The sequence below is a fragment of the Micromys minutus genome, assembly GCF_963924665.1.
Source record: "Micromys minutus genome assembly, chromosome: 29".
Classification (NCBI taxonomy): Eukaryota; Metazoa; Chordata; class Mammalia; order Rodentia; family Muridae; genus Micromys; species Micromys minutus.
Genome location: NC_137964.1, coordinates 4,884,492 through 5,028,670, shown reverse-complemented (window position 1 = coordinate 5,028,670; position 144,179 = coordinate 4,884,492). Strand labels below are relative to the sequence as shown.

The following is a 144,179-nucleotide window of genomic DNA, read 5'->3' as shown; positions in this document are numbered from 1 at the left end:
TTGTGTCTTTTCCACACCTGGGAGGGACCGTCAACACCTACCTTCATGATTTGTTCCTGTCGTGTAGTCTCCGAGAAACACCAGGTAAGTTCAAAGCTGTGCCTCTCGTCTATAATAAGAAGTACATACATTCATCCGTGCATTGACTCAAGGCCAAGGAAGCAAAGGTCTTCTCTGTGGCTCTATCAGGAGCTCTTCTTCTTGCATATACTTCCCTTTCCCAAGAGTTGACTTGGGTCACATTCGAAATACAGAACTGGGCTCAGAGTGAGGTCTACCTGTGGCATACCTGTGGGATCTCAGGAACAGTGGAACACTGTTGAGATTTAACTTAGGCACCAATGATAGATGATATTGCCAACAAAGAAAAAAAATAAAACAAACCCACAGGAATCTTAGGAGCCTAAGAAATGTAGGATTGGAAACCCAGGGAATTTTTAACAAATTTCTCACCCCGCTACCTGACATTATAGCTTAAGAGGTCAATGATAGTGTCCTTATAGGGAAACATGACTTGTGACAGCAATGAACTCCCCCGAACCACTGTCTCACAACACAATATGGTGTGCTGACCCCTTTAGCTTCAACTATCAACCCCTCACAGCTACAGTCATCTGATGGGGTAGCCTGGACTAAAGAATTGGCCTAGATCAGACTGGCCTGTGGGCATGTCTCTGGGGGACTCTCAGTTATTAACAGGTGTAGGAAGGCTCAGCCCACTGTGTGAGGTCCCATCCCTAAGTAGGTGGTCCTGAACTGTATAAAAAAAACTAATTTGGTATGAGCCAGCCTGCAAGCCAGCTGGCAAGCAGCATCCTCTACGACCCCTACTGTAATGCTTTGACTGTGATTTTAGTTCTTTTGATGGAAGTGATGTTGGGTTGAAGAGGCCAGAGGCACCTTCAGACTCCTGCCTTAACTTCCCTCAGTGATGGACTGTGAACTCTAATCCTAAAATGAACAAGCCTTTGCCCCCCTTAGGATCATTTGGTTGGAAGTTTTGCTTTTTCTTTTTAATCACAGCAATAGAAGTACAGAATATGTGTGAAGCTGATTAAAAGCAGATGAAATCTGTCCGGTGCCCCAGTGCACCAGGATTCGGCATCTGCCACTCAAAAGCAAGCATCACAAAGAGGAACGTTCAGATTTAAAGCAGCTGTGGTTGAGACTCTGGCTATCACCACAGTTACTTTCTCAGCAGACATCTAACAGGACTCACAGAACCAAGTACCCATGAATCTCAGGAGAGAGATAAACAGATTCAAGCCATAAGGATGTAAGGTATAAGTGAGTGTTCCCAACCAGAGCCACACACAGCATGTACTCAAACAGAAAAACAGGAGAGGAAGCTCCTCTTCTGACTTTGTTTTTTAATCTGAAACTTACAATTACCACCACCACCATCAGACCCTAGGACTGTATCTATGGATAGTCGTGAGACACCATGTTAATGCTGGCAATGAACCCAAGTCCTCTATTAGAGCAGTCAGTGCCCTTGACTGCTGAGCCATCTCTCCATCCTCTCCCTTAACATTTTGCTTGTTTAGCAGTTTGGTTGGGTTTGTTTTTTCAGAGACAAGATTTCTCTGCAGATCAGGCTGGCCTCAAGCTCAGTGATTTGCCTGTCTCTGTATCCGGGATGCTGGGATTAAAGTTGTGTGCCACCACACCCAGCTTCCTCTCCACTGTTTTCCTTCCTTCCTTCCTCCCGTCCTCCCTCCCTCCCTCCCTTCCTTCCTTCCTTCCTTCCTTCCTTCCTTTCTTTCTTCCTTCCTTCCTTCCTTTTCTTTTCTTTTTAACTGCTTTACAAATATCCTTTATTGGATATTCTCTGTATTTAGATTTCAAATGTTAACCCTTTTCCCAAAGCCCATCCTCCCTCCCCCTTCCATTGTCTCCATGAAGGTGCTACCTCTCCCAACCAACCTCTCCCACCTCAGCACCTTGGCCTTCCTGTGCACTGGGAAAGTGTGCCTTCACTGGACCAAAGGCCTCTCCTCCCATTGATGTCAGGCAACGCTATCCTCTGCTGCATATGCACCTGGGGCCATGGGTCTTTCCATGCAAACTCATTGGTTGGTGTTTTAGTCCCTGGGAGCTGTGGCGGGTTTGGTTAGTTGATCATTTTGTTCTTCTCATGAGGTTGCAGACCCTTTCAGCTCCTTCAGTCCTTTCTTTAGCTTCTTCATTAGGGTCCTCCGGTTCTATCTGATGTTTAGCTGCAAGCATCCTCATCTGTATCCGTCTGGCTCTGGCAGAGCCTCTGAGCAGGCATTCATATCAGGTTCTTGTCAGTAAGCAGTACTCACTACTTTGCAACCGACTCAAGCTTTTTTGAGTGGAGAAGATGGTCTGTTATAGAGAATGGAATTGTTTTGAAAGATGACAGAAGACAGCAGAATTAAATGCTGGAGCTAACAATCCTGTTGCTTATGAGATGTTAGCAGGTCAATATCAGGATATCCAGAGTCAGTTACAATTTAATCTCGACACGTACACTCACATTGGCGCTGATGCTCACCAAGCTTAAAATGCCTTGCCTACTAAAGGGGATTTATCTCAACGTGTCTCAAAAATAAGGCAGGAAGCTGATGAGTCCTCTCAGGAGTTTGTTGACAGGCTGATGTAAGCGGTAGGGAGTGTTGGGAGATGCTGATGCTGGATTGATTTTAGTAAAACAATTGGCTTATGAGAATGCACACAGGGCCTGTCAGGCCACCATGGACCTTATAGAAAGACTGGAACTATTGCAGACTATAGTAGATTATGCTACTATAGTCTGCAATACCACATTGATTGCTCTTAGATACAGGGTTTGGCAGTGGCTGCAGCAATGCAAGGGTCAACCATTCAACAAGTTTCGTTTCAGCAGACAGAAAAGGGAAAAAGGAGAGTTAAATGGGCCTTCTAGGAGTTGTTTCGGGTGTGGGCACATCAAGTCAGAAATTGTCCAAAAGGAGGCGAATAATGAGAGAAACCCAGGATTTTGTCTTAGATGCAAAAGAGGGACACTTTGGGTTAATGAATACATGTCTAAGAGAGATAATTTAGGGAATCCTTTCCCTCAGGGAAAGAGGGGGAAGGACCAGCCCCAAGACCCAAGACAATATTATGGGGCAATGTGGTTTATTCCTCTGCAAAAACTATCCTTTTAGGATCTCTTCTGAGCTACCCCAGGCAGTGCAGGATTGGACCTTGGTCCCTTCACCTACACAGTATTACCAGTATTAAATGGGGATGCAAGCTCTTTCCACTGGGATGTATGGTCAATTACCATCAGGAGCTATTGGACTCTTACTGGGCAGAAACAGGGCCACTATGGTGGGATTAATGATTGGTCCAGGAGCTGTAGATACAGGTTATACTGGGGAAATTTAAATTATGACTTTTTCACCTACCTGTATTTATGTCATTCAGCAATGACAGAGAATTGCTCAGTTACTTCTTATACCAATAGTTATAACAAAAAAATAAGGTTAACTAATGTTTGAGGAAAGAAAGGATTTGGTTCTTCAGATGCTTATTGGGGTCCAGGTAATAAAAACTGAAAGACTTGAACTAGTTTTAAGAATAAATGGTTAAAAAACATTTACAGAGGTGCTGGATACAGGAGCAGATGTATCTGTAATACCTTCTATCCATTGGTCTGAATCTTGGCCCCAAACAGCATTACTTAATTACAGGGGATAGGGCAAACCCAGACTCCTAAGCAAAGCAGTGATCTCCTACTTTGGGAAGATGAATAAGGCCGCCAAGGATGTTTTCAACCTTACATTGTTTTCAATTTGCCTGTTAATTTGTGGAGAAGTGTCATGTAAAATAAAAAATAACGCACCATCCCACGCTAGTGCCAGCCTGACCCCGTTGGTCTTCCTGCTTCCATGGTTATTCCCATGAAGTGACCGCCCACCTCATGGTTCTCTTGTGGTGGATCTTGCTCACATTTCTAGCCATCCACCCACTGTGATTAGCTACCACAAGTCCCCATAACCCAACTCAGTAAAATTAAAAATCTAGAGGTGTGTAATTTATCAAACAGATTTATATCAGTAAATTCTCACTCCACAAAAGTCCATACGATAAACTCAGAGCAAATTGATTTTGATATAAACTGCCCACCTAGATAAGACAAATCGTCCTATAAGCTATCCATGCCTTATAAGATATTCATAGCTACCTGTGGCTATTTAAAGCCATGCAGAATCTGGATCGTCTTTCTCTTTCTCCACCTTCCTTCCTCCTTTGTCTCTCCATCTCTCTGTCCTGTCTCTAAAATTCTCAGCCCACCTTCCTTTTCCACTGCCCAATCACAGGCTCTTGCCTTATTTTTTGCCTTCTCTCACCTGCATATTGACATCAACCCACAGAGAAGAGATATAATGAAGGACAGAGGGGTCTTTTTATTCAGTCCAAACAACAAAGTTATACAATAAATGTTTGATTGCGGTTATTTACCTAACCAAGGATTAGAAAAGAAAAATCAGGGAAGATTAGAGTCTATGATAACTAGTACAAGAAAAGGAAAGAACAGGTTTAGGGTATTTTTAAAGGAGGCCACTTACAAGTCTGCCTTCCATGCAGATAAGATTACTTGGAAAAGTGGTGTTCCTGTATGGGTGAATCAGGAGACTTTTACCTCAGAAAAGGTTTTAGCCACTCAACAGCTAGTGCAGGAGAAACTGAAAGCTGGCCAAATTAAATTGTCTAATTCTCCCTGGAACACACTTATATTTGTTATTAAGAAAAAAATAAGAAAATTGAGACCATTACAGGATTTACAAAGTGTTAATGAAATCATAGACTTTATTGGGTTATTACAACCTGTCTTACCTACTCCAGCTACCATCCCAAAATACATATAAAATTACTATAGATTTAAAAGATTGTTTTATACTATTCCTTTGCATCCTGATGATTGTAAAAGGTTTGATTTTAGTGTGCCTGCTTGTAATTTTAAAGAACTCATGAAGTGATACTATTGGAAAGTTTTACCTCAGAGAATGACTAATAGCCCTAAGTCATGTCTAAAAATTATTGCTGCTTCAATACAAGAAGTTGAAACTTTGAATCCTTCTGTGTATATTATTCATTATATGGATGATATTTTATTAGATGACCCCCCCAGAAGGAGTTTCACTACATGCCTTTGTTCATATACAACAAGCTTTAAAATACTGGGGACTAGTTATTGCTCCTAAAAAGATTCAAAGGCAATATCCTTTTTGATTTTTATGATGTCTATTAAACAAATTGTGGCAGAGAAAATTCAAATCAGAAAAGATGATTTACTTACTTTAAATGATTTTCAAAAAACTTTTAGGAGATGTCAGTTGGCTAAGACTTCATTTAAAGCTTACTACAGGAGAACTGAAACCTTTCTTTGACATTCTTAAGGGGAATGTGAATCCTAATTCCTCTTGGTGATTAAGTGATGAGAGACAAACAGCTTTGCAGAAGGTAGCAGAACCTATTAGTCAACAACAAATACGTTATAATCAATATCTGGCTGCTCGTATTCCTGCCACTTCCCATGCACCAGCAGCAATTCTCTGGCAGAGAGGACCATTAATGTGACTCATCTTTCCTCCTCTCCAAGTAAGTTTTAACAGCCTATTATGAAGTTGTTGTGATTATTATGAAGAATCACAAAAATATTTTTGGGAAAGAACCCGATGAACTATTTGTCACATATTCTAAGCAGCAGCTTATTTGGTTATTGTTGATTATGCTGATATTTGACCCATTGTATGTGCAAATTTTTCAGGCAAAATGGACACTCAGTATCCAAAGACAAGTTATTACAATTTGACTTTATACATGCTTTTGTATTCCTGTAAATCTGTACAAGCAGTCTATAGAGAATGTGCTCACGATATTTACAGACAGCTCATCTAACAGGAAAATGGCAGATGAATTGGACCACATGTTTATTCTCTTGAGTTCCCCCTTGCACTTCAGCACAAATAATTAAATTATGTGCTGTAGCAGCTGTTTTTTAAATGTTGAAAAATCAAGCTTTTAATTTGTATACTGATAGTCAATATATAGCTTATGGTTGAAATTGTTTCTTTTTAGATACTACCACTTCTCAAATTTTGCAATTATTTTTGCAAAAACAACTTAATTTAAGAAACTGTCTTGTTCCTTATTTTATAGGACATTTAAGAGCTCATATAGGATTACCTGGACCTCTTAGTGAGGTCAACACCATAGCAGATTTATATACTCAGCAGATTACAGGCCTTACACAGAAACAATTAGCCAAACAATCTCATTCTTTACATCATCAAAATAGCAATAGCTTGTGACAACAATTTGATATTTCTAGAGAATAGGCACATCAAATTTTAAAGACTTGCCCCCAGTGTCCTCAATTTCTTCCTGTACCACACAATGGTGATAATCCTTGAGGACTCGTACCTATTCAGTTATGGAAAATGGGCATTACTCATATTTCTGATTTTGGGAAATTAAAATATGTACATGAAACTATTGACACCTTTTCAGGTTTTCTTGTTGCAACTGTATTAACAGAAGAAACAACTAATAATGCAGTTACTTCTTGCCACATTGTTTTTCTGTGCTGGGTGTCCCAAATCAGATTAAAATAGGTAATGGAACTGGCTATTGCAGTCATTCATTTGAGATATTTTGTTGGCAATTTAATATTACCCATAATACTGGGATTTCTTATAATGTCCAAGGACAAGGTATTGTGGAATGAGCTTGTAGTACTTCAAAACAATATTTTCATAAAACCAAAAGGGGGAATTGTATCCCTGTACTCCATAAAAATATTGAAATCATGCCATTTTTACATTAAACGTTTGACATTTGGATGTTCAGCTGCTGAGCATCGGCATTCTCACACTTTCACTATGTATGCTTTAGTGAAATGGAAGGTTCCCATGGCAGGCCAATGGCATGGACCTGACCCTGTACTCACATGGGGACAAGGTAATGTATGTGTTTTTTCAGAGGTTGGGAATGGACCATGGTGGCTGCCAGAAAGGCTGGTGCAACAAATGGAACAATCTCACATTCCTGCTCATTTCCTTACTGATGTTGATGATAGTTTCTGTAGGCAGTGAAGTCTACTGGGCCGATGTTTCTGATCCACCAGTGTGGTCCAGACCAGAGAATCTTCTGGCTAGCAACAATATTCAATTTCTGGAATTCTGTTGGACTAGGGAGCCAACATAAATTAAGACAATGACTTCTACTGCATTTAATGATGGTATTCATGTTTGTTTTGTGAAGAATTACACAAATAATGGGTGTATTTCTGTGCTCACTCAGATTTGGAAGACAGATATTTCAAAGACTAAACTCAAACACAGAGGTGGGAATGACTAAATATTATGAGAGATTTGCCTGTGATCCCCATGAATACAACCTTGTGGATCAGAACTTACAGAAAAGGTGGACTGGTATTTAATAAAACTGTTAGATGAAAGGAATATTATAATCAACCCCTATGTGGTTTAATGATTCTAATTATATGTAAATTATTAATTGGTCTGGGAATCAACTGAATAGTGGATAAAAAGAAAGGTCTTTGGCAATCAGATTCAGGTCATGTCCAATGTCATATTTAGAAGTTGGCTGAGGCTCTTTATGAAGTTATGTTTTCAGTAGACAAAGTTGAGACAGGATCTGTTAGTGCTGTGTTAAGGCTGCTAATCTTTATTAATTGTTTATGTTGAGATTATTTTTGTCTCTTCTATAGAGATCAATGTAAGTTGTATTGATTATATACCTTCTAATTGTGTCAGTGTATTGAGATCTGGCATGTTTGTTATGGCAATCTATCAGTCAGCTTTTGTTTTAGTGCCTCGTAATATGAAAGGACCTTGGTATTCTGAAAAAGGATTACAAATTTTGGAAGAAATGCGTCAAGCTTTAAATAGAAGTAAAAGAGTAGTTGAGCTGATTATTGCTGGTGTAGTAGCTTTAATTACATTGCTAGTTAGTGCCAAATGTTTCTTCAATTGCTTTAGTTCAGGAAGGTAAAACAAGTACATTTGTTAATCATTTATTAGAAAAAGCTACTAACGTTCTTAGTGTTCAAGAAGATTTAGATAAGTGCTTGGAACAGCAAATTGATGTTCTTTATAACACTATTCAACTCCCTGGAAAAGAAGTTCAGAGTTTAAGGGTAAGAAATCATTTTGAATGTCATGCTTAAGATCAATGGATTGTGTCAACTCAAAAATTCATGATAGCCATTACAATTGGGAAAAAAAATCAAAGATACCTATTAGGTATAATATATATATATATATATATATATATATATATATATATATATATATAAATTTTTTTTTAGAGATATTAACTCTACATACAGAAATTACGAATTTGAAGAATACTGCTCCAATCATTTATGGTCTTAAGACATTATTTGTGTCATGGTCAGACATCAAGAATGGGTTAGATAGTTTAATTATTTTAGTCCTTCTTGTCCTAGAAATACTTTTATTCCTGCCATTCTGTCAAAACTTGTCTTTAACAAAATCATTATGTTGGTAGCCCAGATAAATAGCTTAAAGCTTTAAAAAGACCCACCAGAAGTAACAACTGGTACAACAGGCTAGAAGTCAATGACAGGTAAGATTCTGGCCAAGACTTCTCCAGCGGAGACAGAGGTTCATTGGCATGGATAATGCATTCTCAATGATGTGTAAGGAGAGCATTCTTGACAGAACAACAGATGCAGTTTTGTCTAAAAAATAAAGGGGAGATGTAAAGAACTCTTGCTGCTGCCCCAAGGAAGTTGGCAAGGATATTTACACGGGTTATGTCAGGACAAAAAAGTTAGCCTAAGAAATATACAACTGAAGATGTGTTTCTTGAGTTTTGACCATTATGGTAAGTTCCTAGAAACAGTGACCATGGCATTTGTTTAAGTATAACCTTGACTATGAGTGGATTCTGTTCTTTGCATGCAGTTAGTATAATATAAAAGCAGCTTGGAAAAAATAAACTTGCTGGAGTCATGACAGTGTTGTTTAATTGTCCCCCTTTCTTTCATCCTCACTCCCTTCCTGGAGACCCTGTTGAATGAGTGGGCTTGGTCACATCTGCTGTTGTATCCAGTAGGACTTCAACCTCATCCATCTAATTGTAGTTCCAATCTTGCTCTCTTATTATTTATTATTATTATTATTATTATTATTATTATTATTATTATTATTATTATTATTTAGGTGGTTCTCAGCTATTTGGTATTCCTCAGTTGAGAATTCTTTGTTTATCTCTATACCCCATTTTAAAATAGGATTATCTGATTCTCTGGAGTCTAACTTCTTGAGTTCTTTGTATATATTGGATATTAGACCTCTATCAGATGTGAGATTGGTAAAGATCCTTTCTGAATCTGTTGAGTGCCATTTTGTTTTCTTGACAGTGTCCTTAGCCTTACAGAAACTTTCTAATTTCATGAGGTCTCTTTTGTCGGTTCTTGATTTTAGAGCACAGGCTGCTGGTGTTCTGTTCAGGACAATTTCCACTGTGCCTATGTGTTCGAGGCTTTTCTTTACTTTCTCTTCTAATAGTTTCAGTGTACCTGGTTTTATGTGGAGATCTTTGATCCACTTGCACTTGTGCTTTGTACTAGGAGATAAGAAAGGATCAATTTGCATCCTTCTGCATGTTGACTGTCAGTTGAACAAACACCATTTGTTGAAGAGGCTATCCTTTTTCCATTGAATGTTTTTAGCTTCTTTGTCAAAGATCAAGTGACCATAGGTGTGTGGGTTCATTTCTGGGTCTTCAATTCTGTTCCATTGATCTACCTGCCTGTCTCTATACAAATACCATTCAGTTTTTTATCAAGATTAATCTGTAATACAGCTTGAGGTCAGAGATGGTGATTTCCCTGGAAGTTCTTTTTAAAAAAATATTTATTTATTTATTTATTTATTTATTTATTTATTTATTTATTTAATGTATACGCATACACTGTCATTGTCTTCAGACAGACCAGAAGAGGGCATCAGAATTTATTACAGATGGTTGTGAACCACCATGTGGCTGCTGGGAATTGAACTTAGGACCTCTGGAAGAAAAGTTGGTGCTGTGAACCACTGAGTCATCTCTCCAGCCCCCTGGAAGTTCTTTTATTGTTAAGAATAGTTTTTGCTATCCTGGTTTTTTTTTTGTTATTTCAAATAAGTTTGCAAATTGCTCTTTCTAATTCTATGAAGAATTAAATTGAATTTTTGATGGGGATTATACTGAATCTATAGATTGCTTTTGGCAAGATGGCCATTTTTACTCTGTTTATCCTTTCAATCCATGAGCAAGGGAGATCTTTCCATCTTCTGAGATCTCCAATTTCCTTCTTCAGAAACTTGAAGTTCTTGTCATACAGATGTTTTACTTGGTTGGTTAGGGTCATACCAAGGTATTTCATGTTGTTTGTGGCTATTGTGAAGGGTGTCATTTCACTAAATTCTTTTTCAGCCTGTTTATCCTTTGAGTAGAGGAAGGCTACTGATGTTTTTTAGTTATTTTTATATCCAGTCACTTTACTGAAGTTGCTTATCAGGTTTAGGAGTTCTCTGGTATAATTTTTGGGGTCACTTAAGTATACTATCATATCATCTGCAAATAGTGATATTTAGACTTCTTCTTTTTAGATTTGTATCCCTTTGAATTCCTTTTGCCTTGTAATTGTTTTGGCTAGGACTTCCAATACAATATTGAATAGGCAGGGGAAGAGTGGGCAGCTTTGTCCTGTCCCTGATTTTAGTGGGATTGCTTCGAGTTTATCTCCATTTAGTTGGATGTTGGCTACTAGTTTGCTGTATATTGCTTTTACTGTGTTTAGGTATGGACCTTGAATTCCTGCCCTTTCCAAGTCTTTTAACATGAAGCTGTGCTAAATTTTGTCAAATGCTTTCTCAGCATCTAATGAGATGATCATGTGTTTTTTTCATTGAATTTGTTTATATAGTAATTTATGTTGATGGATTTCTACATATTGAACCATCCCTGCATACCTGGGAGGAAGCCTACTTGATCATGGCAAGTGATCATTTTGTTGTGTTCTTGCATTAACTTTGCAAGAATTTTATTGATTATTTTTGCATTGATGTTCATGAGAGAAATTGGTCTGAAGTTCTCTTTCTTTTTAGGGTCTTTGTGTGGTTTATGTATGAGCATTATGGTGCCTTTGAAGAATGAGTTGGGTAGTGTTCCCTCTGTTTTTATTTTGTGGAATAGTTTAGAGAGTATTGGGATTAGGTCTTCCATGAAAGTCTGATAGAATTCTGCACTGAACCCATCTAGTTCTGGGCTTTTATTGGTTGGTAGGCTTTTGATGGCTGCTTCTATTTCTTTAGGGGTTATGGGACTGATTAGGTGGTTTATGTGATCTTGATTTAACTTTGGTACCTGCTATCTGTCTAGAAAATTGTCCATTTTCTCCAGATTTTCCAGTTTTGTTGAGTATAGGCTTTAGTAGTAGGATCTGATGATTTTTTGAATTTTCTGTTTCTGTTGTTATATCTCCTTTTTAATTTCTGATTTTATTAATTTGAACATTTTCTCTGTGCCCTCTAGTTAGTCTGGCTAAGAGTTTATCAATCTTGTTGATTTTCTCAATGAACCAGCTGCTGGTTTTATTGATTCTTTATTAGTGCTTTTATTTGTTTTTCCTTAGTTAATTTGAGCTCCGAGTTTGATTATTTTCTGCCATCTACTCCTCTTTGGTGTATCTGCTTTTTTTTTTTTTTTGTTCTAGAGCTTTCAGGTGTGCTGTCAAGCTGTTAGTGTATGTGCTCTCCAGTTTCTTTTTGAAGGAACTCAGAACTATGGGTTCTCCTCACTACTGCTTTCATTGTGTTGTGTAAGTTTTGGTATGTTGCACCTTCATGTTCATTAAATTAAAAAAAACATATAATTTCTTTCTTGATCAAGTTATCATTGAGTAAAACATTGTTCAGCTTCCATGTGTATGTGGGCTTTTTGTTGTTGTTGTTGTTGTTTTTTTTGAAGATTAGCCTTAATTTATGGTGATCTGATAGAATGCAAGGGAGTATTTCAATCTTCCTGTATTTGTTGAGGTCTGTTTTGTGACCGACTACATTGTCAATTTTGGAGAAGGTACTGCGAGGTGCTGAGAAGAAGGTGTATTCTTTTGTTTTGGATGAAATGTTTTATTCATTTCTTTTAAATGCATTTGAGTCATAACTTCTGTTAGTTTCACTGTGTCTCTGTTCAGTTTCTGTTTCCATGATCTGTCCACTGATGAGAGTGGGGTGTTGAAGTCTCCCACTATTAATGTATGTGGTGCAATATATGCTTTTGAGCTTTAATAGGGTTTCTTTTATGAATGTGGGTGCATTTGTATTTGGAGCAAGAATGTTCAGGATTGAAAGTTTGTCTTGATATTTTTCCTCTGATGAGTAAAAAGTGTCCTTCCTTATCTTTTAAAATAACTTTTGGTTAAAAATCTATTTTATTTGATATTGAAATTTTCTCCTAGCCTTTTACTCCGAGGTAGTGTCTGCCTTTGTCACATCATTCAAAAATCAGCAATAGCAGTTCAATCCAGAAGAAACCACAACACTCTTCCAATTGGCCTGAATTGGTGGAAGTGACAAGAAGGTGCCAAAACACTACCAGAAGGTCTTCAGTACATTTATCTCTAATGACGATCATCAGCAAAGAGTGGAAAGGCATACTAATGCCACATGGTATTGTCTACTGTTGGGTTATATTTATTCCTTTCCAAACGTCACATATTTTGTCAAGCACCCACTATAGCAAAGCCCTTTCCCAGACAGCTTCCAGAAAAACACCACGTGTCTGTTCTCAGCAAAACATCCTCCCATATGACTGCCTCAGCAAAACATTCTTTCAAAAGACAGTTTCCAGAAAAATCTCACGTGACATAACTGAGTCTCCAAAGAAACCAGAAATTTCCACTTCACATTGCCATTTTGGCTTATATATAGGCATGTCCTGCTCAGACTCATACATAGGATATTGCCTTTGAAGGAAATGAAATGGCTTCAGGTGTGGCTCAGTGGTGGAGCACTTGCCTAGCATTTGTGAGGATCTAGGATTCATTCCCAGCACCATGAAAAGTGAACAATTAAATACAGAAATAAAAGGGAACATTGACCAAGACCTTGTAGATCAAAGTTATAAGACAGAATTTTTTTGTTCTTGATCCTAAGATTTCTAAAGCATCACACAGTGGAGATGGAGTCATGAAACCAACCACAATAGCTTACATAGTTATAGAGAGAATTCAAGTAGACAAAAGTTCTCCAATGGTAAAATTATGAACTCATGATTCAGAGCTAACTATTCAATAGAATTGCAGAAGCTCATTATGAGCTCTCTCGAAAACAGGAATGCTTGGATCTGGTGCACACAGGTTGGTGATCTAGAACTGGTGAACCCCTTCCTACTTTTTTACAAATACAAAATTCAACTGTGGCTTACTGGACTCTGTACCTGACAATGAAAAAGCTCATTTCTGATGCTCACAGACTGAGCTTCATGTTTTGAATGTCAAGTGTGTCAGGGATCTGAGACTTCTATCTGAAGCAAACATGAGCTTCAGTAATGGTGACAACGAAGACTTATGTCAACATGGTCATGCTGGGTGTGGGCATATATTTTACTTCTGAATATTGAGGACTATTTTTGAAAGTTGAGAACCAAGACTTGGGGCATGACTCAGTGAATAAAAACACTTAGTACATATGAAGAACCTGAGTTCAAATATCCAGAAACCATGAAAGAAAAATTTCATGAATACCATGAACATTCATCATCCCAGCACTCCTACAAGGGAATGAGAGGTGAATACAAGAGAATTTCTAGGACTTCATAAAGCCAGCTAGCCTGGTGTAAGTAGTGGAAAAACAGCATAGAGACTCTGCCTCAAGCAGAGTGGAAGGCAAATCTAACACCTAAGGTTGCCCTCTTACCTCTAGGAATGTACCTTGGTATACTGGATGGTTTTATGTCAACATGACATAAGGTGAAGAAAAATGTACTAAAAATCTCTGCATGGGGTTTGTACCCACCTTAGACCCTTTATGTTTCTGGATGAAAGGCACACACACAGCTTTTATATTTTAATATGCCTTAGGCAACACAATGGCTGGGCAGCTGCCTACCATCCATGCTGTTAGAATCCACCTTCCCATCAATAATCCCGAGTCATTACTTACTATTTACTATGTTACATCTGTTCAACTCAACTAGGCAGTCCTCTGGTTCCTGTTCTTTTGGCTCCTAGCCCATGGCAGCTCTTCTTTCTTCTCTCTTGCACACTCTTCTCTATCCCAAAGTGGCTTTCTTCTTCTCTTCCCCATGGATCTTGAGCTCAGAAATCTAAACCCAGCCTATCACTCTTTTGCCCAGCTATTGGCTGCCAGCATTTTAGTCACAAATCAGAATTAATTCGGGGCAGAGTACCAGAGGCTATGTGTACACTCTAGATCTTGGAGGTCAGCACTTAGCATTAAAATAAACAGTAAAAGACAAAATGTCAACAAAAGGTAAAATCATCAGAAATAAAGGAGCCTTAATTAAGAAAATGTCTCCATAAGGTTGAGCTTGGGAAAAGGGCCCAGCCCATTGTGGGTGGTACCATCTCTAGGCTCATGGTTCTGGGCTCTATCAGAAAGCAGGCTGAGAAAGCCACATGAAGCAAACCACTCCTCCACTACCTCTGCATCAGCTCCCACCCTCAGGTTCCTACCATGTTTGAATTCCTGCCCCGACTTCCTTCAGAGTTGGATAGCTATGTGGAAAAGTAAGGAAAATGAACCCTTTTCCCCAAACTTGCTTATTGGTCATGATGCTTTACTGCAGCAATAATAACCCTAATTAATATACATGGCATATGCATACCTACACTTACATACACAACAAAATACACACATCTGGATACACACATGAACATGAAGATATAAACACACAAGTGTGTATGTATATATATATATATATACATATAAATAAAATGTGTGTGTGTGTGTGTGTGTGTGTGTGTGTGTGTGTGTATGTATGTATGTATATATCAGGTCTAGGAATATTTCTTAGTAGAGTAAGCAGTGCCTCACTCTGGTGCAAATATGTTATTGGACTGAAGCCCTATCCTAAGCTAAGGACTTAGGAAGATATCTCAGTGGGTAAGAGTATTCACATTCCAGTTGCCCACATACAAACCAGGGATGGCTATGTACACTTGTAGCCCCAATATTGATAGCTAGAAATGATCAGAATCCTGGATCTCTCTGGCTATTAAGCCTAGTCAAATCAACAAGCTGCAAGTTTAGTGAGAGACATTGTCTTGAGGAAATAAAGCAAAGAACAATAAAAACGACACACAAAGTCCTCTTATGTGCTCCACATGTGTACATACGGGTACCTTTACCTGCATACTCATTAAGGTTGTAACACACACACACACACACACACACACACACACACACACAGAGAGAGAGAGAGATAGATAGATAGATAGATAGATAGATAGATAGAGAGAGAGAGAGAGAGAGAGAGAGAGAGAGAGAGAGAGAGAGAGAGAGAGGCAGGCACTGACCACAAGTGTGCCAGAAGTCTGGTCTTTAGGAATACTCACTTTTAGCAGAGAAGACAATAAATACAAAAGCACACAATAACTGTTGAATGACAGACTGGAACACATGCTATGGAGGAAATGAGCCTGTTCCTAGAAGTCCCAGCATTGCTGCTTGGCACACCTGTCTCCTTTTTTTTCCAAACTCACCTCCTTTGAAAAACATGAAGGTAACAATCATTTGGAAAGAGGCAAATGTGAAGCCCTGAGCAATGTGCATCTATTTTTGACCTGTTTATAAATGAAATATATCAGAACTGAATTAAGAAGCCCAAACAATCTCCTTGCATCACCAGACCACTCTGGAGGCTGTTACTCTTCTCAGCTTCAAAAACCTTCACACCCTCCTCATAATTTTCTCTTATAGTTCACATGGAGGCTTCCACACCTTCTACTTCATCCCCAAATCAATCCAGAGGTGGGATGGGCTATCCACTTAGCTTAGATGTTGAGAGCATTTGCTGCTCTTTCAGAGGATCCTGGTTTGATTCCAAGGATCCACACAGCCAATCACAACTGTCTGCAACTCCAGTTCCAGGGGATCTGATGTCTTCTTCTGGTCTCTGTGGGCACTGCATGAATATGATGCACATACATACAATGCAGGCAAACACTCGTACACACAAGAATATGAAAAATAAGATTGTAGAGTACAGGATGGATAGAGGGTAGGAAAAATTGAATGGACTTGGAAAAGGGCATTTAGCTTGAACTCTAAATGTTAAAGATTTTTTCAGCCAGCACTATACGGAAATGTAAACCATATAAATATACGTACATGGCACAGGCACACAGATAAACACAAATGTTATTTCAAGAAACGTTTGCTAATATTTGTTGGTCTGTGCTCTCTGCCCACATTACTAATATTACCCATCCAGCATCTGTTTGTAGTGATGCTACAAACACTATTTTACATAGGATGCTACTCAGCCCCAGAAATGTTATCTCACCGATTGTGGTGGTTTGAATGTGCATGTCCCATGGCCAAGGGAGTGGCACTCTTAGTAGGTGTGGCCTTGTTGAAGGAAGTGTGCCATGTGACAGTGGGCAACAAGACCCTCCCCGTAAACATGTGGGAGTCATGGCCTTCAAATGAAGATGTCGAACCCTCAGATTCTCCAGCCCCATGCCTGCCTAGATGCTGCCATGCTCCCACCCCTATGATAATGGACTGAACCTTTGAACCTAAAAGCCAGCCCCAATAAAATGCTGTCCTTATAAGAATTGTCTTGGTCATGGTGCCTGTTCACGGCAATGAAAACCCTAATAAAGACACTGATCCAAGGTTACATATAGGAGACTTACCATTTGGGTAGACACTGGAGTCCCAGGCCTTAATACATGACACAGGCTCAGCTACACAGGGTATAGGAGGGAATGGCTTTCTGAGTGAGTGCTCCCCAGAGCTATGTTCCCTACAGAAAGGTACAAGGTAGGTCAACTAGCAAAACTTTCAGTGAGGATGAGGTGAGTACAGGAAGAGTCCATTCTTCTTCCTAGTCCTGAGGAAAAGGCTCTTCTGTCTATTTTGTTACAGAGGGAATTAGGGAAGTACTTTGGTTTTAAAAGAAAGCCAATGGGAAAGCACAGAACTCTCCCTTAATCTTTGTCCAGTCTGTGAAATGTGTAGCACTTGGAATGTTTTTATTCTCACTTTACAAATACAGAAAAAAGGGAATCTGGAGGAGGATTTCCAAATTAAACCATGATGCCTACATGTGAAGAGAAGTATGAACTCCCATGGGGCGCACACTCGATTGCACATCAAAAGGCTCTCAATTAACCTGATGCTTGGCTCAGTCTCATATTGCAGTAGTTAAATAACTCTTGGGACCACAAGACACAACAACAACATGTGCATCCCCACAGCCACTGCTGAGGCACAAGTCTATCAAATGTATTTCCTCAGAGAAAGGCAGGTGCTCTGAATACTCCTGACACGTTACAGCTACAGACGCTAGCATTGTCAGGAAAGCAGTGAGCCAAAGATGATGGAACCAAAGAGTAGAAGACAAACCAGAGAATGTTGGGAAATGTCAAAGGACAGAGACTACACTGGTCCAGCCTGGATGCTGTTGCTATCTTAGTCCATTTTGTACTGTTGTCACTGAATACTTGAGACTGATAACATCTCAAGAATAGATACCTGACAGTTCTGAAGCCTGGGAAGTCCGAGGTCAAGGAGTTGTCATTCCACCATGGTCCCCATGTGGTAGATGATGAAAGGATGAGAGAGGATGCAAAGAGAAGGGGGAGGGGTCGAGCAGCCTTTCATGAGGAACTGGATTCTTTAGTGATATCTTTAATTCCTTCCTGAGAAAGAGCCCTCGGATCTCACCCTCTCTGAAAGTTATGTCTTCTAACCATGTTACACTGGGATTAGGGTTTTCAAAGAAGCTTTGGGGCACACATTCTAATTATAGCAAGTTTAATTGCTGAGTAGGTATGCTGTTGTTGGTTATAAGGTATTGTGTTTGAATTTCCTTTTGTTGTTGTTGTTGTGGTGGTGGTGATGGTAATGGTGGTGGTGATGGTAATTGTGGTGGTGGTGATGGTGTTGGTGATGATGGTGGTAATGGTGGCATTCTTCAAGACAGGGTTTCTTTGTGTAGCCCTGTCTGTTGTAAAAATCACTCTGTACACCAGGCTGGCCTCAGACTTACAGAGATCCACCTGGCTCTGCCTCCCATGTGCTGGGTTTAAAAGAGTATGCCACCACTACCCAGCACTGGATTCATGTTTTATATACTGTTAATGAGAAAATAAACATACTTCAGATTAAGCTTTACCCTTGAGCTCTTGTGATTAAGGATTTTTTTCAGACTAGTGAAAAAGAGGTACAATACATCATGGGCCTTCATGATGCTTGCACGTATTTCTGAGACCTTCATATCACACACACATCAACTTTGCTTGACTTGACATTAGTGAAACAATTTTAAAGTGAAAAAAAAATCAGTGGGGTTTTGTACACTTATGCATCATGATTACATAATGTTTCCAAGTGGTTTCTCCAGACTCACACTACACACACAGACACACACAGACACACACAGACACACACAGACAGACAGACAGACAGACACACACACACACACACACACACACACACATCTTTCTGGGACAGGGTGTTTATGTGCCACAGTGCCGGTGTGAAGGACAGAGGAAAACACTTTGAGGCCCATGAGATAGTCGATTCTCCTGTCATATCCCAGTAGGTGGACAATGTGATGACCAATGCCTAGGCCACCATGTCTGACTTATGTGGCTTCTAAGGATCTTACTCAGGCCATCAGTCTTGCCTGGAAAGCAGTTTTACTCTCTGAGCTCATCTTCTCAGTCTGAGTTTTAAAAGCATTTTACCATGAATTATAAATTGTCCTTGATCTCTAGGTTACCTATCCCTAGCACCTCAGCTTCCTGAGTGCTGGGATTATGGACATGCAGGTCCAGAACCAGTCTTATTTTTGAGTTTCCATCCCTGTGGGTGTGAAGTGACTTTATTTGTAAGATTTGTATTTTGTGTGGCTGCAAGTGCTCAAGGATGTGTACAAACTCACCAGTGCAGAGAGGACGAAAATAGAATGTGGCTGGGAACCTCCCTGAAATGGACTCTGGACCCTCTGAAAGGGGCTCCAGAGACATGGTACCCATTCTATTTGTTATGCAGACACATGACACACTGCCATTCTTAGAATGTGGCTGATGGGCAAGCCATGGATGCCTTAAGCATCCTTTGCCTATACTGTCTAATATAAAATGTATGTTGGTAATTTTGTTTTTCTCCACATGAACCCCAAACATACCAGAGCTGTCAGTCACAGGTAGTGTGAGCCTGTGGATCTGGCTCAAGCTATTACTGAAGAGAACAGGGGACTGGGACAGTACCTGACCCTTTCTAGTCTATAGAACCATGGAAAGAGTTAAGAGTGTCACAGAGTGACATCTTGTCACACAGAGCACTTTCACGTGTCAACGAGAGAAGAAATGAGCCTATGCCACAGTTGAAAACATAATTAGGAGGTCATGAGTTTCCTGAGGGTGGACTATTGACCTTTGTCACCCACACGTAATTACCTCTTCTTACCACATGCTGCTGAGGAGTCATGGGTGTAATACCTAAGTATTGATTAAAGTTTCTGGACATTAATTATAACTGTCATTAAATATAATAGCATCATCTGTCTGGCTTTGTGGATCTAGGTTCCCAGTAAGAACATTAAGCACTGTTCCAAGTCCTTTTGGAGTCATGAATCCCTAATAGTTAAGACATCTCTCATTCTTTCTCTCTTTTTATCATTTGGAGTTAAAAAACTAAGCATTTCTCAAAGTTGAGTTTTCCATAGGTGGTTGAGGTAAAGTTGAGGTGTCAAATCCCTAAGAGGCTCAAGAAGGGATCGTCTTCCTAGTGTAGCTAATGAAGGGTTTATGAGCATAGAAAGATCAGCCACTTTCTGTTGGCCATTGAGCTTCAAACCCCTCCCCTAGGCTCATCTTCTTTCTCAGCCTTACCTTGATCTCCAATCAAATGGGTCTTCAAACAGAGACAAACCCTCCCCTGTCTCAGGATCTTTGCATTGCATATCTGAAATGTTCCCCTGGCTGTTCATGGGACATGTGTCCAACTCTTAATAACTTACTTTAAAATACCAAATTCTGGGCAGGCAAGATGGATATTGGTGGATAAAGGCATTTGCTGCCAAGCCTTACAACCTGAGTTGGAATCCTAGGTCTCACGTGGTAAAAGGAGCGAACTGACTCCCATGATTTCCACACATGTTCCACAGCACACACATGCTCTACACACTACATACAGACATACAGACACACCCATTAAATAATCCATTTACACACACACACACACACACACACACACACACACATACACTACCACCACCACCACCACCACCACCAACACCACCATCACCACCACCACCACCAAATAATTTCTCAGGAAAGCCTTCACTGACATGCTTGACTACTAGACTCTATTCTTTTTAAAATTCATTTATTCTTTAGGTTTATGTGTTTATGTGTATAAATGATTCACCTGCATGCATATATGCATTCTAGGTACATGCCTGGTGATTACAGAAGTCAAAAAGGGAATGAGATCTCCTGGAGTTAAGAATGACCATCAGTTGCCACGTGGGTGCTGGGAACGGAACACAGACCAAGAGAACTGAACTCAGATAAGAGCAACAAGAGCTCTAAACTGCTAAGCCATGCCTCCAGCATTTTAATTTTTCCACTGACTTATATTTGTTATACATGACACTGGGTCACATAAACACATTTTCACACAAGTGAAAAATACAACATGCTTTGGGTGTGTTTCCCTGTCTCCTCTCCCTTCCTCTCTCATCTCCTTTCTTCTCTTCATCCCTCTTCTCCCTTGTCCCTAGACAGTTCCTATTCAACTTTCATGTTATGTATACATGAGGTATTTTATGTATCTGAATAAATCTTGGAATTTCAAATGAGTGTAAACATGATGTTTGTCCTAGCACCTTGGTCAGATATATTTTAGTGGTGAAGTGATTTGTGATGACTAAATTTTGTCTGCCCTCCTATTGATTGTCTTTTTCCACACTAGAGTGTGACTCCTTAAGTACTGAGTAGGGAGGTGGCACCCTTTGCTTACCTCCATGTTGTTCATGATGAATCATTTCTGTATCACAATAGGTGTTACAGAGGTCTGTGATAAATGAATCAAAGTCTGAGATGAGACAGAACACCTGCACGATGCTGCTGATAGCTCCTAAGGCTTTTTTGGAGAATTTGTTGTTTTTGAGGACTAACCCCCCAGCTCAGCCATTCTTCTATGGGGAATTTTCTCCCTTCACCCCAAATGTGGTAGTTTGAATATCCTTTACCCAGGAAGTGGCATTATTAGGAGGCATGGCCTTGTTGGAGAAAGTGTGTCATTGTGGGGTGGGCTTTGAGATCCTCCTCCTAGCTGCCTAGAAGACAGTCTTCTCCTATCTGCCTTTGCAACTAGATGGAGAGCTCTTAACTTCTTCTCCAGTACCATGCCTGCCTGGATGCTGCCATGCTTCCTGTTATGATAATGGACTGAACCTCTGAACCTGCAAGTCAGCCCAAATTAAATGTTGTCCCTTATGTTGCCTTGGTCATGGTGTCTCTTCACAGCAATAGAAACCTAAGTAAAACACCAAGTGGGTGGCCTAGTGGCTGATTAATGCACTTTATAGAAAGGGAACCATTCTCTGCTGATTTCACTAAAATCCCTCTTGTAGTAGAGTACCATGTGGTTGCTGGGAATTGAACTCAGGACCTCTAGAAGAGCAGTCAGTGCTCTTAACTACTGAGCCATCTCTCCAGCCTGGCAACTCTTATAAAAGATAAGTATTTACTTTGGGCTGGCTTATAGTTTTAGAAGTTTTGTTTACTACTGTCAAGGCAGGAAACATGGCAGCATGCAGGCAGACTGTGCTGGAGAAGATGCTGAGAGTTCTACACCTTGATCTGAAGGCAATCAGAAGAGGACTGACTCACACTGAGCAGAGCTTGAGCACTAGGAGCCCTCAAAGCCTGCCTACACACTTCCTCCAACAAGACCACCCCTCATAATAGTAGTAATTCCCATGGGCCAAACATATTCAAACCAGCACAACCATCATGGACTCTAATTCTTTGAAACTGCAAATTCAATTTAACACTTTCTTTAATAAGTTGCATTGGTCATGGTTTTTTTTTTTTTTTTCACAGCAATAAAAAATGTAACTAAGATATCTCATATCCCACTACCTCCCACTTCTTTTCCCCATTTCCATGAACTCACTGCAGCTGTGATTGCCTACACAAGGTCCTCAAAACACTGTGCCAATTGTCTTTCATCATCCATGGTGAAGGGTTTGTGGGCCCCACAATTCACTAAGGGACTATGAGTAATTAATGGTTTCTGAAGCAAGTATATTTTCTTCAGCGATGTAGCCACTGATATCCATGTTGCCCATGATCTAGAAAATGAAATGAGTCGAAATCCATCTTCATGAAAGCAGCCACATTTAAACCTAGTGGGTTACCAATAAAGAATCGAATGTGGCAGAGGGATTTGTTGAGAAGAGGAAGGGTTTCTGTGGAAAAGAGGATATGGGAGTTAAAATGGGGTGAGAATGACCAAACTTTCATTATACACAGAAATGAAATTACCAAAGAATGTTAAAAATTAGACACTTGATGCTGAGATGAACCATTGAAACATCATAGTAGAGACTGGGGAGATAGCTCAGTGGTTAAAAGCACTGGCTGCTCTTCTGAAGGACCTGGGTTCAATTCCCAGCACACACATAATGGCTCTTAACCACCTTTAATTCTAGTTCCAGAGGATATGCCATCCCTTTCTGGCCTTCACAGGTACCAGGAAAACACATGATAGACATACATTCATTTTTTTCATGCTATTAACATAGGTTTATTTTTTAAAAATTAAACAACTTTATTTTAAAAAACAAAGATGAAGGTACAGATTTTAAGCATTTTTGCATAAAAGTATATGAATACATTTTTTGTCAGTACTTGATTTTTTAAAGGTTTGATAGTATGCATTAAATTTTTATTAGTTACAATGAGCATAAAGTACATGTAAAACAAGATGTAACCTGGAAATAGTCAAAGTTTTCTTGGTGTGTAAAGATTAAGCATAATGGTTTTTCATTTTCATTTTTTTGGCCTTTGTTTTTCTTGAACTTCATATAGTCTGTGAGTTGTTTCTGGGGTGTTCAGAGCTTTCTCAGGTTAGTATCCAATTATCAGTGACTGCATATTATGTCTGTTCTTTTGTGACTGGGTTATCTCACTCAGGATGATATTCTCTAGATGCATCCATTTTCTTAAGAATTTCATAAAGTCATTGTTTCTGATAGCTGAGTAGTACTCCATTGTGTAAATATACCACAATTTTTGTATCTATTCATCTACTGAAGGACATCTGTGTTCTTTCCAGCTTCTGGCTATTATAAATAGGGCTGCTATGAACATTGTGGTGCATGTGTCTTTGTTGTATGTTGGAACTTCTCTGGGGTAAATGCCCAGAAATGGAATAACTGGGTCTTCAGGTTAGTACTATGTCCAATTTTCTGAAAAACTGCCAGAGTGATTTCCAGAGTGGTTGTACCAGTTTACAACCCCACCAACAGTGGAGAAGTGTTCCTCTTTCTCCGCATCCTCATCAGCATCTGCTGTCATCTGAATTTTTGATCTTAGCAATTCTGGTTGGTGTGAGGTGGAATCTCAGAGTTGTTTTGATTTGCATTTCCCTGATGGCTAAGGATGTCCAGCACTTCCTTAGATGCTTCTCAGCCATTCGATATTCCTCAATTGAGAACTTTTTGTTTAGCTCTGTACCCCATTTTTTAATAGGGTTGTTTGATTCTCTGGTGTTTAGCTTCTTGAGTTCTTTGTATGCCTTGGATATTAGGCCTCTATCAGATGTGGGGTTGGTAAAGATCTTTTCCCAATCTGTTGGCTGCCATTTTGTTTTCTTGACAGTGTCCTTAGCCTTACAGAACCTTTGCAATCTCATTAAGTCTCATTTGTCAATATTTGACCTTAGAGCACGAGCCATTGTTGTTTTGTTCAGAAAATTTTCTCCTGTCCCTATGTGTTCTAAGGTTTTCCCTACTTTGTCTTCTAATAGTTTCAGTGTACCTCGTTTAATGTGAGATTTTTGATCCACTTGCACTTGAGCTTTGTACAAGGAGATAAGAAAGGGTCTATTTTCATTCTTTTGCATGCTGAGTGCCAGTTGGACCAACACCATTTGTTGAAGAGGCTGTCCTTTTTCCATTGAATGTTTACTGCTCCTTTTAGACATACATTCATACACACATACATACATACATACATACATACATACATACACACATACATATATACATACACATACATGCATAAATATAGGCAAAGCACACACACACACACACACACACACACACACACACACACCACTTCATACCAAGTTAAAGATGTCAGAAACAAAGTTCCATGTGGTGTCTAATCGTAATTATTTGAAAAACACAAATAAACACATAGAGACAGTCACACAGTGTGGATCAGTGAATGGGAGATGGGGATGGGGAGAAAATGCTGAGTGTGCATGGGATTTTTGAATAGCTGTGGTAGGAATGGGGCAGAGACCATGGCTGCCTTAAAGCAGGTGTGCTAAGTTCGGCAGCTCCATATACTGGAAAATGTTAATTTTCTGTTGTGCTAATATTAATTCAATATTTTTTATCTCAGAAAAATGTGGTAATACCTGTAAGACAGCACTCCAGGGTATGAAAAGGCCAAAACACACTCATGGGCTCTGTCCAGCTTTAAACTTCCTGATGATTAGTCTAGGATGGAGCCTTAAAACAGAGCACAGTTTTTAGAGCCTGCTATGTAAACTGGTGGCTTATTGGCAGGAATGAATATACAGATGCTAATGCCTAGGGACATGGCTAGATGTCCAAAGTGATCACCACACAAGAACAAGAACAGAAGTTCAAATCCTTTAAAATGTCAGGTGGGCATGGCAACATGTCTGTCAAAATAGGGGAAACATTAATCAATTAACTAATTAATTAAATTCAGACACACAGCGCCTCAAAATCAAGAATTTTTATATATTCAGCAATGATAATTTCAATGATTTGAATGTGTGCTCTACTTATGTGGTTAAAATTAATCTTCAATGTATTGTGTCTAGCTGATGGGACCTTCCAGAGGTGTGTATGTACTATAAGATTCTGCTCATGAACGGATTGATGTCATTTTGGCAGTCACAGCTCAACTGTTTCAGGACTGTATTCTTCAAGAGATTATGTGCTGCTCCTTCCTTTCTCTCTCATTCTCTGCTGTTGTTCTACCTTCAGTGATGAAGTGATAAAGAAAGACGCACCCAGACCACATGTCTACCCTTAGACTTTGGACTTTCTGACCTATGAAACTATAAAATCATTATTCCACAATAGCAGCTGAGAATGAAGTAAGATATAACCATAGGTTTAACCCTGGCCATTCTCAGTCTGTGGTTTTTATGAAATTTACCAACATCCTTTGATTTCCCCTGTATCCCACACTTTCACATGCTTTCTGTTTTCTAGCACCTCCCAGTGCCCTGGCTGGGATATGTCAAAACTCTCTAGAAAAATGGTTCTTAACCTGTGGGTTACAACTTCTTTAGGGGGTCAAATGGCCCTTGCACAGGAGTCACCTACAATTATCAGAAAACACAGACAGTTACATTACAATTCATAACAGTAGCAAAATTAGTTATAAAGTGGCAATGGAAATGATTTTATGGCTGAGGGTCACCACAACACAGGGAACTATATTAAATGGTCACAGCCTTAGGAAGGCTGAAAACCACTGCTCTAGAACATCTGCCTTTCTGCTTGGATGATGGGTTCAGGAGTTCACAATTTAATAATGGCTACTAAGATGTTTGTGTTGGTTTTGTGTTCATAAGGCCATTTGTGAAATGTGTGTCTGTGTGTGTGTGTATGTATCTCTCTCTGTGTATTTTTAATGTTTTTCTTGTTGCAAATGGTAACCAGTTCTCTTAACTCCCTGCCTGCCCTCCTCCCAGTTTCCAGCCCAGCCCCTTCAAATGTTTCTCTCAACTCTTCCTCCCTCGGTTCCCCAACAGTCTGCTTTAACAGTCCTTTCCCAGTTTTCCCAATACCAACAGCTCCAAGCTATAACAACTGTTCTAGCCAATCTGCTCAGCTCAGCTTGTCCCAATCCAACTGTCTCCTAACAATGTCTTCACTGACTTCTCCTCTCACTCTGCTATCTCCCAACCCCAGCCTCATCTGGCTTTAAAAAATATCCTATTCCACTCCCAGAAATTCAAGAGCAACCAAAACTGAAGGCCATAGGGTTAAGCAGTTTAAATGGCTAAAATGTCTTAAAGGACTAGCAACTGGGAATCCTTTAAAGGGCCAGGCACACGAGATAAATCACACTACAGCCATTTTGTAACAACTTGTGGCCTTGCTAGGAGTACTTTAGGGAGATGTACAATGAAATATTCACTCTGTGTGATGCCGATTCAACCAGAAGGGTACAGGGAGTCCATTTAAAGTCAAGCACACATTACCTACAGAATTCTAACTCATCATAATTCTGCCAGTTTCCTGCCTTCCTGGTTCTGTCTTGGACACCTCTTTTACCTCTTTCTGTCTCCTTGTCAATAAGGTGATCATGAAAACTCCACCGTAACATATCCAACAGACTGGATAAGGACTGTTCAAAGAGTCATATTAACATACATTTAAAAAGGGATCTATTGTAGATGAGACATTTGCATCAACCTTCCTGCCCAAGGTTCAGGGATACCTGCAGAAAAGATGGGGGGAAGAAGGTAAGAGATGGAGGGTAGGAATGCTCTAAAGAGTACGGAGAAAAACAACTGAGTTGTGTGCCAAGGAGGCAGTGCGTGGTGAGAAGTGATGTTCAATTGTATGTTTCACATTTTCCAGAGTACACAGAAGCCTTACTTGGAGAGGGCTGTGAATAGGTAAAGATCAGTAGATAGTTTAATTGTGTGGACTTAGAGTGTTTTGGAATTTTAACAGCCATAGACACACCTGTGAATCAGGAGAAAAAAGTGTCAGTGGATTTATTTAAGTTTCTGAAAGAAAAAAATGATACACAGAATATAAACTCAGAGGTCAGAGTATGAAAATGCATGAGCTTTTTGGCTCTTTGACAAATACCAGCTGGAGAGGCCACACCAGAACTCCAAGTTCAGGCATTGTGCAAGTGGCCCTTGTACTGGCTGTATTCCCCACACCTCCTCCCTTTCCAGCAAATAAATACTCTGGCCTCTCTAGATGTCAGCTAGGTACAGCAGAGGAGCCCTGTAAGACTCTCAGCTGGGAAGAAAACTTGGAGCCTCAGCTGCTGAAGGAAAACTAAGATGGAGCTCATCCCCAACCTTTCTGTAGAAACCTGGATGCTGTTGGCTACTATTTTGATGCTCTTCTACATGTAAGTAGCTGACCAGGCTCCTCCTTTATCTGTAACTGGAAATGCAGCCTCCTTTCTTTTCCTGTTGAAACATTCAAAGAGATGATGGAGGGGAAGTTGAAATCAACATCAGGTAGTTCCTACCAATGTCACTGGCCATCCTATGAGCTCCCACCTAGAGCTTTAAACTTATGGGTTTTGACAAGACTCGCCCCCTATAACAATGCAGGTGGATCTCAGTTTACACCTAGACTAACCAACAATTGTGTAGTATCATAAACAATTGGCTAGTGTGCTGGTTAGTTTTTAACTACCAGTTTGACAGATACAACCTAAAATTACCTAGAAAGAGATTTTAGATTGAGACATTGTCTAGGTCAGGTTGACCTATAGACAACCCTGTAGAGGAGTGTCTTGATTGTTAATGGATGCAGGAAGACCCAGCTCACTGTGGGCAGCCGCATTCCTTATGCATCTATAAAACACAAAAGAAAACCAGATAAAAGCAAACAGAGACCTGTCTATTCTCTCTGTGCTCTGCACTGTGTCTGGCTACTTGAGTTTCTGCCTTGACTGCCCAGATACAATGGACTATAGCATAGAGTTGTCAGGGGAATAAACCCTTCCCCCTATAAGTTGCTTCTTAATGAACATTTTAGCACTGCAACATTAGCCTTTCTCAATTAGCCTTGAGAATCCTTAGAACAGCTTAGTTGCTTAGACTTTTCCCCCACTTTCCCCCTTTGCTGTTTAGTCAGTGTAAGTGATGGATACATGACTGGTTCCCTGTGGATGTTGGTGTTTCTTGCTCTCATTTGTCACACCTTCTAATCCAATTTACACTATTAGGAGGTGTGGTCTTGATGAAATAGGTGTGCCACTGTGGACATGGGCTTTAAGACCCTCATCCTAGCTGCCTGGAAGTCAGTATTCTCCTAGCTGGATGCTACTATATTCCTGCCTTGCTGATAATGAACTGAACTTCTGAATGTGTGAGCCAGCCCCAATTAAATGTTGTCCTAATAAGAGTTGCCTTGGTCATGGTGTCTGTTCACAGCAGTGAAACCCTAAAGCAAGCAGTAAGCACAATCTTGTGGGAGGAATTTTAGTTACTACTCAGACCTTGTTGAGGTGCTCCTTGATGATCCTTTAGTACATGTCCCTTCCTGCAAATTATTGTCTTATGAGTCTACTTGATTTAAAATGTTCTCTGGAACATGTATAGTTTCATATTTTATGCCATTTACTTAATTTGTTATCAATTTGAAGTACCTGACCTTCTGAAGTTTCTTTGTATTGCAAATCAAAGAATTCTTGGGTCAGATTAAGCCTTTATATAAAATAAATGTTTCTGCTATACATTCTAAACTTGCTGTAATTACACTTCTTTCATGTGAAAGCTTACAGTAATCTGCAGAATCACCTTCTATCAGTCTTGCCTATTCTTCTTCATCTGCTATGTGCCAGTCATACTGGAGTCGGGAGGTCTGTAGCACCATGAGAAGTTAGGATGTCCTACATCATCAGTGATAGCAGTCCTGACTTAGTAGAACTTTGTACACACTGAGTTTACATACACAGGCACTACTCTTCCTCATTTATGACAGTCTTAGTTGGGGTTTCTATAGCTGTGAAGGGAGACCATTACCATGGCAACTCTTAATAAGGAAAACATTTAATTGGGGCTTGCTTACAGCTTCAGAGGTTTAGTCCATTATCATCATGGTGGAAACTATGGTGATGTACGGACATGATGCTGGAGAAGTAGTTGAGAGTTCTACATCTAGATAAACAGGAAGCAGGAAAAGAGACTGATACTGGGTCTGGTTTCAGCATCTGAAATTTCAAAACCCATTCACTTTCAATGACATACTTCTTTCGACAAGGCCACACCTCTTTATAATGCACTCCCTGAGGGCTTATGGGGCCCATTTTCAGCCAAACCACTACATTCCACTCCCTTGCCCCCAACGGCTTGTAGCCATATCATAGCCCAACTCCAAAAGTTCCCATAATCTATCACAGTATCAGCAAAGTTCAAAGTCTCTTCTGAGCCTCATGCAATCTCTTAACTGTAATCCTCTGTAAAATCAAAATGAAAGAGCAGATTACATATTGCCAAAATATAATGGCACAGGATATACATTACCATTTCAACGGGGAGGGAAGGGAACATAATGAGGAACTACTGGACCAAAATAGGACTGAAAACCAGCTGGGAAAACTCCCAACTGCATCTCAATGTCTGATGTCAAAAGGCTCTTCAAATCTCCAACTCCTTTCAGCTTTGTTAACTGCAACACATTTCTTTCTTGGGCTGATTCCACTCTTAGCAGCTTTCCTAGGCAGATATTCCACAACTCTGGCATCTCTAATATTTCTAGGATCTCCCAGGCAATCCAGTTTTTACTTTCACAGCTTCATACGATGATCTCTCTAGGCCTCCGAGCAGGGGCACCCTTGGCAGATGCGTGACCTCAGCGGCTTCTCTTTGTCATGGGGCGGGGAGATTCAATAACCCCCTTTTTTGCATCCTGAGTCTAAAGTCAGAACTATGTGACTGAACCTGCCAAGTTCTGCTGTTCGATGGGGTTGGATCATACCTTCTTTCTTATTCTATCACATCTTCAGCTTTCTGTGCTCTGTGGTTTGCTTCACTGCCTAAGCTTGGCTGTCCCAGAACTCGCTCTGTAGACTAGGCAGGCCTCACATTCAGAGTTCCACCTGCCTCCTGAGTTCTGTAATTAAAGATGTTTTTTTTTTTTTTCTTTGTTCCTTCTCACAAGTTGGAAGCCCAGCTGGGGGAGGCCTTATTCTGAAGTCATCACTTCCTTTATTCCATGTAGCATCAGGTTGATCATTAATCTGTTTATACTTGCTCTTGCCCTTTCTCCTCAAACTGTACATTTGTATTCTTTCTTGAAATAGTGTTCCTTTTCATTGTAAATCCGCATAAGTGTGGCCACAAATAACCAAACAACAGTCAATACTAAGCTGTCTGGAAAACTGTTCCAACAATGCTGTTAATGCATCTCTTAAATTTAGCCTAGGGCAGTTTTTTTTTTTTTTGGATAAGGACAGAAAGCATCCACATGCTTTGCCAAACTATTATAAAAACAGCCTCTAGGCCACACACTAATATTCTTCTCCTTTGAAACATATTGAGTCAGACCTCCACAATTTAAATTACCCCAGTACCACTGCCTTCCATATTCCTACTGGGATGGCTCATTAAGGCCCACCTAAAGCATTCTGCTGTTTTTCTTATCCCAAGTCCTAAATTCAACATTCAAGAGCATGGTCTGCCCTATTACCGCAATACTCCAGTCTCTGGTACCAATTTCTGTCATAGTTGGGGTTTCTATTGCTGTGAAGGGATACCGTGATCCTTGGAACTTCTAATAAAGAAAAAATTTAATTGCACTGTCTTACAATTTTAGGGGTTTTATAGTTCACTATCCTCTTTGTGGGAATCACAGGCAGACATGGTGCTAGAGAAGGAGCTGAGAGTTCTACATCTGGATCAAAAGGCAGAAGGAAGAGAGTGTGTAGCTAGGCTTGGCTTGAGCAGCTAAGAGCTCAAAGCCCACCCCCCCAGTGACAGACTTCTTCCAACAAGATCACACATACTCCACCAAGGCCACACCTCTAATAGTGCCACTTCATATGGGCCCTATGATGGGCCATTTCATTCAAACACTGTGTCTGTTGGATGATTATCTCCAAGCGAAGGTCCCGACTGACCCCCTGAGAAGAATGGCCTTTAAACAATACCTCGGTCATTAAGGGAACATACTGGAAAGTGGCCTTCTTTATAGCATAAGTCAACCAGATTGCAAATCAGAGAGTCTTGGGGATTTCTCTGAAGCCAGTGGCAGTCATGAACTCAGTTGTATTACATGGACATAAGAACTCCATGACTGGTTCCAGGTCTCTCTAAAAAGGCAACCTTCAGAACATTAGAGCCTCTAACAAGCTTATGGCTTAGATAAAAGCAAAAAACACAAGTCTCTGGCGAATCTGGAAGAACAATACCATAGGGTCTCCGTGGCCCTGTGGCGTTAAGTACCTTTAGTTATGAAAATACAAACTTTCCCTTTTATCTAATGAGAGTCACTGCTTCATGGAATTTTCTAAATGGACAAGAGCAAATGGAACAACCTGGGAAGCCTTAAGCCTGAATCTCTGAGACTCTAAAATCCAAATCTGGGGCTTTTTATCAATGATGTCCTCGTAGACTGGAAGCACAGTAGCCTCTACCATCTCTATCCCGCCATTTTGATGGGTAGGCATACTCAGTGAACACTGGAGACAAGAGTGATTGGGATTGTAGCTGTTTGGGTTTTTACTGTTATTTGTCGTTTAGATGTTACTTCTTGGGTTTGATTCTTGCAGTTCCTGAGTCATGACTGACATGTGTATAAACATGACGTGTTCATATGTATAAACATGAATTTCTCTGTTACTTTACAGATATGGGACCTACTCTCATGGCTTGTTTAAGAAACTAGGAATTCCTGGACCCAAACCTCTGCCTTTATTTGGCACCATTTTCAACTACTTTGATGTGAGTAGTGTTTAAGCTCTTTCATTTATATTTTTACTGATTGACTCTTTTTTGAGACTGTGTTTCTCTGTATATCCCTGGCTGTCCTGGAACTCACTCTGGAGACCAGGCTGTCCTGGAACTCAGAGATCTGCCTGCTTCTGCCTCCTAAGTGCCAGGATTAAAAGCATGTGCTATGATCACCTGACTGCTCTTTCATTTCTTATAGTTGCAGTTTCTTTTAAAATTAGATTTATCTGTTTTTATTTAGAGCAATGAGTATTGGTGTGCACTTAGGTGTGTGTACCACATTTGAGTCTGGTGTCTGCAGAGGTCAGAAGATGATGTCAGATCTCCTAGAACTGGAATTACATATGGATGTAGATTGCCATGTTGGCCTTGGGAACTGAACTAGTGCAGACAGTGCTCTTAATTGCAGAACTGTCTCTCCAGCTTCAAATGTTTGATTGGGTCTCTCTCTCTCTCTCTCTCTCTCTCTCTCTCTCTCTCTCTGTGTGTGTGCAACAGTGTTTCATTATATAGCCAGCTTGGCTTGGAATTGTACATGTAGGTTAAACTGGCTTCAAACTCTTGAAAGATCCACCTGCCTCTGCCTCCCAAGTGCTGGGATTAAAAACATGTACCCTTTATGGGCCTGGCATGGTAGCACATGACCTTAATTCCAGCACTTCAGAGGCAGAGGCAGGCAGATCTCTGCGAGTTAGAGGCCACCCTGGTCTACAGAATGAGTCCAGCACAGCCAGGGCTATGCTGAGAAACAAAAATAGAAACATACAAACAAACAAACAAACAAAAATCAGGAGGAGGTTCTGTGGTGTCAGACTGTCAGAAACAGTGTGTGTCCAACCAGGAGAGTGCTCAGGCTTCCATTTAAGATTGGCTGACATCCATTTGGAGTTTTCATTAGAATCACAGACCAATTAGCTCCTGGTGTTCAGGGCAGAAGTCTGGGGTTTTGCTTTAGAGATGCCTCCAGGAAGGCATCATTCATGGGAAACTATGCTTGTTCATAGTAACACAGCAGAAGCCCGGGTGCACTAGACTAGAATGCTTTTCTTCTACACTGGGCTCAGGAGCAACATTTGTTTTCATTCTGCTGGCCAGCTCTGCAGTATTTGTGTATCAGGTTGCCTGTGTGTTGACCTTCAGAGAATTCCCACTTACCAGGGACATCTCAGGAATTCCTATGTCCCCTGCAGTTACATCAGTGGATCTAGCCCACCTTCAATACCTAGGACATCTTTGGGTATTAAATAGAATAAGTGTTCTGTGTTGGTACCCTGAGGACCAGTCTGAGCAGGAAATGGCTGGGACTAAGACAGGATGGTGCTTATCTTTCACACTCAGACACCACAGAAAATTTTGCTTTTTTAAGGTAAGGAGGACTCACTTTATGGAATCACCATGGGAAGGATGACTTGGCAACAATTACAAAAACATTTGCTATCATGTGAACTTAATAGTTGTTTTTCTTTCTTTCTTTCTTTCTTTTTTTTTTTTTTTGTAGCTAGTGTAGTAGAACCAATTCAAGCTTAGCCCCAACTAGCTTACAAATAAATGAGATTCAGACAGTGGTTATTCTGTTTAGCTTTGACGATTACTGGGGAGGGGTCACCCCTCATCTACTTATCTAACTGCCAGCCTGATTACTGCCCCAGTGGTGCACCCCAGGTACTTGCTGTTTCTCCTGGCCATGTGCTCCTCATCCATCTCCCCTCACGGTGGCTTTCTCTCTCCCCTTTTCTTCATCATCTCCCTCTGGTTTCTCCTCCAACCAGGTCACTCCAAACCCACCAGTCTGACCCTGGTCCAAGGTTAAAGCCTGGCCATAAAGTAATGAGATCAGCTCCTGGGGACGTGCATGTTGGAGTGATCATTTTGTATTGTGTAAAGATGGTCTTTGTATTTTTCCAATGCTGATTTCTGTACCGGCGGAGATGTGAGTACAGGCTGGACTTCGGTATTGTTATTCATATGGCTACGTCATATCTTGTAAGCAGTTCCTCCACCACTTTCGGGTTGGTTTAATAGAGAGCTGAATGGACAATATCCGAGGCAGGAGAACAAAGGCAAGACTTCTTTGGAGCAATAGTACTCAGGGCAAAAGTCAGGGACAGGATACACAGCCAGATACACAGTGAGTTGGATTTAGAAAACTGAAGAGAAATAATGAGTAATGTAGAAGAACTAGATTAATATAAATGGGTTAGTTAATTATAAGAGCTCATTGGAAACAAGCCCAAGCTAAAACCTAAGACTTTCATAAATAATAAAAAGGTCTCTCTGTTTTCTTTGGGAGCTGGTGGGCCGAGGAAGTCATGTTATATATGTGAGCTGGTTTCTGCTAAGATTTCATGTTCTAAAGACTCTGTCAGATCCTATGTTTTATAGTTAGATGCTCACTACAGGCCTGAGTTCTAAAGGAGACCCCCTATTGCTCCATGGCTAACTAAGGACGCCATATGTACTCTGTGGAAAGGAACCAATACTGTGTTGTTGTTGTTTTTTATTCACTATGGTTTCTGCTGTTGGTAACTGGATGACCCACGACTGCCTGTCCTCAAAGGGTGCTGTGGGTTTAACTGTCTTCTGAAACAGGCTGTCTCATCTGACTTCATTTCTTTGACTTGACTGCCCTTTGACACAGTTCCCTCCCCTCTTTCTTCCATCCTCTGTCTGGTTAAGTCACTGGGAATAAACCTATTTGTTTTCCCCTTTCTCGTGTGTGACACTTTTCCTTCCATGTTTTGATTCTTAAGTTTCTCTAACTCCACCCACATTTTCAGTTACTCAGCTACTCTTTTATAAACAAAAAATAGCCCTCAACCAGGAAAAGAAGAAAAATTGTTACTTAAAACTTTGTGAGGCTTCTCTAAACAATAGCCTCAGCAAACACCCTGCCGGTTTTGGAAACAAAGTATCCCTCCTTCCCTTTCCTTTGGAAACAAAGTATCCCTCCTTCCCTTTCCTGCATTTTGCTCTACCTTTACTTGAAATCAAGTCTTCTATTCAGCCTAAACACACTGGCGACCATATGTCTTCTAATTTTGTTTTGTTTTGTTTTTCTTTTCTTACAAAGAGTAAGAAAAAAAAAAAAAAAAAAAAAGAATGGAAGGGGTCTAAGTTGAAAGGCTGAAGTCAAAGCCTCCAGCAGTTTTAGGGTGCATGCCAAAAACCAGCTATTCTTATTAGCAGTACCCTCCACTGCTACTACATGAGAGAGCAGGTTTTCATCACTTGGGACCTGGGCGGGTGTGTTGCTTTTGAGCTGTTAGCGGGAGCAAATAGTGTTCAATAATGTGTCTGTTCAAGAGTGCCTTGGTCACATGGTAGCCAATAACATGGTTTCATAACATGAAGAAAATTTCCTAAACGTGGCTCCGTACACTTGTAATATTCCTGATCATTGTTCTTTATAATTAAACTGTCTTCTGGTGTCAAAAAAAAAAGTTACATCTTTTTTTTCTTACCAATGAAAACCAACTTTGGGTCTGAATCCTTATTTAATCTTTATATTTTCTACTTTATTTGTGGGTTCTTTGTTTTTCTCCTGTCTCCTAGCAATATCTTCTCTGGCTCAGCTGAACTTCTCCTGACTCAACTGTCACCAACAGTCTTTCTCTCTCTCTCTGCTCTCTGACCCTGTTTTCCTGTCTCCAGGAACTCTCCCATCTCCAGTCCCTACATCCTACTCCGAGCTCTCAGCCTCTTCTGGCTTTTATTTCATCTCTTGATCCCAGAATTCCTGAGAGGCAACTGGTGCTGAAGGACATGGCTTCTTTAAAGGACTAGGCACACAGAACAAATCATGCTAAAAAGCTCCCCCAAGACCTAGAACACACTCCTATAGTAAAACTTATTTTCTTTTTTTTTAACTGCCCCACCTGTACATTTTTTTATTGAAAGATGCTATGTACAAATGTGTATGTTACATGCCTTCTCAGAATGATATTTGATTTAAATATAATAAAACGCTTCCGGACAACTCTTGAATCGGGAGTGCCACTTGAACACTTGTGAGAGCCTCTGTAGTCAACTGCAATCAGACTGGTGAATGACATTGAACTCTATAAGTAGAGGCTGGCAGCAAACACAATATCCCTCTTGATTTTGGTGATTCCTTCAGCAAATTTGTTCTCCAGCTGTGTTTCCAATGGCTTTTGCTGCTTGACACATCTGTCGAAGCAGTTCTTCCAGGCGCCTAATGCAATGGATTATACTGCCTTCGAAGACATCTGTCATTTTGCAGATGTGGGCAAATGTGGCCCCAGTGGCCCAGGTGTATACCACATCCATCAGGTGAGGCTTGAATGAGCTTAAGTAAGTTTCTTCATCAATCTCCAGTTTTGCCTCTGCTGAAACTTTTGCAATCCTTTTAGCACCCATCTCTGCGTTCGTCTGAGTGGTCCAGCTAACTGCTCTGTTAATTTGGGCATCTCACTAGAATTCTCTTGAAACACAAAACAGCTTAACAGTGCGGTCGCCTGTTCTGAATAAAGGTCATTGAAAAGCCCATTAAACATCATCTCTGTTAGAAGGAGCTCATCAGCACTGCTTATTTCACAAGCCACCCGTTCTTTCATCTCTATGACATCAGAAGACGCAGCAAAGCCCAACCATCTTAGAACACGCTTGTGACATTTGAGTTCACCCATTTGCGGAACAGTTCTTGCTTTCTTTAGTTGTCTCTTTGCAGACTTAATATCTATTGCAATCTGTTCCTTTTCTTCACAAAGTGTATAGACAGTTTCCAAATTAGGATCGTTTTGAAGTGGGTGTGAGTACATTCAATGCTCAAAAGCCTCTACTTTCTGAATGACTTTTTTCAGTCCTTGATCTTGAATGCCCATAACATTGATAGGATCTAACAAAGGAACACTGTCGGGAAAACACTTTTGAACTTCCTATATGGATTTTAAGACACTCTGTCTGTTGTCCACGGGTGGAAGGTCTTTTGGAATGTAGAGCCTAACAGTGCTGATGGCACACAGGAGATGTACCCAAACTGGAACAACCTGCATCTCTCCTTTCTCATCCGGCTTTGCTGGCTTTGCTGCCCCTGTAGCGGAGTTTTTCAGGCTTTCCTTGTGCAGGAGTACTTCCACCACATACAAGGGATCCAGTTTGCCAGAATTGGGCTTGACATTTGACTTTTTTGAGAAGTTCACTACTACTCCCCAGCCGAAATCATTGCCTTCATTCTTCACCTTTACCAAACGGCCTGGTTGTAGAAAGGGTAAGCAGTATTTTGTTTATGAATATATTTTTCAATCTCTTTTCCCAGCTTGGCAAGTTGCTATCTAATTTTGTAATAGATGACCACACTTTCTTCGTTGGGAATTACTATTTTATTATACTGCTCTTCTGAGTTCTTTACCTTTTCTACGACTCCTGGAATGGCTCTATCATGCTGAAACTGGTAGAAGGAGTTTACAAGCATGTACTCGGGATTAATTTCTTCTACTCTTAATAAGTTCAAAACCATGTTATAGGTCAGATGGAAAGCACTATTCAGAGGATCAGCTGACCCCTTAAACAGTTGTTTTCCAATTGTTGGGCTCATCTTCTCATCGACCATAAGAATCACAATTCCTCTGTCGTCCATCCCCCGCCTTCCTGCATGACCAGACATCTGGATGTACTCACCAGAGGAAATACATCTAAAATCCTTCCCATCATATTCACGGGCATTTGTAAATAAAAACGTTCTAGCTGGCATGTTAATTCCCATGGCAAAAGTCTCTGTGGCAAATAAAACCTTTATCAATCCTTCAGAAAAGAGAATTTCTAGTTTCCTTCAAAATAGGAAGTAAACCACCATGGTGAACACCAATCCCCCGTTTCAAAAGTGGAAGTACAAGTTCAACCAGAGGGAGCTTTATATCTTCATCAGACAAGCAGTCAATCACATTATTAAAAACCCCTTCAACCACCTTCTTTTCTTCATCTGTGTTGAAATCTAATTTAGTCATTTGAAGAGCGTATTGCTTCACAATCCTTCTTACTAAAACTGAAGATAACTACAGGTTGAAAAGTTCTTTCCATAACCATCTTCACAATCTTGAACACATTTGATGGACCTTTGGTTCCTCCTTTCCGTCCCTTCTGGTCTCCTTTGGCCAAATCACCTGCATCCCGAAGTACTTGCATTGCAGTGTTAAAATTATCTTCTCAGAAGTCACCATTTTCATCAACCACGAGGTAAAGGCCACCTCCCCCTGCTGGAAATATGTAGTGTTGCAATGGAGTGGGTCGATAATCAGTATAAATTACATGGCAGGGCTGTTTATGTAGGTGACAAATCCATTCAGCAAACTGCCGAGCATTTGGAATAGTAGCCGAAAGAAAGACATAATGGACATTATCTGGAAGCAAAATAATAGTTTCTTCCCATACTACACCTCGCTCTGAGTCTCTCATGTAATGAATTTCATCAAATATGACCCAGGCAACTTCTCGCATGACTTCAGAGCCTCTGTACAGCATACTTCTCAAAATCTCTGTAGTCATAACCAGACAAGATGCTTTGGGTTTAATAGTAACATCTCCAGTCATCAGACCAACATCTTGAAATTCTTCATACATTTCACTGTATTTCTGATTACTTAGAGCCTTAATTGGGCTGGTAAATATTACACATTGTTTTTCCCTTAAAGCCAATGCAATAGTGTACTCAGCACAGACAGTTTTTTCCTGCTGATGTATGAGCAGATACTAACACAGACTGATTATTATCAACACACTGAATGGCTTCTTTTTGAAAAGCATCAAGAATGAATGGATACTCCTTTGCTGCCTTCCCAACTCGAGGTTTAAGTGGTATATAATCTTCATCTGCAGGAAGAGCAACCTCATGTGTACAGCCTTCAACTGTTTCAACTGACTGTACCTTGACTCTGGGCATCAGGTCTGCCAAGCTTAAATCTTCATTAACTGAGTCTTCTCTCCTGGGCTTCTTGCCAAAAAATAGGTTCATCTGTGCCTTCAACATCTATATCTCTCTTGTTTTTTCCACCACTGGCTGATTCTGATCGTAATTTGGTATCCAGTCATTTCCCGGCCTTGTCTGCAGACCCTGGTGGTCCCTTCCATTTATCTTTCTCCTTTTCTTTGTCTTTCTCGGTTCCTGCTGCAGTGGTCGAATCATCCCCGAAAATGCTGAAAAGCTCATCCCCGAAGGCATCTGCCATCTTTCGGAATTCTGAGACTGAATGAAACTTATTTTCTTATGGGGTGGGTGGGAGTCTCAGGTAGCTCAGGCTTGGCCTGGAACTCACTACGTATGAGGGGTTGACTTGTCTTTTTGATCCTCCTGCTTCCACATCTCAAGTGCCACGATGATGGGAGACACCAGCCCTGATTTATGTTATGCAGGAGATGCAGCCCAGGGCTTTGTGGTACTTGGCAGGTACTGTGCCCTTGAGCTATACCATAGCTGTGATGTGACAACAGGAACTCTCCCATTTCTCATCTTTAATATTTAAAACTCAGACCTAGTATTTCCTTAGCTCTGTCCTGGTGTAGAAAGAACAGTGTATGCTCTTTGGTTGGTGGTTCTAACTCTGAGCACCCCAAGGGTCCAGGTTAGTCTACTCTGTTCATCTTCCTTTATCCATTGGGATGTCCATGCTGTCTGAATTCTCTCACGTGCTCCTGTTCCCTATTGTTTCTTTTTCTGTTCTTTCTAGGGTTGAGTTTCTGTGTTATTATTTTTTTTTGTTTGTTTTAGTTATAGGCACCAGATCTCACTATTCAGATCTCACTGTGTCAACCATCAAATTTGTGATCCTCCTAACTCCACCTCCAGAGTGACAGGATTTACAGACTTGTGTCCACTAAGCCTTTAAATGTGTATGTGTGCTTTGTCTGCATGAATGTCTGTGCACCATGTACATGCATTGACTGAAAAGCCCAGAGGTGGACACTGGATCCCTGGAACTGGAGTTATAGATGATTGTGAGCTGCTATGCGGGTTCTGGGAGTCAAACCAATCCTCTGCTTTTAACCACTGAGCCATCTCTTCAGCCCCCTCTCAAACATTTGTATTCATAAGTTTGGGGCCAGGTGTTGAGCCAGGAAAGAAAAGCTTATGTGCCACACCAGGAAGCTCACAAATGCCCCTTCCCATTCTTCACCTGCTCAAGGAGGGCATAGTTCTAGTTTTCTGTAACATCATACATAAGCAAATCCCCTGAACTGCACAGTTTCTTGGTATCCACAGATAAGGACAGCTCCTTCAACAGGTACAACACCAAGAAAGTGCAAGAACAGCTTAAGCTTTTTATTTTAGATAACCCTGATCATCTCCCCTCCCTTATACCTTTAAATAACGGTATTTGAGAACTTTCCTCTGCTCCACCCAGCAGCTGACTCAGACAGATACAGTCAAACAGGGGATGGAGCTTGGGGATTCTTACGGGAGAATAAGAGGAAGGATTGTAGGCCCTGAAGGGGATAGGAACTCCACAGGAAGACCTACAAAGTCGGCTAACCAGTACCCTTAGGTCTGTCAGAGTCTGAATAACCAACCAAAGAACAAGCTGGACCCAGGCCTCCTAGCACTTATGTCACAGATGTGCAGCTTGGTCTTTATGTGGATCCCAAACAACTGGAATGGGAGCTGTATATTCTTCTAGCTGGGCTGCCTTGACTGCCCTCAGTGGGAAAGGAAGCGCCTAGCCTTGTAGAGACTTGAAGTGCCAGGGTGGGGAGATACCCAGGGAGATACTTCTCCTCAATCCACTCAGAGGAAAAGGGGAGAGAGAGAGGGAGGGGAGAAGGATCATGGGAGAAGGTGACTGGGAGAGGGCCAGTGAGTGGGATGTAAAGTAACTTAAAATTTTAAAAAATAAAATAGAATAAAGAATTTTCCCCTGCTTGTCAATGAGACAGGAAGCCAAGTTTTGTGAGCCTTTAGTCATTTGTGCCCTGGTTGGGAAGCAGTCAGTATGTCACAGAACAATAACACATTTCATTTTATCTGTCTTCCCAGGGCATGTGGAAATTTGATGAAGATTGTTATAAAAAGTATGGGAAAATATGAGGGTGAGTATTCTGGAATCTTCCATTCAGCATGCTTATTAGGACAATGCACTCCCCTGCATGAGGACAGTGTGAGCACACCGTTCTTGGGGTGAAGCTTTCTGATGTGGTACATGCCACAGCCATCAAGTTGTACAGTGTGAATTCAGTTGAGAATTGCTTGATAAGGCACCTTCTGGATTTGGTAACCCCCAAACCCAAGGCTTACCACCTCTCCATTCTAACACATTAAGGCTAGGTTCAGAACCCCCAAGCACATGTTCAGACACATGCAGCTGTCCTTACAATTCTGTGCACATAGTCATAGCTGATGTCAGTTCAAATGTAGGACTATACTGCTGTATCAGAAAACAGTTTCACTGAAGTCATCTGCTGCCTCTGGTTCTTACATTCCTTCCACCATATCTTCCAGGATGATCCCTGAGCCTTGGAAGAGGGAGGAGTACTGGGCAGTTTTTTGCCAATTTGATGAAAGCTGAAGTTATCTGAGGGGGGGGGCGGCTCAACTGAGAAAAATGCCTCCATCAGATTGGGCTGCAGCCAAGCCTGCAGGATATTTTCTTAGTTATTGATGGGGATGGCCCAGCCCATTGTGGGCGGTGCCATCCCAGGACTGGTAGTCCTGTGAGTTCTATAAAAAAGTGGGCTGAGCAAGATAGTAAGTATCACTTCTCCTTGGCCTCTGCATCAGGTTCTGCCTCCAGGTTCTGTCCTGTTTGAGTTCTTGTCCTGACTTCATTCAACAATGAACACAGATATGGAAGTGGAAGAGGAATACACTCTTTCCTCCAGCAACTTGCTTTTAGGTCTTGGTGTTTCATTACAGCAATGGTAACCCTGACTAAGACAGGATATGAAGTGATGTACCGGATAAGATGAACACTCCACAATCTCTTACTCTCTGAATGTTGAGCAGCTGCAGATCTTGTGCTAACCACCATGTTCTGCTAAAATAGCACTTCTTTACCTGCGTGTCATGACCATCACAAAACACCTATTTCCTGATGGTCTTAGGAACTCCTAACCATACATTTATTTTGGTACTACTTCATAACTGTAAATTTGCTACTGAAGGGTGTTGAAGTTCATAAGAACATCAGAAATGTGTGTTCTCTGACGGTAAAAACTCACAAGTCAAGAACCACTGTGCTAAAAGAAGCTTCTGTGATGAGGGTTGAGGCCTATGATAATCTGTTTTTTAAATTGAATATTTTCTTTACTTATATTTCAAAAGTTATTCCCTTTACCCGTTTCCCCTCTGGAATCCCCCTATCCCTTCATCCTTTCCCTTCCTCAACCCAGCCACTCTCTCCCATCTTCCTGCCATGGCATTCCTCTACATTGGGGCATTGAGCCTTCTCAGGACCAAGGGCCTCTCCTCTCCTCGATGCCTGATAAGGCCATCCTCCACTACATATGTGGCTGGAGCCATGGGTCACTCTGTGTGTACTCTAGGATTAGTCTCTGGGAGCTCTGGGGGTTCTGGCTAGTTGATATTGTTGTTCTTCCTATGGGGTTGAAAATGACTTCATCTCCTTTATTTCTATCCCTAACTTTGGGGACCCAGTTTTCAATCCAATAATTGGTTGAGACCATCTGACTCTGTATTTTTCAGATTCTGGCAGAGCCTTTCAGGAGTCAGCTAGATGAGAGTTCTGTCAGCATGCACTTCTTGGCATCCACAATATTGTCTAGGTTTGGTGAGTGTATATGAAATGGATCCCTGGGTGGAGCCATTTCTTGATGACCTTTTCTTCAGTCTCTGTTCCATACTTTGTCTCTGTATTTCCTCCTGTGAATATTTTGTTCCTCCTTCTAAGAAGGACTGAAGCAACAACTCTAGTCTTCTAGCTTTGTCAGTTTCATGTAGTCTATGAATTATATCTTGAATATATATTCTGAACTTTTGGGCTATTATCACTTATCACTCAGTGCATACCATATTTGCTCTTCGGTGATTGGGTTACCTCACTCAGGATGATATTTTCTAGTTCCATCCATTTGCTTAAGAATTTCATAAAGTCATTGTTTTTAACAGCTGAGTAAATAAGCCACATTTTCTATATCCATTCCACCTTTGAAGGACATATGGGTTCTTTCCAGATTCTGCCTTTTATAAGTAAATAGGATGCTATGAACATGGTGGAGGATGTGTTCATGTTATATTTTTGGAGCATATTTTAGATGTATGTCCAGGAGTGGAATAGCTGGGTATTCAGTTATTACTATGTCCAATTTTCTGAGAAATCGCTGGACTGGTTTCCAGAGTGGTTGTACAAGCTTGCTATTCCACCAACAATGAAGGAGTGTTCCTCTTCTTCCACATCCTCACAAGCATCTGCTGTCACCTGAGTTTTTGATTTTATCCATTCTGACTGGTGTGAGGTGGAATCTCAGGGTTGTTTTGATTTGCATTTTTCTGATGACTAAGGATGTTGAACATTTCTTTAGGTGATTCTCAGCCATTCAGTATTCTTCAGTTGAGAATTCTTTGTTTAGCTCTGTACACCATTTTAAACATAGGGTTATTTGATTCTCTGGAGTCTAACTTCTTGAGTTCTTTGAATATATTGGATATTAGCCCTCTATCAGATGTAGGTTTGGTAAAAATCTTTTACCAATATGTTGGTTGCTGTTTTGTCCTAATGACAGTGTCCTTTGCCTTGTAGAAGCTTTGCAATTTTATGAGGTCTCATTTGTTGATTCTTGGTATTGGAGCATATGCCATTGGTGTTCTGTTCAGAAAAATTTCCCCTGTGCCTATGTGCTCAAGACTTTTCCCCACTTTTTTTTCTATAAGTTTTGATGTATCAGGTTTTATGTGTAGGTCCTTGATCCACTTGGACTTGAGCTTTGTACAAAGTGATAAGAATAGATTATTTTGCCTTCTTGTGGAGAGCATTTTTGGTGCCACTGGACAAAATGGTTGGCAGCAGGAATATTTTACTTCACCAGGACAATCAGAAACTGGTTAAGGCAGGAATCTGACTCTGGTCCCTTACTCAGGAAACTTGCATTTAGTACTCAGGGCAGAACACTTAGAGTTGTAGTTCAGGGCAGGACATTTACACTTGTAGCTCAGGGCAGGTTCAGTGGATGTAGGTGTGACAGTCTCTTTGTCTCTTGGGATCCACTCTTGTCCCTGATCATCACACCTGGCCCCCAGAAAAATGTTTACAGAATTTTTGATTATTAACTTTCTTGTTCCCTGACTCAGAACTGATGTTATCTTTGTGCATATAATTAAAGTGGTTTAAAAGAGGACTGAATAAAGAAGGCTTCACTTCAGCCTCAAGACTGGACGAAGTATTACAATTGTGACTAACTGTCACTTTTTTCTTTAAATCCTCACTGCTGCCCTGGGGAACCTGTTGTATGACCTAGCTGGCCTCAGACACCTTCTTCTACATGCTGACCACCAGTTGAACCAGCACCAGTTTTTGAAAATATTTTTTTTCTACTGGATGCTTTTAGCTCCTTTGTCAAAGATCAAGTGACCATAGGTGTGTGGGTTCATTTCTGGGTCTTCAATTCTGTTTCCTTGATCTACCTGCCTTCTCTGTACCAATACCATACAGTTTTTATATGACTGCTCTATAATGCAGCTTGAGGTTGGGGAATGTATTTTCCCCAGAAGTTCTTTTATTGTTGAGAATAATTTTCTCTATCCTGGGTTTTTTGTTATTGCAAATGAATTTGCAAATTGCTCTTTCCAACTCTATGAAGAATTGAGTTGGAATTTTGATGGAGATTGCATTGAATCTGTAGATTGCTTTTGGCAAGATGGCTATTTTTACTATATAAATCCTGCCAATCTATGAGCATGGAGTGTCTTTTCATCTTCTGAGATCTTCAATTATTTCTTCAGAGACTTGAAGTTCTTGTCATACAGATCTTTCACTTGCTTGGCTAGAGTCACACTAAGATGTTTTACATTATTTGGGACTCTTGTGAATAGTGTTGTTTCCCTATTTTTTCTATCAGCCCATTTATCCTTTGAGTAGAGGAAGGCTACTGATTTGTTTGAGTTAATTTTATATCCAGCTACATTGCTGAAGTTGTTTATCAGCTGTAGGAGTTCACTGGTGGAACTTTTGGTATCACATAAGTATACTACTATATCATCTGGAAACAGTGATATTTTGATTTATTCCTTTCCAATTTGTATCCCTTTGACCTTTTTTTGTTGTCTCATTGCTCTGGATAGGACTTTAAGTATTATATTGAATAGGCAGGGAGAGAGTGAGCAGCCTTGTCTAGTCCCAGATTTTAGTGGGATTGCTTCAAGTTTCTCACCATTTAGTTTGATGTTGGCTACTGGTTTGCTGTACGTTGTTTTTACTATGTTTAAGTATAGGCCTTGAATTCCTAATCTTTCCACACTTTTAACATGAAAGGATGTTGAAGTTTGTCAAATGCTTTCTCAACATCTAATGATATGGCTATGTGTGTTTTTTTTTCTTTGAGTTTGTTTATATAGTGGATTATGTTGATGGATTTTTATATATTGAATCATTCCTGCATCCCTGGGATGAAGCTTACTTGATCATGATAAATGATCATTGTGAGGTGTTCTTGCATTAAGTTTGCAAGAATTTTATTGAGTATTTTTGCATTGATGTTTATAAGGGAGATTGGTCTGAAGTTCTCTTTCATTGTTGGGTCTTCGTGTGGTTTAGATGTAAGCATTATTGTGGCTTCATAGAGTAAATTGGTAGAATTCCTTCTGTTTCAATTTTTTTGGAATAGTTTAAAGAGTATTGGTATTAGGTATTATATGAAGTTCTGATAGCATTCTCCACAAAATCCGTCTAGTCATGGGCTTTATTTATTTATTTATTTTTGGTTGAGAGACTTTTTACGACTGCTTCTATTTCTTTAGGGGTTATTGAACTGTGTAGATGGTTTATCTGATCATGGTTTAACTTTGGTACCTGGTGTCTGTCTAGAAAATTGTCCATCTTCTCCAGATTTTCCAGTTTTGTTGAGTATAGGCTTTTGTAGTAAGATCTGATGATTTTTTAGTAAATTTTCTCAGTTCCTGTTGTTATGTCTCCCTTTTCATTTCTGATTTTGTTAATTTGGATACTGTTCCTTTGCCCTCTGCTTAGTCTGGCTAAGAGCTTATCAATCTTGTTGATTTTCTCAATGAACCAGTTCCTGGTTTTGTTGATTCTTTGTATAGTTTTTTTTTATTTCTACTTGGTTGATTTTGGTCCTGAGTTTGATTATTTCCTGCCATCTACTCCTTTTGGGTGTATCTGTTTCTTTTTGTTCTAGAGCTTTTAAATGTGCTGTCATGCTGCTGTTGTACACTTTTTCCAGTGTTTTGGAGTCACTCAGAGCTATGTATTTTCCTCTTAGCACTGCTTTCATTGTGTTGCATAAGTTTCAGTATGCGGTGCCTTCATTTTCATTGAATTCTAGAAAGTATTAATTTTTTTCTTTGTTTTCTTTAACTAACTTGTCATTGAGTAAAGCATTTAGTTTTCACATGTATGTGGGCTTTCTGTTGTTTTTGTTGTTATTGAATACCAGCCTTAGTCCAGGTTGATCTGCTAGGATGCATGAAATTATTTAAAGCTTCTTGTATCTGTTGAGGCCTGTTTTGTGACTGACTATTGTTAGGTTTGAAGAAAGTTCCATGAGGTACTGAGAAGAACGTTTATTCTTTTGTTTTAGGATGAAATGTCCTATAGATATCTGTCAAATCCATTTGGTTCACAATGTCTGTTGGTTTCACTGTGTCTCTATTCAGTTTCTGTTTCTATGATCTGTCCATTGATGAGAGTGGTGTGTTGAAGTCTCCCACTACTATTGTGTGTGGTGTAATTTATGCTTTGAGCTTTAGTAAAAAAAAATTATGGATATAGGTGTCCTTGCATTTGGAGTATAGATGTTCAGAAGTAAGAGTTTATCTTGGTAGATTTTTTCTTCGATGAATATGAAGTGCTCTTTCTTATCTTTTGATAAGTTTTGATTGAAAGTCAATTTTATTTGATATTAGAATGGCTAATCCAGCTTTTTTTTGAACTAATGTCTTTGAACATTTTTTTTCTAGTCTTTTACTCTGAGATAGTGTTTGTCTTTGTCACTGAGGTGCCTGTCTTGTAAGCAACAAAATGCTGAGTCCTGTTTAGGTATTCAGTCTGATAGTCTGTCTTTTTATGGGGGAATTGTGTCCATTGATGTTAAGAGATATTAAGGAATAGTGGTTGCTGTTTCCTGTTATTTTTGTTGTTAGATGTAGAATTATGTTAATGTAGTTTTCTTCTTTTGTTGCAAGAAGATTATTTTCTTGCTTTTCCTAGGGTATAGTTTCCCTTCTTGTATTGAAGTTTTCCATCCATTATTCTTTGTAGGGCTGGGTTTGTGGACAGATATTGTGTAAATTTGGTTTTGTCTTGGTATATCTTGGTTTCTCCATCTGTGGTAATTGAGAGTTTTGCTGGGTATATTAGACTAGGCTGGCATTTGTGTTCTCTTAGGGTCTGAATGACATATGTCTAGGATCTTTTAGCTTTCATGGTCTCTGTTGAAAATCTGGTATAATTCTGATAGATATACCTTTATATGTTACTTGACCCTTTTCTCTTACTGCTTTTTATATTTTTCATTGTGGGTTTGGTTGTTTTGACTACTATGTGGCAGGAGAAATTTCTTTCCCAGTCCATTTTTTTTTTGTAGTTCTGTAGGCTTCTATATAGTTATGGGCTTCTCTTTCTTTAGGTTATGGAAGTTTTCCTTTATAATTTTATTGAAGATATTTACTGGCCCTGCAAGTTGGGAATCTTCACTCTCTTCTATACCTATTATTCTTAGGTTTGGTTTTCTCATTGTGTTCTCAATTTCCTGGATGTTTTGGGTTAGGAACTCTTTGAATTTTGCATTTTCTTTGACTGTTGTTTCAATGTTTTTTATAGTATCTTCTGTACCTGAGAATCATTTTTCTATCTTTTGTATTCTGTTCATGTTGCTTGCATCTGTGGTTCCTGATCTCTTTCCTCAGTTTTCTATCTCCAGGGCTGTTTTCTTCTGTGATTTTTAAAAATTGTTTTTATATCTATTTTTAGACCCTAGATGGTTTTGTTCAATTCCTTCACCATTTTTTCATTGTATTCTCCTGTATTTCTTTAAGGGGGTTATTCATGTCTTTCTTAAAGTGCTCTATCATCATCATGAGATATGATTTTAAATCTGAATCTTGCTTTTTAGATGTGATGGGTCATCTAGGACTGCTGAGTGGGAGAACTGGGTTATGATGATGCCAAGTAGCCTTGGTTTCTGTTGCTTATGTTCTTGTGCTTACTTACCTCTTGACATCTGTTTATCTCTAGTCCTACCTGCCTTATTGTCTCTGACTGGAGCCTGTCCTTATTGTGATACTGGTTGTGTCAAAACTTCTCAGAGTCCAGGTGTCTTTGTGATTCTTTGATTCTTGGATCCTGTGATCCTGGGATCCTGAGTGTTTCAGAGCTCTTGGGAGTCAAACTGCCTGTTAGATGCTGAAGTTCTGGTGTCACCAAGCTCCTCAGGTCCTGTTGTGTCATAGCTCCTGGGAGTCAAGCTTTCTCTGGGTGTTACAGCAGTGGGTGGGTGGAGGTCAGAGTCCTGAGTTTGCTCTAGTCACAGATACAATTTGGAAGAAACCAGAACCTCTGGATTGGCAGAGGTTTATGTTTCTCTGGTTCCCGTGTGGGTCTTAGGTATTCTTGGTGTTGGGGAAGAAATTGTAGTCTCAACTGTGATCTTGAGTGTGTCAGAGCTGCAGTGCTCCTGGATGTTTCTGATCTCCTGGGAGTCAAACTTCCACTGTGATTCTGTGATCCTGGGCCTGTTAGCATACCTGTGATCCTGTGTTACTGGATGTGTTAGAGCACATGGGTGACATGCTTCCTCTGGGTGTTGTGTGAATGGGTGTGGGACCAGCATCCAAGGTTCGTTCCCTGTGATAATCTTTTTGTTATGTTCATCTTGTGGTACATTCTGTTTCAGTGTCTATGACCTCCCTATCTGCACAAGATTAAACCAGGAAAAATTCAGCATTGAGTAGGGAGATGGTCATAAGTCCCCACACCTAGTTGAGATGTTGGCAAATCATGGTGTGATAGAAGGTCATGTTTTATTCATGGATGGGTCCTTCAAACAGCTATCCCATGTTCCAGAAGATGGCCCTACATGCATGAATGTACTGGCAGCAATAAGTAGGATTAAAAAAGAGAGAGTGAGAACACGTGAATTTGGAGTGAAATGGTGATGGTGGGCATTGGAGGAGAGGAGATGGGAGTTGCCTTCATTAGTCACCAATGGTTCCTCAGATAATGATGGGACTTTCTGCTAACCTCTCCTCTTCTGCTGGAATTTTTGTCTGTCTTGAGATTATGAGGGTCTTGTACATGCTGTGGTAACCATGGTTGATCCATCTGTACAACTGCACCATTTTGTTCAGACCAGTTTCCTGGTTATCCTCTGCCTCAAGCTCTTAGGATCTTTCTCCCTGTTCTGCAATAATCCCTGAGTATTGGGAGGAAAATCTGCTGCTATCATTCTGCTATATAGACATAGTATTGAATGAACTCTAAATGACTTGTTGTTAGACTTACAGAGTAGCTCACCTTTTGGTTCTCATCAGGAAAGCTCCTTTCTTCAGTAGATAATGAATAAGATGGATATCTACAACTGGTTAGTGTGCAGACACTAAAAGAGATTGCAGATTGCTTAACCCTGAATGAGACACTGTTGTAACAATTTTGCTTTTTGTCCACTAATTAAGTACAAGATAAGAACTTTGCTAGAAGTATATATGGGTATTTTTTTGCCTATCTAATTTTTGTTGACATTGAAGACAGAATGCAGGGAATTATTTATCTACAGTTTCCTTTCTCAAGGTTAAGTCTTCAGTCATTTTGTTGAGTGACTGAATCAAGGTTACAATCATTTCCTGTCAGTACACCTGGTTCTTTGGAGTTGGAGGAGGTGTCCTCCATTGCATTTGAGACACAAGAAAGTGGTGGATGGAAATGCCTCTTCATCTTTTTTCATCCATCCCAAGAAATCCCAGGCCTAGATACAGGGTTTGCTGAGGTGACAGAGCCCATAGAGACCATGTGAACAGTGCCAGACATGTGCTGTGTTGCCCTTTAGTGTTCCTGAAGTAACTGCTTCTGCAACATTATTACAAACTCTGAATAGTTTGTCTCTAAGTTTCCTCCGGTACACACTGTTTTCACTTTAGAATCATTTATTCATTTTCTTTAATTTTATTATGTCTCTGGAGGTCAAACCCAGTGCTACACAATTAATAGATAAGGGTTCTACCACTGAGCCACACCTCCAACCCAGAAACTGAAGTATTTAAACACTCAAGAACGGTATTGGCAATAACCAGGATGTCTTTGAAAGTCTGTTTTGTCCTAATTGCCTCTTCCCTGTTTCAGCCACATAAGGCTTCATTTTATGAGACTCTAATGGCTTCTATGATCAGAACTTGAACTAGGAGTTCGTGCTATTGTGCTTTATACAGCTGAGGGTATTTACTGTGCATCGGGGATTGAGACTGAAATCCTGTGTGAGACTGCCTCTGTAGAACCTGGCTTTTGAGGTTCAGTCCATGCTGTTTTTCCACCTCAGGTTTTATGAGGGCCCACAGCCTATGCTGGCTATCATGGATCCAGAGATCATCAAAATGGTGCTGGTGAAAGAATGCTACTCAGTCTTCACAAACCATCGGGTGAGCATCTCATTTTTAAAAATATAAACATTTACTATTGTCTTAGTCAGTGTTCTCTTGCTGTGAAGAGACACAATGAACACTACAACTCTTATAAAGAAAATAATTTAATCAGGGTTGGCTTATAGTTTCAGAGGTTGAGTCCATTGTAATCATGGTGGGAAGCATGGTGACATGCAGGCAAACATGGTGCTGAAGAGGCAGCTGAGGGTTCTACATCAAGATCTACAGGAAACAGGAAGAAAGAAGCACAGGTTCTGGCTTGAGTTTCACCCCCAGTGACACACTTCCTCTAACAAGGCCACACTTCCTAATCCATGTCAAAGAGTACTACTCCTAAATGGTCATGCACTCAAATAAATGAGCCTGTGGGCCAGTTCTATTCAAATCACCACAACAATCCATTAAATTTAAAATTTCAAGATAATTATACAATAATGGTAAAAAGTCACCACTATTTTCAGGAAAGTTCTTTTAGTTTTCTTTTTCTTTTTGCTTTTGATTATATAACTTCTTTTTTTAATTTATTTTTTAATTGAACAACTTTATTTTAAAAAACAAAGATAAATGTACAGATTTTAAAAGCATTTTGCATAAAAGTATATGAATACATATTTGTCAGTACTTGATTTTTTTTAAAGGTTTGATAGTATGCCTTAAAAATCTTACTAGTTACAATGAACATACAGTACATGTAAAACAAGATGTAACTTGGATAGTCAAAGTTTTCTTGGTGTGTAAAGATTAAGCATACTAGTTTTTCATTTTTTTTGGCCTTTGTTTTTCTTGATGTCATATATATAGTCTGTGAGTTGTTTCTGGGGTGTTCAGAGATTTCTGTGGTTAGTATCTCATTATCAGTGACTGCATATTATGTCTGTTCTTTTGTGACTGAGTTACCTCACTCAGGATGATATTCTCTCGTTGCATCCATTTTCTTAAGAATTTCATAAAGTCATTGTTTCTGATAGCTGAGTAGTATTCCATTGTGTAAATATACCAAATTTTTTTGTATCCATTTATTTACTGAAGGGCATCTGAGTTCTTTCCAGCTTCTGGCTATTATAAATAGGACTGCTATGAACATTGTGGTGCATGTGTCTTTGTTGTATGTTGGAACTTCTCTGGGGTATAAGCCCAAAAGTGGAATAACTGGGTCTTCAGGTTAGTACTATGTCCAATTTTCTAAGGAACTGCCAGACTGATTTACAGAGTGGTTTTACCAGTTTACAACCCCATAAATAGTGGAGAAGTGTTCCTCTTTCTCCACAGCCTCACCTATATCTGCTGTCATCTGAATTTTTGAACTTAGCCATTCTGAATAGCGTGAGGTGGAATCTCAGGGTTGTTTTGATTTGCATTTCCCTGATGGCTAATGATGTCCAGCACTTCCTTAGATGCTTCTCAGCCATTCGATATTTCTCAACTGAGAATTTTTGTTTAACTCTGTCCCACAGTTTTTAATAGGGTTGGTTGATTCTCTGGTGTCTAGCTTCTTGAGTTCTTTGTATACCTTGGATATTAGGCCTCTATCAGATGTGCGGTTGGTAAAGATTTTTTCCCAATCTCTTGGCTCCTGTTTTGTTTTCTTGACAGTGTCCTTAGCCTTACAGAAACATTAAGTCCCATTTGTCGATATTTGACCTTAGAGCGCAAGCCATTGGTGTTCTTTTCAGGAAATTTTCTTCTGTCCCTATGTGTACTAAGGTTTTCTCTACTTTCTCATTCAATAGTTTCAGTGTACTTGGTTTAATGTGGAGATCTTTGATTCACTTGCACTTGAGCTTTGTACAAGGAGATAATAAAGGGTCAATTTTTATTCTTCTGCATGGTGACTGCCAGTTGGACCAACACCACTTGTTGAAGAGGTGTGCATTTTCCACTGAATGTTTACAGCACCTTTGTCAAAAATCGAGTGACCATATATGTAAGGGCTCATTTCTGGATCTTAGATTCTATTCCATTGATCCACGTGCCTATCTCTGTACCAGTACCATGCAGTTTTTAGCACAATTGCCTTGTAATATAGCTTGAGGTCAGGGATGGTAATTCCTGCAGATGTTTTCTTGTTGTAGAGGATGGATTTTGCTATTCTAGGTTTTTTGTTATTCCAGATGAAATTGCACATTGCTCTTTCCAACTTTATGAAGAATTGGGTTGGAATTTTGATGGGGGATTGCATTGAATCTGTAGATTGCTTTTGGTACATTGGCCATTTTTACTATGTTGATCTTTCCAATCCATGAGCATGGGAGATATTTCCATTTTCTGAGATCTTCCTCGATTTCCTTCTTTACAGATTTAAAGTTCTTGTCTTATAGGTCCTTCTCTTGCTTAGTTCAAGTCACAGCAAGGTATTTCATATTGTTTGTGACTATTGTGAAGGGTATTTTTTCCCTAATTTCTTTCTCCACATGTTTGTCCTTTGAGTAGAGGAAGGCTACTGATTTGTTTGAGTGAATTTTGTATCCAGCCACACTTCTGAACTTGTTTATCAGCTGTAGAAGTTCTCTGGTAGAATTTTTGGGGTCACTTACTTACACTATTATGTCATCTGCAAACAGTGATATTTTTACTTCTTCCTTGCCAATTTGTATCCCTTTGATTTCCTTTTGCTGTCTAATTGCTCTGGTCAGGACTTCCAGTAGCATGTTGAATAGGTAGGGGGAGAGTGGGCAGCCTTGTCTAGTCCCTGATTTTAGTTGGATTGCTTCAAGGTTCTCACAGTTAAGTTTGATGTTGGATTTTGGTTTGCTGTATATTGCTTTTATTATGTTTAGGTATGGGCCTTGGATTTCTGTTCTTTCCAAGACTTTTAACATGAAGGGGTTTTGAATTTTGCCAAATGCTTTCTCAGCATCTAGTGGGATAACCATGTGGTTTTTCTTTGAGTTTTTTAATATGGTGGATTACATATATGGATTAATGTACATTAAACCATCCCTGCATCCCAGGGATGAAGCCTACTTGGTCATGGCGAATAATCATTTTTATGTGTACTTGAATTAATTTTGCAAGGATTTTGTTGAATATTTTTGCATCAGTGTTCACAAGTGAGATTGGTCTGAAGTTCTCTTTCCTTGTAGGGTCTTAGTGTTGTTTAGATACAAGGATTATTTTGTCCTTGAAAAATGAGTTAGTTAGTGTTCCATCTGACTCTGTTCTGTAGAGTAGATTGGAGAGTATTGGTATTAGGTTGTCAATAAATGTCTGGTAGAATTCCATACTGAAGTCATCTGGACCTGGGCTTTATTTGGTTGGGAGTCTTTTGATGATTGCTTCTATTTGTTTAGGTGTTATGGGGTTATTTTGATGGGTTATCTGGTGCTGGTTTAACTTTAGTATCTGGTATCTGTATAGGAATTCATCCATTTCCTCCAGATTTTCTATCTTTGTTGAGTACAGGCATTTGTAGTAGGATATGATGATTTCTTAAATTTCCTCAGTTTCAGTTATTATGTCTCCACTTTAATTTCTGATTTTGTTAATTTGGATACTCTCTTTTTGCCCTATAGTTAGTCTGTCTAAGGCTTATCAATATTGTTAATTTTCTCAAAGAACCAGCTCTTGGTTTTGTTGATTTTTTGAATGATTCTTTTTGTTTCTATTTGGTCAATTTCTGCTCTGAGTTTGATTATTTGTTGCTGTCTACTTCTTTTGGGTGTATCTGCTTCCTTTTGTTCTAGAGCTTTTAACTGTGCTGTCAGGTTGCTAGTGTATGCTCTCTCCAGTTTCTTTTTGGAAGCACTCAGAGGTATGAGTTTTTCTTCTCAGTGCTTTTTTCATTGCATCTCATAGGTTTGGGCATGTTGTGCTTTTATTTTCATTAAATTCTAGAAAATCCTTAATTTCTTTCTTTAATTCTTCTTTGAGCATTCCATCGTTTAATAGAGCATTGTTTAGTTTCCATGCATATATGGGCTTTTTTGTAGTCTTTGTTGTTATTAAAGACCAGCCTTAGAACATGATTATCTGATAGGATGCATGGGAGTATTTCAATCTTCTTATATCTATTGAGACTTGTTTTTTGACTGATTATATGGTCAATTTTTGAGAAGGTGCCATGAGGTGCTGAGAAGAAGGTGTATTTTTTTTGTTTTTAGGATGAAATATTCTGTAAATGTTTATTAATTCCAATTGCTTCATAAACTCTGCTAGTTTCACTGAATCCTTGTTCAGTTTCTGTTTCCATGATCTGTCCATTGATGAGAGTGGGGTGTTGAGTTCTCCCACTATTATTGTGTGGGGTGCAATGTATTTTTTGAGATTTAGTAGGGTTTCTTTTATGAATGTGGGTGTTCTTGTATTTGGAGCATATATTTTAAGGATTGAGAGTTCCTCCTGACAAATTTCACCTGTAATGAATAAAAAGTGTCCCTTCTTATCTTTTTTGATAACTTTTGGTTGACAATCTACATTATTCGATATTAGAATGGCCACTCCAGGTTTAAAGACTGGTGAGTAGGATATCTGGGCAGCCAGGGAGCAGAGAGATCTCTGCAGAGTGTGCACAGAAAGCGCAACCCTGCCCTGCCTGATCCAGGAACCAGGAACACAGGATTGGAACCTTTTTTTCCACCCAGCAACTTTGGGGCCAGATCAGGGCTTGGCCCAGCTGCCACCTGAACCAGCAGTTCCCAAAGGTTTAACGACTGGGACCAGGAACACAGCATTGGAACCTCTGCTTCCTCCCAGTGACTTTGGGGCGCAGAACAGGGCTCGGCCCAACTGCCACCTGGACCAGTGGAGATCCAGGGACACAGACCATATACAAGTGAAAGGCAAGAACATATCACTGACAACAAGATGGCAAGAGGAAAGCGAAAGAGTATATCCCAAGGAAACCAAGACAACCTGGAAATACCAGAACCCAGCTCTCCCATAACAGCAAACATTGGAATTCCAAACACTCTAGAAAAAGAAGACGCAGACCTAAAATCATACCTCAAGACGCTGATGGAGATACTTAAACAAGAATGGGAAGAAAAGCAAAAAGAATCAGAAGCTTTTAAAGAGGAAACAAGAAAAACACTCAAAGAACTCAAAGAACTAGAGGAAAACAGAACCAAAGAGATGAAGGAATGGAAGAAGGAATTTAAAATGGAAATTGACACAATAAAGAAAACACAAAAAGAGATAACCCTAGAGGTAGAATACCTAAAAAAGAAATCAGGAGTCACAGAAGCAAGCATTTCCAATAGACTACAAGAGATGGAAGAGAGAATCTCGGGGGCAGAAGACAACATTGTAAACATAGACAAAACAGCCAGAGAAGATGCAAAAAACAAAAAGCTCCTAACACAAAATGTTCAGGAGATCCAGGACACAATGAGAAGACCAAACCTAAGGATAATAGGAATAGAAGAGGGAGAAGAGTATCAACTAAGGGGCACAGTAAATATTTTCAACAAAATCATAGAAGAAAACTTCCCTACCCTTAAGAATGAGATGACCACAAGCATAAAAGAAGCCTTCAGAACTCCAAATAGGTTGGACCAGAAAAGAAATTCCTTCTGACACATAATGGTCAAAAAACCAAGTGCCCAAAGCAAAGAAAGAATACTAAAAGCAGTAAGGGAAAAAGGTCAGGTAACATATAAAGGCAGACCAATCTGAATCACACCCGATTTTTCATCAGAGACTATGAAAGCAAGAAGAGCCTGGACAGACATCATGCAGACCCTAAGAAAGCACAAGTGCCAGCCCAAGCTGCTATACCCAGCAAAACATTCAATCACCATAGATGGAGAGATGAAGGTATTTCAAGACAAATCTAAATTTACACAATATCTGAAAACAAACCCAGCACTACAACGAATTATAGGTGGAAAACCCAATACAATGAGGGGAAGTACATCCTAGTAAAAACAAGAAAACTACTAAGCAAGAAAACCAAAAGAAGAAAAAGACACAGACACAACTCAACCCACAAAAGCAATAATAGCAGGAAACAGAAACAACTATTCCTTGATATCTATTAACATAAATGGACTCAACTCCCCAATAAAGAGACATAGGTTACCAGACTGGATACATAAACAAAATTTAGCATTTTGCTGCATACAAAAAACTCATCTCAGAGACAAAGACAGACACTATCTCAGAGTAAAAGGGTGGGAAAAAAACTTCCAAGCAAACAGCCCCAAGAAGCAAGCAGGAGTGGCTATTCTAATATCAAATAAAGTAAATTTCCAACCAAAAGTTTTCAAAAAAGATAAGGAAGGACACTTTTTACTCATTACCAGGGAAATCTGTCAGAAGGAACTCTCAATTTTTAACATATATGCTCCAAATAAAAAAGCACCCACTTTCATAAAAGAAACCCTACTAAAGCTCAAAAAATACATTTCACCACACACAATAATAGTGGGAGACTTTAATACCCCACTCTCTCCAATAGACAGATCATGGAAATAGAAGCTCAACAAGGACACTGTAAAGTAGCAGAGATTTTGAACCAACGAGAATTAATAGATACCTACAGAACATATCATCCTAAAGTAAAAGAATACACCTTCTTCTCAGCACCCCATGGCACCTTCTTGAAAATTGACCACATAATTGGACAAATAATGAGCCTCAATAGATACAAGAAGATTGAAATACTCCCATGCATCCTTTCAGATCACCATGGTCTAAGGCTTGTCTTTAATAACAACAAAGACAACAAAAAGCCCATATACACATGAAAACTAAACAATACTCTGTTAAATAATTGCAGGGTCAAAGAAGAAATAAAGAAAGAAATTAAGGATTTTCTAGAATTCAAAGAAAATTAAAACACAACACACCCAAACTTATGGGATGCAATGAAAGCAGTACTGAGAGGAAAACTCATAGCTCTGAATGCTTCCAAAAAGAAACTGGAGAGAGCATACACTTGCAACCTGACAGCACAGATAAAAGCACTAGAACAAAAGGAAGCAGAGACATCCAAGAAAAGTAGGCGGCAAGAAATGATCAAACTTAGGGTAATAATAGACCAAATAGAAACAAAAAGAACCACTGACAGAATCAACAAAACCAAGAGTTGGTTTTTTGAGAAAATCAACAGATTGATAATCTTTTAGCCAGACTAACTAGAGGGCAAAGAGAGAGTATACAAATTAACAAAATCAGAAAGGAAAGTGGAGACATAACAACTGAAACCGAGGAAATTCAAGAAATCATCATATTCTTTTACAAAAGCCTATACTCAACAAAGCTGGAAAATATGGAGGAAATGGTTGAATTCCTAGACTGATACAAGATGCCAAAGTTAAACCAGGACCAGGTAAACCATCTAAATAATCCCATAACACCTAAAGAAATAGAACCATCATCAAAAGACTCCCAACCAAAAGAAGCTCTGGTCTAGATGGTTTCAGTGCAGAGTTTTATCAGACATTTATTGACGACATAATACCAATACTCTCCAAACTATTCCACAAAATAGAATTTCATGGAACACTACCTAACTTATTTTTTAGGCTATAATAACCCTTGTTTCTAAACCACACAAAGACCCTCCAAGGATAGAGAACTTCAGACCAATCTCACTTATGAATATTGATGCAAAAATACTCAAGAAAATCCTTGCACACAGAATCCAATAACACATCAAAACGACCATTCACCTTGATCAAGTAGGCTTCATCCCTGGGATGCAGGGATGGTTTAATATAAGGAAATCCATCAATATAATACACCATATAAACAAACTCAAAGATAAAAACCACATGGTAATCTCACTAGATGCTGAGAACCATTTATCAAAATCCAAAACCACTTCATGTTAAAAGTCTTGGAAAGAACAGGAATTCAAGGCCCATACCTAAACATAATAAAAGCAATATACAGTAAATCAACAGCCAACATCAAACTTAATGGTGGGAAACTTGCAGCAATCCCACTAAAATCAGGGACTAAACAAGGCTGCCCACTCTCCCCATACCTATTCAACATAATACTGGAAGGCCTGTCTGGAGCAATTAGACAGCAAAAGGAAATCAAAGGGATACAAATTGGAAAGGAAGAAGTAAAAACATCACTATTTGCAGATGACATGATAGTGTACTTAACCAACCCCACAACTTCCATCAGAGAACTCCTACAGCTGATAAACAAGTTCAGTAAAGTGGCTGGATTTAAAATTAACTCAAACAAATCAGTAGCCTTTCTATACGCAAAGGACAAACATAAGGAGAAAGAAATTAGGGAAAAGATACCCTTTACAGTAGTCCCAAAAACTGTGAAATACCTTGGTGTGACTCTAACTAAACAAGTGAAAGACCTGTATGACAAGAACTTCAAATCTCTAAAGAAGGAAATCGAGGAATATTTCAGAAAATGGAAAGATCTCCCATGCTCATAGATTGGAAGGATCAACATTTTAAAAATAGCCATCTTACCAAAAGCAATCTACAGATTCAATGCAATCTCCATTAAAATTCCAACCCAGTTCTTCATAGAATTGGAAAGTGCAATGTGCAATTTCATCTGGAATAACAAAAGACCTAGAGTAGCAAAATCCATCCTCAACAACAAGAAAACCTCCACAGGAATCACTATCCTTGATCTTAAGCTATATTTTGCTGAAAATAGAACTGTACTGGTACAGTAATAGGCACGTGGATCAATGGAATAGAATAGATGATCCAGAAATGAGCCCTCACGTATATGATCACCTGATTTTTGACAAAGGAACTGTAAACATTCAATGGAAAAAAGACAGCCTATTCAGAAAACGGTTTTTGTCCAACTGGCAGTCAGCATGCAGAAAAATGAAAATAGACCCATTCTTATCTCCTTGTGCAAAGCTCAAGTGTAAGTGGATCAAAGATCTCCATATTAAACCAGGTACACTGAAACTATTAGATGAGAAAGTAGGAAAAACCTTAGAAAGCATAGGCACAGGAAATAATTTCCTGAACAGAATACCAGTGGCTCGAGCTCTAAAGTCAAAGATTGACAAATGGGACTTAATGAGATTGCAAAGCTTCTGTAAAGCTTCAGACACTGTCAAGAAAACAAACCCACACCCAACAGAGTGGGAAAAGATCTTTACCAACCCCACATCAGATAGAGGCCTAATATCCAAGGTTTACAAAGAACTCAAAAAGCTAGACACCATAGAATTAAACAACCCTATGAAAAATGTGGTACAGACTTAAACAAAAAGTTTCCAATGGAGGAATATCGAATGGCTGAGAAACACCTAAGGAAGTGCTGGACATCATTAGCCATCAGGGAAATGCAAATCAAAACAACCCTTAGATTCCACCTCACACCAGTCAGATTGGCCAAGATCCAAAACTCAGATAACAACAAATACTGCCCAGGATGTGGAGAAAGAGGAACACTTCTCCACTGATGGTGGGTTGTAAACTGATACAACCGTTTTGGAAATCAGTATGGCAGTTCCTCAGAAAACTGGACATACTACTCCCTGAAGACCCAATTATTCCATTTCTGGGCATTTACCCCAGAGATGCTCCAAAATATAACAAAGATACATGCACCACAATGTTTATTGCAGCTCTATTCATAATAGCCAGAAGCTGGAAAGAACCAAGATATCCTTCATTAGATGAATGGATACAAAAATTGTGGTACATTTACACAATGGAGTACTACTCTGCTATCAGAAACAATGACTTAACGAAATTCTTAAGAAAATGGATGCATCTAGAGAATATCATCCTGAGTGAGATAACCTAGTCACAAAAGAACAGACATAATATGCAGTCACTGATAATGGGATACTAACCCCAGAAACCTCTGAACACCCCAGAAACAACTCACAGACTGTGTGAAGTTCAACAACAACAACAAAAAGAATATATTTTAATTAAATTAAAACTGTATCACATCCCCCTTTCCTCCCTACAGCCCCTCCTAGTTTCTCTCCTATCCCTCAAATTAATAGCCTCTTTTCCTATATTATTGTTACATATATACATATGTGTATGTATATGTACCCACAAATACTTAATTACAACCTTTAAAAAGTATTCATATACTTTTATGAAAAAATGCTCAAAATTTGTACATTTATCTTTGTTTTTTAAAATAAAGTAAAAAACAAATAGAAAAATACATTTTAACCAAAATCAGAGGAAAAAGTTCAGTGATTGACAGTTGCAAATCACACCCTATTACTGAATGAAGTCAAGACAGAAGCTCAAGCAGGAGCTTAAATTAAAAAAAAATATGAAGAAAAGCTACCTACTGGCTTGTGTCGACTCCTGTTTACCTAGCTTCCTTATAAAGCACAGGATCTAGGGCTAGTACTACTGCCTTACGTAGATTGGACCTCCCTGCATCAATTAGTAATCAAGACAATCCCCCAAAGGCAAGCCCACAGGCCAATCTGATGTAGGTAGTTCCTTATTCAAGGTTCTCTTCTTAGATGACTGACTCCAGGCTATGTCAAATTGACAAAGTTAACTAAGGCACAACTGATACACAAAAGAGGTTTGCATTGATGCTATACACAGCTTACATTTCTGTGATTTGTGTATGTATATATGTAGCTCTCTGCAGATTGTCACATTTTCTAAATCTAAATTCTACATCCATGCAGTCAAGACATAGGATTTTCCTTCTTCACCATGGAGCAAGTATATTGCAAGTATATTCTAGTGGCCTGTTTTTTCCTTCTCACAGGGTCTGATCCAGTTTTCTTTTTATAGATGTGCTTTGGGGGCCATGTTTGATTATGTTTTGTTCAGTACTTTTCTTTTAATAAGTTTTCATATGTACCTGCCTCAACCTTGAACTTCTCATGTGCTGGGGTTCCTAGCATGTACCATCCACCTAATTTATGCAGTGTCAAAGATCAAGTCAAATGCTACATGTTTAGCATGCAGGCACCCTGCAAACTGAGTTACATCCTCAGCCATGCCTAGCACTGTTATCTTTCAAAATAATGTAAGCACATAGTACTATACTTTACATTAACATCTTAGATGTATTTGTACTTCATATGTATTCATATGAAGCATGAAACTCAGGTTGCACCATGTATGTCCAGTTCTTTGTATATCATTTAGGGAAAACTGGTCCCTCCATAGAAGTCTTGTAGCATTATCAACACTTTTTCAGAGGCTGAAGAGATAGCTCAGTGGTTAAGAGCACTGAATTTTCTTCCCAAGGACCCAGGTTCGATTCCTAGAACCCACATGACAATTTACAACTATCTGCAACTCCAACTCCAGGGATCCAATGCCCTCTCCTGGCCTCTGAGAACACTAACATGTGGTGCTTAGACATACATATAGGAAAACACACACATGAAGTAAATAAATATAAATTTTGTTTTTGATTATTGACCTATTTGTATGAAACCTTTCCTCATTCTATATTTGCTTCTATTGATCACAATGTCATTCTGTCCTCTAGGGTCACTTCTTATTGATAACTGATTCTGTACATCAAGTGGATTCATTCTACCCACTTTTTTCTAGAGTTAATTGAAATATTCTTGACCCTTTATCTTTTTGGCAAAATTAGAACAAGATTGCCTATACTGATAATAATCTCAGTGTGATGAAAATTTGAAACTGACCCATGAGTAAATTAACAGATTTTCTGTGTTGGGTCATCTAACCCACGACTATTGTGTGTTTTACACTTTATAGATTTCTTTTGATCGCCACATGGAAAATTTATAAAACCCTGTACATGTTTTGTTATGTCTATATCTTAAGCATAAATGACTCAACATATAACATTTCTGGACATGTTTGAATATTGTGTAATGTTCTTGAAATTTTCTAATATAATTGATGTTAAGTACAAACAATTGATTTTGAATTTCTGTTGTATCATAGGACAATTGCAAACTCACTTATTATTTCTATAAATTCTTTCTGTGTGTTATTTGATGTTCTGCACAGACAATTATGTGGCCTGGAAATAAAAATATTTTTGCTTATTGATTTCCAATCTGTATGCTTTCTATTTTGTTTTCATGCCTTATTGCACCAGCTGGCAGTTCTAGGATGAGACTGAATGACAGTGGCAAAAGCACACTTTTTGAAATTGCTACAAATCAGTGATTGAAGCATTCAGACTTTTATTACTAAGTGTGAAGTTCACTGAAGGATTTTATATGTATGTACACACATACATAATATGTAAATAGATAAACAAATGTAAACACTCCATTGATCTAATGTTTATCAATGTATATGAAGGAAAACAGTTTCTAGCAGAGAAATGAAATTATCTTTCCTTTTTCTTGTGTCCATGTATGGAAAATTAAAGTAAAATAATTGAATTATATCTTGAAATATCAAGTAAATATTTTATAGCATCTACAGTTTTAAAAACTCCACTTCAGTGCATCATTCCTATTCTTCAATTCCTTATACAATTTACAGTAGCAACTTTGCCAAGGTCAATTGCTGTCTGTCACTAGTCCTTGTCTGCACAGATTTGGAAGAAACTGTAGGGCTGTTTTGTATGTTCTCATGATTTCTGCAAGGATGATTTTCATTTCAAGTGAGATGGTCATAGAAAGATGCAAAGCCATACCAGGTAAATGGATTTCACCTTCAATTGTAGGGATTACAGAAAATTACAATAGAAGATTGTTGAACATCTAGTAAGATCCATACACTTAATAGTAACATTTGTTAAGAAAATGATGTTTGTTTAATATACTTTCTAAAATTGTAAAGATTATCATACTTTTAATATGATAAACATTTTTTTCCATTTGAATTCTAGACCTTTGGACCAGTAGGATTTATGAAAAAGGCCATTACCTTTTCTAAGGATGAAGAATGGAAGAGACTTTGAACACTCCTTTCTCCAACCTTCACCAGTGTCAAACTCAAGGAGGTGATTGTGAAGAGGGTGTTTACTTAAGGAACAAATACAGAGACAGGTAGAAAAAAAGTCCATAGTCCCTTTCCAAGGGTTGGTTCTCTGTGATGATGATGGAGAGGGTGTTTACTTAAGAAGCAAATCAAGACAGGAAGAAAACAAGCGTATTGTCCCTTTTCAAGGGTTGATCTTCTGAGTTACATTTCCGAAAAGATGGTCTTTTGTCTTTATACCCAGAGTACCCTCAAAAAATCAACTGGAGCATCCTACTCACTGTCTTATGACTGGGATGATGTCTCTTTCTGGGACCTGAAATTCCACATTTAGCTACAGAATAGAGAAATTTTAACTCAGCAACATGGATGCTTGGCAAGGAATCACATCAAAATACCCTATAGGTCTATGTGATCTGACTTCAATGTAGATATGCTTTGAATTACTGTATGATCTGGTTGGAATATAGATACAGCCTTAGTATACACTTTTTAATCCCTAATAATGGAGGTAAGGTTAGTTTGTAGAAGGAAGCAGCCATGTTTGAAAGTGACCTCTAAGTGAGAGGCAGGGGCAGACAAGGTGATGAATTAGAAAATGATTTAATAGAATGAATCAGAGATAGGATACATCCAACTCTCACAATAACAGGCAGGAAAGAGAGTGTTGTGGCAATTCTCCAACCCCAAAAAACCCATGCAAAGAAATGCAACTTAGTTATAATATTCATAAACTGCAAGCCTGGATTGGGCAGATCTACCACTACACTACTCTGTTCCCCAGCTATGAAATCCTTTGCTGCTTGCAGTTCCTTCAGGCCACGTGCTTCTGCTCCATATTCCTTTCATCTCCTCTTCATCTGTCTTCCTCTCTCTCCCTCTCTGAAACTTTCAGCCTTACCTTTCCCTTCCACTTCCCAATTACTGGCTCTAGCCTTTATTTGACCAGTTAAGGTGGGGAGGTTCACATGAAATCACCTGAGTAAGTGATTTCATCCACTTCTCATCTGTCTATCCAAGGCCTTGACAGACTCTTGAAAAAGTGGAATTAGCATAAAAATACAAACAGCACCAGGGCAATCCACAAAAGAGGTTACTTGACGGCAGCACAGGGAAAGAGAACCGACTAGACACAGGAGTTTTTGTTGTTGTTTTGGTTGGTAGTTGTGTGTGTGTGTGTGTGTGTGTGTGTGTGTGTGTGTGTGTGTGTGTGATACAGATATAGGTGGTAGAACATGCTAGACACAGGCAAGGACAGAACTATTCAGAAAATGAGAAAGAGCCAGAAGATTAGGATGTATGTATTGCCAAAGTTAGTATAAGGACAACCAGAGCAATTTAGGCAGAAGCCAAGAGAAGCTGGACTGAATCAGTTAGCTTGGAAGATTAGATTGTACAAACACTACAAGCTTCCATGCCAGGCCTAGAGATAGTTAAAACAGAAAAGGAAATGTTCTGGCTTCAGACATTTATTTGTACGTCTTGGATACAGCTTCCATTTTATCCATTCATTTGAGGAAATAAAACTGACATTTACACTACGGGTGTTGTGTTTTATGCTTAGATGTTCCCCATCATAAGAGAGTATGGAGATATATTGGTGAGAAACTTGAGAGAAGAAGAAGAGAAAGGGGAGCCGATCAACATGAAAGAGTAAGTAAGTGGCGGTGTGGTTGATGGGACTGTACCTCAGTATCCCCTCAACCCTAGGAATAAGACATCTGCAAACTGACAGAAGGCCAAAGTATGAATGTGACAGGAGCCTGGACTGCACTGATGATCTTGTGGTTCTGACTGTTTCCCTGCCTGGGTAGCTCAGATACAATGTTATCAAGATGTGAGCTGCCTCTGATACAAGTGTTGATTCCCATGTCTCTCCTCTCTCAGCATCTTTGGAGCTTATAGCATGAATGTCATCACTGGCACATCATTTGGCGTGAAGGTTGATTCCCTCAACAATCCACAGGATCCCTTCGTTCAGAAAGCCAAGAAGATCTTAAAATTTCAATTTTTTGATCCATTTCTTCTCTCTATAGGTATGTATACTATTTCATCTACCTCTATATGCCAGTCAAAACTAACACCATCATTATTATATAGTTTACATGTAAAAATAATTTAACTACATCAAATGTATAATTAAATTTTGTTCACCAAAAATCATCATCATTTGTTCATCATCATTGTCAACTAGAAAATGTGTTCTCCAATAAAAGCATTTTGTTCTTATCTCCCATTCATCCTCATCATAAGAAAATGCCCAGCTTCCTGTCTGCTCCTGTAGATCTGCCTATTCTGGGCATAGCATCTAAATACAATACAAATATTTTATAAAGTATATGAAATTTGGCAACAAATTTCTTTCATCTACTATTACATATTCAACAGAACTATTTGCTGAAGCTCCCATGTTTTGTAGACAGATCATATTCCATATCATCTGATGGTCTTTCAAGTTATTTCAATATTTGGAGTATTGTGAATCATGCTGTCATGGACACTGGCATACAAGATTAGGACTCAATATTCATTTCCATGTTTTCTGGGTAGGCAATTGGTGTGGAATTAGTAAATTATTATAAAAGAATTGTATGTTTCACTTGTGCGGCAACTGAAAAATTGCTCCCACAACAGCTGCAGCATTTAGTTTTGCTGCCAGTGAGTCTTAAGGACTCCATTTTCTTTATATCCCATCTGAAACTTCTTTTTTTCATAACTTTTAGAATTATCATCACCTCAGCACATTTTGGAGTCCAACATTATGGGGAATGATTTATATTTTTTATTTTTTTTAAGAATGTTCTACATGAGTTTTATATTTGCATTATTTCCACCCCTCCATTTCCCTCTCTAAGTCCTTTCATGGTTCCCAACTACTTCTGAAATTTGTGATTCTTTTCCTTTAAGTATAATTGTTGCATGTATGTGTATTCATATATGTATGTGTATATGTATATGTGTATATGTATGTATATACACATGTATGTGTATATGTATATATGTGTATGTGTGTATGTACATATGTATGTGTATGTGTGTCTTTGTATATATATATGTATGTGTATAGGTATATATATGTATGTGTGTATATACATATGTATGTATATGTGTATATGTGTGTATATATGTATATACATATGTATGTGTATATGTATATATGTGTATGTATGTATATACATATGCAAGTGTATATCTATATGTGTGTATGTATATACACATACATGTATATATCATACTGAGTCCATTTAGTATTGGTCTTATGTACACATGTTTATGGCCAAGCACTTGGAATTCGATAGCTTATCAGGGTCTTATCCTTGGAGAAAACTGATACTTTCTATCCGTAGCCACTAATTTCCTGTGGCTTTTAATTTAGACATAAAAGCCTGTGAAATTTTCCCTTTCACCTTGGCATGTCAGCCCATGTTATCATTATGCAGGTCTTGTCTGAACAGTAATATCTTTGAGCTTTCATGGGTCAAATTTCCCTGTCACATCTAGAGTGACAGGCCTTCTCATTTTCTTGCCTTGACAACTTTTCTACACCATCATTTATGATTTTACCTAAGTCTTGGTTATAGGGCTTGCATTGTAGACATATCAGTTGATGTTGGGTAGTACATCTCCACTCATTATCTGTATTTATTTATTTTTTTCTCTGTAGTTCTGTTTCCATTTCTTACTCCAATATATGAGATGTTAAATCTTTCAATTTTTCCAAGACAGTCAATGAACTTTTTCAAAGAATTTGTAAAAATGATGAAGAAAAATCGCCTTGATTCAAACCAGAAGGTAAATGGGACACTATTCTCATGATGCTCAGGGCTTGGTGTAGTTCTCAGGGTTGGGTCACAACGCTCAAGATTTGGTCATTATTCTCAGGGTTTGGTCATGATGTCCCAGGGTCTGGTCATGACACTCAGGATTTGGTCACAATGCCCAGGGTCTGACCATGATGTCCAGGGTCTGATCATGATGCTCAGGGCCTGGTCACAATGCTCAGGGCTTGATTCTGATGCTCAGGATCTGGTCACAATTCTCAAGGTTCAGTATTGATATACTCAGGGTTTTGTCATGATGCTCAGGGTTTGGTTATGTATCAGGGTCTCAGTGTGTGATTCATGTACTTTTCTTTGTATTCTCTTTAAAGTAAATAGAAAAAACTATGATTAGAACAAGATGTTGTTCACATCTTATGGATAAGATGATTTGATAGGAGAAAAAAATAAGAGAAACAGTGTCACATTTGCCAAAAGGAGGGATAGTTATTATGCACTGAGATAAGTACCAGTCAAGTAACATTGCCACTACCCTTCACTGAACAAAAAGGTCAAAATAGAATTTGCACCTAGAAATTATATCTACTATTATTATATCTCTAAAGTTAATATCATCAAAAATTATCTCTATTTTAAACCTCTTATTTTGACATAGTCTCCAACAGAAATATTATAAGTAATGGAGATGGTCCCATGTTAAATTTGAGTATGCCTTGCTTTGTGTGTGGGGTATTTTCTTGACAGTGAGGCCACACTCACTCACCCAATAGGTAAATATTTTCTCTGGACAAATAGTTTTCTAGCTGTTAGAATAACATTACCATTTGTAGCCTGGAAATTACAAAATGTCTGTTTGCAGGTCAGGAAGGAAATCATCTGTGATGGCACTTAGAATATTGTAATATCTAGAGTGTGGGGCACTAGGATATGTTTGCACAAAAGTTGTCAGTGAGCACTACAGACCAAATTAATCAAGGAGGCTGTTGGTTAAGCACTGTGGGAAGAGAACAGAGAACTGGAGTTTGGGAACATTCCTGAGGAAGCGCCATGATAGGACTCAGCATCTCTCTGGCCAGGAGTCTGCTCATGAGCCAGAGACACTTAGACCAGAGGAACAAAGAACAAGAGCTACATTTCTCTCAGGGAATTGTCCTGCTCCCCAAAGCTTGCTTTAATTTTCCTCTAATTTTAAGTGTATGAATGCCTTTTTCTGCTTGTGTTCCTATGCACCATGTACAGTGCCTGCAGGGACCAGAAGAGGACATTGAATCTCCTGGAACAAAAGTTATAAGTATTTGTGGGTCAACATGCGGGTGATGGGAACTGAACCCATGTCCTCTGCAAGAGTATTTAATACTCTGAACCACTGAGCAATTTTTCAAGTCCCCATAGATACTTGTATTCTTTGTTGACTCAAGCCACACTTGTAAACTCCTGGAAACAATATTCTGAGAAGGGAGGTGAACCCTGGTTTCAAGTCTGACTTCCAACTAAATGCCTATTATAGACATTTCTTTTTCTGCTTCCAGAACCAAGTAGATTTTCTCCAACTGATGATGAATACTCAGAAATCCAAAGGTCAAGAGTCCCCGAAAGGTAACCCATGATGCTTCACAGTGTGTGGATCAACAATTCCAGAGGCAAGAGGGTGTCAGGACATGTGTATGCCAGGGTGGGTAGTGGTACAGGCATGGGAGCATATCTGCCAAATTTCAGAAAGACACCACATCACACACATGGATGGTATATATGGTATCTGCAGAAACTTACTGGAAGGATACAAGTGTGTAAGTCTGACCAGAACCTGTAGGACAGCAACAGAGAAGTAGTTCATGCCCAGAAGTGCTCAGTTCTGGGTCATCTATGACAGAAAAAATTCTGATTATTGAATTATCCCATCCTACTGATTCTGGATCTCTGCCTAGGATTGGTACTGTGGCCCTCTCAGGAAGCACACATGACCAGAGGTGGGGATGGCCCCTGGAAGTGCATGATGGAATTGTGTTCAACAGCCTCATCTGCCGTTTATTTCTACTTCTCTGAGTAAATAGCACCCGAGAAACAATATACCCCACTCTTCTTTATTCTGGTTTCATATCATCTGTGGATGCTTTGAGATGGAATCTATTACACTGTCATAGTTACAGAATTATGGCCTTCCAGATCCATCATTCATTTTGGTTTTACCAGTATCCACTCAGCATACAAGAATGCTTTGTTCTTTTGTATTTAAAAAAATTTTAAATTCTATTCTTAATCATTTTAAAATGTGTTCACCTGCTTCTGTCAGCATGACCTCCTGCATTCCAGGTTTATGCTCCTTTGATTATTATATTTCATTCAACTGCCTTATACATGTTCACTCAGGGCTCTTTGTGTGATGTTTTAAGTCCTTACCATTTCTTTCACTCTAGTTTCTTTTTATTTGTGTGTGGTGTGTGTGTGTGTTTGTTTGTGGTATGTATGGAGTGTGTGCTGTGGTATATATGTATGTGGTGTGTGTGTGGGATATATGTGGTGTGTGTATGTGCTCACAAAGACCAAAGAAGAATGTTGGTATTCTGCTCTGTTGCTGTCTTATTCATTTGAAGTGTATCTCTAAATGAATCTGGATCTAGTCTGGCAGCCACCAGGCCCCAGTGACCTTCCTATATCCATTTCCACCTGGTTGGAATTAACTGTGACCACACTTATTTATGTGAGTTCTGTGGCTTGAACTCAGGTCTTCCCCACTTGCACAAAGGTAGCTCTTACTCTTTGAGCTATCTCTCTAGCCTCCTTTCATTTAAGTTTTCTTAAACTGATAATCATCACCATCAGCAGCATTTGTGTGTATGTGGTAAGGGGGGTGCATCTGCTGTGATATGCATGTGGAGTTCACAAGATAACTTTGTAGAGTCAGGTCTCTCTGTATACCATTATGTGGGTCTAGGAACCAAACTCAGTCCACCTGACCCGCTCAACAAGTACCTTTACTCACTGTTTATCTAACCAACTCTTATATAATTTTGATTCCTTAAAAAGACCTTAATAAGGCAATTTCTGATCATAGAATAACTGAGAAAAAAATGTAGAGATCTTCAATCTACTAGTGTCCATGGGTACATATAACACCTACCCCACCATCTACCAACCCTATTCTGCAGAGTGATGCATGTATTATAAGATGGACCTACACTAAGATCACTTAGATAAGGTTGAATCCTGTTCTCTGTATTGCATTTTCCTGATGACTAAGGATGTTGAATATTTCTTTAGGTGCTTTTCAGCCATTCAATATTCCTCAGTTGAGAATTGTTTGTATAGCTATGCCCCCCCATTTTTAATAGGGTTATTTGATTCTCTTGGGTCTAATTTCTTGAGTTCTTTGTAGATACTGGATATTAGCCCTCTATTGGATGTAAGATTGGTAAAAATATTTTCCCAATCTGTTGGTTGCCGTTTTGCCCTATTGACAATGTCCTTCACCTTACATAAGCTTTGATATTCTGCTTTGACCTTTTTTATCTGAAATGTTTATTTTCTTTCTAGCTCTTTCTGATATAGAAATGGCAGCACAAACTATTATTTTCATTTTCGGGGGCTATGATGCCACAAGCACCTCCATTTCTTTCATAATGTATGAACTGGCCACTCACCCCGATATGCAAAAGAAACTTCAGGATGAGATTGACAAAGCTCTGCCAAATAAGGTAAGTGGATGGTACTCACAGAAGGAAGACCAACAAGAGGATGTCTCACTTGTAATGAGAATTTTTACGGGGAGCTATACAGTGGTTCTTCCACCCACCAAGAATCTAAAAAAGAAATAAGGGGAGAGACATAATAAATGAATGTGACCCAAAAATATGCAGTCTTTAATAGAGCTGGTCCTGGTGGATCTGTTATATATAATGTCAAAAAAGCCAGGCAACCTTGGAAACCCGAATGACTCTTAAGAATAAGCAACAATCCCAACGTGTCTGGACAGTTACCTCTGCTGATACCTGTGGGGTGCTGACCTGGCTCTCTAGGCTATGGTAGCCTGGCCTTCATTGATCTCAGCAGGCTGACTAGACATTACTCTCAAAATTCCTCTGCTGTCCAGTCCAATAGCATGGTATTTATTTGTGAGATGTACATGAGTTGAGCTAGGAAGTATTTTTTCTTTCCTATGATAGGTAATGGCATAGATGGTGTATCAGACTACTTCCTGTCTAAAGCATTGGGTGCTAGCTAGTATCCTTACTTTAATAGTTTCTTTCAGTATCAGCACCCTCTGCTGACAACATCTTTCTTTACAGTCAGTGTGCCAGACAGGTTCTCTCATCCTCTTGGGAGTCTCCAGATCCAACACTTAGAATTGGCTAATGTTTCAACTTTAGCTGTATGGGAATGCATTCAGTGATATAGCTAAAGATGAAGAAGCCAGCTTCTAAGCAAACTATTTACTGTTGTTGTTGATTGTTTTATTTATTTTTTCCCTGCCCCCCGTGTGTGTGCATGTGCACACATAAGTGTCTATGCCACAGCACACGTGTGGACGTAAGAAAATAACTTGCAGTAGTCAGGTCTCTCCACAATTTGTTGCTAGAGAAAGTGTTCAGGCCATCAGGCTTGGCAGCAAATACTTTACCCCCTGATCCATCTCACAAGCCCTCTAAACCATACTCTAAATCTCTACAGGATAGTCTTTTGAATGTCACATAAGGGAACAGACATAATAACACCCATGCTATCTTCATCTCCTTACTCAACTGGGAGGTTTGGAATTTTGAAGTTACTTGGGACTCATGTGGCTGTTGAGGCAGAGTGGGGGCACTATGCATCTTCTTCAGAATTCACCATCAGGTCCAGAAGCAACAACTGCTATGCTCATCCAGCTATGAAGGACACTGTTGAATGTGGCTTCTGGTCCCCATTGGAAATGGCTTTAAACATTTTAAAACCGTCCTTTCTAAAATGAACGCACCAAGCAATGTTATTTACTGGGCCATTCTCATAGGCACGGCATTAAAGCTGACTACTGTTCATCCTCCTCCGACTTTGTCCTCTTGCAACCTCCATGACCTCTCTTACCAGGATTCTCCCTTGGGACAGGCTGGCCTGTTCTCATCCCAGCAGACTCTGACTCGAGGCTCAGAAAGTTCTCTTTCCACCCAGCTCCCTACATTCCCATGGCGAGCTGTTACCGTGCTAGCCATACATTTCCATGGCTAGGTGGGGTTCACTTCTCACAAACCCATGCCCTACTGCTGTACCTTCCTCTGGAACTCAGTTGAATCACTGCATGAAAAACAAAACAAAACACCACACAAACTTAGTTTAGAACTAACAGGTAATACAATTGCTGGGCACAGCAACTACCATCCAAATTTGTAAGCTATTCTAAGTTATAAATTTTTCAGTAATGGATTCCAACAGACCCATCACCTGAGGGGACCTCCACTACCTACATTTTGCTTCCATGCTCTCTCCAATCCAAAAAGCAAGTCTCTTTCTTCTGCCCCCTCCTCCTCTCTCTGACCTGGAAAATCTGCCTACTCACTCAGTGATTGTTTCCTTGAAATCTTTGTTCATTAGAGGAAGGTTCTACCACAGCTCAACTTTCCTGTCAGAATTCTTTTTCTCACAAATATAAACTGAGTATACCGATTGCCATTCTGTAATTTATAAAGTACAAAATACACCTAACACCCTGTCCTCCATTTTTGTCAACTAAATAGAGCACTCTGTTATCTATCCTAACTTTAAAACAGTCTATATCTGTTATGCCTTGGTTTAGCTTGTATACTATCTGAAAACTATCTTTTAAAATATATTCTCTCAATGCTAAATAGCCTGGGTTGGCAATGAGACTATAGCTAGTCTTTCAACCCCACCAGAAATCTAAGAATGACCAACATTACCTAAAATATGGGAAGCCTAACACAGCTTTCAGAACTGAAACAAACTGTAGAGATAGATGCCTACTATACAGCCCCAGTATGTCAGGAAGTTGGAGCATCAGCCTTCAGCCTTCTGGCCCAGAATCATCTGACAGACTTTAGTTAAACAAGAATTATTAATGATGAGCTTATTCTCTTTAGGCAGAACTAAGCTGTCCAATCCTATAATGATTGTCCTCTCATGCACAGTACAGGCCTGTAGAAGAATTGAGGCAATTCTTGTCTAGTGGCTCTTTTCCTACAACTGGACCAACTCAAATGATGCTCAGTTTCTTTTTTGAATACAAGAAAGAGATGCTGTCAGGAGCAGACATGTCTCAACAACAAATGAATAAGTAACGTTAAATGTCACATTCTGTAGATTTCTGGTGTTTTTGAAAACTAACTATGTAAAGTAATCTGGACTGTTTTCTGTTAGCTACTCTCAACGATTCCTAAATAAAATGTCATGCAAACAACCTAATCATTAACTCAGAGCTTAGAATATCCACCTCCAGACCCCCAAGTCCAGGGAACCAATAAGACGACTCTTCATAACTTTTTCCTGCTGAATATGGGCCTTGAGATATCTTTGGGGGATTATAGGGAAAATGAGGGATTGGTTGGCCTTAAGAAGGCCACACCAATGATTATTATAGTCTCTGATGTCTGTGACCTGACTACATCCCACTGAAAGGCCATGAGATCAAAAGTTCAAGCAGGTCAGTTCAACATGTCTGATGAAGGCTGTATATTCTGTAATATACAAATCTCAAAGCAAACTTTTAGTATCATCGAGATATCTGTATTGATTGTATTGTCTGTGTAGGGTGTTCAGACCAGTTAAGATAAAATTTTGCTCCAATCATAAATCTTCATTCATGCCATGTCAGGGATCATGCAAAGAATATTTTTGGTTTGATTCACCTGAATTTATTTTGAGGGGGTCTGCCTCTATCAAATCTGATCCATATAACTCTGGAAGATGTGTAGACACTAATCACATTTTCTAAAAATGCAAAGTTAAAACCTTTCTCCCAATTCAGCATATCTTTCAGTCAGCAACCAGGAAAGCTCATATTCTGCCTTCTCTTCCAGACGATTAATAGAATAACCAAAAAAAAAAAAAAAAAAAAAAAAAAAAAAAAAAAAAAAGAAAAAAGAAACCCAAAAAAACAACAACAACAAAATCCCAAAAGCCTTCATAATGCTACTCGTTTTGATAATAAAAACAATGCAAAACAAATGAAGTACTAAACCAGTTTGTTATGCCAGGATAGTGACCCAAAATTCCCATGGAGCCCATAAACAAAGAATATGACTATCCTGCAGACTATATTAAACCATCTATCTGTTGTGCTCTCTTTCTGGAGCCACAATTGTCTATTAATTAATACCTGTTCATAGCAGGAAATTATCACTGCTTTCTACTTGGAGTCAGTAATTTTCCCTATCCTAAGTTCTGAACCATGGGCAAAATGCCCTATGTGATTTGGACAAAATCTGCATGCAAACCTATCCTAAAAGCAAATAATCCCAATTTCATAAATTCACAATTCAATGAATATCTGTCCTAAGAAGTAGGAAGCTTCCATTCTCCACTTATCTGTGACCCAGAGCAACCTGAACTTTTCACAGCAGGGGACCTCACAGCCTGTGAGCAGAAACTGCCCATTTTTTTGTTTCATGGTCCCACTCTCACTATGTTCCCATGGCCGCCTGTTGATATACCAGCCCTATACCTCCAAATTCCCATGGCTAGCTGGAGTTCACTTATCCCAAACCCATGCCCTGTTGCCATACCTTTGTCTGGAACTCGGTTGAGTCACTGTGTAAAAGAAAACACCACACAAACTTAGTTTAGAATCAACAGGTAACACAATCATTGGGCACAGCAACTAGCAACCTAATTTCTAAGCTATACTAAGTTATAAATCTTCCAGTACCAGATCCCGGTGAATCCAACACCTGAATTGGGGGCCTCTGCTACCTACATTTTGCCTCCATGCTCTCTCTATTCCCAAAAGCAAGTCTCTTTCTCCTGCCTCCCCTCTTCTTCTTCCCAACCAAGAAATTCTGCCCACTTGCCCAGTGATTGGTTCCTTGAGATCTTTATTCATTAGGGGGAGGTTCTGCTACAGTATGTGTACCTGTTTTCTATTTCACATCTCCCTCCCTCCCTCCCTTCCTTCCTTCCTTCCTTCCTTCCTCATTCTCTCCTTTTCTCTGTCTTTTTGTATCTTCCCTCTCTCCCTCAACACTCTTTTTGATCCTGGTTTGCCTTACTTAGCCTAATGATCTTTAAGTGCACCTGCTTCCAGAAAACTTTATGGTTTTATGTCTCTGTAGTTAAAAAATATTCTGTTTGCTTTACCCATTCATCCATACCACCAAGTCTGGTTCCATTTCTTAGCTACTTCGAATAGTGAAACAGTAAACAGAAGCTCACTGATATCAATTTGGTGGCCTAGGGTCTTCTAGAAATATACCAAGGGAGTCCCAGTTAGCACTGTCACCTCGAATAGCCTAAATTCACCAAGAGAGTCTGTGTCTTGTTATTGTGCCCAATTGTCTTGTCCTGTTGGTGGGTCAATTTACAACACTAAGTTCTCTGAGTCTTATTGAGTGACTGTGGGACTCTTTCTGTCAATGAAGGCATTGTTATTGTTATATCACTCAGACCTGCATTGGTTTTGAGCTTGTGAGAGGTGAGAGCTTCTTTTGAAAGTGGAACAGCAGCTTACTTCAATCAGATCCTCTGGTTTAACTTTTGGAATGTCTTTGATTAATCCTCTTCCCCAAACTGGGACACAGGACAGCTGGAGCCAACTTCAGTGTGGCTTTTTTTTTCATGAGTTCACCCATCTCTTCTTTTATGATTTTAACCCGTCTCCTCATACCACTTTCCTTGTGTGTTTCTGAAATTCTCCCTCTCTTCTTTTCTCTAGAAAGGTTATTTTTTTCTTCTTTGGAATTTTCTTGACCAGATCACACAGAGGCAGCACCTAGTCAGTTATCTTACCAAGAATCCTTCATTATAGCTTTCACTGAACCAATCCTGTCTGAAATCACAGGAGCTATCAGCATGTGGTATTGTTATTGTCAGCCTGATTGGACCAGAAGTGGAGAGTTTGTTTCTTGCAATGACATATTTCCTTGCTGTCAGTTAATAGCCTATGGATACAAGACCACTTTATCTGAGTATAACTGTCATAATATTTTGGTCATATACACTCACAGGGAAAAAATCCAAGCATTACAGTGTCAAGCATGGGGGGAGGATCTGGGCATGGGAATGTAGCAGTGGCTCCAATATTTTATACTTATGCCTTATATCCAATCATCATAGGTGGAGAATGACTTACTAAGACTAAGCTTTTTCACTAATTAAGGTTAGACCTTAGAGCTTCTGACATGCAATAGCGCTATGGATTGGACTGAAGATCAAATCCAAGACTCACTTGGAATTATCTGTGTTATTTTTTCAGGAACCTGTCTCTTATGATGCTCTGATGGACATGGAATACTTAGACATGGTGGTGAATGAAAGTCTAAGATTGTATCCAATTGCTGCCAGGCTAGACAGAGTCTCGAAAAAAGATGTAGAAATCAATGGAGTTTTTATTCCCAAAGGGACGGTAGTTATAATACCAATTTATCCTCTTCATCGGAACCCTGAGTACTGGCCAGAACCTGAGGAATTCCACCCTGAAAGGTACAGAGATTTTGGAAAGGGGTTTCCACCATGATCCAGGCATGGCAAATATATAACACCTGTTTTATTTGCTGTTCCATGCTGAAGAGATACTGTCATGTTTTGAATGAGTTTGGCCTCCATGTGTTTCAATACTTTTCTCTCAGGGAGTGGTACTATTAGGAGGTATGTGCATTCAGAATAGGTGTAGCCTTGGAGAAAATGTGACACTGTGGGGGTGAATGTTGAAATCTTATGTTCAAGATTCACGTAGTATGAGAAAGACCCACTTGCTGAAAGTCTGCAGAAGCAAGTCACCATCTGGATGCCTTCAGATGCAAAACTACTGAATTCTCCAGCACCAAGTCTGCCTGTGTGATATCATGCTTCCCACCATGACGATAATGGACTGAATCTCTGAATCTATAAGCCTGAACCAATGAAATGTTTTTTTTTTTTTTTTATGAGTTGTCATGGACATGGTGTCTATTCACAGCAATAAAAACCCCAAGACAGGTGCCATGACCAAGACAACTATTATGAAAAAACATTTATTTAGAGGTTTGCTTACATTTTCAAGAATTTAGTTCATATCATCATGGCGGGGAACATGGTGGCATGTAGGCAGGCGCTGTGGAAGTAACTGAGAGCTACATCCTGACCCATAGGCAGAGAAAGAGACTCTGGGCTTAGCACAGGCTTTTGAAACCTCAAAGACCACTTCTAATACATACATCTCCAAACAAGGCCTAGCCTCCTAATTCATCTAATTGTTTCAAATAGTGCCACTTACAGGGTACAAATATGGGGACCTTTATTATACAAACCACTACATTTTACTCCCTGGCCCCCACAGACGTGTACCATATTATAATGTACAAAAGGCATTCAATCCAACTTCAGAAGTCCCTCTAGTCTATCATAACAACATTGTAAGTGCAAAATTTAATGTCTCTTCTGAGATTCAAGGCAATATCTTAACTATAATCCCCTGTAAAATAAAAATAAAAACCAGTTCATATAACTTCTGACATACAATAGTACAGGATATACATCACCATTCCAAAAGGGTAAAAAGGGGCCATGGTGAGGAAATACTGAACCAAGGCGAAATCAAACAGCAAGAGAGACTCCAAGTTTTGTACCTCCAAGTCTGATGTCAAGGTATTCTTCAGCTCTTCAACTTATTTCAGCTTTGCTGACTGCAACACTTTTCTCTCTGTTGTGCAGCTTCAATGCTTGGTATGCAGCTTTCCTTAGAGGGTATCCTGAGACTCTAGAATATCTAACATCATGGCATCTCCAATGAAATCCAGGCTTCCTTCACAGCTACAATCAATGGCCTCTTTGGGCCTCCATGCAGGGCCACCCTTGATACATGTATGACCTCTGCAGCTTTTTTAATCATGGAGGGAGGTTTTATAATCTCTTTCCTGTATCCTCAACTCTAAAGCCAGAATCATGGGGCTAAAGCTGTCATGTTCTGCTATTTTCTGTACTAGAACTTGATCCCCTCCTTGAAATACATCTGTATCATCTTTTTTCTTTCTTGTAGATGGTTCCCTTCACTGCTGAAACTTGTCTTTAATTCATTATTGCAAGTTGGAAGCTTAGCTGGCTAGTGTTTATTTATCTCTTTGAGCACAGGACTTGGCTCTATAGAAATTTCAAGTACCCATTTTCTTCTCAAACTGTATACTTACTATTTTTCTGTTTTAATCTGATTCTTTTCATTATAGATATGAATAAGATAGACCACTAATAAACACATGACAAAGTCAATACTTGTCTGTCTTGAAATCTCCTCTGCCAACACCATTAACCCAAAACTCTTCAATTTAGTTTCAGGCAGATTTTTTTTGACAAGGGCAAAAGCAGCCAATTCTTTTGATGAAATATTACAGGAGTGATTTCTAGGTCTATTGCTAATATTCTTCCCCTGTGACATTTTTTTGAACCAGGCTGTCACAGTTCACAACTTCCTCAGCAGAATTCTCCATGCTCCAACTAAAATTAAACCCTGCTTAAAGAATTCAACCAGTCTCCTGGTCTAAAGTCCCCAAATGCTTTTATCTTCCTTTAACAAACAACATGGTCAGACTTGTCACAGTGATACACCAGTCTCTGCTACCAATTTCTTTGTCACTGTTCTATTGCTATTATGGAAAAAATTTAATTGAAGACTTGTTTACTTGTTAACAGAGGCTTTGTTATCATCATGGAAGGAAGAAGGGTAGTATACAGGTTGGCACTATGACAATAACTAAAAGCTACATCCTGATTCATAATGGGTTGGGAAGAGCAAGAGGAACAGGAAGAGGTGGAGGGAGATGGAGAGGGAGAGGGAGAGGGAGAGGGAGAGGGAGAGGGAGAGAGAGAGAGAGAGAGAGAGAGAGAGAGAGAGAGAGTCCTGTACACTCAAAGCCAGAAGACATCAGGTCTTCTAGAACTCAAGTTACAAGAGGTTGTGAACTGCTCAATATTGGCTTTGAGGACCATACTCAGGTCATTTGCAAGAGTGATGAGCTCTCTTGATCACTGAGTAACCTCCACAACCCTGAAATTATAACTTTAAAAAATTCTGAAGTGATGATTATTGTTGAAATTGCAGAAATATACTATTCAGAGTGCCAGAGTTTTAGCATTAACCTCATTAATAAGACATCTATCGGTGCATGTAGAGACTTACAAAAGCTAATGTAGCATTATTTCAGCTCTATTTTGAGTTTGTTTACTTAAAGTAAATCACAAGCAATTGGCTATTTTATAGTAGCTATGTCTTCTTGAGTGACTAGTCTGCTATAAACTAGTGAAGCACTACTTAATTTAAAAATGAGCAATTTTTTTTCTTTCAAGTACCGTTACCTCTGCAAATTTATTACTTGCTTTAGAAGACTTTACTTGATTTGTATCAAGAAGGGGGTGTGTGAACTATAGCACGTGTGTGTGTGTGTGTGTGTGTGTGTGTGTGTGTGTGTGTGTGTGTGTTTGTGTCAGAGGACAACTTTGGGGACTTATTTTACCCTTCTATCATGTGGATCCTAAGGATAGCACTTACATCATCAGGCTTGGCTGTAAGCTTTTTTATCTACTGGGCCAACTCATTGGCCCCATCACCAGTTCTAGGAAACAGTTTCCTCATCTACTTGATTAGAAAACTTCTTTCTGTGAAGGCACAGCAACACAAATAGAGGTCTGGAAGGTGGAGACAATAGAGATCATACAGATTCCCAGTCCTGTTCCTGGGGCAGTTTCTTCCCAGTCTCCATGAAAGACTGAGTCATCACTGAGTCTGAGATATCCTTCCTTGAAAATGGTTTGAACATCCTTGTTAGAGTCAAAGTCAAGAATCAGGCATGTGTTAAGTTTGAAAATCAATTGTGTTGCCCTACTTTCTTGGAAAGCAAAAACAAGAATAAAATTTAAGACAATGGCTTGAGGGAGAGTGGGTCTGGCACCCAGACTTTATAGGCCCATTCACTGTGTCTTAAGGCTGGGACCTTGTTTTGTTGGCAGTGGTGTCCCTAGTCATTATGTCTGCACACAGAACAATTGGAGGAGATCTATCAGAGTTGGTTGATTTCTCTGCCCTTTGACCATAAAATCTATGGATTGTTTCCAAGTCTCACTACTTCTATTTCCCGTATTTCGCAGCCCATCTTTTTACTTTTTTATAGTCATACCGTCATCAAACAGTTCATGCAGATGATTACCAGGTGTCAGTCAGAGACAAACCTAAAAAGTGTGTAGACTATTTGATTTATACTTCATCATACTATGGGTTATGAGTCCATATGGCTTTTTGTGTAGGGGGATCCATGTGTGTGTATAGTTGCTTGTAGGGGTACACACACAAATGTGTGTGTGTGTGTGTGTGTTTTGGAGGAGCATATATATGAAGGTGTATGTGCATAATTGGGTGAACATGAGTATTGTTATCAGAAGTCTGGAGAAAACCTCAGATGCCACTCTCCAGGTACACTTTGCCTTCTGTTTGTGACAGGACCTCTCACTGGCCTGGGACTTCACTAAGTGGAGTAGTGTAGCTGGATAGTGTACTTCAGGGTTCTAATCATCCCCCAACCTTGCCACTGCAAGGCATACAACACTATGACCAAATTTTATGGAGGTTCTTGGGAATCAAACCCAGGACTTCACACTCGCCAGACAAGTACTTTCCTGAATGAGCCATCTCCAAAGTTTCATATAATTATTATAGTGAAATTCTTATGTCTACTCTGTGAATTCCCTGCCCACACACAACCTCATTTGTCCACACTCCCATGTTATTTTATAGCATGTCACATGTAAATATTTCATTTTCTCTCCAAAACTGAAAAAATATTTTAAAAACACCAATTAGTCCTATTTTCACTTTTCAGGACCACTTATTTTCATTTATATACTAAAATAAAAAATCAAATTAGAAGTGTTTTTTAGCTTCATGAAGAAGGTGGACTGAAAGTCATCCATGAAACTATAATATCTACTTGTCCTGTGCCCCATAAAATTATTTGGCTTCAGCTATTCTATGGAGGAGGGGGAGGAGAGAAAGAGAGAGAGAGAGAGAGAGAGAGAGAGAGAGAGAGAGAGAGAGAGAGAGAGAGAGACAGAGACAGAGAGAGACAGAGAGAGAGACAGAGAGAGAAGAAATCAAGGAAAATGCAGATGAGTAGAGCTACAAAGAAAGGAAACAAATGAGGGGGAATGTTAGCAGTGGGAAGGAGGGGACATTTAGCATTCCCCATAGTAACAGAGTGTCTTCACACCCCTCCCTCAGTTTGAGGCAGGAACCTACTATACCTTCATTTGTTCAATCTCATTATGGCTTTCAGAGTAGAATGTATTACCATTCTGGATGGGAATTTTTGTGTTTAATGATGTGTTTTCTCCTAAAAGGTGTTTACATTAATTTGTCTCAACAACACAGAGAGTGCCTGTGTTTTGGTGTGAGTTGGAAAGACTTTTAGCTAACAGGTTTTTAGTCAGATATCTGCAGTGAGGGTTCAGTTGCTAAAAGTCCACAAATATATGCTGTGTCATCTTGCTTGGGGTTAACTCCAAACATGCAGTTCTTGTGGTCTCTATGTTTCATCATTTTCATCTCTTCTGTGGCTCCAGGTTCAGCAAGGAGAACAAGAGGAACATTGATCCATATATATACCTACCCTTTGGGAACGGACCCAGGAATTGCCTTGGCATAAGGTTTGCTCTCATCAGCATAAAACTTGCTGTCATAGGAGTCCTGCAGAACTTCATTGTCCAGCCTTGTGAAGAAACACAGGTGAGGCAAGAAATGTTCTCAACAAACAGTACTTCAACTTTTTAATTTAAAAAAAGACATAGAGTTTTACATGTGGAAAATAAAATGCTTGTCTTAGCTACTTTTCTATTGTTGTGATTAAAAACTATGACCAAGGCAACTGATTTTTTTAAAAAAGGGATTTAATTGAACTTACACAGAACATTAATGTTCATGGTGATAGAGTGAAGATATGATGGCAGGATCAGCTGAGAGTTCAGAGATAGATAGATAGATAAAGATAGATAGGTAGATAGATAAAGATAGATAGGTAGATAGATAGATAGATAGGTAGATAGATAGATAGATAGAGAGAGAGAGAGGGGGGGGAATGAATGGTACCAGCCTTTTGAAACCTCAAAGCCCACCCCCAGTGATATACCACCTCCAAGTAGGTCACACTTTTGAACTCTTCCCAAAAAGTTCCATCAACAGGGACCCAAGTATCTGCAGAGGCCATTCTCATTTGAACCACCACAACGCTCATTAACATGTTAATAATGTATGGAACAAAGAATGTATGTGTCCGATATAAACTAAGGTCCTTTCACCCTGAGCTGTGTCTGAATAAAGCTCAAATAAGGAATTTATTTAGAGTCAGTCCAGATTAGTGGGACAATACTATATGAAATCTCCTTGAAATTGAGTCCAAAGCAACTGTAGATGGGGAGAGATTGTGTACACAGCATACATTAATCATCTTATTGTGGTTTGTGAGTGGGGAACATAACTAGGACTTAAGAGAACTTTGTAGGTGTCACGGATCTTTGGTCACTGGTTGTGCTTTACAACTACTGAAGAGCCTTAAATATTCACAATATCAGTCACATCAGATACACTGAAATAGTTCACCACAAGTGTGGCTTTAAAAGATATTCCTCACTTCTCCCGCACAACAAAAGTTGTGAAGCATTGATGTAACGTATTGTTACAAGATATCAAGCACTTCAGGTGTTCCGGTCATCCTGGCCATTTGGTCCCACATTTCAGGAGTTCAGCACCTCCAAAAATAACTTCCTTTTTTTACTTTTATAATAAGCCTCTGTTTCTTATTTCATCTTCCTCTTTACTCTTGTAATTCCATCTTAAATCAATACCCACAAGATTCAAAGAAACATTCCCAATGGTAATCAGGGCTCATTCATTTCAAACAGTCTCATACTCACCAGCAGCCCAAGTAATGGCATGGGGACCTGTTTTTTATTTTATGAAAGTTTAGTCTTGGCTTAGGCTTTTCCACAAAGAGCTCTTATACTCAAATTAACGAGTTTATAATAATCTATATTGTATCACATGGCCCATTACCCCTTGAGTACATGGCACCTGTTCTTTCTCTTCTGCCTGGTCAAACTTCTCACCTGATTCTTTGCCACCATTCTTTTCTCTGCCCAGGAGTCCCACCTATCATTTTCTGGCTTAATATAGGCCATTAGTACTTTATTAAACCAATCAGAAGATGTTGGCAGGAGTGTTTACAGATTATAATTCAGCCATAAGAATAACAGTGCTAAAGTCTATCCTGTAATCTGATCTCTGCTGGCACAGAGATCACTATCAGAATAATACAAAAAACAACATTTACACAGTGCACAGAATAGCAGCTTAACAATTGGTTCCCACAGATTCTCCATCATTCAAGTCAATACCTTATTTAAACCATCCAATTCAGCTCTCTGTATCTTCTTTGGATTGACGAATACACCATCCCTTATAAATACATTGAAATCCTTTAGTATTTGAAGAGCGGTTGCCAGTTGTCTTAAGAGATCTTAAAACTTTATTTTATTTTATTATTTATTTATTTATTTTTAACTTTATTTTAAAAAAACAATGATAAATGTACAAATTTTTAAGCATTTTTTTCATAAAAGTATGTAAACACATTTTTATAAGGTTGTAATTAAGTAATTGTGGGTACCTATACATACACATATGTATATATGTAACCATAATATAGGAAAAGAGGTTATTAATTTGAGGAGATAGAAGAGAAACTGGAAAGGGCTTTAGGAAAAAAAAGGGGGATGTGATACAGTTCTATTTTAATTAAAATATATTCTTTTTTTCTTGATCTTCACACAGTCTGTGGGTTGTTTCTGGGGAGTTCAGGGTTTTTTGGGGTTAGTATCCCATTATCAGTGACTGCATTTATGTCTGTTCTTTTGTGACTGGGTTATCTCACTCAGGATGATATTCTCTAGATGCATCCATTTTCTTGAGAATTTCGTAAGGCCATTGTTTCTGATAGCTGAGTAGTACTCCATTGTGTAAATGTACCACAATTTTTGTATCCATTCATCTACTGAAGGACATCTGGGTTCTTTCCAGCTTCTGGCTATTATAAATAGAGCTGCAATGAACATTGTGGTGCATGTATCTTTGTTGTATGTTGGAGTACCTCTGGGGTAAATGCCCAGAAGTGGAATAGCTGGGTCTTCTGGTAGTAGTATGTCCATTTTTCTGAGGAACCGCCAGACTGATTTCCAGAGTGGTTGTATCAGTTTACAACCTCACCAACAGCGGAGAAGTGTTCCTCTTTCTCCACTTTCTCGCCAGCATCTATTGTCATCTGAGTTTTGGATCTTGGTCAAACTGACTGGTGTGAGGTGAAATCTCAGGATTGTTTTGATTTGCATTTCCCTGATGGCTAAGGATGTTGAGCACTTTCTTGGATGTTTCTCAGCCATTCGATATTTCTCAATTGAGAATTTTTTGTTTAAATCTGTACCCCATTTTTTAATAGGGTTGTTTAATTCTCTGGTATCTCACTTTTTGAGTTCTTGGTATACCTTGGTTATTAGGCCTCTATCTGATGTGGGGTTGGTAAAGATCTTTTCCCATTCTGTTGCCTGTTATTTTGTTTTCATGATAGTGTCTTTAGACTTACAGAAACTTTGCAATCTCATTAAGTCCCATTTGTCAATCTTTGACCATAGAGATCGAGCTATTGGTGTTCTGTTCAGGAAATTGCCTCCTGTGCCTATGAGTTCTAAGGTTTTCCTGACTTTCTCATCTAATAGTTTCAGTGTATCTGGTTTAATGTGGAGATCTTTGATCCACTTGCACTTGAGCTTTGTACAAGGAGATAAGAAAGGGTCAATTTTCATTCTTCTGCATGGTGAATGCCAGTTGGACCAACACCATTTGTTGAAGAGGCTGTGCTTTTTCCACTGAATGTTTACAGCACCTTTGTCAAAAATCAAGTGACCATATATATGAGGGCTCATTTCTGGATCTTCGATTCTATTCCATTGATCTACATGCCTATTTTTGTACCAGTACCATGCAGTTTTCAGCACAATTGCCTTGTAATACAGCTTGAGGTCAGGGATAGTGATTCCCACAGATGTTTTCTTGTTGTTGAGGATGGATTTCACTATTCTAGGTCTTTTGTTATTCCAGATGAAATTGCACATTGATCTTTCCAACTCTATGAAGAACTGGGTTGGAATTTTGATGGGGATTGCATTGAATCTGTAGATTGCTTTTGGTAAGATGGCCATTTTTAAAATGTTGATCTTTCTAATCCATGAGCATGGGAGATATTTCCATTTTCTAAGATCTTCCTCAATTTCCTTCTTTAGCGGTTTGAAGTTCTTGTCATACAGGTCCTTCACTTGCTTAGTAAGAGTCACACCAAGGTATTTCATAGTTTTTGTGACGATTGTGAAGGGCACCTTTTCCCTAATTTCTTTCTCCACATGTTTGTCCTTTGAGTATAGGAAGGCTACTGATTTGTGTGAGTTAATTTTATATCCAGCCACTTTACTGAACTTGTTTATCAGCTGTAGGAGTTCTCTGGTGGAATTTGTGGAATCGCTTAAGTACACTATCATGTCATTGGCAAAGAGTGATGTTTTTATCTTTTCCTTTTCGATTTGTATCCCCTTGATCTTTTTTTGCTGTCTAATTGCTCCGGCCAGGACTTCTAGTACTATGTTGAGTAGGTATGGGGAGAGTGGGCAGCCTTGTTGAGTCCCTGATTTTAGTGGGATTGCTTCAAGTTTTCCACCGTTAAGTTTGATGTTGGCTGTTGGTTTGCTGTATATTGCTTTTATTATGTTTAGGTATGGCCTTGGATTCCTGTTCTTTTCAATACATTTAACATGAAGCGGTGTTGAATTTTGTCAAATGCTTTCTCAGCATCTAGTGAGATAACCATGTGGTTTTTATCTTTGAGTTTGTTTATATGGTGGATTACATTGATGGATTTCCAAATGTTAATCCATCCCTGCATGCCAGGGATGAAGCCTACTTGATCGTGGTGAATGATCATTTTGATGTGTTCTTGGATTTGTTTTGTGAGAATTTTCTTGAGTATTTTTGCATTAATGTTCATAAGTGAGATTGTTCTGAGGTTCTCTTTCCTTGTACGGTCTTTGTGTGGTTTAGGAATGAGGGTTATTGTAGCCTTAAAAAATGAGTTAGGTAGTTTTCCATCTGATTCTAATTTGTGGAATAGTTTGGAGAGTATTGGTATTATGTAGTCAATAAATGTCTGATAAAATTCTGCACTAAACCCATCTGGACCTGGGCTTTTTTGGTTGGTAGGCTTTTGATGACTGCCTGTATTTCTTAGTTGTTATGGGATTATTTAGATGGTTTACCTGGTCCTGATTTAACTTTAGTACATTGTATCTGTCTAGGAATTCATCCATTTCCTCCAAATTTTCCAGATTTGTTGAGTATAGGCTTTTGTAGTAGGATCTGATGATTTCTTGAATTTCCTTACTTTCAGTTGTTATTTCTCCACTTTCCTTCTGATTTTGTTAATTGGATACTCTCTCTTTGCCCTCTCATTAGTCTGGCTAAGGGTTTATCAATCTTGTTGATTTTCTCAAATAACCAGCTCTTGGTTTTGTTGATTCTTTCAATGGTTCTTTTTGTTTCTATTTGGTGTATTTCTGCCCTAAGTTTGATTATTTCTTGCTGTCTACTCCTCTTGGGTGTATCTGCTTCTTTTTGTTCTAGAGCTTTCAACTGTGCTGTCAAGTTGCTGATGTATGCTCTCTCCAGTTTTTTTTTTTTGCAAGCACTCAGAGCTATGAGTTTTCCTCTCAGTACTGCTTTCATTGCATCCCATAGGTTTGTGTATGTCGTGTTTTTGTTTTCATTGAATTCTAGAAAATCTTGATTTCTTTTTTTATTTCTTCCTTGAGTCTTCTATCGTTTAACAGAGCATTGTTTAGTTTTTATGTGTATGTGGGCTATTGTTGTCTTTGTTGTTGTTAAAGTCCAGCTTTAGACCATGATGATCTGAGAGGATGTATGGGAATATTTCAATCTTTTTTTATCTATTGAGGCTCATTTTATTACCAATTATCTGGTCAATTTTTGAGAAGGTGCCATGAGGTGCTGAGAAGAAGGTGTATTCTTTTTTTTTTTTTAATATGATATGTTCTGTAGATATCTATTAATTCTAGTTGGTTTATAACCTCTGCTAGTTTTACAGTATCCTTGTTCAGTTTTTGTTTCCCTTATCTATCCTTTGGACAGAGTGGGGTATTGTGGTCTCCCAGTATTATTGTGTGGGCACAATGTATTTTTTGAGCTTTAGTAGGGTTAATTTTATGAATATAAGTGGTTTTGTATTTGGAGCATATATGTTAAGGATTGAGACTTCCTCCTGATAAATTTCTCCTGTAATGAGTAAAAAGTGTCCTTCCTCATCTTTTTTGATACCTTTTGGTTGAAAATCTACTTTATTCTATATTAGAATGTCTACTCCTGCTTACTTCTTCGGTCCATTTGCTTGGAAGTTTTTTTCTCCACCCTTTTACTCTGAGATAGTTTTTTTGTTTGTCTCTGAGATGAGTTTCTTGTATGCAACAAATTGTTGGGTTTTGTTTATGTATCCAGTCTGATAGCCTATGTCTCTTTATTGGGGAATCGAGTCCATTTATGTTAACAGGTATCAAGGAATAGTGGTTGTTGTTTCCTGCTATTTTTGCTCTTGGAGGTTGAATTGTGCCTGTATGTCTTTCTTCTTTTGGTTTTCTTGCTTAGAGGTTTTCTTGTTTTTATTGGGATGTAGTTCCCCTCATTGCAATCAGTTTTTCACCTATAATTTGTTGTAGTGTTGGGTTTGTTGTCAGATATTGTGTAAATTTACTTTTGTCTTGGATTATCTTAGTCTCTCCATCTATGGTGATTGAGAGTTTTGCTGGGTATAGCAGCTTTGTCTGGCACCTGTGCTCTCTTAGGGCCTGCATGATGTCTGACCAGGCTCTTCTAGCTTTCATAGTCTCTGTTGAGTAGTCAGGTGTGATTCTGATTGGTCTGCCTTTGTATGTTAAATGACCTTTATCCCTTACTGCTTTTAATATTTTTTCTTTACTTTGGGCACTTGGCGTTTTGACTATTATGTGTCGGGAGGAGTTTCTTTTCTGATTTAATCTATTTGGAGTTCAGTAGGCTTGTTTTATGCTCATGGTCATCTCATTCTTAAGGGTAGGGAAGTTTTCTTCTATGATTTTGTTGAAGATATTTACTGTGCCTCTTAGTTGATATTCTTCTCCCTCTTCTATTCCTATTATCCTTAGGTTTGGTCTTCTCATTGTGTCCTGGATCTCCTGGACATTTTGGATTAGGAGCTTTTTGGTTTTTGTGTCTTCTCTAATTGTTTTGTCTATGTTTACAATGTTGTATTCAGCCCCCAAGATTCTCTCTTCCATCTCTTGTAGTCTATTGGAAATGGTTGCATCTGTGACTCCTGATTTCTTTTTTAGGTGTTCTACCTCTAGGGTTGTCTCTTTTAGTGTTTTCTTTATTGTGTCAATTTCCATTTTAAATTCCTTCTTTCATTCTTCCATCTCTTTGGTTCTGTTTTCCTCTAGTTCTTTGATTTCTTTGAGTGTTTTTCTTGTTTCCTCTTTAAAAGCTTCTGATACTTTTTCGTTTTCCTCCTGTTTTTGTTTAAGGATCTCTATCATTGTCTTGAGGCATGATTTTAGGTCTGCTTCTTCTTTTTCTGGTATGTTTGGCATTCCGCTGTTTGCTGTGATGGGAGAGCTGGGTACTGGTGTTGCCAGGTTTTCTTGGTTTCCCTGGGGTACGTTCTTTCCCTTTCCTCTTGCCATCTTGTTTTCAGTCTTATGTCCCTGGATCACTGCTGGATCACCACTGGCTCACTGGTGGTTCACTGCTGTTCCAGTCCTTTAGTCCCTGAATCACCGCTGACCCACTGCTGACTCACCGCTGTTCAGCTGGCTCACTGTTGTTCCTCGTGGCGGGTGTTCTGACTGTGGTTCCTCACTCCCTGTTGTCTGCTGCTGTCTCACTGCTGATCCTGGTGGCAGGTGGGCTGAGTTCGGTTCCTCACTCCTTGTTGTTCAGCTGGGAATAACCCGATGCAGGGTTACTGGTTCCCTGGAGTAAGCTTGGGTGAGGAGGGGGAACCGGGGGACCGCAGGCTGAGTCACCACTGGCTCACTGCTGATCCTGGTCACTTTATTTTATTTAAAAAATTTTAAATAACATATGTAGGTGAATCTTTATGTTTGTATTTAGAGAACATGCACTCAACCCATGTTATTATTCTAACAAAATATTAGAATAATAAGACAGGACATGTAGAATGTTGAAACATCTTTCCTGAAGAACTTAAAGACAAATATTTTATTTCAAAAATATGTGTTGTCTTTATTCTCATTAATGACTGTGGTAGTTTGAATATGAATGGCCCTCCCAGGCTAATATATTTGAATACTCATTCATCAGGGAGTAGTACTATTTGAGAAGAAATAGGTGTACCTTTGTTGTCCGAAGTACATCACTGGGAATAGGCTTTGAGGTTTCAAAACTCTATACTAGGCCCAGTTGCTCTCTGTGCTTGTTGATCAAAAGGCAGCTCTCAGCTTCTTCCTTCGCACCATACCTGCCTGCTTATTGGCATGCTCCTTCTCACCATGATGAGAATGGACCAAGCCTCTGAAACTTTAAGCAAGTCCTTAGTCAAGGTCATGGTGTTTCTTCACAGGACTAGAACAGTGACCAAGACAATGGGGATACTATGTATTCACGGCCTGATGGTTATGTTCCCAAGCACATGTATAAAGCATATACATAAAGCTTTCCTGTTCCATCACCATTTTTTCAAGGAGGCCATGAGGACTTTAGTGGCATGTACCTGCAGTATGGCTGTTCTGTAGGACTGTGCAGTGTTTTTTTTTTAAGATGGACACATGGACAAGGCATTTAGTGTTGAAAATAAGCAGGACTTAGGGATCACCTAACAAGCTGACATCCCTCCCAATGACAGTTTTTTCCTCTTTTCCTCTTGTACTAAGATCAAATTGCCACAGTAGAAGATTTCCTCTGTAGCAACTGAGCCAAATGATTATGAAAAAATTGAATTACTCAGAAGGTCACCCTTAACATAACCCTTGGAAGCTAAAATAACAAGAGCCTAAGCTTCTTGAAGTTCTTGTCTATCACCAAACTGAGTGCACACACCTGATGCCCAGGCATTTTGACAGCTGAGACTCTTTTTTCATAGAGGTGAAATTGTGATACCTGCTCAGGGTTACGTTATGCTTCCAAAATGTAAATTTAACTTTATATTGCATTCAAAATCCATTTTCCATATACTTAAGGTATAATTTAAAAATTTAACATGTCCTTTTCACTTAAAATTTAAGTCATTAAAGAGCACAAGCCAACATAACTTTTCCCTGCGCTGTATACACAGTAGGTATTCAACTAATACTTTTCTGTATTAAAAATAGATGAGCTTTTAGTATCCAGACTCAGTGAATATATAGGCATAATGAACTCAGGATGGATGGCTGATATAGATGACTGATACTATTATATCACACATGCTGATATACAGTGTATTTGCGTGTATGAAGCATCATGGTTCTTGCTTCTGCTCTTGCTGGTAAGTTCACTCACTGCTTCTTATTATGATTGTTCAACTACTGCAGATCCCCCTGAAGATCAGCAAGCATCCAATTTTCCAACCAGAAAAAGCCATCATTCTAAAGGTTGTGTCAAGAGATAAATCCAGATCTGGACCATAAATTTCCCTCAGGAAGCATGTTATAATCTTCAAGGAGACTGTGTCACAGAACACCAGAGAATTTAATTAACCTTAACATAAGACCAACATAATATGGGATCAATCATCTTTCCTTGATGACTGAGAATTCAGAAATTCATTGAACTTATTCAGTGGCTCTGCAGTGTTTCATCTATTTTTTGATTCAAAGGAAATTATTATCCCAATAGTAGATATGGAGGTTCACCTTCTAATTTTTGTGAGATTATCTACACTGATTCCAGTTAGTTCCATCAATTCTGAATTCTAACTGCAGCAACTATTTCTCTATAGTTCTATCAATAGAAATGATTACAATGACTGCTAGTAAATGTGTATCAAATTTTCTCTTTGTAATAATGTGGAATATGATATTAAGAATATAAATAAATATATCTTTCAAAATGTGTGATGTGCTTTTATCACTATACACATCAATGGCACAACCACTGAATCAATAAAACAAGATATTAATCCTTTCTAATCACACTTGTGTGAGCCAGATTGGGACACCCATTTGACTCTAAAAGTTTGGTGATGATGATCCATTTTGACTTGACATATTTCTTGAGAAATATATTCATGGTTTAATTTTGCCACATTTGAAGGATTTACAATATAGCTTAGATGAAACTTTGTTCTTAGGATTGACCTAGCATTATCTTCCTCTCTTCACTCATCTTTGAAAGTCCATGCTTTCTTAGACTTCTTTGGAATCTATGGCTGTTAGTATTGTCAACTTCAGAAAATTCAGAATCACCTGGGAGGGATGCAGGCCTCTAGTCATGCCTGTGAAGAATATTTTGATTAAGTTGATTAAGGTGTGATGACTTACCCACTGTGGGTGGCACCATATGGAATCTAGGACATATACATAGAGAAAGGAAGTAGAGCACCAGTAAGTATCCATTGCCTCATGATCATGGATTCCAAATGGCAAATCTTCAGGCTCCTGCTACCCTAACTTCTACTCCAAGAGGAAATCTCCTAGAGAACTGTGAAGAAGAGTTACCTATTTCTTTCCTAAGTTGCTTTTGTCACAGTATTTATCATAGCAACAGGACAAAAAATGAAGACAAAATCCATCATGTGCTCCTTGCTGTCTTACAACAGTGACAATAAAATAAAAATGATCAACTGATCCCAGGGCACCCCTGCCTCCAGGTATAGTGAAGTAGAAGACATCCAAGCCACCCACATCTCCACTTTGAATCCATTTCTAGGACAATTACCTAAAGATCGTGGAGAAAAGATGGTTAATTGGACAACAGGATATAAACCTCTTTTGAAGTAGATCTTTGGGGGAAATTACAGTCTCTGTCATAATACCAGTAGTCCAGTTTAGTAGTGTCAGGATACCAAACACAAATCAGCAGTGGTAGCTTGATCCAACAGAAACTGCCAGGACTCAACCAAATAGGCATGGGTTAGTGGGAATAAGTCCAACCAGGGACAACAGAAGTTCTCTGCCATGCCTTTCTCAAGACAAGCAAAGACAAAGATGCAAGACCAGCAAATACTTTCTCCAGACATCACATTTTCTTCCATAAGTCTTACCTCAGCAAAATACCATGTAAGTCTGCCTCGCCTTGTGAGTCTGTATCACCTGACATATCCAGAAACTTCCACTTCACCAGTGGTTCACAAGTTTCATTAAAATAAATTGGGGTAGCACAAATGAGTCAGAGAGATCATCTGACAATTAGATCCCCATCAACCCCATAAAAAACCAGAAAAGGTGGTATATACCTGTAATCCTAGTGATACAGAGAAAAAGGCAGGGCCATCCCTGGAGTTTTCTGGATGGTCTTGCCAGTCAGTGAGTTCATTGACAGTTCCAGTCTTGAGGAGGTCCAGCAAGATGGCTCAGTAAGTTGTCAGCTGACAAGACTTACAATCTGTATTTAATTTCAGAGCCCATATGGTAAAAGGAGAGAGAACCAACCATAAGTTGACTTATGATTTCTACACAGGCACTGAGATGCATGTACATTTGCACGCATGTGCGCGTGCGCACGCACACACACACACACACACACACACACACACACACACACAAACACACTAAAATGTAATTTAAATAATAATTATGAAGTAGAATGACATTGAGGACTACACATTGAAATCAACCTATGACCTCCATACATATTCACACACATTTGAACATGTAAGTATCTATACAAGTATATAACACACACACATGTGTGTATGTATACACACACACTCACACACACACACACACACACACACACACACATATATGTCATGGCAAAATGAATGGAAATATTTTCAAGCAATAGGAAAAGTCAAAGAAGGTTAGCTCTCACTTGAATTAAAAAGACCAGATCTAAACCAGATCGAGACAACCATTGACTCTAAAGATCAGAAATATTTAGTTCCTTGGTACTGTATGGACATGATATTATTACACCCATGAAGTCACAGAAGCCCTAGTTAGCTGTACAAGACACACTTAAGAGCACGCCAGTTAACATTCCATCAGGAGTTGCCAGGGAACAGGAGCTTATAATAGTTTATGGCTGCTAAGGGAAGGAGAGTCAGTTTATCTCTTGGGGTATAGCCTGAGGTAATTGTCTCTGCTCCAGTGGATGACCCAAAACTATATACATATGGGCAACATTAATTAGACTTAGTGGGTTGTAAACAGAAAAGAAAACATAATGTTGGGTGGAGAATTTGGGAGGGCATCCAAAGAAATTTGAGAGAATAAGTGATGTATGTGAAAAAAATATATTGTGTGAATATGAAATTTTCTAAAAATAAAAATCTTTTATTATTTTAAAATGTTTTGTTTGTAATTCTTCTGCATTTAGTTTTCTATGTTCTCTCTTAATATATCTAAAGAGCTCAGGTCAGTGGGCCATGTTCACAGAATTAGAAAGTTTAGTGCCCAATACTGGATGAGAAAAGTAATCATCACTTTCATCCAGCTATGAACCATGTGAGCTATAATAATTACCTGCCTGAAAAACATGCTCACTGGAGGAACTGTGGCACAGATGTTATGGAAGTAACCAATCACTTTTCAAGTTGGATTTTAGGCCAATGCCATGAGATTGAGCCAACAACAGATGTTGTATTTGAGCCCACAAACATGAGACTAGATAAGTCATGAGTCCTAGGGGGAAAACTATACCATTAACCTATTAAATGAATGTAGCAATGAAAAGATTATTAAATCTGCTCTTACCATAGAATAGCCCATTATTCAACCCTCATTAGAGAAACTTCTTTGTGCAGTATTCAGTAGTTAACAAGAAAACCTTGTCAACTTGAAGCAACTTTGAAATGCTTAGCTCTAACTAGGTAGAGTGTCTGGATAATACATCTCCTTTCAAGGTACAATAGAAGTCAGAAAGATTGTAAGAACCAGAAGTAACCAAGGAAACTGCATTTCAGAGACAACATACAAAGATGTACATATGAACTCACAGAGACTGTGACGAAATTCACACAGTATGCACAAGCTCAAACCAGAAAATTCTATATACGGTCAACAGAGATCTCCTGGGAGAGGAAAAGTCATTTTCTGAAATGCAGTGACACTGAGTGTATCAACTACATTGCAGGGCAGGCCACACCAGGAATAGCTGTTTAACACAAACTGGACTCTATCGCTTTTGCTTTGTTTTAAAATAGTGTGAGAGTATATAATGTTGGGTACGAAAGGATAGAATCTAGGAAGAGTTGGGGAAGGAATTACTATGATGCTAACATTCAATGATGCTCTCAAAAACATAAAACAGTTTTAAAATTAAAAATTTTAAAGAGATGGTTATTTATATTTTCTGTGTAGTGTTTATTGTACAATACTGCCGCTAGATCATCTGTTATCAATTCTACAATTAGAGTTGTCACAATAGTTCACTGTTTCATCAAAAAAAAAAAAAAAAAAAAAAAAAAAAAAAAAAAAAAAACTATTGACCAAATTTAAGAGACATGGTTAATGTCAAAAGAGCTCACAGGAAATTGATGGAGACAACTAGATGTGAATGTAAATGGTTGCGTGAGAACCAGCAAATTTCCTGTTCTACCAGTGACATGGTCATCCCTGTTACATTATATGGTTCTTTGTATAGACACTGAGAAGCTCAGTAGATGTAGTGAATCTTTAACCATGCATCAAGATGACCCAATTAAGCCCTATCATTGTCTAGATTTTATTCATTAGGTAAATTAGAGGGTCCAGTTTTCTTACTACTTTTACAGCAGAACTTCTTAAGGTAAATTCATGCTCCAGTTACAATTACATATCATTGCACAACCTTTAGAACAGTGGGTTTTCTGGTTGAAGAAATGGTTGCCTGCTTAATTTCAGAGATATCTACAAAAAGGGAAGAAAAATATTGAGAATCAATGAGTGAGACAACAACACCAGAAGAAAAATTGAAAATGAGCATTTGGGAAAATAATGTTTTGCAGAAATAAAAATGCTACATTTAACATTAAATATTTTGACTTCATTATTCTCCAAGCTGTGTCAATTGTATGGTGAGAGTATGCATCCAAACATGCATTATGTAAAAAGAGGATTGAAAATTTGGGGTCGGAGACAATTTTATGTTGTTCTCTATTATTTCTGTTACATAAAACAAGTGAGTTAACTCTTTAACCTTATTCATAGGTATTAAGTCATATATTTTTAAGTCACAAAAAGCTATGTTTGCTTTGTTGAAACTTGCAAGTTAATCTTAAGAGGATACATTTCAACCCTATGAACAGTTTCAGCTCCTAGATCACCACTATAGTTGAGCTCATTCAGGGCAAGTCGTCAAGAGGGAAAATACTTTTTGCTTGCTTTTCTAGCATCTATTCTTAGCTTCCAAAGATGGGATGAATGGGAAACTCTGAGAATGCAGGGTTTTCAATAACACTTTAGCTTCATGCTTTTCAGTGATGTGTGGGGAAACCTCCAATGGAGAAATCTTCTAGTCACAGGAAAAGGAAGGGGAACAAAGTCATCATGGAGACATAGAAGAGTCAATTTTAAGATGACTGGAATGTTTCAGAACATCTAAACCATGCCAGGTGGTTTATGAGGTCTCAAAACTAGTGCCTTGTTTTGTCTGTCTAAATTTCTGTACATGATTTAAGTGCTCTTGTGATAAAGTACTAAAATAAATGTGTAGGTAAAGATGTACAATACTCTTAAGACACAGATTAAAGAATAAACATTTACATCCATTCATTTGTACAGAAATAAGACTCATTAATAAAGACAAGCCATATTCTAAATACATAAATCCTGCAAATCTTAGCCATCCCTTCAATAAAACAAGAACAAGTTGTTCAGGAAAATGTGAATGCTTCCTTTAAATGTAATATCTTATTCTTTTACAATTTTAAAGAGTATATACATGATTTTGATGGTGACATAAAAAGATTTGCATATAAATAGATACACAAATGATATGTGTTAATTTTTAAATGAATGCTTTTATGAAAGATTATTATAAATGAAAGCCTTTAGAATATTTATCAAAGGCTTTCAATACACAAACTATCCTCAAAGAACCACTGAAGTTTGTGGAAGAAATAATATGAGGTGATATAGGGAAGAGAGGAGATATTCTTAAACACAGAGAAAAACATATTCCAACTAGGAGTTTTAATGACACATAAGTGATGAAAACAGCTCATATGAGCCAAAAATAAAACATGGAGCAAATGAGGACAGAAACCTAAAAGGAAAAAATTATTTAGAGAGTGAATAATAAGTTAAGAACTGTGAGAGCAGAACTAGGAGGAAAATAAAGATATACAGTATATAGAGATATGATAAGAGATATTTTCTACATTAGAGCTTCTGAGAAATGAGTAAGAGTCATCACAATGTCCTATAGGATCAAAGTTCATCATAACAAGCAAGTTTTTAAAGATTTATGTTTTATGTATAGGAGCATTTTGCCAGAACACATTCATATATACCAAACGTGTTCAATCTCAAGAAAAGTCTTAGCGAGGACATCAGAGCCCATGAAGCAGGAGTTACAAATTGTTATGAACCACCATGTGGAAGACAGAAGCTACATTCAGGTCTTTTGTAAGATCAGCATGTTCTCTTAGCCACTGAGCCATCTCATGAGACCCAGCAATTGTCTTTTAAGATGATGATTTTCAACTTGGCATCTTGTGGGAAATAAGAGATGAGATTTTACAGCCACACTCTAGGTGAACTGCTTTAGAATTTCAGAAATGACCAGGCATCAAGAGTTTCTGGTTTCTTTTTGAGATACATAGCCTATGTTGGCTTCAAATTCTCTAAGTTGTCAAGGATTACTTCAAGTTCTGATCCTCTTGCCTCTAACTTCCAAGCACAGGAATTACAGGTTTGCATCACCACAGCTAGTTCATGTAGTTATAGGGATAAGAACCAGAGATTTAGATAAGATGTGAGTATTAGGTAAGCATTTTGCCATATGAGGAACATCCCAGACCTTATATTTGAGTTTTAAATTTCCTTTGTAATTTTAATGTACATCTACTGGTTAAGAAAAATGTGAGAGGATGGTTTCTGTGAGCTCTGTAAGAAGAGTGGAACACTCAACAACCATTGAAGACATGACCACTATATATCTTGATGGTACATGACATAGCAAATCTCCAGTGAACATGGCTAGAATTTCAAACAGAATGCATATAATCATGTCATATTGGCCTAAATGTACTTTTATTAATTACTCAGCTGTATTCTATAGAGACAACACCAGACCTCTTAGCTAATACATGGGCACAAGTTGCTCATTTGGCCAGAAACTAAATTATTAAACTTGAAACATTCCAAAACATTTTTATACACAGAATTTTCAGTTGAAAAAGTGCCTTCTATAAAATACTATTTATAGAGATAGTTTTTTTCCCTCACTTGTGTTTCCTTACAAGGCTGCAAGGAGAAGTTTTGAAGGTCTTCAGTGAGAGCGAGTTTTATATTCATGAGGACAAACCTCATCCCAATGAAGTTTCTGGGTCCATTTTCAAAGGGCAGATATATGTAAGGATTAATGCTGCCCTTGTTCTCCATGCTGAACCTGATGACACAACAGTAGATGACAAGTTAACAAAGGATAAAAGCATAAAAGCATATGTGATGTTGCCTTTTCACATCTTAACAGTAAAGTGGAAACTTCTAGTTCTTTGGAAAATTAATTATGCCAAATAATGTTTTTCTGGAGCACCCAGGCGAAAGGATGGCTTGCCAAAGCAAACATTTGAAAGACTGTTTTCCTGAAGCAGACATAGGTGAAAGAATGTTTGGATATGGTAAACATTGAAAGAACCCTGGAAGAATAAATATGACCCCACAGATAGTAAAAAAATGAGGGCTGAGCATTGTTTTGGTTTATTTCACCTCACTATTCTTCCCTAAAGACACACATGTATTGGCTCTTCTTATATAGCATTGTTGAGCTCAACTTTTGATAAGTCCAACATTGAGAGAAACTCCTCAAGAACTGTTCATGAGATTCCTGCAGCAGTTTGCTATTTCTGTGGTCTCACCTCAGGGTGGTTGTTGAGCCTAATTGTTTCTTCAAGATTGAACTAGACCTGCCTGGTGTCTGCTTGCTGAAAGGACTGTACAACAGCTTCTGAATTGTCTTTGAGGTTTACAACAGGACTGAACTGCTGCCAAAGAAGATCATGCTTGCCACCAAAGAACTATTGTTGATTAGGTCCACTTCCCCCATATCCTAAAAACTTTTCTCTTCCACTACCTCCACTTGGTGGTAGGCTAAAGGAGAAGCCTACAAACCAGTAACACACAGATAATTTGGACAAGATTAGTCAAATTTCTGCTTGCAGGTATTTGGTTTTGAGAATTTCACATTGAAGTTTTTTCCCATACCCCTTAGCATATAAGAGTCTCCATGTGGTTGAGAGAAGACAGAAACTGTTTGAGAAACAATGCATCTATATGTGAGCACATACTGGTGTAATGACAGTGCCTACACCACCAGCAGCTATTCTGATTTGGGCGAAGGTCTGAGGGTTTGAAAAAAAAGATACAACTTGATGATTCATGTTATGAGAAAATGATGCTTTACTCTCTGAATCCAGCTCTCAAGATATACAACACAAAGTCATATGCAAATTCCCTAACTGCTTGGTGGAAGCAAGACCCCCTGGATTGAGTCTGAAACCTGTGGAAGTTTAAACAGAAACACAGGTGTGAGATATTGGCTCATGACTGGGCCCATCTAAACTTTAAAGGAGGGTGCATCATTTTCTCAATGCCAGGCATACAAGCTGGCAGTTCAACTAAACCTACATGGGGGAATAGGCATTGCTCCCAAATGCTCCTCAAGAATAATTTTACAAATTAGTACCTGACTTAGGTGCCCATGAACATGAGCACTTGTCTTACCCATCATTGAGGAAGCCACACAGCACCACCCAGGAGTCTTCTCTAATAGGTCTGTAAGCACCTCCCATCCTGTGGTCTTTCCTGTCTCTGGCTGTCTAATTTATTCATGCTCAACCTAGTTTGAATGTAGAGTTGCTTACTGATAGTCTGCCAACTGCTAGTTTGGCTCCGGGCTTGTCTTATGCCTAAGTGACATAAATAAGGATACACACCAAAGATGCTCTAAGAGCTAATATGACCAGAGCTGTGGTACTAGCACAGTCTTATGAGACTCTTGAAACACAAAGAATTGTTCCTGTAAAAGTGCCATCTGCTAATTCAAATTTAATACTCCCAATTGAATGTATATCTAATTTAATGAAAGATTTTAAATAAATTTAAGTGAAGAGAGCCTCAGCAGCTTCTCCAGAAAATTCTACCACACAACTGTGGCAATAAAGTGGAAAAAGGCAATCTCAAAAACCACAGCTGCAAAAGCAGCTGCTAAAACAGCATTAATAAAGACTATAGTCAAAGCACTTCCTTAGATGCTTCTCCACCATTGGATATTCCTCAATTGAAAACTTTTTGTTTAGTTCTGTACTCCAGTTTTTTTTCTTGATGGAAATGGGATATTCTTAGATTTATTCTTAAGAATTTTACAAGCTTATGAATAATATAAAATGTGTGGATTTCATACAAACAAACAATTTAAACAAGAAAAGAAAGTAATTGGTAACTATACTTCTGGAAGAAGATTGGAATGTCTTTATACGTAAGTGTGTGTATGTATATGTAAGGCATATTGTGCTAGTCATTTTTCAGGTGTTATTTTATCTAACTGAAAAACTTGCAGGGATTTTCCACCATACATTTTATGTCCAACTATAAAATGTCATAGGTCCTCTAGGCATAGGTAGACCTCCTCTATACTTGACAGAAATGTTAAGGAAACAATGCAGCTCTAGAGTAAACACATTGTTCTCTTGAGAAGAGTCAGGCGATATTTCAGCTATTTCAACATATTACTTTTGTTCATTCCATGGCATAAAGGTATCAAAAGCTTAAAGAATGTGTCAGAACTTCAGCCCTAGAAGGTTCAGTCATAAAAAACACAATCATAAGTTTCAGCTGATGGCTTCCATATCCCCATTTTAGTTCTGGAACATGTGCTCACATGGTATCATCTCTCTACCTGTTGCTATTTTCCTCTACTTTGAAGTTTCACTGTATGTCACACTTTGCTATGCCTGAGACACTCAACCACAGTCTAGTTGTTTAAATTTATGAGGACTCAATTTGGTGTCCTTCTACATTTTCCCCTTTTCGCCAATCATTTTTTTTCTTTTTTTTCCCTTTTTTCCCAAACGACTTTATCTTACAAAACAAAGATAAATGCACAGATCCCAAACATTTTTTGCCCAAAATTACACATTCCTGTCAGTACTGTTTTTTTTCAGACATTAAAATAATTTTTACATAAAACCATGTGAATACATTCCTTCAGTCAGCACTTAATTTTCTTCAAGGGCCTGACAGCATGCATTGAAAACCCAATAGTTACAATGAGTGCAAAGCACATGCAAAACAAAACACAACATGGAAATAGTCAAAGTCTTCCCATTCTGCAAATATATGTACATTGTTTTGTTTTCTTCACCTCTAAGACTTCATACAGTCTGTGAGTTGTTTCTGGGGGAGTGCAAGCCTCTGGGGTTAGCATCCCACTATCAGTGACTGCATATTATGTCTGTTCTTTGTGACTGGGTTATCTCACTCAGGATGATATTCTCTAGATGCAGCCATTTTCTTAAGAATTTGGTCAAGTCATTGTTTCTGGTGGCTGAGTAGTATTCCATTGTGTATATGTACCACATTTTTGTATCCATTCATCTTCTGAAGGACATCTGGGTTCCTTCCAGCTTCTGGCTATTATAAATAGAGCTGCTATGAACATTGTGGTGCATATATCTTTGTTGTGTATTAAAGTGTCTCTGGGGTATATGCCCAGAAGTGGAATAGCTGGGTCTTCAGGTAGTACTATATCCAATTTTCTGAGGTATCGCCAGACAGATATCCAGAGTGGTTGTATTAGCTTGCAACCCCACCAACAGTGGAGAAGTGTTCCTCTTTCTCCACAGCCTCGACAGCATCTGCTGTCATCTGAGTTTTGGATCTTGGCCAATCTGACTGGTGTGAGGTGGAATCTCAGGGTTGTTTTGATTTGCATTTCCCTGATGGCTAAGGATGTCGAGCACTTCCTCAGATGTTTCTCGGCCATTTGGTGTTCCTCAACTGAAAACGTTTTGTTTAGCTCTGTACCCCATTTTTTAATAGGGTTATTTGATTCTCTGGTGTCTAGCTTTTTGAGTTCCTTGTACACCTTGGATATTAGGCCTCTATCTGATGTGGTGTTGGTAAAGATCTTTTCCCATTCTGTTGGTTGTCGTTTTGTTTTCTTGATGATGTCTTTAGCCTTACAGAAACTTTGCAATCTTATTAAGTCCCATTTGTTAATCATTGACCTTAGAGCTTGAGCCATTGGTGTTTTGTTCAGGAAATTTTCTCCTGTACCTATGTGTTCTAAGGTTTTCCCTACTTTCTCATCCAATAGTTTCAGTGTATCTGGTTTAATGTGGAGGTCTTTGATCCATTTACACTTGAGCTTTGTAGAAGGAGATAAGAACGGGTCTATTTTCATTCTTTTGCATGCTGAGTGCCAGTTGGACCAGCACCATTTGTTGAATAGGCTGTCCTTTTTCCATTGAATGTGTACTGCTCCTTTGTCAAAAATCAGGTGACCATATACATGAGGGCTCATTTCTGGATCTTCTATTCTATTCCATTGATCCACATGCCTATTTCTGTACCAGAACCATGCAGTTTTCAACACAATTGCCTTGTGATATAGCTTGAGGTCAGGGATAGTGATTCCCGCAGATGTTTTTTTGTTGTTGAGGATGGATTTCGCTATTCTAGGTCTTTTGTTGTTCCATATGAAATTGCACATTGATCTTTCCAATTTCATGAAGAACTGGGGTAGAATTTTGATGGGGATTGCATTGAATCTGTAGATTGCTTTTGGTAGGATGGCCATTTTTAAGATGTTGATTTTTCCAATCCATGAGCATGGGAGATCTTTCCATTTTCTGAGATACTCCTCAATTTCTTTCTTTAAAGGTTTGAAGTTCTTGTCATACAGGTCCTTCACTTGCTTATTTAGAGTCAAACCAAGGTATTTCATAGTTTTTGTAACGATTGTGAAGGGTACGTTTTCGCTAATTTCTTTCTTCACATGTTTGTCCTTTGAGTACAGGAAGGCTACTGATTTGTTTGAGTTAATTTTGTATCCAGCCACTTTGCTGAACTTGTTTATCAGCTGTAGGAGTTCTCTGGTGGAATTTTTGGGGTCACTCAAGTACACTATCATGTCATCGGCATAGAGTGATGTTTTTATCTCTTCCTTTCCGATTTGTATCCCCTTGATCTCCTTTTGCTGTCTAATTGCTCCAGCCAGGACTTCCAGTACTATGTTGAATAGGTAGGGGGAGAGTGGGCAGCCTTGTCGAGTCCCTGATTTTAGTGGGATTGCTTCAAGTTTCTCGCCATTAAGTTTGATGTTGGCTGTTGGTTTGCTGTATATTGCTTTTATTATGTTTAAGTACGGGCCTTGGATTCCTATTCTTTCCAGTACTTTTAACATGAAGGGGTGTTGAATTTTGTCGAATGCTTTCTCAGCGTCTAGTGAGATGACCATGTGATTTTGGTCTTTGAGTTTGTTTATATGGTGGATTACTTTGATAGATTTCCTTATGTTAAACCATCCCTGTATCCCAGGGATGAAGCCTACTTGGTCATGATGAATGATCGTTTTGATGTGTTCTTGGATTCGGTTTGCAAGGATTTTGTTGAGTATTTTTGCATCAGTGTTCATAAGTGAGATTGGTCTGAAGTTCTCTTTCCTTGTTGTGTCTTTGTGTGGTTTAGGTACGAGGGTTATTATAGTTTCAAAAAATGAGTTGGGTAATATTTCATCTGATTCTATCTTTTGGAATAGTTTGGCGAGTATTGGTGTTATATCCTCAATAAAAGTCTGATAAAATTCTGCACTGAACCCGTCTGGACCTGGGCTTTTTTTGGTTGGGAGGCTTTTGATGACTTCTTCTATTTCTTTAGGTGTTATAGGGTTATTTAGATAATTTACTTGGTTCTGGTTTAACTTTGGGACCTTGTATCTGTCTAGGAATTCATCCATTTCCTCCAGATTTTCCAATTTTGTGGAGTATAAGTTTTTGTAGTAGGATCTGATGATTTCTTGAATTTCCTCAGTTTCCCTTGTTATGTCCCCACTTTCCTTTTTGATTTTGTTAATTTGGATACTCTCTCTTTGCTCTCTAGTTAGTCTGGCTAGGGGTTTATCAATCTTGTTGATTTTCTCAAAGAACCAACTCTTGGTTCTGTTGATTTTTTTCAATGGTTCTTTTTGTTTCTATTTGGTCTATTTCTGCCCTAATTTTGATTATTTCTTGCCGACTAATCTTTTTGGGTATATCTGCTTCCTTTTGTTCTAGGGCTTTTAGCTGTGCTGTCTGGTTGCTGATGTTAGCTCTCTCCAGTTTCTTTTTGGAAGCACTTAGGGCTATGAGTTTTCCTCTCAATACTGCTTTCATTGCATCCCATAGGTTTGGGTATGTTGTGTTTTCGTTTTCGTTGAATTCTAGAAAATCCTTAATTTTTTTCTTTATTTCTTCTTTGACCCTGCTATCCTTTAACAGAGCGTTGTTTAGTTTCCATGTGTATGTGGGCTTTTTGTTGTCTTTGTTGTTGTTAAAGACCAGCCGTAGACCATGGTGATCTGAGAGGATGCATGGGAGTATTTCAATCTTTTTATATCGATGGAGGCTCATTCTGTGTTCAATTATGTGGTCAATTTTCGAGAAGGTGCCATGGGGTGGTGAGAAGAAGGTGTATTCTTTTACTTTGGGATAGTATGTTCTGTATATATCTATTAATTCTAGTTGGTTTAAGTCTCTGCTAGTTTTGCAGTGTCCTTGTTCAGTTTCTGTTTCCCTGATCTGTCCATTGGTGAGAGTGGGGTATTAAAGTCTCCCACTATTATTGTGTGGGGTGAAATGTATTTTTTGAGCTTTAGTAGGGTTTCTTTTATGAATGTGGGTGATTTTTTATTTGGAGCATATATGTTAAGGATTGAGAGTTCCTCCTGACAGATTTCCCCGGTAATGAGTAAAAAGTGTCTTTCCTTATCTTTTTTGATAACTTTTGGTTGGAAATTTACTTTATTCGATATTAGAATAGCCACTCCAGCTTGCTTCTTGGAGCTGTTTGCTTGGAAGTTTTTTTCCCACCCTTTTACTCTGAGATAGTGTCTTTCTTTGTCTCTGAGATGAGTTTCCTGTATGCAGCAAAAGGCTGGATTTTGTTTATGTATCCAGTGATAGTCTATGTCTCTTTATTGGGGAGTTGAGACCATTTATGTTAATAGATATCAAGGAATAGTTGTGTCTGTTTCCTGCCATTATTGCTTTTTTGGGTTGAGTTGTGTCTGTGTTTTTTTCTTCTTTTAGTTTTCTTGTTTAGGAGTTTTCTTGTTCTTACTAGAAACTGTCTTTTCCCTCATTGTATTGGGTTTTCCACCTATAATTCATTGTAGTGCTGGGTTTGTGGTCAGATATTTTGTGAATTTTGATTTGTCTTGAAATATCTTCGTCTCTCCATCGATGGTGATTGATAGTTTTGCTGGGTATAGCAGCTTGGGCTGGCACTTGTGCTCTCTTAAGGAGTGCATGATGTCTGTCCAGGCTCTTTTAGCTTTCATAGTCTCTGTTGAGAAATCGGGTGTGAGTCTGATTGGTCTGCCTTTATATGTTACCTGACCTTTTTCCCTTACTGCTTTTAGTATTCTTTCTTTTCTTTGGGCGCTTGATGTTTTTACTATTATGTGTCGGGAGGTATTTCTTTTCTGGTCCAACCTATTTGGAGTTCTGAAGGCTTCTTTTATGCTCGTGGTCATCTCATTATTGAGGGTAGGGAATTTTTCTTCTATGATTTTGTTGAAGATATTTACTGTGCCCCTTAGTTGATACTCTTCTCCCTCTTCTATTCCTATTATCCTTAGGTTCGGTCTTCTCATTGTGTCTTGGATTTCCTGGACATTTTGGGTTAGGAGCTTTTTGTTTTTTGCATCTTCTCTGGCTGTTTTGTCTATGTTTGCAATGTTGTCTTCTGCCCCCGAGATTCTCTCTTCGGTCTCTTGTAGTCTATTGGAAATGCTTGCTTCTGTGACTCCTGATTTCTTTTTTTGGTGTTCTGACTCTAGGGTTATCTCTTTTAGTGTTTTCTTTATTGTGTCAATCTCTGTTTCAATTTACCTCTTCCATTCCTTTATTTTGTTGTTTCTGTTTTCCTCTAGTTCTTTGAGTTCCTTGAGTGTTTTTCTTGTTTTTTCTTTAAAAGCTTCTGAATCTTTTTGCTTTTCCTCCCTTTCTTGTTTAAGTAACTCTATCAGCGTCTTGAGGCATGATTTCAGGTCTGTGTCTTCTTTTTCTGGAGTGTTTGGAGTTCCAATGTTTGCTGTTATGGGAGAGCTGGGCTCTGGTGTTGCTAGATTGTCTTGGTTCCCTTGGGATATACTCTTTCTCTTTCCTCTTGCCATTTTGTTGTCAGTGATATGTTCTTGCCTTTCCCTTGTATCTGGTCTGTTTCCCTGATTCTCCACTGGTTGAGGTGTCAGATGGGTCGAGCCCTGTTTTATGCCTCAGAGTCGTCGGGTGTGAGCAGAAGTTCCAACGTTTTGTTTCTGTTTGCAGGATCAGGCAAGGCAGGGCAGGGCAAGGCAGGGGGTGCACTTTCCTTGTGTGCTCCACAGAGATATTTCTGCTCCCCTGCAGCCCAGGTCTCCCACCCACCAGTTGCTCAGCCTCTATGAGCCACCGATCTGGGTGGCAGGTAGGCCAGGCTCTGCTCTGCGTCCGGAAGTCGCCTCAGGGTGGAAACAGAAGTTCTAATTTTCTGTTCCCAATCGCTGGATCGGGCAGGGCGGGACAGGGAAAGTTACGGTGTGCACTTTCCGTGTGCACTTCGCAGAGATCTCTCTGCTCCCCTGCAGTCTTGGTCTCCCACTCACCAGTTGTTCAGCCTCTATGAGCCGCCGTTCTGCCTGGCAGGTAGGCCAGGCTCTGCTCTGCGTCCTGAAGTCGCCTCCGGGTGGAAACAGAAGTTCTAATTTTCTGTTCCCAATTGCAGTTGCTCAGCCTCTATGAGTCGCCTTTCCGCCTGGCAGGTAGGCCAGGCTCCGCTCTGCGTCCGGAAGTCGCCTCCGGGTGTAAACAGAAGTTCTAATTTTCTGTTCCCAATCGCAGTTGCTCAGCCTCTATGAGCCACCGTTCCGCCTGGCAGGTTGGCCAGGCTCCGCTTTCGTAAATTTAGTTTTGAACTGGAATGTCTTGGTCTCTCCATCTATGGTGATTGAGAGTTTTGCTGGGTATAGTAGCTTGTGTTTACATTTGTGTTCTCTTAGGGTCTGCATGATGTCTGTTCAGTATCTTCTATCTTTCATAGTGTCTGTTGAGAAGTTGGGTGTGATTCTGATTGGTCTGCCTTTATAAGTCACATGTCCATTTTTCCTTACTGCTTTTAGTATTTTTTATTCTTTGCTTTGGTCACTTGGCATTTTGACTACTATGTGTCGGGAGGAATTTCTTTTCTGGTCCACTCTGTTTGGAGCTCTGTAGGCCTTTTTTATGCTCATGGTCATCTTATTCTTAAGGGTAGGTAAGTTTTCTGCTACGATTTTGTTGAAGATATTTACTGTGCCTCTTAGTTGATATTCTTTGCCCTCTTCTGTTCCTATTACCCTTAGGTTTGATCTTCTCATTATGTCCTGGATCTCCTGGATATTTTGGGTTAGGAGCTTTATGGCTCTTGCATCTTCTTTGATCGTTTTGTCTATGTTTTTCATGTTGTCTTCGGCCCCTGAGATTCTCTCTTCTGTCTCTTGTAGTCTGTTGGAGTTGCTTGCATCTGTGACTACTGATTTTGTTTTTAGGTTTTCTACATCCAGGTTGTCTCTCTTAGTGTATTCTTTATTGTTTCCATTTCCATTTTAAATTCCTTCTTCAATTCCTTCATCTCTTTGGTTCTGTTTTCCTCTAGTTCTTTGATTTCTTTGAGTGTTTTTTTTTTTTTTTTGTTTCTTCTCTAAAATCTTCTATTTCTTTATGGTTTTCCTCCCATTCTTGTTTCAGGATCTTTATCTTCATGTATGATTTCGGGTCTGAGTCTTTTTTTGTGTGGAGTATTTGGCATTCCGCTGTTTGTTTTGATGGGAGAGCTGGGTTCTGGTGTTGCCAGGTTTTTTGGTTTTCCTTGGGTAAGTTCTTTTGCTTTCCTCTTGCCATCTTGTTTTCTGTGATCATACATGGTCTTGTCAGTGATTGGTTCCTATCTCTCCCATCTACCTGGCCCGAGTACCTGGATTTCTGCTGTTCCAGGTGGCATATGGACTGAGCATTGTTGCTGCATGCAGGAGCCCTCCATGTGCAAACTGAGTCCCTATGGCAGAGTTCCTCCTCCTCTGAACCAATGGGGGGGCGTGCTTTCCACATGCTCAGTTCAGACCTCTCTGTGTCCCGGTTACTCGAAGATCAGTCTCACCAGTCCTACGTCCCTGCATCTTTGTGTTTCCTGGTAGCAGATGGCCTGAGCACCTGTTCCACATGCACGGGCCCTCCGCATGTAAACCGAGTCCCTATGGCAGAGTTCCTGCTGCCCTGAACCAATGAGGGGGCATGCTTTCCACATGGTCGGACCAGACCTCTCCGTTTCCCGGCTACTTCCAGCTCAGTCTCAGCAGGCCTGTGTCCCTGGATCTTTGCTTTTCCTGGTCTTAAGTCTGTTTTCTAGAACAAGAATTCCATAAAATATCTCATTTTGGGGTTTCTATAGAAAACCATTTCTCTAGGTTGTTTCATGCCACATGTTGTTCAGAATGATTCCAACCAAGTTACTGGTTTTTAAAAAAAACCTTCTGTTACCAATGTTACAAATTTTAAATCATACCCAATTACTTAAAAGCCAATAAGCCTCAACCAAGACCTGCAGAGCATATTTATACATTTAAAACCAGTCAAAACAAATATGAACTGACCACACATCTTATATATTTAAATTAGATAAAATTTCTTCTGTTTCTAACTTTAATTTTAAGATATAAGCACCCTGTTACCTGCTGAGCTCAGTGAACACAGTCAGAGGTTTTTCTGGGAAAAACAGCCATCAGCTCTTACTGTTGAACCTGAGAAACTTCTGGCACCTTTTAGAGCAGCTTGTGTCAAAGGTCTGCTTTACATTTTATTTTTTAATTTTACTCTTTTAGACACAAGTTAAAGAGAATGGATTCTGACTAGCCAGGGGCCAGAGAGATCTCAGCAGAGCACAAGGAAAGTGTGTGCCTGCCCACCCGGCTTGATCCAGGGATCCAGGAACCTGGTACCATCGGGCCCTCTCTTCCCAGCCGGCAGCTTCTGGGTGCACAACAGGCACTTTGGAAATCCACCACCAGAAACAGCGGAGATCCAGAGACACAGCCCAGGTACAAGGAAAAGGTGAGAACCAATCACTGACAAGATGGCAAGAGGAAAGCAAAAGAACACACCCCAAAGAAACCAAGACAACCTGGCAACATTAGAACCCAGATCTCCCATCACAACAAACAGTGGAATGCCAAACACTCCAGAAAAAGAAAACTCAGATACAAAATCCTACCTCAAGATGATGATAGAGATCCTTAAACAAGAACAGGAGGAAAAGCATAAAGAATTAGAAACTTCTAAAGAAGAAACAAGAAAAACACTCAAAGAACTAGAAAAAAACAGAACCAAAGAGGTGAAGGAATGGAAGAAGGAATTTAAAATGGAAATAGACACAATAAAGAAAACACTAAAAGAGACAACCCTAGAGGTAGAAATCCTAAAAAAGAAATCAGGAGTCGCAGATACTAGCATTTCGAACAGACTACAAGAGATGGAAGAGAGAATCTGGGGGGCCGAAGACAACATTGAAAACATAGACAAAACAGTAGCAGAAGATGCAAAAACCAAAAAGCTCCTAACCCAAAATGTGCAGGAGATCCAGGACACTATGAGAAGACCAAACCTAAGGATAATAGGAATAAAAGAGTGTGAAGAATATCAACTAAGAGGTACAGTAAATGTCCTCAACAAAATCCTGGAAGAAAACTTCACTACCCTTAAAAATGAGATGACCACGAGCATAAAAGAAGCCTACAGAACTCCAAAATATGCTCAACCAGAACAGAAATTGCTCCTGACACATAATAGTCAAAACACCAAGTGATAATAGTCAAAAAAATCCAAAAGCAAAGAAAGAATACTAAAAGCAGTATGGGAAAAAGGTCATGTAACATATAAAGGCAGACCACTCAGAATCACACTCGATTTCTCAACAGAGACTATGAAAGCTAGAAGAGTCTGGACAGACATCATGCACTCCTTAAGAGAGCACAAGTGCCAGCCCAAGCTGCTATACCCAGCAAAACTATCAATCACCATCGATGGAGAGACGAAGATATTTCAAGACAAATCAAAATTCACACAATATCTGACCACAAACCCAGCACTACAACGAATTATAGGTGAAAAACCCAATACAATGAGGGGACTATCTCATAGTAAAAAGAAGAAAACTTCTAATCAAGAACCAAAAGAAGACACACAGGCACAATTCTACCTACCAAAGCAACAAGAGCAGGAAACAGCAACCACTATTCCTTGATATCTATTAACATAAATGAACTCAACTCCCCAATAAAGAGTTTTAGGCTATCAGACTGGATACATAAACAAAATTCAGCATTTTGCTGCATCCAGGAACCTCATCTCAGAGAAAAAAACAGACACTATCTCAGAATAAAAGTTTGGCAAAAAAAACCTTCCAAGCAAATGGCCCCAAGAAGCAAGCTGGAGTGGCCATTTTAATATCGAATAAAGTAGATTTTAAACCAAAAGTTATCAAAAAAGATAAGGAAGGATACTTTTTACTCAGTAGAGGAGAAATCTGTCAGGAGAAACTGTCAGTCCTTAACCTATATGCTCCAAATACAAAAGCACCATTATTCATAAAAGAAACCCTACTAAAGCTCAAAAAATACATTTTACCCCACACAATAATAGTGGGAGACTTTAATACCCCACTCTCACCAATGGACAGTTCATGTAAACAAAAACTCAACAAGGACAATGTAAAACTAGCAGAGACTTTGAACCAATTGGAATTAATACATATCTATAGAACATATCATCCTAAAACAAAAGAATACACCATCTTCTCAGCACCTCACAGCATCTTCTCGAAAATTGACCACATAATTGGACACAGAACGAGTCTCAATCGATACACAAAGATCGAAATACTGCCATGCATCCTCTCAGATCACAATGGTCTAAGGCTTGTCTTTAATAACAACGAAGACAACTAAAAGCCCATGTACATATGGAAACTAAACAATAGAAGTGTCAAAGAAGAAACAAAGAAATAAATTAGGAATTTTCTAGAATTCAATGAAAATGAAAACATGACATACTCAAACTTATATGATGCAATGAAAGCAGTACTGACAGGAAAACTCATAACTCTGAGTGCTTCCAAAAAAAAAAAAAAAAAAAAAAAAAAACTGGAGAGAGCATACACTAGCATCCTGACAGCACAGTTGAAAGCTCTAGAAGAAAAGGAAGCAGATAAATGCAAGAGGAGTAGACGTCAAGAAATAATCAAACTTAGGGCAGAAATAGACCAAATTGAAACAAAAAAAAAAAAAAAAAACAATTGAAATAATCAACAAAACCAAGATTTGGTTCTTTGAGAAAATTAACAAGATTGATAAACCCTTAGCCAGACTAACTAGAGGGCAAAGAGAGAGTATCCAAATTAATAAAATCAGAAAAGAAAGTGCAGAAATAACAACTGAAAGTGGGGAAATTCAAGAAATCATCAGATCCTACTACAAAAGCCTATACTCAACAAATCTGGAAAATCTGGAGAAAATGGATAAATTCCTAGACAGATAAAAGATAGCAAAGTTAAACCAGGACCATGTAAACCATCTAAATAATCCCATAACATCTAAAAAAATAGAAGCAGTCATCAAAAGCCTCTCAACCAAAAAAAGCCCAGATCCAGATGGGTTTAGTGCAGAGTTTTATCAGACATTTATTGATGACATAATACCAATACTCTCCAAACTATTTCCCAAAATAGAATCCGATGGAACACTACCTAACTCCTTTTTGAGGCTACAATAACCCTTGTTCCTAAACCACACAAAGACCCTACAACGATAGAGAACTTCAGACCAATCTCACTGATGAACATTGATTCAAAAATACTCAACAAAATCCTTGCAAATCGAATTCAAAAACACATCAAAATGATCATTCACAATGATCAAGTAGCCTTCATCCTTGTGATGCAGGGATGGATTATTATAAGGAAATACATCAATGTAATAAACCATATAAACAAACTCAAAGAAAAAAACCACATGGTTATCTCTCTAGATGCTGAGAAAGCATTTGACAAAATCCAACACCACTTCATGTTAAAAGTCTTGAAAAGAACAGGAATCCAAGGCCAATACCTTAACTTACTAAAAGCAATATACAAGAAACCAACAGCCAACTTCGAACTTAATGGTGGGAAATTTGAATCAATCCAACTAAAATCAGGGACTCAACAAGCCTGCCCATTCTCCCCCTACCTATTCAACATAGTACTGGAAATTCTGGCCAGAGCAATTAGACAGCAAAAGGTAATCAAAGGCATAAAAATTCGAAAGGAAGAAGTAAAAACATCCCTATTTACATAATCATTGTAGTCTACTTAAGCGACCCCACAAATTTGACCAGAGAACTCCTACAGCTGACAAACGAGTTCAGCAATATAGCTGGACACAAAATTAACTCAAACAAATGAGTAGCCTTCCTATATTCAAAGGAAAAACATGTCGAGAAAAAAATTAGGGAAAAGATACCCTTCACAATAGTCACAAACAAAATGAAATATCTTGATGTACTCTAACTAAGCAAGTTAAAGACTTGTATGACATGAACTTCAAACCTCTAAAGAAGGAAATCGAGGAAGATCTCAGAAAATGGAAAGATCTTCCATGCTCATGGATTGGAAGGATTAACATTTTAAAAATGGCCATCTTACCAAAAGTTATCTACAGATTCAATGCAATCCCCATCAAAATTGCAACCCAGTTCTTCATTGAGTTGGAAAGCGCAATGTGCAATTTCATCTGGAATAACAAAAGACCTAGAATAGCAAAATATATCCTCAACAAGAAAACATCTGCGGGAATCACTATCCCTGACCTCAAGCTGTATTACAAGGCAATTATGCTGAAACGTGCATGGTACTGGTACAGAAATAGGCACATGGATTAATGGAATAGAATAGAAGATCTAGAAATGAGCCCTCACAATCATGGTCACCTGATTTTTGACAAAGGAGTTGTAAACATTCAATAGAAAAAGGACATTCAACAAACATTCAACAAAGCCTATTCAACAAATGGTGTTGGTTCAACTGGAACTCAGCATGCAGAAGAATGAAAATAGACCTTTTCTTATCTCCTTGTACAAAGCTCAAGTGTAAGTGTATCAAACATCTCCACATTAAACCATGTACACTGAAACTATTAGATGAGAATATAGGGAAAAAACTTAGAACTCATAGGCAAAGGAGAAAATTTCCTGAACAAAACACCAATTGCTCCAGCTCTTAGGTCAAAGATTGACAAATGAGACTTAGAGATTGCAAAGTTTCTGTAAGGCTAAGTACACTGTCAAGAAAACATAACAGTAGCCAACAGAGTGGGAAAATATCTTTACCAACCCCACATCCGATAGACCTAATAACCAAGGTATACCAAGAACTCAAAAAGCTAGACACCAGAGAATTAAACAACCCTATTAAAAATGGGGTTCAGACTTAAACAAACATTTTTCAATTGAGGAATATCAAATGGCTGAGAAACATCTAAGGAAGTGCTCAACATCCTTAACCATCAGGGAAATGCAAATCAAAACAACCCTGAGATTCCACCTCAAACCAGTCAGATTGGCCAAGATCCAAAACTCAGATGACAACAAATGCTGGTGAGGATGTGGAGAAAGAGGAACACTTCTCCACTGCTGGTGGGGTTGTAAACTGATACAACCACTCTGGAAATAAGTTTGGCGGTTCCTCAGAAAAATGGACATAGTACTACCTGAAGACCCAGTTATTCCACTTCTGGGCATTTACCCCAGAGATGCTCCAACATACAGCAAAGATACATGTATCACTATGTTCATAGCAGCCCTGTTTATAATAGCCAGAAGCTGGAAAGAACCCAGATGTCCTTCAGTAGATGAACGGATACAAAAATTGTGGTACATTTCCACAATGGAGTACTACTCAGCTATCAGTAACAATGACTTAGCAAAATTCTTAAGAAAATGCATGCATCTAGAAAATATCATCCTGAGTGAGATAACCCAGTCACAAAGGAACAGACATAATATGCAGTCACTGATAATGGGATACTAATCCCAGAAAGCTCTGAACACCCCAGAAACACCTCACAGACTGTGTGAAGCTCAACAAAAAAGAATATATTTTAATTAAAGTAGAGCTGTATCACATCCTCCCTTCCTCCCTACATCCCCTCCTAGTCTTTCTCCTATCCCCTCAAATTAATAGCCTCTTTTTCTATTTTATTGTTACATATATACATATGTGTATGTATAAGTACCCACAAATACTTAATTACAACCTTTAAAAATGTATTAAAATAGACATAATTTAAAACTAATATAAGTGGTGAATGACCAACAGATAATGTTTTAACCATTTTTGAAATGTAAAATACAAAGTAACTCTCAAGCAAGGAAAACACTGACACAAATTGACACATATGGACATACTTGGGTGCCAATAGGCAAACAATACACAAGAGAGTGAAGAGAACTGAATGTGCCAAAGGGATACCAATATTCTTCCTAAGGGACCCCAAACCAGAACATGACATTTGTGTAGTGGGAACCATAGAGTCAGGATATTTCCTGACCTCCTGCTGCCCCTAAGAGAGCTCTGGAACAGATTACGTTCATTTATTTTTTTCTCTTCTGTCATATCATTTCTCAGATAGGCAGGGAGGACTGCTTTCTCAAAGCCATTCTCTCTCACTCAAGTCTAGGGACTAGACTATCTTTAATCTGTGTACAAAGACTTAAAAACACCTTTGAGAATTATCTTTGATTCTTTAAATTTTTAGCATAACCAACACACACAAACATTTTACCATTACCTCTTTTTACACTATTTTCAATACACCCCAATTTCCTTACGTTTTGGCCAGCTTCTTCTATGGGGTGTCCTTCAGAATGTTTTTTCTTTTCCAGATCTTGGTGGGACCTCCACTTGATAGCACCTGCACCGATAGCAGCTATTCCAAATTGGGCAAAGGTCTCGAGAGTTTGACAAGAAAGATACAACTCTATTATTTGTGTTACCAGAAAATGCTGCTTTACTCTCTGAATCCAGCTCTCAAGATATACAACACAAAGCCATATCCAAATTCCCTAGCTGCTTTGTGGAATGACACCCTCCTGTGTTGAGTCTGAAACCTGTGGCAGTATAAACAGAAATACAGGTGTGAGACATTGGCTTGTGACTAGGCCTATCTAAACTTAAAAGGAAGGCACATTGTATTCCCAATGTCTAGGCATACAAGTGGGAAGTTCAGCAAGTCTTTGGGGGGGGGGGAATGTGTATCACTCCCATCAGTGTAATAGTAGAGTTATAGGGAAGGGAGAATCAACCATTTTCTTATTGGATTGAAAGTTCAATTTACAAAGGAAATTAATGCCTGGTATTCTATATCCAGTAAAAAAAAAATCTCATGGCTGCAGACATCACAGGCAGTAGATGAGAATGTATTGGTACTGTTTTGCTATGTGGACACATTATTAAATGCCTTCTAAATATTTACTTCTACACCCCCAAATTAGTGCTGATATCAGTCTTTTTCAGGGAAGCTTGAGTTTGCAGTAAGAGACAGTTAACACAGAAACTCATGACTGGTCCTAGTGCTGAGAAGTAGTGGTGGAGTGCTCTGCCCCTCCAAGCCTCAGGAAAAAATCACAAAAGTAGGGGCAGAAGAAAGTTTAGAGCCAGGGTAGGAAATAGGAGCTGTGAAGTACTGTCTTCTGGACATGAAAAACCCATTGCACTCACGAACTCACAGCAGCTGTGGATATCTACAGAAAACTGGGCAAATCATTATTTCATCATAGGAGGGAAAAGGAGCCCATGAGATGCTACCTCCCTAAGGATCTGTTTATAATAAATGCTTGCTGTACAAGGCAGAAGTTTTTCTTAGATGGTGCAGCCACTGGTGAGTTGACATTTCTCCAGGATTTAACTTCTACACATATGCTTATGCAGTTTACAGTGGTATCTGAGTGTCTAGGAGCTTGATAACCACAGTCTCCATCCAAGCCCCCACCATTTCTCACTTAGGCTTGACTGCCTTGGGCAGCATGTTGTTGTCCCAAGAAAGCAGCAACAAGAAAGGAACACAGCCTTTTGCTTCACCTCCTCAAGCAGCATCTCAACAACTTTCCTACACCCCAGTGGCTAAGTAAAATACAAAACCACACAGAGAAGGTTGTTCTCCTGGGGTTCTTGTACCTTTCAGGGCACAAATTCCTCAGGCTCTGAGTAGAGCTGTGGGTCATGGTGAAGAGCATAAGACCGTTGAACCTTTGGGGATAAATTCACCATCGATTGCAACATATTTTTTTTACATGCTCTCTCAAGTCTATTAGCAATTGGATACAATCTGAGGGTTTCATTCAGCACCATATCCAGGTACTCCATCTTCATCACAGTATCATAGGTGAGAGGAGCCTGGGAAGAAAAAAAGAATATTTGTGTTGAGATTTTTAAATTAACTTTCAACTGTGTCTAGTGTTGAATTCTCAGCAGCTTCAAAGTTAAGCTCAGCACCTCAAAAGCCTTTAGTTAGAAGTTACAGCACATTTGAAAGGGGCTTTGTTTTTAAACCTTTGTTTTCTTTAATGTGAATAGGTGTGTTTTTTTCTTCTACATGTGCATGTGTACTACATTAGTACAGTGTCCACAGAAACCAAAAGATGGCATCAAATCTCCTGTAATTAGAGTTAGAGCAGTTGAGACCTGCCATTTTCATGCTGGGACTCAAATATGAATAGATTCTGTAGAAGAAAAGCAGGTGTTCTAAAATACTGTATTGTTTTTTAAGCTCCTTACAAAGTGGAATAACTGCCAATTGGGGCCTAGAAGATGTTCAATTAGTGAAGTTTCTACTATGCAAAAGTGAGTACAGGAGTTCAGATACAAATCATTCATAAAGTCAGACAGAGTGGCACCCAATTAGAATCCCAGCAGTAGGTAGACTGAGACAGGGCATACCTGGTGCTCATTGGCTAAAGAGCTTAGCCAAATTAAACCGCTCCATGTTTACTGAGATATCCCATCTTAAAAAACATGGTGGAGAGTGATTCAGAAATATACAATGTAGATATATTACCCCCCCCCCCACGTACATAGAGAGAGGGGGGAGATTGGATCATGATTTAGACACTAAGGCTCATACCTTGGCTTCTTTATCTATAATTATAAACAGATAGGGGAAATCATAGCACAGAGCTGAGTCAACACATGCAACTCCACCATGGCTAGGCTCTCTCGGTGTACAGAAGCTGGGACACAGCAGATCCAGAAGTATCATTTAAACATGCAGAGAACTGAATAATAACTGTACATCTTTAACATCACACATGTTGCGTACATGTTACTTATTTGGTACTCTATATTCTTATCTAGCAAACACACCAGGCCCAGCCCCATGTCTCAACAACTTTCAGTTGCCATGAGAGGACTTACTGCCCCATTTGTCCTTCTGTGGTCCTTTTGTGATAATTCCTAAATGGTGCTGGAAAAACCAGTGTTTGTGCTTTGCTGACAAATTATCAAGGGCTGCTGAGAGAGATCAGTGAGCAAAGACACCTGCAACTGACCTGATTTGGACCCTTAAAACTTGTATAGTAGAAAGAAAACAAATTCCTTCAGGCTGTCCTTTGAACTCCATACATGCTAGTGCACACATGCCCACATGCATAGGAGCACTCATATACATATGTACATTAGTAAATTCATGCATACATACAAAGATATAAACAATCACCAGAATTGGAAAGATGGCTCAGTGTTGTGCATGTTTGCTATAAATATAAGAACCTCAGTTCAGATTTCACTTAAAACCCAGATGTGGTAACACAGACACAAATACACACACACACACACACACACACACACACACACACACACACACACACACCTGCACACGCAGATCTGTAATCCCAGTGTTTCCATAGCAACTGGATATTCTCTAAATTTATGGGCCAGATTGTTTGATGTATGCAGCAGAAGCATCAAAGAAACCATGTGTAAAACAAAGTGGAAAGGAAGGACCAACTCCAAAGCTGTCCTCTAACCCTCTCACACACACACATACTCACAGAATCACACTCACACACTCTCTCACACACAATCTTACATGCATAAACTCATCCATATTTTGAATACATAATCACAAAATGCACTCACACACTCACATGCACATTAACACACATATACATGCAAATACACACACCACACTCTTCCCTTCTCTATTTCTCTCTCTCTCTCTCTCTCTCTCTCTCTCTCTCTCTCTCTCTCTCTCTCTCTCTGTCTCATGCACACATGTACACATAGCATTTTGAGTGACAGGAAAATGTCTTTGTTAAGGTTTTTCTTTTTCCTTCCTACACCATCCTCTCACCTTTTGGGCAGAGCCCTGTCGATCTCCTCCTGCAGTTTCTTCTGGACGTCAGGGTGAGTGGCCAGGGAATGCAGGACAAAGGAAAGTGTGCTGCTGGTGGGTTCACAGCCAGCAAAAATAAAAATAACTGACTGGCCTGTGATCTCCATTTTGGACAGGGCTGGAAGTATGGGAACATTTCTGGTAAGTCATGTCAGGATGGACTTACACAGAGGAATCGAGGAGAAAAATCACAAGCCATATCAGGATGGACCATCTCAGAGGAGATGAGGAGAAAGTCAAATGAGGCTCTCGTTTTCCTAGAGAGACTATAGTGATACCATCCAGTCACCCTGAGACTGTCATCACTGTGACATCTACATGACATGTCCAGAGAAAGAGAAGAACACTTCAGATTGTCCCAAGGTTTCTGCTGTTCCTCATCATCCCCGGTGGGCAACTTGAAGATGTGGACTTTCTAGTTTGCAAATTTTATTTTTAATTAATTATGCTTATTTTTCTTTGTGTATCTATATGGAGGGGTTCTATGTGGAAGAGGGTATCCATAGAGACCAGAAAATGGTATTTAATCCTCTAAATAAAAATTTATAGAAGGTGGTGAGGTGTCAGAGGTAGGTGCTGGGTGATAAGTTATTTCTCTGACAGTCAAATGTGCCAATTCAAGCCACATTAAAATATATATGTAAAGACAGATTTATTGAAAAGAAACTCTTTGGCATCCTGAGTTCACTGGCCACAAAGAAGGATACCAGGGAAGTTGCAAATGGAAGGGAGACAGAGGGGAGGAGAAGAGATGAGAGAAAACCCATGCATACAGAGAAAGAGAGAAATGTGGGAGACTAAACTGACTGGATTAACAGGACAAGCATCTGGGAGAATGGCAGCTCAGCCCCTGGGCTGGAAAGTTTAAGGTTAGAGACACACACCACACTCTAGGAGAATCTGGAGGTCAGGTCTACATTGGTATTTAAACTATATAACTCAGTTTCTTGTCCCAAGGTCTGAAACCAGACATCCCAGCTTTTTCTTGGTAATAAATGAGTAATGTCTGATAAGTTATATCTTTCAAGCAAAATGAGCCAATAAAAGCCAGATTGAAGTATACATCGGCAGGTTTATTGCCATGAGAAGGGAGAAAAAGGGAGGGGGAAGAGAAAAGCAGAAAGAGCATACATGTAGAGAGAGAGACAGAAGGGGTGGGAGTAGGATAAAGAGAAGAAGGGAGAGGAAGAACAAAATGCCTGATTATGTAGAGGAGAACCTGTGGGGAAATGGCATCCTGGCCCCAAGTCTGGAAAATTCAGGATAGGGGGCAGGGTATTCCAGGTAGGGACTGAGGTATGCTGGGAGAAACTGGAGGCCAGGTCTGCTTTGGTGCATCTCAGCCCCTTGTCCCAGAGTTTAAAAACAAACACTGGACACTGAACACCAGTCTTCTGCTAGAACCTAAGATGGTTTTTAATTCTAATTATCTATGTGTCTGTGAGTTTTTACAGATGTTCATGGAAACCAGAAGATGGCATTGGAGTCCACAGAGCCAGAGTTTCAGTTGTGTATCCTCTGCCATGAATGCTGTGGATATGTTGTTGGTAATTTTTCTTCCCAATTAGCGCAAGCCCTTACTACTAAACTGAAACTGGACTATAAGCCCACAACCTGTGGCTATCTTTAAAATTAAAATTTATTTTAACAAATTGTTAGCAATCAGACACCTTCACAGCCAGCCCAAGCAGCCCAGCGACTACAGGATAAAGAATGGTCATCCTCCCCCCTCCATTCTTTTTCTTCCACATCCATCCAGAGGCAGCCTCTGTATCCTCTCCCCTGCCTTCCCTGAATAAACCTTCCCCATGAGACCTGTTTCATGGTGTGACTTTATGGAACTCACTGTATAGATCTAATATTTGGTCTGAGACTCAGAGAGTATCTCCCTGTGCTTGTGCTCCCCTCTTTGGACTGAGGTCACACACTAGGACCCTGTCCTTTGTCTGCCTGCTCCATACTTGCTTTCTGCTATCTAATCAATGGATTTCTGCATCCAACACCAATTGATTGGTGAGTTTCCATTCCTGGTCTGTGAAAATGCTTTCTTAGATCCAAGGGAGTAACCACTGAGTGTACAACATCTCTCTGGTGCCCTTAAAAGTGAAGGTACCCAGGGCCAGAGTCTTTAGGCTATGGCCAGCCCTTCTCTCCAACCATCACCATTGACTTTTTACCTCGGAGATTTTTCCCTTTTACTGGCAGGGTTGCTTTATTTGTCATAAATCCCAGTACTAGATGCATCATGTTTCCTCAGGCACCTTGTTCTGGTCCCTGTACAGCATCGCAACAACCCATTTGCCCAATTTGTACCTACTTGTTCTAGTCTTGCCTTTGTCCTAAGATTCCTTGTTGGGCTCAGGGCTGTGACTTCCCTCCTCATCCATGAAAAATGCATCTTCATCCATATCTCCAAGCTTCTTGATTTAAAGGCTTCTAAACTCATATGCCTTTGCAGCCAGACTTGGCCCCAATATCTCTTAGATAATGAGTCTAAATGAACACCTGATGTCACTTTTAAACCATTATTATATGTGATCTTGACAATTATTGCCTGTGATCTAGTAAATGGAAGGAGGTTCCATTGTAAACCCCAACCAAGAACATTTTAGAAGAAATTTCATTTTGTGTGAGACCAGGGGTTAAACTTCAATTCCAGGAAGAAAATCACAAAGTCCACCTGAGCTATGACAACTCCTTTTAGCAATAGCCAGTCAGGAGATGATAGCAGGATCAAGGTACATAGAGATAACCTAAAATAACCTGCAGAAAATAGATAAGCTGACCTTCCTGTTTGTGAGGTGGTTTTGACTCTGTTCAGTTCCTTCAGATTTAGCCAGAAATACAGTTTTTAAAATATTTACTTGCTAACCTGCATGGAAAATTTCCAAGCTTGCTGTAACCATAATAAATAACTCTGCACCTCGAGACTCGGGGCCCTCACTCTGACCTGCTCTGACAGGGACAGTGAGAGACATTGCAAGCAAGCAAGCTTATAATGGAGGCTCCTTATTTAGTTGCATTGGAATTGGTCTTTGGAGTTCCTGAAAATTAGGCTATATTCAGTCTTTCTCTTATCTTTGTTCTTCTTGTTCCCCACTCTCAACTTCTTCTAGCTATGAAATTTCAACCAAATTAAAGATGGAGATCCTATACCTCTAAATCTTCCACTTTCATTAAAGAATTTTGGTATTGTACTTTTTTTCTACTCAATCCTGTAGTCCCACCTTCTATGATAGATAGATAGATAGATAGATAGGTAGGTAGGTAGGTAGATAGATAGATGGATCAACAATGGAATTATACTACCCCAGGTGGCATTTTAGCTAAAAATCAGCTTACAACTTGCTTCCTTGCCAGGTAACACACAGACAATTAGAGACATTCATTATGGATACCCTTCATATTAGGAGAGGTCTTATGCCCATGTGCTTCCAGAAAATTCCATGGAGATAATAGCCACATCTGTTTTTCAGTAACTTAACAGAGTTATTCCTCTACCCAGAAAAGCCTCCATGTATATTTTCTGAGCAGCCCACCCACTCCTTAAGAGCTTCTTTGTCCATAGACAATGAAGGGCTTAGTTACCTTTATGAGACTCCTTGTCTTTAGAATCATTATGAGCATTCATCATGACCCAAAGAAAATCCACTTGGTACTAGAAGTAGAAAAAAATAGCTGCAAAAATGGAAGGATAATGGTAAGGTCAGAGGTGGATCAGAAATGCAGAAGCTTAACTCTCTCCTTTCTGAGAGCTTGGCTCCCTTAAATTCACAAGTGTGGATCCAGTTACTTGAGTAATCAATTAACAAAAGAAGGAATTGCTAAAGCAGGAAGCATCCAACTTCCACCTCAACCACTGTTACAGTAAATTACAAAAGATACATATTGGGGTTAGTCTGGTGCTGCTATTTGTTTAAATGCTAAATAATGGTCCCACGATACTCCTAATGAGGAAGTCCTTACATACAACAAGTGATGATATATAAACCTTGCTCCCCAATTTAACTGGTCAATAAAAGACTAAAACCTGTGAAGGGAAGTAAATAGAGAAGAAAAAATATTGAGCATTAAGTAAGAGGTCTCAGAAGAATAAAATTAGGGAGACAAGAAGAGGAAGCCAATGCGAGAGGAGATGGATCATGAACGTATGGCCAGGAGAAACAGCAAGTAACAAGGGACATATGCCTGGGATATAAATTAGAGTGGCCCCAAAAGCTGCCTAATCTAGGCTTAAAGCTTCTAAATAAAACACCAGGATTGTATGTCTTTTATATGGGCTACCTAGAACACATACTTAATTTATAGATACAATTTGAAACAATCACTTTTATTCTTTAAAAATATTTTTGTAGGAGAGCAAACCATTTTAAACATAAAACACAGCAGTACCAGACTAACCTCAATATGTATCATTTTTATTTGTTGTTGTAAAGTTTCATACATGCAACTAATCAGATATAGTCATATCCACCCCACTGTTCTCTTAATCAAATTCCTTTTATATCACCTGTAACATTTCTTCTTCCACACTTCATGCCCTCTTTTTAATTGCCCACTGAATCCAACTAATGATGGCCAAATATGCACAGCTGTCAGGTCCACCAACCACATAGGAAACCTATCCATGTCCACACCCTTTCTCCACAGCTATCAACTGCCAATTGATCCTCAGCATAGGGCTTGGAGAAATTCTGTCTCATCTATGCTGGAGTCTTGACAGTCTTGATCTTGTTCAGGTCTTGTGCCATGTGAATTTTTTTCAGTCCTTATGCAGGATATTTAAGTTTGCAGTCCTATTGTTAACAATTGGTTTCTAGCTTATTCTCAATCATTTTTTAAAATCCAGCTTCTCCTCGAGAATATATAAATATTCTCTCTCTCTCTAAATCTAGCATTTTCTATCTGCCAGCAGCACACAGCTCACATGTTCACAGTCCAACATGTTATCAAACTGTGAACCTCTCATGAAACTACCATGTTTAACCTTCTGCTTAGAATCCAGGCAGGTTCTCTTCATTCAGTCTACAAAGTTTTAGAAAAATGCTATAGGTTAACATATATTTAACTTTTCATATATTGGGATGAGGAATGGAAAGAATACTGGAAAAATAACAGAAAAGTTTTAATGGAAGCAACAGTTTTATTTAAAGAATTTATAAAGCAATCCCAAGAATAAGTTACCCGTGTCTCAACTAGAAATTATTCTCTCAGTGACCTTGCTCATGCTGGGTCACCACCATACTTCTTCTTTACATTGGAGTAGCCAAAGCTGCAATATCACTTATAAATTTAACTCTGCTCCTGGAGTTTATGTGAATTCAGAAAAAAATACAGGGGCCATTAAGATGAATAAACACCTAAAGGTTTCTGCAAACAAGCCTAACAACCTGAGTTTGACATCTGGATCCCAATTTGTGGAAGGAAAGAACCAACTGCTGTAAGTTGTACTCTGATATCCACATACAATAACCAAGGCATGCTTCTGTGCATGCACACACATAAGAACAGCCAAGGATACACAGAGAAACCCTATCTCAAAAAAAGTAAAGCTCAACAACAGGTAACCCAAACTCATCCTGAGTGAGGTAACACAGTCACAAAAGAACACACATGGTATGTACCTACTTGTAAGTGGGTATTAACCAAAAATTCTTGGAATACTCACAATACAGCTCATAGATCATATGAAACTCAAGAGGAAGGAAGACCAAAGTGTAGATGCTTTAGTCCTACATAGAAGGGGAAACAAAATAATCATGAAAGGTAGATGGAGGGAGGGATATGGGAGAAAGAGAACAGGGGGAGGAAAAGGGGGATGGAATAGTTATGGGAGGAGATGGAGGAGAAGTACAGAGAGTCAGAAAATTGAATGGAGGTAAAACAGTGGAGGATGGGGAACTAGAGGTAGCCATAAGAAAGTCCCAGATACCAGAAAAGCAAGAGGCCCCCAGGACCCAATCTGGATGACTTTAGCTGAAATACAAAATAAGGGAAAGAGAACCTGTAGCAACCACATACAGAGGTTAGCCATGGCCCCTCAGTTGGGGATAGGGCTACCCATCCATCTAAAAAAATATTAACCCAGAATGGCTCCTGTTTAAAGGAAATGCAGGAACAAAGAGTGGAGCAGAGATGAAAGGAAAGGTCATCCAGAGACTACTCCACCTAGGGACCCATTCCATTTGCAGACACCAAACCTGTTTCTAATGCCAAGAAGCACTTGCTGACAAAAGCCTGGATAGATATTTCCTGAGAGACTCCACTAGAGCCTGACAATACAGAGGCTGATGTTGGATGCCATCCATCAGACTGAGCACAGGGACTACAAAGGGAGTTAGGGGAAGGACTGAAGGAGCTAAAGGAGTTTTCAACTTATAGAAAGAACAACATTATTAATCAACCAAACTCCCCAGAGTTTGCAGGGACTAAATCACAAATCTAAGGGTACACATGGAGGACCCATGGCTCTAGCTGCATATTTAGCAGAGGATTGCCTTATCTGGCATCAGTGGGAGGAGAGGCCCTTGGTTTTGTGGAGGCCCAATGCCCTAGGGTAGGGGAATGTTAGGGTGGTGAGGCAAGAATGGATAGGTGGTGGGAGAGCACCCTCCTAGAAACATGGAGAAAGACGGGTGAGATAGGAGGGTTGTGGAGGAGAAATCTGGAAGAGGGAGAGCATTTCCTGTGTAAATAAGTAAAATAATCAACAAAAAAGAAACAAAAAAATAATTGCACAAAAAACCAAACTTAACAACAGGCAACCCAAAATCAGAAAGAGAATCAGATACTTCCCATCACTTCATTTCCAGATTGTAGCATATAAGAATATATGTAAAATATAAACAAGTATATGATATCATGCAACACTTAAAAAGGAGATACATAGAATAATATTAGGTGACAAGCATGGAATGTAGGCAAAAAGACACATGAGTTGTATATGGAAATATAATTGATAGGGAAAGTATTAAAACTCAAAATAAGCACCACAGTTAATAATTGTACTCAGAATATATTAAAAATACCTTATGGGCTGGAGAGATACCTCAGCAGTTACCACTGACTGCTCTTTCAGAGAATGCAGTTTTAATTTCCACTATCCACATGATTTCTCTCAACCATCTGTAACTCCAGTTCCAAGTTATTCAAGACCCTCTTATGGCCTCTGCAGGCACTGCATGCATGTGGTACACACATAGGCAGACAAAAGACATACACTGAAAATAAAAATAAATTTTATAAAAGTATTAAATCAATTCAGCTCTGTATGAGAAGATCTAGCCGGGCATGGTTGTGTACATCTTTAATCCCTGCACTCAAGAGGCTGGGACAGATTGATCTCTGAAAGTTCAAGACCAGACTGGTCTAAACTATGACAGGACACCTGAAGATATACAAAGAAACTCCTACCTGAAAACCCAAAAGAGATGGGGCAGGAGTGGGGGCATCAGGTTTAAAAGCAGACATTAAAACATCTCACTTTAATTTATAATTGCATTAGGATTTGGAAAGTGCTAATCAAAACCACAGGTCTAGACCATAGCACATCCACTAAGTGGCAATGATCAAAGTCATGGGAGGTTCAAATGTTGGGCAGAACATGGAGAACCTGGAACTCTCCCTTATTTTTGGCAGACATATAAAATGCTAAAGCTATCATAGACAATGTATGCTCAGTTCTTTAATGGCTTAAAAACATGGTTCCTTTTATAACTCAGCAATGCTAATTCTGAATATAATCCTTATTGTGATAAAAATTAAAAAAATGTTTTTGTTGGTACCAGTCCTGCAGTCTCACTCCCATGGAGCCGCTCCAGTGTGGAGCTGGACACTCAGTCCTACACAGTCCTCTAGGAGGTTAGTTACCAAGCCTGGTATCCACAAATCTCATTCCATGGGCCCCTTGTGTCCATTCATGTGGGCAACAGAGCTGGAACTGCATGCTCCACCTGCCTCTCAGCCATTGCTATCACACAGTGTTCTCCACAGCCCAGTAAAATAACAACTCAGCAATCAATAACTTATCAAACAGATCTATATGTTAAATTTTCAATTCACAATACATCCAAACAATAAATTCACTGCCAATTAATAAAGGATATAAACCGCCTACCTAGACAAGATAAAACCGATCTAATTCACCTTCATCTGAACCATCCTCCTCTGCTGCTTCCGTTGTGAATCTCCTGATTTCTCCTCTTCTACTTTACCAGAAACTTTGTTCCCACCCCACTCTTTACTGTCCAATCATGTGCCTTTATATCCACTTACAAACCCTCAAAACATAAAAATAAATATTTAAATAAAATCTTGTATACAATGGCTCATAGCAGTGAAATACATGACAAGCATGTAAGACTAACTTCCATGTTCATCAGTAGATAGGGAACATAGATTGCTCATAGATACAGGACACAGTGACACTTTCTTCATTGATATTGTGCTAAATGAAAGAGGCCTGTCACAGAGAACAGGAATCTATTCTCCCATTGATGTAAAATGCCCAGTATAAGCCAGTATAGAGGAAGTGAACCGGTGCTTGCTTAGGTCAAGGTTGCTTGAAAATTACAATATGGCTAGAACAAAGTACTTTATAATTGATATTGGTGATGAGCCAGGTGGGCCTTCAGTCAATGCTGATCCCAATTGAGTGCTGAGCCCTAAATGGAGCAACTATATCAGCACTTCCACTGAGCAAGGCTCAAGAGACACAATAAAAGAGGATGTGGTAATAAAGTCAGAGCCAAGAATGGGGAGTGTGAAATGCCATACCTTGGACATGGCATGACCTTCTCTTGAACTGACTGCCTGCATGATATCAAGCAAATAACATTGGTCAGCATCCTAACAAGTAGCACCAAATAGACTTAAATAGGTACCGACACAAAGAAAGGAACAGGAAATTGGGAGAAAGATGTGTCTCAGTGTTTAAGTGATGTAGTTAGTAAGAGTTAGGGGTGGGTATAATCAAGACAGATGGTGTACCTGTATGATCTTGCAACCATTGAAAATTCTGGACTTATACAGGGCCAAATTTGTATTCATACAAATGAAAGAATTAAAAAATATAACCAGAACTGCACACTCTAATCCCAGCCCTCAGGATGCAGAGGTATAGGGATCATTGTGAGTTCAAGACCACCCTGGTATACACAACAATTTTTTGGGCCAGCTAGTGCAAATGGTGAGACTCTGTCTCAAAGAAAAATTCAGTTCAAAAACAGACATAACAAAATACCTGTCTTTGAATGCACTGAAAGTGATGAACTGTGTCTTTAGGGGATGAATTACATGGCAGGTTAACTACACACCACTATAGAGGTTCATTTGGAGGAACTGAGGAAGAAAAAGGAAAAATGAATAACCATGACCACAGATAAGAACAATGGAGCACGAGGCAGAAGAAACTGTCCATTCACCTACTGACAAGAACAATGGATTAAAAATATAAAATCTTAACAGCTTCCTGGTTTTCTCCACAAAAGGATCCTTCAGGTTGTTGAGGGAATCAACGTACACTCCAAATGATGTGCTGCTGATCAGATCATTGCTGTAGGCACCAAATATTTGAGAAAAAGGAGTGAGAATTTAACACATGCATACAGGAGTGGGAAAGCATTTGTATTCTCGGGAAAAAGGGAAAGCCCCATCCAGGAGTATGGATCAAGCCCTTCCCTGCCTACCCATTCTCTTCACCTGAAAACTTCTTACTGTCACATTTCTTCTTTAAAAACTATATTTAATATCATCTAGTCTCTAAAGGGGCAAGGACAATCAGCTGGACCATGTGAGTTGCACCTCACATGCACTTCCTCTTCCAGAACCTCACTGATGGACCAGCACTCACTCTTTCATAGGGACAGGCTTGTCTTTCTCTGCCTCTTGCCTTAACAATTTTACCCAAATGTCTCCATACTGTTCAATGATGGGGAACATCTAAACAAAACACAAAAGCATCACAGCTAGGATGTTAACTCCATTCACACAGGTCACAGTTAAAAGACTTTCACTCACCTCCTTGAGCTTTCCACTGATGAATGTGGGGGACAGCAAGGCTTGGTATCTCTTCCACTCCTCATACTTAGATAATTCGATGGCTTTGCTCATCATCTCCACTGGGCCAATATTCTAAAAATAAAATAAAAAAATGGCTCTCTGTAAGTCCAGATCTCTTCCTGTTTGCAAAAGTTCTAAGCAGATATTACTGTATACCAATTAATTACTGATTGTTTACTATGGGACAAACCTCATGCCAGATGAAAAACTAATAAAAATAAATAAGATAAAATTTAAAGAAGCTAAACATGCTGTACAGCCTCTGAGAAATCAGATGCTTGCTCAGTTGCCTATTATGGTTCTATCTCTTTATATTATAGGATCCTTTTAAATGTAACTTTCTCTGCAGTTGCAAATTTAGGTCCATGGGTTGGAGAGAAGATAAGAACAAGGCTTAATCAATCTCCACAGCTATGCAGATGACATTTGACTTTGGAGACAGATAGAAAGTTAACTTTGCATCAGACAAGTCCTCCAGCTTTGTATTTCAACATGAGCAATGTGAAAAGGATGTCTTCATATGGTGTGTGTGTGTGTGTGTGTGTGTGTGTGTGTGTGTGTGTGTCTGTCTGTCTGTCTGTTTGTCCCTCAGTGTAAGTCTTTCTCTGTCCCCCCATGTGTGTGGGTGTGTGTGTGTCTGTCTCTTTATGTCTATTTATGTGTATGTGTTCCTGGTTCACATATTCATGTGTGCTCATGTGGAGAACAGAGGCCAGGCATCTTTCTTTATAACTCTCTATTGCATTTTTTGAGGTAAGGTCTCACCATGAATCTAGAAGGCTTTGGTTTGGTAGAGTCACAAGCAAACAAGCCCCTGGAATCTACCTGTTTCCACATGTAGCTCTGGAGTCACACATAAATGCTGCTTTGCCATGAATTTTTGGATGCTGGGTATGGAAACTCAGGTTCTTTACCCAGTGATCAACCTATCTTTATAGGCCTGGGACATCTAAAGGATTTGATATTTGGGTTTCTAAAAACTACTTCCAATAGATAGACATGGCTCCCAGTTGACTGATGGGGCCAGCCACATACCTCAAAATTTTAACCCAGAAATGTTCCAGTCTATAGGAAAGACAGGAAAAAAATTGAACTGTGCCTGAACGAAAGACCATCCAAAGACTGCCCCCATCCTATCTACAGACACCAAACCCCTACATTATTGTGGATATCAGGAAGTGCTTGCTTTCAGAAGTCTGGCCTGGCTGTTCCCTGAAAGATTGTACTAGCACCTGACCACTGGAATGTGACTGGGATCCTAATGAAAGAGCTATGGGAAGGACTGAAGGATCTGAGGGTGATTACAACCTCATACGAAGAACTGTATGAACTATCTGGACCATCCAGAGTTTACAGGGACTAAACCACCAACCAAAGAGTATACATGAGAGAGCTATGACTCCAAATATATAAGTAGTGGAGGGTGGCCTTATTTGACATCACTGAGAGAGGAGGCCCTTGGTTCAGTGGAGGCTTGATGAGGTCCATAGGGGGATGCTAGGGCAGTGGGATAGGAGTCAGTGAATGGGTGGAAGAGCACTTTCACAGAGACAAGGGGACAGGGGAAACTGGATATCAAATGGGGGCTTGTAGAGGGGGTAACCAGGAAGGGGGATATTATTTGAAATGTAAATTAATAAAGTAACAAATAAAAAATAAATAAAGGATTATTTTACTATATTATGTATGTATATTTGTTTGAGTGTGTGTGTGTGTGTTTATGCAAACATATGTGTGTTTCATACATTTAAGGCCAGAGGAACTGGATGAATGTGAATGTAGGCAACCAACATTTCTGAGCTTTTCTCTGCTCCCTAGTTTGTTTGTTTTAGGGGTTTGTTTGTTTGTTTTTTGTTTGGAAGTAATGATATAGGAATTGTTTTGTCTTAAATTTTACACAGTTAAAAGAAAAATATAATTCTATTTCTCTGATGGGAACTTTCTTCCATGTTCTATATTTATATTCTATGCTACTGTTGAGTCTTTAAACATATTATTACCCTTATATTATTCACAAAAAAATGAAACTGGCTTCCACTTCATAAAGAACAGCTACAAACAAGGTCAGTAGCTAACTTAACCAAATATTCAAAAGTTTAGTGAGATGGCTCAGTAGGAAACAGCACTTTCTGTCAAACTCAACAACCTAGGTCTGATCCCCATAGCAAATATGGAGGAAGGGAGAAACTATAGGTTTTTTCTGATAGCCAGGGTATGAGAGAGAGAGAGAGAGAGAGAGAGAGAGAGAGAGAGAGAGAGAGAGAGAGAGAGAGAGACAGAGAGACAGACAGAGAGAGACAGAGAGAGAGAAACACAGAACACAGAAAGGAGAGACAGAGACAGGGAGACAGAGAGACAGAAAGACAGAGTAGACATTAAAATAAGTATATCTCTTGAACAAAAATAAATGTAAATAAAGCCATATAAATTACAGTAAATCTCAAAAACCAAAACCACATAGATAGTCATCAGACTTGACAGCTGACCTCCCAATGCATGGGAACGAAAATAGATACAAAAGGTGAAGTCAGGCCTTACATACTAGCTAATGGGCCAACAAGAAGAAACTGCATGATCAAGGGGCTGCTCTGTATTCTGGGCATTCAACACCACACCAATCTAGTGTGATAAATTGTACCACACTACACATACATGAAAAGGACCCATGAAACAGAAATATAGAGACACCCTGTATAAGTGTTCATCTATGACTCCAGCCATTACTATTAGCAAAATTAATACCTATACCCTACTTGTGCATCACTATGGAAGTCACTGTGAATCTACACTTATTTCATTATTTTAAATTCTTTAAGTAAAATATAAAGGTTTGAATTATGAAAAGGGGAGGCTGGAAAGATGGCTTAACAGTGAGGGATGCCTAGGTGGAGAAGCCAACTTCAATTCCCAGCACTGATGTCAGGCAACTCACAGCTGCCTGGAGCATCACCTGCAGAGCATCTCATGCTCTCTTCCAGCCCCCAGAGGAACTTACACGGCTGCTTTCACTCAAATAAATACACACACATATATATCTATAAATAAAATATCAAAATGACTCTAAATCAGAGCTAAAGAGAGAATCCTCGACACTTAAAAGAAATGCTCAATGTCACCAGGGAAATGTAAAAGGACTCTGAGTCAATTTTACATCCATCAGAATAGTTAAGATCAAACACTCAATAACATCACGTGCTGGCAGGGATGTGGAGCAAGGGGAACATTTCCTCATTGTAGATGGGAGTGCAAACCTTTATAAGGACTCTGGAGATCAATTTTGTGTTTTCTCAGAAAATTGAGAATGTATCAAATTCATTCAAACCACAGCTATACTATTCCTGTTAATATGCCCCAAAAGATGCCCCACTATACCACAGGGACATTTGGTCATACTAACTTTGTAATAGCCAGAAACTAGAATAAATCTAGATGTATTTCAACTGAAGAATGGATAGGGAAATTGAGACATATACACAATTCAGCTATTAAAAACAAAGACATGACATTCAGGAACATAGATGGAGCTAGAAAATACCATCCTGTGGTAATCCAGAACTAGAAAGACACATAGTATGTGCTCATTTATAAGTAAATATAAGCCATAAAGTACAGGATTACCATGCTACAATCCACAGACTCAAAGAAACTTATTAATAAACTGGGGCCATGGAAGAAAGCATGAATTTCACTCAGAAGAAGAAAGAAATTAGACATGGGAGGTGGATGAAGAATTAGAGGAAAGGAGGGAGTTTGCAGTTGGAATGTACAGCTAATAAATAAATTAATTAATGAAAAAACAATGTGGCCTACCTTCTGGTTGTGAAGACAAAGTAGCATGCCTTCACTAGGACATTATTAATTATCTCTGTGTCTGTGATGGCAAACAGAGGCATTGGACCATCAAACACCTTGTGCGGGGAAGACAGATGATGAACGAGATTCTTAAGTGACACCCACACCCAGACTTTGATCCTAATGCTGCAGGACCCTCACTCTGAAGTTCAGCTTAGGGATTCTGACCAGAGGCACAGTGGAGTCTTTGCAAAATAACAGGTAACATCATTCAACACACAATGAGTCACTGAAAGACAAAACAACCCTGAAAGACATCACACTTAGAAATAACAAGTGGAAATTTTCTAAGTCTAGATGAGTTTATGTGAGAATTGCCTATACCATTTTCTATGGTTTTGAATATTTAAAATATTGCAAGAATCTGGACAGATGGCTCCACTTTAAGAGCACATATTGCTCTTGCAGAGGACCTAAGTTTGGTTCCTAATACCTACATTGGGTGGCTTAGAACCACCTGTAACACCAGCTCCAGGGATATCCAATACCTCTGGTCTCCATGACCATCTGCAATCAAGTGCAGAGATACTCACCTACATGTATGTATACATAATCAAAAAAATAAAATAGATGTTAAAATATCAAAGTAATTATTAATAATTAAATCCTTAAAATATTAATATAAATATATTAAAGTAAAAAGAAATTCTTAAATAAAAATTTAAATTAAAAAAATCTAATCAAGTCAGGTAGTAGTGGCAGATGCCTATTAATTCCCACACTCAGGAGTCAGAGGCAGGCAGATCTCTGGGAGTTTGAGGATATCCATGTCTACAATGTGAGTCCAGGGCAACCAGGGATATGCAGCGAGAACTCCTAACTTGAAAATGAAACCAATAATTTAATCTTAAGAATAATAGGATAGGTCAACATCTTGTTTTGGGATGTAGGTAAGTTGTAGAATGCCTGCCTAGAGGAGACCAGATTTTGGTTTGATGCTTTGAGATGAAAACACAGAATTTAACTGAATTGCCTATATCTACTTCTCCAAGACTTGGGTAATCTGGAAGACAGGGCAGAAAGAACATGAGAACCAGGAAGGAGAGGGGAGGCTGCACAGACTCTCTTCTTGACTTCTGAATGCACTGCAGCTGGGAATCCATCACATGCCCTGTGCATGACTGTCAGCATTCCAGCAGGAAGTATAAGATCCTGACCCTGCCTGGAGATTTGCACACAGCTAGTTTCTTGAAGAAGAATTCAAATAAGCCCAAAGGTAAAGGCATCTGATGATGTCAGCTCATTGCCTGGGATCTATGTTGTGGAAAGAGAGAACTGACTGGCATAAGCTGCCACCTGACCTTTACAGTGCTCCACAGGACCCATGCTCCTCTCTGATAAAAGCATAAGTGTAATAAAGAATCAAAGGAAAAGAGTCACTGGAAGATGGTAAGATACCTTCTTCAGTGGCGAGCCACTGGTAAGTAGCTCATGGTCCTGTAAAGAACCTCTCACTCAACCACGCTTCTGTAAATAAGTCATATTAATGTTATTGTTACACACACAGACACACAGAACTGATATGATAATAAAAGCAAAATGTTTCATATAAAAATGATGTTAGGGCCAGGCATGATGACATATGTCTTTAATTCCAGCACTTGGAAGGCAGAATCAGCTGTATCTCTCAGTTCAAGGCAAGCCTGGTCTACATAGTGAGCTCTAGGACAGCTAGGGCTACATAAAGAGATTCTGTTCAACAAATATATAAATAAATGGACAAATATGTTCAGGTTTGGTCTTTTTTCTCTGTATTGTAACATTAAGCATGAGAACCAAAGACCTAGTTGCCCCAGAGACGAGACCACATATAGACCTTAGTGACACTATGTGATATTGCCCCTCTTAAGTCATTTCTGAATGGTAAATAAAGATGCCTGCATCCTATAAATGGGCAGATTAAAGATAGGCAGTGCTTGGTATTTCTGACCTCGGAGTTGGGGAGAGAATAGAAGGAAGAGAAGGAGAAGAGCAAAAGGAAGAGACAGATGCCCTGGGTCACGAGTCAAAAAAACATGGCTCTGAGGGTTACCCAGCTAGAGTCAGGAGTGGCTCAGATGGACATAGATGGACTCAGGATTATCAATAAGAAAGTAGATTCTTAAAGAATAGAGGGTAGATATCTGCCCAGCTCTTGAGCTATTTAAGGATTATTTATTGTAAATAATCAAAGTTGCATGTCTTTCATCTGGGAACCGAATGATTAAAGGTGTAGTAGAAGCCTCAGATTGGGATTAAAAATTGCACAACCCAAATGAATAAATCATATATTACATCAGTGAAAAGTTGAAAAAGTACTATCAAGTTCTGACAAGCACTAATATTGTAGGAAAAATTTATCGGGGCCAAGAAACAAACAGCAGAACCTGCTGTTAGTCTTGAATGACATGGTCTCATATCCTGGGTGAAGTCAACAGATCCTGTGCTCAGGGATGTGGTTCCTAAGAGTAGATAAAAGAAATAAAGATGCAAGAAGAGCACAAGTCTCCTCCTACATTTGTGTCTCAAAGCATAAAGGTGACACCTATGCCAAGGCTGTATCCAAAACCCCAGCATCAGTGACAGAAAACAGTTGTTGCTGCTGGCCCAGCCACCATATGTAAAGAATATTGAGGACATAGATCCAAGGAAGAACACTGTGACTTCTAAATACATTGGATCTCCAAAGTCAGTTCAATTAGACAAAACACAACCATATACACTTTTATCAAAAATTTTAGCAAGGGCCAAGGAGATTGCAAAACAGATGAAGGCTGATGACGTGAGTTCAATGCCCTTGAAGTAGAGAACTAACTCCCACAAGTTATCCTTTGAATTACATATAGGCACCAGGGCACATGTCCACCTGCCAGGAAAATAATATAAAATAACTTGCTTTGAAATGAAATATTAATAACAATGACGTGTGTACTTGCACAGAGGAATGCTTTTTTAAAATGCTAAGCTATGTCATCCCATCCCTGCTGTCAAATGACATACTAAGTCAACAATGAAGTGAAAAAATAGGGCATTTATAGAGAAATGACACAGATGGCAAGAAGATGGTACAAGACATTTGCAAGAGCAGAACAGAGGGACTTGAAGCCATGCCTTATGTATCAGGAAAAGGAAGTTTCAGAGAAAATAAATGAGGACACTGGATAAAACACTAGGTATGGGAGGGGGATAATCAGTGGCCCCAAACTCTCAGAGGATGGGGAAGGGGGAGATTGTGTGAAGAGCATAAGGGTGGGGTAGTGACCAGGTTGTAAAGTGAATGAATGAATGAATGAATGAATAAATGTAAGGAAAAAAATTTATGTCCATGACACATCAAAGCCTATCAAAAATCCACAGTATGCAATGTTTTCATTTCAAATAGATATTTGATCCCTGGTACTTATTGACATGTGTTATCACTTTTATACATGGCTACAATTCAGGCTGGCATCATCTTTACATGAATGGAGTGCATCCTCCAAAAAACAGTCAATTCAACAGAACTTTCCAGAATACTCACACAATTTTCCATACTTTTTATAGCATTTCATGTCAAATTTCCATAAACCCTGAAAGGAGAAATAGCATTATTGTCCTGTATGTACTGACCCTTCTATAGCCAGAGCACCAAACCACTCAAATCCCATAAAGTCAGGTTTATTGTCTCTGACACAGAGAAGTTCTTATTCATAATGTTTGATGCATCAAGATTAGAGTAGGTTGGTGGAAAGGAAAGAATGAGAGAACAGGACATGTGACACTTTCTTGTGGCCTCTGCATACCAACTCACAGACACAGACATGTACACTGACAACACACAAATACCACAATACACTGATGATGATGATGATGATGATGATGATGACAATGATGATTACAATAAACAGATTTGTTTTTAAAAGACTGTGCAAGGTAAACACAGATCCTGTAGGAAACAAAAGCCCCGAATGGACAGCAGCACAAGCTCTGCCACTTGCTTTCTTTGTGTGAACTTGTGAATGTCTGTCTGGGGGACTGGCGTTGGGCCAGGTATCAAAGCAGGTTAGTCACAAACGATCCCTTTAAAAGAAAAAGAAAAAAATTAAAATGCATTATATAGTTCAGTATCTAAGGTGATTGACAACAATCATCCTGTCTCAGATACTTTCACCTGCTCCTCAGACTCTGGCACAAGATGCTTGCTACCTTTAAAAGAAGAGAAATGGCAGTGGGTTCTTTTCAGTAGTAAAGCAGTTTGCCTAGCATGTGTAAAGCCTTCATTCTTATTCTCATCCTACACGGACACACACACACACACACACACACACACACACACACACACACACACACACACAAACCATAAGCTAAATTTGTTGTTAGGTCTTGATGTTGGCTCAACAATTGATCTTGAAAAGGGTCCAAGCTCCATCTCCAGTACTGATATCCAGCATTTCACATTCATCTGTAACTCTAGCTCCTTCTCATAAGTTCTAGTTTTAAGAGAGTGCATGGCCTTGGCTTTTATTATGTAAAAGTTAGGCACATTCTTGTCTGCCAGCTCAGGATTCTTGGGCATGTGGATGTCTTTCTTGCAACCATCATGCTTTCCATAAAAAGGAGGTTATAGATGGCAATCTGGTTCTTTCTAGGCATCAACATTGAGGTGGGTGCAGGGTTTGAGGTAGAGGATGAAACAGAAGTGGCATGCTTGGCACAATGTCTCTTTCAGGCTTGAAATAAGAATTTTCATCTATTGCATAGAGGTTCGTGTTTTAGAAGATCAAAACTCCATCAAGATTTTCTCCAAATAACTACAGCAATGCCTTTCTAGACTACATTGAGCAAGAAACAAGTCTTCCTTTATCACTCACAAGGTCAGAGCACTATGTCCTCAGTATCAATATGGAGTGAGATCTGGGCACTTTACTCAAGGTGAATTTCAATAAATGGACACTTGGACTGGGGGTATGGCTCTGAATGAAAAGGCACTTACCACCAAGTCTGGTAACCTGAGTTCCATCCCTAGGATCAAGATGTTTGGAAGAGAAAACTGACTCCCACAAACTGTCCTCTGACCTACTCATGCATGCTGTGGCATACACAGACTCTCACTTAAAAATAAATAAATAGGGGGGAGGGTGTTGACAATTGGATCTCTGGCAATACTTCCAGTGGGAAAAGGACCCTGTGACAACCAGAAGCTGTGTCCTCAGGATCCGTTTAAAGGCCTGGCAGGAGTTAATAAAACAAACTTGCAAGAGTTAGAGACAAGGGACCCCAACAGCAAGATGGCTAGCTAAACCAGGCAAGTCAGAGAAATCTGGGTCAAAGCAAGAGGCTGTCTCAAAGTAAAGAGCAATCACAAAGACACCAAGTGTCAAACTCTGAACTCCACATACACTCATATATACATGCATATGCAACAGTACACCCTTATGGTCATTCACACATGAAAATGCATAAATACACACTATAAATGTACATATATGACTTCCATTTGCACACACAAATGCATGCATACGCCCCTGCACAGATACCGAAACTGGCATATATGCAAAGGCCTATAAACATACTGTAAAATATACATATATAAAAATATTTTATTGGGATTTAATATGGCAAAAAGAGTCCCAGAAGACCCTTGGACATTCTCTGGAATCATGAGAACACACAGTATGAAGGCCTGATGTCTCAGGTTTTACTCATAAGGAGTACTTAATAGAACTACACCATATGGAAAACTCAGCTTGTATGTATGTTTTCAGGGCTAAATACTTGATGCTGAGAGTCAATTAAGGAACTCATCCCTAGGGAAGCTTGAGTCTCTCTCTCTAAAGTGTCATTAATTGACTATAGTTCTTCATCTAGGGGAGGGGTATTGAGAGATTTCCCCCATCCACTTTACCATGCATATTTGAGATGTCATTATTGTTTAGATTGTTGACATGTCCTGCAATTTTTGGGAGACACCATCTGACTACAGATTTACAAGTCCTCTGATTCTTAAAATCTTACTGCCTCTCTTCCTCAGTGTTTCTTGAGGCTTAATTATGGAGGTTATGTTGTATATGTCAAGGTTTTTACCTTTAAGAGGCTCACTCTTGCCAGATGCCAAACAGGATTGGTCTGAGAACCAGTGCCTCATTTCAATCAGGATGCTTCATAATGGGTAGAAAACACCCGACACTCATCCATCTAAGCAGGGGTAAAGTAAGGGGGACCAACAAGCTGACAATGAGGGCTGGGGATAGTGAAGCAGAAATTCCATGCTGCTTATTTTTATCTAAAGAATAAACCATGCTGCTGATTTTATAGCAAAGGAAATGGGCAAGCATTTTTCAAGATGCTCACTTTCTAATACTTCCAAGAGATATTGTCCTGAGATTTACTAGTCATTAACATGCATACAACATTTCACTGCTTTGTAAATAACTGCTTTTATACTCTTTTTGTGGTCCTCATAACAAATACCATAGATAAATAGGCTATTCTTATCCCCATGTTGAAGCTGAAACATTGGATCAGAAGTTTAAAGCATTGGCTGCTCTTGTATAGAACCTGTATTCAATTCTCAGCACCCATATGGTGGCTCAAAAGAGTCTTTATTCCAGTTCCATGGTTTTTGTCCCCATATTATGGCCACCACAGCCAACTAGGCAAATACATGGTGCACAGATACACATACTAGCTAGATTCTCACACACATAAAGTTTTTCTCTTAAATATCTAATCCCCATGTTACAGAAGTGGAGAGCCAGAGCTAAGGAATAGACATGCCCAAAATAATTTTTACTGGATTTTTTTAGAATAAAAGTCAAAAGATCTCCCAAAGCAATATCAACCCAAAGATTTTGTAATGTTGACACCCTGGACATTTATAGTTTCCTCCAAATCAATCTCAAATTGGAGACTAACAAGGGAACTATATATGCCTTTCTTGTGAGAATTACCACAAAGAAAAAGAATTCTAAGCTAAATAGTAGCAAAAACCAATACAAAACAATCAAACAACAACAACAACAACAAAACAACCAAAAAACAACCCAGTGACAGTGAGCACAAGAGGATACTCCATGACAACCTGGATTAAAATGCCTAGCACACAACAGAATGTGGACATCAGCTGTCATATTAACAATGAAAGAAAACGTTAAGGCTCTCAAGTTGGTTCAGAGAACAAAGTCACCTGTCTCAAAACCTGATCATCTGAGTTCAATTCCAAGCATCTAGGTGATGGAACAAAAGAGTGAATTCACACAGGTGGTTTTCTAGTCTCCACAGCACATATACATATATACTCACACATAAGTAAATATGAAATAAATACTTCCTTTTTTACTCTTTTCTTTTTGTGACACTAAGTTTCACTGGCTTCCTAGAACACATTGTGTAGACCAGGCTGGCCAGGAACAATTAGAGATCTACCTATCTCTGCCTCTTGAGTGCTTGGATAAAAATTATCACTACCATCACCCAGCTCTGAGAAAATAATCCTTTAAAGAACAGAAGGGAGCTAGAGAGATGACATGGCACAAAAGAGCACCTGGTAACCATATAGAAGACCTACATTGGGCTCCCAGCATCCATATCATGTAAATCACAGCTACTTTTAACAACAGTAACGGGGCATCAAACACCATTTTCTGGCCTCTGAAGAAATTCCTCCCCCCTTTCACACACACACATGAAAATGACTCTTAAAAAAGATAAAATCACACAATAAGAGCCATTTTGTCTGCTTCTGTGACAGCCTGCCTGTCAGGCAGAGTCAAGTCAGGATCTGCTGGCAGATTTCCTGGCCTGGTGATGAATGGAAGGATACACTTGAAGCTCAAGGCAAGGGGCTGAATAGCCCAACCTGGAGGACAGTCAACGAGAACCTGGGATCATCTAGGAGCAAATGGGAGAGAAGAGATGCAAAGAACCAACAGAAAGTCAGAAGAAAGTCAAGGTGACAAATTTTTATTTTTCACATGCTAGTTTTATACAGGTTGACAAAGGAAGTAAGGCATGGGTTAGAGGCTAAGGGACTTTCCAGATAAAGAATTTTTCACAATACTCATTGTTCCATGTGCCAGGATGTTGGTTGGCTGAGTGAAAAGTTTCATAGGAAGAACAGAGCAGAATATGTTACTTAGCAACCTGATTGCAAGATCCATGCAGGTGGTCTGAATAGCCTGGTAATTTTCTATACAAGCTGAATTACAGAAGATGAAGTAACCTGTTAATCTAGACCTCAATATATTTTATAACAAATGGCTCTCAACATCTCTCCCTTTTTTCTCTATTTAGCAGACGGTGGGTCTGAGCAGAGCAGTTGCAATATTGGAGCCTCAATGTGGAGTTTTAAGTGGCACCCATCTTAGGATCGAACAGAGGATCTCCATCACTCCTACCTATTTCTGGAAATCTCTGACAGTCACCAGAGTCCCTTTCTTAGATGGGCACAGGCTCAGGAAGTTGCCCATCATTGGTTAACCACTTTTTCATTTATGGAGAGGTTATCTGAGAAGAGGCTATTTTTGGACAGCCCTTTGCTGGGTCTCTCGATTGGGGCTGCTGGCCACAATATGTACATGGACACTATTTTTTGGTCAATGAGACAAATTCTCATCTTTTGTGTTGGGCAGAGATGGTTGGTGAGAGATCTATGCCTATATCTTCTTCTTCTAAATTTAATTGATCTTGCATAGCTAGCTTAGAATAATGTATCTGAATTGGTCTTTCTGTTAACTTATGTATTTGCTTTTTAATAAAGCTGGTTAACCTATTAAAGGCCCAGAGACCAAAAGGCACAAGCAGAAGCAGCCCTACTAGGGGTTCTAGAATGCCACATAGAAGTGTAGACAGCCAGGGTGAGGTTGAAAACCAGTTTTTATATTGTCTGACCTTTTTCATATTTTCTTTGACTACTTCTGTTATATGTACTTAAAAACAGCATTTTTCCCTGAGGGCAGCACGAAGACCTTCCTGTTATAGGAACAGGAGGTCAAGCCTCTGCCTATTATGAACAACAACTTCAGTCAAAGAGGAGAAGGAGTCAGACAGGTCATTAATACCCTGTTGGAGATTTTGGATGTCTTTATCAATGGTCACATGTAGTTCCCTATATCTAGAATGGGACAGTATAAGGGAAGACATACCCATTCCAGTTCCTATGGCCCCTAGGCTGAGGAGGATGGAGATGGTGATAGCCAAAATGGGTTCTTTCTTTTGTCTAATTATGGTTGGAGAGGCATTTAAGAACTGGTACCAGAGGTAGAAAAATTCATCTGAGTGATAGTAGATAAGTCAGGGTACCATCTTAACAAAGATGCAATAATTAGGATTGTCTTCATAGAAGACTGGTGTGGAAAGGCCGGGGGTCAGGCCATCAAGGCAAACCACCCACCATGTATCATTATGGGGGATAATAAAAGCATGAGCCTTATATGGTGTAAAGGTCATATTGCAGAGGTGGGAGTAGTGAAGGGGTTAATTGGAGGAGCTAACACAGACCTCTAAGCCTGATACCTGTGATAGGGACATGTTTTGCCATTTTTCGGGTTGCCACTGACATGCCCAGGAAGAATTGGCATAGACAGGATCACCAAAAACAGCAACAGCTTCATAAATTGGTGGCTGGAAGTGATAACAAAGCCAACAATTGTTTATCACATTGGGGAAAGTGGTTGAGAATTAAGTATTCTTTGTTTATCAGGGTCAAGATAAGGTTTTTAGTGGGTGTGAAAAGGGGAGAAGGTAAGGGGTAGTGAAAGGATCAGCAGATAGAATGAGTGAGCCATCATGTCCTGGATCTGGGGAGGAAGTGTCTTTCAAGGTGAGAGGATGAGGCTTAGGGATAAGTTGAGGGACTAAGGCAGGGTTTGGTCTGATGGGAACCAAGTTATTACTGTATATTGGCTCTTTAAGGGGTTTGACAGTAAAAGTTAGACCTGTGTTGGTGTGAGATTAGTAAAGCCCAAGGCCCCACGAGAAATCTTTTGTCCAAACTTTTGTATTGGCCCTATTTAAGATTCTAATAGTTAAGGAAAAACATCAGCCATGAGTTTTTATGTTGGTGGTCTTACATTTGGGGAGACAGTGTTGAGGCTGGCTTTTGGAAATCTCTTGTCACTGTTTTATAATTCCACATGGAAAAGGGGACCAATAAGCACTCCCTGTAGTCTCTCATTCTCAGCCTTTACAAAAAAGATTAGCCAAGCCTCCACATGTATGCAGGAGAAAAGGGTTATGATGCCTCCCTGGGCAGACATAGAAATCTGTTCCTTGTAGGAGTATGCAGCAGAATTGGTTATCCCAGCTGGGTTTCTTTGGCAGGCTGAAAGACTGAAATGAGAAGATTTTGAGGGGAGTTTGACTGTGTATTGGGTATGTTTTTCCTGGAAGCAGTATCTAATTTGAGGTGGTATTCAAGACCTCAGAGACAGTGGCCCCAAGGGCCAGTTTACATAGGTTAGGGGTCAATGTTTCTGGGCACCAAGCTGAGCTGGATATTTTAGAGCAAGACCAGACTACTTCCTTTCTCTCCGAAAGAACTACCCAAGTATAATTCCATGGCATGTATATATTGGGTGGGGCCTTTTGAAGAGGTATGGTAGAGGTTGTTACCGTGGTCCCAAGGATCATCACCAGTCCTTGGAGGAACAGCATTGGAAAGAAGGAGAACCAGTCTCAGGAGGAGACAGCTGCTGTGTTCTGGACAATGATGGGTTAACGGGTTTAATAAGCCTCTCAGGGAGCCAAGATAGCTCTGAGGTTTTTTTTTTTTTTTTATTATGAATGCAAACTGAACCTTGGCGCCATATGAGGACCAGATGAGGTCCCTTTTATTGGCCCATGAGGGGGGTCTCTCCAGTGCACTAATGCATGCGAATCATGAGCTGTTGGATGCCAATAGAGGTCTGCCACTGTTTTGCCTTTTTTGTTCAATGTTAAAAAGTTGAGGACAAACAGAGCATTCTTGAGTTTATTCTTAGGGGTAAGGGGTGTATAGACCTCTGTCACTGTCTCAAGATGCCTAAGCATGATTTTTAGGGTCTGATGGGCCCTCTCTGTAATTCCTTGGCCCTGGGAGTTATAGGGGATCCCTGTAACGTGTTTAATCTCAAACTGTTTTCAAAATTGTTGGAATTTGGCTCCAGTATAACCTGGACCACTGTGAGTTTTAAAAATTTGAGGTTTGCTCATTACCACCATACTTTGAAGGGTGTGGGTAACAATGTCTTTTAAGGCCCTCTCCTGCAATGGGTGAGGCATGCAGAAACCCACTAAAGTTATCAATAGTGACATGAATATATTTTAATTTTCCAATGGATGTATAATGGGTTATATCCATTTGCCAACGTTCATTTGGGACCAGCCCTCAGGGGTTTACACCTAGATGAGGGACTGGAAGAAAAGTGACCCATGTGCCACAAACTTTGACAATCTCTCTGTATTGGTCTCTGGTAATTTTAAAAATCTGGTGAAGATGGAAGCATTGAGATTATGTAA

At 39.2% G+C, this 144,179-nt stretch overlaps 1 protein-coding gene and 2 pseudogenes across 3 annotated transcripts; 1 reads left to right on the top strand and 2 right to left on the bottom strand.

Annotated features, from left to right (window-relative positions):
- Positions 1 to 27,545: 27,545 nt before the first annotated feature.
- Positions 27,546 to 91,444, top strand: LOC308439100 (cytochrome P450 3A25-like; the record flags this gene model as incomplete). The annotated part of the gene is given in 15 exon segments (XM_080940712.1): positions 27,546 to 27,616; positions 32,069 to 32,162; positions 41,155 to 41,202; positions 41,206 to 41,207; positions 50,835 to 50,934; positions 63,649 to 63,717; positions 63,721 to 63,762; positions 65,305 to 65,393; positions 65,628 to 65,776; positions 67,405 to 67,532; positions 69,049 to 69,115; positions 71,051 to 71,211; positions 76,914 to 77,140; positions 82,241 to 82,403; positions 91,349 to 91,444. Coding segments are annotated over 15 exon segments (1,506 nt in total).
- LOC308439099 (exosome RNA helicase MTR4-like) lies at positions 36,230 to 39,352 on the bottom strand (annotated as a pseudogene). Its single transcript has one exon. The product of its transcript is annotated as an exosome RNA helicase MTR4-like (transcript).
- A 5,674-nt stretch (positions 91,445 to 97,118) lies between the features above and the next one.
- LOC308439276 (cytochrome P450 3A1-like) lies at positions 97,119 to 128,927 on the bottom strand (annotated as a pseudogene). The gene is made up of 8 exons: positions 128,832 to 128,927; positions 128,665 to 128,753; positions 128,241 to 128,367; positions 122,403 to 122,472; positions 118,773 to 118,932; positions 116,600 to 116,818; positions 98,348 to 98,510; positions 97,119 to 97,163 (listed from the first exon to the last, which is right to left on the bottom strand). The product of its transcript is annotated as a cytochrome P450 3A1-like (transcript).
- Between the last annotated feature and the right edge of the window lie 15,252 nt (positions 128,928 to 144,179).